This window comes from Canis lupus, chromosome 26, assembly GCF_048164855.1.
Source record: "Canis lupus baileyi chromosome 26, mCanLup2.hap1, whole genome shotgun sequence".
NCBI lineage: Eukaryota > Metazoa > Chordata > Mammalia > Carnivora > Canidae > Canis > Canis lupus.
In genome coordinates this window covers 28564695-28690227 of record NC_132863.1, presented here as the reverse complement: position 1 = coordinate 28690227, position 125533 = coordinate 28564695, and the positions used below count along the sequence as shown (strand labels likewise).

Here is a 125533-nt window from a genome sequence, read left to right as displayed (position 1 = left end):
AAATGCTGAATCGATAAACCAACGTGTTTCAGCTCAGCTCCCATAAGACCAGAGCTGTCCAAGAGAAATAGCATGTGAGCTGCAAAAGCAAGCCACCTATGTAATTAAAATTTTTCTGGTGGCCACGTTAGAAAGAGTAAAAAGAAATAGGTAAAATATGTCTTAATAAGGCATTTTATTTAACCGAGTATGTGCAAAATATGTCAACATGTAATCAATATAAAAAGAGATCTTTTACATTCTTAGTTTCACATTAAGTGTGCGAAATACAGCATATATTTTATACTGACAGCCCATCTCAATTCAGATTAGCTGCATTTCAAGTTCTCAATAGCCACAGGTGGCTTCTAGACTGGTTGTAAAAGTATGGGAACTTGGTCACTCATCTCAGTCCCCACTGACCAGCCACTAATAAGTGTTTGTTGAGTGAAAAAATGATAGAGGACAGTCTCTGCCCTCAGGGAACTCTTGTTGAAACACATGACATGCATCTGAAAAATAAATCAAAATGAAAACATGACATCACATTTTCTGGGTACTGAATCCTTCTGGCACTTGAAAACTACAGCTTGTTCTGGCCTACATGGCCTGTACGCTTTATCAATTAGTGACCAGCTGGAAAACAGCAACCACTGGGCTATTTCAGGATAAGAGGATAAGAGAAATGGGTTCCAAAGGCATCCCAAGTGCACGAAGAGAAGAAGAGAGATGGAATGTTACAAGGCGGCTGTCGTCCAGAGTAGTCGGGAGCCCCCAGCTGAGCCCGCACTCACCGCCTTCCCCCTGGAACCAACAGAGCTGCTGCAATCTGTGAAGTCTGCTGAAGTCAACCTGGCCATGGCAGGAGCTAGAGGTGCGCTGGCGTCTCTTATCCTCCTGCCTTCACCCCACTGGCAGAGCCTAACTGGAAACTAGCTGGCAAGGGGCTCTAGAAAATACCGTTACCGGGCTTCCAGCCCCCTGAAAAACAGATGGCTAAACGAGGGCGCGGGGTGGGGATGGAGTTGAGTAGCTGATGCTTATTGCTGCTCCCTCTGTAAAAACAACTTTACCGTCATCTCTACCTAAGGGACTCTTAAACAGCCTTCAAAACCCTGCTCCAAGGAGGGTCTCCTCTGTGAAGCCTTCCCGGACGGCAGCCAGTGGCTTCCACCTCTGGTTCTCCTGGGAGTATCACAGGTAGCTTTTGCTCTACTCAGCAACCTGGATTAGGAACACCTGTTGGTTGCCTGGCCCCTCCTCTGGAGCACCTCAAGAGCAGAGTCAGGGCACCTCCTGCAATGGGGAGGCCACCAAGTGGACTCAGGATACTGCCTCTGCCTCCGGGCCTGGCTGCCTCCCTCCGAAAAAGCAAGGGCAAGGCTGCCTCAGCAAAGTCTGCCAACGCTGAGCAGATTCAAAGGGCTCTCCTGGCCAACCTCCTTGCCTGTCCCACCCCTGGGAGCCCACTAGCCAGGAACCCAGGAAGGAGAAAGGCCCTGCTGCTCATATAGGCCCATTTTAAGGACAAAGAAAATGAGCCTGAGGTCCTCCTCCCTGAACCAGGGAAGGGCTGAGTCTGGGTCCCTAGAGTACAGTGTTGTGCACTGCTCCATGGCAGCTCACAGCCCTGGGGGCTGAGGCCTGGGCGCTGGAGTCAAACAGACCCAGGATCAAAGCTTGGCTCTGCCATAGTTTCACATTGTGGCTTCAGGCAGGTTCTCAGCCTCTCCGTACCTCCACTTTCTTATCTGTTGAATGGGGATGGTAAGGCGTCTACTTCCACGACCGGTACGCAGGTTCAGTGAGATGACGCACATAACCCAGCTGGCACCATAATCATAAGAGCCAACTTTACTCTGGGGTCGGGAACTTTCAAGTGTGTCGAGCTCTTTCCTCCTCGGACAATCCTACCAGGTTGTTGGCCCCATTTTATGGATTTTATAGTCACAGAGCTGGGATTTGAACCTAGGCAGCCCCAGCACACAGCCTGGCCCAGAGGAGGCCTGCTTGGCCCTCGGACCCTCCCTTCCCACGGTGTTCCAGGGCGCATGGGGCAAAGTCTCCCCTCCACACAAGCCCTGACAGCCCTCAGCGGGGATCTAATTGGGCCCATCCTCCCACCCCTAAAAGTCCCTCTCCTCTCCCGCTGCTCTTGCTTACCTAGGATGCCTGCCAGCTCACCCTTCAGCCTCACGCGAAGCCTGGAATAACAGAATGTTGACAAAGTCCAAATGGGAGGGGCCTCGGGAGGGGGGCCAGGTGGCGGCCTCCTGGAAACACATGTATCCCAGAGCCAGGACTGGGTCAGCACATACCCTCTCCCGGCCTCCCCACTTCTCTCCCCCGCAGGCCTGGGCAGATGCACAGACACACACGCCCGCCAGAGTGTGAAACCTGGGGTTCTCGTTCAATAAGAAAAGCCCAAAGAGACCCATTAAAAGCAGAAGTTGTGACAACTATGATGATATGCAGGGCCTTGAGTACAAGGGCTCTGTGATGACACACGACGATACAATGAAATCCCCGGACCTGAAATTGAGCAAAAGAAGCAAACACAAAAGGCTGTGAACTACACAAGTGCACTCATACGAAGTTCACAAATGACCAGAACTCATCTGTGTTCTCCTTGGCAGGGGAGACGGGGCTGGGGGGCTCAGGAGCTTGGGGGGTTGGGGATGGGTTTCAATTTTCTTCATCTGGGCGCTCAGTACCAGGTACGTTCCACTACACACACACAATGGTGTTCTTTTTGCATGTAGGGCTTCAATAAAAGTTCAAAATATATAATACTCCAAGGTTCTAAAATTAAGTCCAAAGGTGGATGGAGAAAAAAGACTTGGCTTCCAGAGTTCTCTCTTTTTCTTCTTCCAGGAGATAAGATACCGAGAGGGCATATCTCCCAGGGCCACTGTGAGGCTTAAGCAAGATGTTTCCTGTGTAAATACAGGACCCTAAGGGCAAGGATTTTGTGTTATCTCCCCTGCTGTGAACAATCATACATCAGCCACCAATGCATGTAATGAATGGGCGGACACAAACTGTAATTTTATGATCTCAGCTAATCCTCAGAATGGACCATAGAGATTACCACCCTATTTCCCAGATGGGAAGACTCAGGGAAGACTCATTTCTTCAGAAATGTGAAACAGCTTACCCAGGGATCTAGCAGGTTGATGGCAGAGAATGGGAGTTAGGATCCAGTTGATTCTCCCATACATCCTGCAGAAGACCCTGAAAAGTGGAAGGGAGGACTGTGTCCCCGGGCCCTGGATGCTGGGAATGGCAAGCCTCCAGACTCCCGTCAGCACCCCCAAGGTCTGAGAAAGTCAGAGCCAGGAGCCCGGGCTCATAAACGCAGAGCTGCAGAGGACTCAGCAATTCTACTCCTAGTTATACACCCAAGAGAACTGAACGTGTGTCCACACAAAAAGCTGTACACGAACGTTCATAGCAGCATCATCCACAATAGCCAAAAGGTGGAAACAACCCAAGTGTCCATCAGCTCATCACTGGATGAATAAAATGTGGCACACCCGTACAAGGGACTATTACTCAGCCGTAGAAAGGAACCAGGTACTGATACATGGTACTCCGTGGATGAAACTGGAGAACAGTACGCTTAGTGCAAGAAGCCGGTCACAAAAGACCACGTATCATATGCAAAATGTGCAGAAAAGGCAAACATATGGAGACGGAAAATAGATGCATGTTGCCAGTCTATTGGGGATGGAAGGATCACAGAGGCTGGGGGAGAGGAAGGGGACTGACACCTAAAGGGTACAGGGTTTCTTTTTGAAGTGGTTAAATGTTGTCAAATCAATTGTGGCAGCGGATGCACAGCTCTGTACTCGAATCCATTGAACTGTATACTTTTAAAAAAGCGAATTGCAAGATATGTGAACTATATTTTAATAAAGCTATTTTTAGGGGATCCCTGGGTGGCTCAGCGGTTTAGCGCTTGCCTTTGGCCCAGGGTGCAATCCTGGAGTCCCGGGATCAAATCCCGCATTGGGCTCCTTGGCATGGAGCCTGTTCTCCCTCTGCCTGTGTCTCTGCCTCTCTCTCCTTCTCTATCATGAATGAATAAATAAAATCTTAAAAAAAAAATAAAAATAAAGCTATTTAAAAAAAATAATTAATATGAGCAGGGGGGAAAAAAAAAGGCTGAGACCCAGAATCACAGACTCAATTCTGATTCGGGAGGCCTGCCTGGAGGTGCTGGGTGACATTGGGTAAATCCCTTCCCTCTCTGGGCCTCAGTTGCTTCCACTGTCAACTGGGAAAGGAGACAGTTGACAGGAGTTGTGAAGTGCCAAGATCGTGTCTGCTTGTTGCTTACCCTGTAAGGTGGCAGTGGCAGGGGGTTTCCAGGGGCTGGTAAACCCCTAACCATTCACTAAGATCTTCGCAGATCATCTGGGCTCGCCAGCAGCAGGCCACACTTCATCAGTAGCCTTTAGTGATGGCAGAGGAGGGACGCCTGGGTGGCTCAGTGGTTGAGCGTCTGCCTTTGGCTGGGGTTGTGATCCTGGGATTCTGGGATCGAGTCCTACATCAGGCTGTCCACAGGGAACCTGCTTCTCCCTCTGCCTATGTCTCTGCCTCTCTCTGTATGTCTCTCATGAATAAATAGATAAAATAAATAAATAAAGATGGCAGAGGAGATGCTTCTCCAGGCATTGCCCCCAGACACTGTTCTGTGTCAAGAAGGACACCAGAGGCTTGGAAAGGAAATCCCAGTTTCTCTCCATATTGTTCATGAGTCCTAACTCCATGCCAGCTTCTTCCAGAGTCATCTTGGAGAAGACAGACAGACAGAAGGACCAAGGAGAAATACCACCTGGGTCAGTTGAGACAGATCTGCCTTCACTTGGTAAGTTAACCTCTCTTACAGATGGGAAAACCGCCACACAGGTGGGTCAAGGCCATGCCCACAGTCCCAGAGCCAACAATGGAAGCTCAGCCTGTCCTCTTTCTGCTCTTTCTGAACAAGCCAAAGTGCCTACTCTATGTTCAGCCTGTGACGCTCACTGGAAGGGACAAGAGATACCTTGGGACGAAGGGTGGGCAGCCCATCCCAGAGTCCTGGGCATGTGTCACATCTCCCCCTTTCTCATGCTTTGTGACTTTGAGGAAGCCACTCACCCTCTCCAGACCTTTGTAGGACTGGGGCTCCCAATCATTGCCCTGTTACCTAACCCAGAGATGTGGTTATTGAAGGGAACGGGCCTTGTAAACTGTAAATGGCTGTGGACACAGAAGCCAACAGGAAACTATGGCTCCAAGTCTGAGAAAGGTGAGATCGAGGTAGGTGGCCGAGGCTCATGTATTCAATCAGTGGCTGTTACAGGTGACCATGGGGTGGGGGGCTGCCGCCTGCAGGAAAGTGATGAAGAAGATAGACCAAGGTACAGCTGTGGCTTTTTTTTTTTTTTTTTTTAGCTGTGGGTTTTAGATACCTGGCTGAATGTGAGATCCGTCGAGGAGAGCCAGTCACTCAACATCTTCTTTGCCCCTGATGTGTGCCAAGGTGCCACATTCAGCCTGGGGATACAGCAAGCACCACGGTAGACATGTCCTGCAGAGCACTGAAGCAGATTACCAGTGTGAGGGGACATGTGCCAGAGGAGAGAACCATGGCTCATGATAATGGGGACCATCATGACAATCCTACAAACAAGGGTGACAAGCACCCTTCCAAGTGTATTACGTGCATTAACTTGCTGGTTCTTCAGGACATCCCATCACTGGGAGCCAGCATGGCCTACTTCACTCCACAAGGGAGGAAACTGAAGCCCAGAGAGGTTGTGTGATGTGTCCAAGGTCACATAGCTAGGAGATGGTGGAGTCAAGAGGCAGGCTGGGTCCCAGTGACTGCTCCTAACCTCCTGTTGGGTCATCATCTGTCTCATGACATGGCCTTATACAACGAGGTCAGAAAAGGCCTCCTGAGAAGCTTACATGGAAGCTGAGACCCTAAAGAAAAGGAGTCAGGCCAGCAGATGGTAGGAGATGGGCAGGGGTCAGAGGTCCTTTCCTAGGAAGCTGCTGACACCCGAGCTCTGGGCCCCTTACACGAGGGCCTGTTCACAGAAAGCTCTTGTGCAGCTGTTGAGCACTCCAGGCAGGGAGGGGAGCCAGGTTGCTATCAGGAAGCACTTCAATGTAAGCATTTCTGGGAAAAGGCCTCAAAAAAATCTCACAAGAAAGGAATCTGAAGCTTGAAAGTCTCCAGAAATTTGTTATGATTTCTTTTCACTTTCTTAATAAATATTCACTTTTGTACTTAATTTTATATTCAAAATCCTATTTTCGATTCTTTCTCTTCAAGAGAGTTCCCTAACATCAAAATTGAAACCGCAATGTGATAACACAGCCTACTCACCAGAATGGCTAAAATGAAAAAGAGAGTATATATATTTATAATCTCTCTTTCTGTCTATATTACACACAAATGCACACAAAGTGTGCATGAAGATATGGAGCAAGAACTTTCATATGTGACTGGGAGAGGAGTGTAAATCAGTATGACCATGTTGGAAAACTCTTTGCGGCCGGCATCTTCTAAAGCTGAATGTTCGGGATCCCTGGGTGGCGCAGCGGTTTAGCGCCTGCCTTTGGCCCAGGGCGCGATCCTGGAGACCCGGGATCGAATCCCACGTCAGGCTCCCGGTGCATGGAGCCTGCTTCTCCCTCTGCCTGTGTCTCTGCCTCTCTCTCTCTCTCTGTGACTATCATAAATAAATAAAAAAAAATTAAAAAAAAAAATAAAGCTGAATGTTCATTTATCTCGATGAGGTGGCAATTCTTCTCACGGATGTTTACCCAACAGAAATAAGTCTACACACACACACACACACACACACACACACACACACACAAAGTAATGAGTCCATATGTCCTCCAAAATGTGCAAGAATGGCCTTTTTTCATAATATCCCAAAGCTGAAAACAACCTCAAGGCCCAGTCCTAGTGGATAGACATACACACGGTGGTGTAGTGGCTCTAAGCACTCGCATAGGAATGAGAAAAGACAACGTCTGGCCACAGGCAACAGCTTGCTTGAATCTCACAGACGTGTTAATAAGCAAAAGATGCCAGACACAAGGTACACACTGAATGATTTCATTCCTGTGAAGTGCAATACCAGGCAAAACTCTTCTATAATGTAAGAAGTGGTTACCATTAGGGGATGGGTGATAACTAGAAGGGGCACCGGGGGCAGGTGTCTGGGTGTGGGTAATGGTCTGATTCTTGAGTGTGGTGCCAGTTTACACATACGTGTTTCATTTGGGAGACTTCATCAAGCCATACACTTATTATGTGTGACTTTTCTATCTGTCTGTTATGTTTAATGACACCCCACCACCACCACCACACGCAAACACACACACACATGCACACACACAAAATGGCAAAATCTTCAAGGCCTTTAAGACTTGCTCCTGCCCTTGAGACCAGAAAAGGATTTTATCCTCTGGCAACCATTTCCACTGGAGGGTGCTGAGCAGTGGGTGACAATGGTCCCCTTGGTGCTTTAGGAATCTCTCTCCAGCTGCCTGGGAGGGAGTGGGAGCACCAGGGTGGTGACTTAGCAGGGAGATGTGGAGTGGTCCAGGGAAGGGGGGAAGGGAAGAGAAGTCTTCCTTGGTGGAACCTCTAGGGCAAGATAGGTATAGGGGATGTGGAGGTAGGGGGCAGGGGTAGGTGAGGGGGTTGTTTGGGCAAAGAGGAGCCTGGATTAGAACAGGGGTAACCAGTGTGGGGGGCTGAGGGGCTGAAGGAGGCCTGGTCTCTCTGATGACTTCACAAAGAATCAGGTGCCCTGGCACCACCAGGCCAAGCTTCACCTGGAAACCAACCCCCCCTTCATTCCTTCCCAGGGCCTGGCCAGCCCTGTTCATGCAATCTCGGAGGGGCCCACAGCCAGCTCCTGGCAGCCACTCAGACTCTCATGGTGCTGAGAGTTTGTCTCTCTTCAGTCATGACTCCAGTTTTTCTTTTTCCTTTTTTCCTGTTTTATTGATCTAAGCCTTCATGAGGGCCTCCTCGGGGCAGACTTCAAGCTTGACGATATTGTATCTTATGTCATCAAGGCCCCTGCTGGCCCTGATGAAGTGGATGGCACTAACCCATTTTACGGATGAGGATAGTGAGGCTTGATGAGGTGAAGTGACTTGGGGCCAAGATCACCCACTCAATAAGGAGTAGAGCGAGAGCTGACAATGATGCCAATAGCAGCTGCCATCTGTTAGCGTTAGGTGGGGCCAGACCTATGCCACGTACTGTACATCCATTCATTCATCTAGTCCTTACCATGACACAGTGGAGGAAGCTGCAATTATTATTATCAGCTTCTTTTAAAACCTGCTTATGGAAGTCTTATGTACATATGCAGGGAAGTGCACAAACCATAAGTGCCCGATGGGTTTCCACAACCTGAACCACCCAGGGGAACAGCACCTAGGTTACAAAATAGAACAACTGATACAGCACCAAAAACACAAGTGATTAAAGAGAAAACTAATAAATTGTACATCATAAACATTTAATACTTTTGTGTTTTGAAGGACACCAGCAAGAAGGTGAAAAGACAACACATAAGTTGGGGAAAATATCTGAGATCATGTATCTTGTGAGAGTCTAGTATCCAGAATATATACAGAACCCTTGCAACTCAACAATAAAAAGTCAAGTAACTTCATTTAAGAACAGGCAAAGGATTTAAATAGGCATTTCTCAGAAGAAGATCTACAAATTGCCAATAAGCACATGAAGAGAGGCTCGACACCATTAGCCACTGGGAATCGAAAATTGAAATCACAGAGATGCCACTTCACACCCACCAGATGGCTATGATCAGCAAGACAGATGTGAGAGAGAATGTAGAGAAACTGGAGCCCTCGTAGGCTTCTGCTAGAAAGGAGATGGTGCAGCTACTTTGGAAAACAGTTTGACAGTTCCTCAAAAGGTTAAACACAGTTATTGTTTGACTCAACCCATTCTACTCCTAGTGGAATCAGAAAATAAAAACATACCTGCACACAAAAGCTGAACACAGGTACTCATGGCAGCGCTATTCACACTAGCTAAAAAGTAAAAATAACCTAAATGTCCATCAACTCACGAGTGGATAATAAAATGTGGGGCATTCATACAGTGGAATGTTATTCTGCAACAAAAGGGAATATGGAGCTACTGCATGCTGTAACATGGATGGACGTGGTGGACTTTAGGCCTACGTGAACAAAGCCAGTCATAAGAGATTATACGTTGGATGATTCCATTTATATGAAATGTCCAGAATAGATAAAATAGACACAAAGTAGATCAGCGGTTGTCTGGGGCCAGAGGGTGGGTCAGGAAGGGGGTGGGGTCAAGAGGATAGAATGTGACTGCTAATGAGTACTTTCTTTTTGAGGATGATGAAACAGTTCTAAAATTAGGTTATGGTGGTGGTTGCACAACTCTTAGATATGCTTTGAAACACTGAATTGTACACTTTAAGTGGATGAACTTTATGGTATATGAAGTACGTCTCGATAAAACTGTTTAAACATAAAAAGACACTTCATGCCTTTATTCATGCTGCTTCCGTGCCTGGATTGCTCTTACCTTCTCCATTTCCTCTGAACATCCGAAAATAACTGGTTTCCAAGGCCCAACTCAAATGCCATTCCAAAGATTGCCTGGATCCATTCCCATCAGACATAATTTCTCTCTTCTCGGCACTCTCGTGGCAATTCACATCATTCACTCAGGGATGATTTACAAAGGCGCATATCAGGTGTCTGGCACTTATTAAAGTTCACATGATTGTTTAAGTACCCATCTCATCTCTGCTACTACTGTAACCTTTTGGAGAGAGGAGACAGTATCTTGTTCCCTTCTAGGAACTCAGAACTCAGCCATGTGACTGATACACAGGGCACTCAAGGAAGTTATGTGGAATTCATTCTAAATTTCCCCTTCCTCACATCACCCCTCCCACTGGGAAACATAAGGATATAAAATGATGGAAAGTAAAAGAATGGAATAAAATATAGCTTGCAAGAGAATTGTGGCGTGACTATATTAATATAAAATAAAAGGAGTTTTGTCATTAAAAGTATGACCTGAGATGAGAAGGGCTCTGTATGATAAAAAGTGTTTTAATAAACTATCCTAATTTTAAAACATCTAATGACAGTTCAAAATGTACAGAACAGAAACTGACAGAACTATTAGAAATGGTCAAACCCAAATCGGAATGGAAGATTCAATACATTTCTCTCAGAGTTTGGCAGGATGTGGAGGAAAAAGTCAGTATAGGGATAGCTTTTGCAACAGTGAAAAAAAAAAATCCAAAGTCTTGGTAGCTTAATACAACAGTTTCTTTCTTTCTTTCTTTCTTTCTTTCTTTCTTTCTTTCTTTCTTTCTTTCTTTCTTTCTTTCTTTCTTTCTTTCTTTCTTTCTTTCTTTCTTTCTTTCTTTCTTTCTTTCTTTCTTTCTTTTTTTAATATTTTATTCATTTATTCATGACAGAGAGAGAGAGAGAGGCAGAGACATGGGCAGAGGGAGAAGCAGGCTCCATGCAGGGAGCCCGATGTGGGACTCGATCCCGAGACTCCAGGATCATGCCCTGCACTGAAGGCAGCGCTAAGCCGCTGAGCCACCAGGGCTGCACCAACAAAGGTTTATTTCTTACTCACACAAAGTGCAGTAGTCAGGCAGTTCTTAGGGCAGTTCTCCTCCATGCAGTGACCTAGGGATCCAGGCATCTCTTACCACTTGCCTTACCATCTCAATGTACTTCTAAAGAAGAAAAAAACGTTGAGGTGGCACTCTGGTTCTTAAATGCTTTGGCCCAGAGTTTAAACTTGTCACTTCCATTCACACCTCTTTAGCTGGAACTGGTCATATGGCCTCTCTTGTCTCCAAGAGTATGGAAAATTGTAGTCCACCTATATCCACCCCCAAAAGAGAAGAATCAGGTAGGAATGAGCATTAATAGTCTTTACTCAAAGGATTTAAACAAATGACATGTACAGACAACTGCATCCAACACTTTATTTTCAAGCACTTAAGACCATTTACAAAATTTGACCTGAGCTATAAAGCCAGTCTCACCAAATTTCAAAGAACCAAAAGCCCATAGAGCATATTATCTAAACTGCTATTCCTTATAACTAAGGTACAGATCAATAGAGATAATGAGAAATTTTCCAAATACTAGAAAATGTAAACATATAATTCTAAATAACTCATGGGCTAAAACAAGAGCTGGTAAAGGAAACTAGGAAATATTTTTAATTAATTGATAATGAGGAAAATTCATATCAAAATTTGTAGGCATGGGGTAAATCAATATGTAGAAGGGAATTTATAGTCTTAAGTGCATATGTCAAAGAAGAAAAGAAGCTGTAAATTGATAAACATCCACCCTAAGATATTGGGAAAAGAATATCAAAACAAATCCAATATAAGTAGGAAGAAGTGATAAAGGCAAAAACATAAATTAATAAAATAAGAAAGCAAAGATGAAAACAGAGCTAATTCAACAAAGACTAAGTTGGTTCTTTGAAAAGACAAACTGACTAACCCCTGAATGAAACTGGTCTAGAGAAAAACATAAATGGCCCCCAAATACCCCAATATTAGGAATGAAAAGAGACGTTTCTACAGATACTGCCAACACTAAAGAAAAAAGAGGATGTTTTGAGCAACTTTGAGTCAATATGTTTGAAAATTTAAATGAAATGGATAACATGCTAGAAAGGCATAATGCACAAATTTTGACTTGAGACAAAATAGGAAACCTATATAATTCTTCAACAATTAAGGATATTGAATCTGTTGCTAAAAACTTTTTTCCACACAGAGAACTCCAGCTCTAATGGCTTCACTGACAAGTTCTACTCAACTTCAAAGAAGAAACTATTTTTATCTTTGACAATCTTTTCCAGAGAGTAGGAAACGAGTGAATAATCTCTAATTCACTTTATGAAGCTAACCTGCATACCAAAATAGGATGAAGATATGGCAAGAAAGGAAAGTTACAGGCCAATTTTACTTGTAAATAGAAATGAAAAATCATTGATAAAGTGTTAGCCACAAAAATCCCTCAATACACAAAAGGATACCACAATCCAAACAGACTGATGGCAGCAATACAAGGTTGGTTTAACATTAGAAAGTCCATTAAGGGGCAGCCCAGGTGGCTCAGCAGTTTAATGCTGCCTTCAGCCCAAGGCGTGATCCTGGAGACCTGGGATCGAGTCTCACGTTGGGCTCCCTGCATGGAGCCTGCTTCTCCCTCTGCCTGTGTCTCTGCCTCTCTCTCTCTCTGTGTGTGTGTGTTTCATGAAATAAATAAATAAATAAATAAACTTAAAAAAAAAAAGCCCATTAAGGTTGGGGTGTCTGAATGGCTCAGTTAGTCAAGCTTCTGACTCTTAATTTCAGCTCAGGTCATGATCCCAGTGTGGTGAGATAGAGCCTCACATTGAGCTCCACACTGAGGGTGGAGTCAGCTTGAAATTCTCTTTCACCTTCTCCCTCTTCCTCTCCCCTCCCCACTGTACTCACTCGCTCTCTCGAAAGAAAGAAAGAGAAAGAAAGAAAGAAAGAAAGAAAGAAAGAAAGAAAGAAAGAAAGAAATCCATTAAATTAAATGGAATTCAGGTTAATTCAGCACACAAACTGATTAAAGGACAAAACCTACATTCAGAAAACCATTTAACGAAAATTTAAAACTTATTCATGATTTAAAACTAATAAACTCATATACCTAGGAAATTATGAACAGAAGGGAATTTCAATAATTTGATAAAGATATGTCTGCAGCTAACTTGATAATAAAATATTGCAAGTTTGCCCTTTGGAGATCAGAAGCAAGTCGAGAATGCTCACTGCACCCATTTACTCAACATCTGCTGGTCGTCTTAGCCAGTGCAGTAAGGCAAGAAAAAGCAATAAAAGATGTAAAATTTGGAGAAAAAACCAAAACAGTTGTCTTTCCAAAGTAACATACTTCTGTATAAAGACACCTCAAAATAACTCACAACTGTGTCGCTTAAATTGACAAGAAAATTTGGCATTTTTATTGGATTCGAAATAAATACAGTAAAAGTGTGCTTCTATGTAACAACCCACTGAAGTACTGAATGAAGCCGTCGGGGGAAGGTTTGCTTTTGCAGGGCAAGAAGCTCTTCTGGGCACTGAGACATGGCTACTCCCTATAGGTCTGAGCTCCTCTTTGCCAGAGGAGTTCAAGTAGGAACAGGACAGGCTGTGTCCAGAGGTGCTGGGGAAAGAACAGGGTTCAGAGCAGGAGCTTTGTCCCTGCCTAGGCTGGGCCTCAGGTCTTTACACAATCAGTCCCAGAAGGCGGCAAACGAATCAGGATTTATGGCTCCGGGAAATGTGTGTAACAGTTGTAATCTTATTGCTGTCCACTCCCCTCTCCTAGACTCTGCTGTCAGAGGAAACCCACAATGGTTATTTCTTGTCCTCTACTCCCTGCCCCAGCCCCACCAGGCTTATCTTCCTAAGTTAAGTTCTCTGGCAGACCATCGAGCTCCCTCGAGTGTGGCAGGTGTTGGGGTAGGGGCTTCTCAACAAGCACAAGCTCTAGGGAGCACATTCCGTTCAAAACCTTCAAATGTGGGATCCCTGGGTGGCACAGCAGTTTGGCGCCTGCCTTTGGCCCAGGGCGTGATCCTGGAGACCAGGGATCAAATCCCACGTCGGGCTCCCGGTGCATGGAGCCTGCTTCTCTCTCTCTCTCTCTCTCTGTGTGACTATCATAAATAAATTTAAAAAATTAAAAAAAAAAAAAAAAGCCTTCAAATGCTCCCAACTACCTAAAGTCACCATTTTTTTGCCAACACCACAGATCCCTTTTATTTTATTTTTGTTTAGGTTTTTAAATTTATTTATTCATGAGAGATGGGGATGGGGGGGAGGCAGAGACAGAGGGAGAAGCAGGCTCCTCTGCTTCAGGCTTCAGAGAGCCTGATGTGGGACTCAATCCCAGGATCCTGGGATCAGGGCCTGAGCCGAAGGCAGACACTTACCTGAATGAGCCACCCAGGTGCCCAACACAGATCCGTTTTATAAAGGCAGGTTCTTCCTTGCAATCACCACCACCACTGAGCATTTGCTACATTCCCAGCATTGTATTAAGGGTTTTGCCTGTTTGACTTAATCGAATCCTTCATGGGTCCCCATGAACTAGGGCTGTTATTAGCTCCCCAGGTCATACAGTAAATGGGGACTTGGGACCAGTCTCTTCTCAGTTCAGACCACACATTTCTGAAACACCATGCTACCTATTTGTGAAATGAAATTTCACATAGTCCCTTTAATGGCAAACCTGGGAGAGGAGAGCTGCTTTTGCTGGAGTCAGATGGGGCCCTGCCTCCTTGGCTCTCCCACCGTATTCCCTGAAGCAGCTCCCCCAACCACCAAGGCACCAAATCCCTCCTCACCAGAGCCAACCAAGGAGGCAGAGTGGGGACACACATTTTGGAGTCAGATGGTCTTGTGCTTTCCAGCTACATGACCTTGGACCTTGATTTTTTCACTTGCAACCAGAGGTCAGGGATATTCCCACTTTGGCAGGGTTATCATGAGGGTAAAACGAAATGATGAATATAAGGGCTCATCACCCAGGAGGTGCTCCATACACATGTGTGGTTACTGGCAGCGTCTGGGGCTTGGAGTTGCCCCGTCAGCACCTCTCTGTGGACACCACATAGCAGACTGGGGCCCTGAGCTCTGGAATGCAGTGCAGTGCAGGAGTGGAGGCAGTGCTGACCCCCCTATGGGGACATGGCCACAGCACCCTGCTGGCTCTACTTGCAGCTGGCACATCATGGGCAGATGCAGGGAAGCGAGGCCATTAATAAATCTGTCTGTTTCCAGGATGCCTCCCCTCCAGGGCCCCTGCTCTGACAGGCACCACGGGAGGGCTGAGGCCCAGCTGGCAGCAGACCCAAATGTTGGCTGAGCCACTAGATAACTCTGTAATGAACTGTCCCTCAAGCTGGAGGCATTAACCTTGCTGCTGGCCTGGAGGCCTGGGCTCTGCGCTTAACCCTTCCCTTCCCAGCCCCAGGGAAGCCCTGGGAGCGGTCCAGTTTAGGAAGGGCTGTATTGATGATGTATGGCTGCCTAACAAATCACCCCGAAATTCAGCAGCTGGAAATAACACATGATTATTAATTCTCAGTTTCTGTGGGTCAAGGAATCTGCAAGTGGCTTCACTGGGTGGTTCTGACTCAAGATTTTCTGCAAGGCGGCAATCACGGTGTCAGCCTCGGTAGTGGTCATATCAAGGCTTGACTGGGGGGCGATCAGATTCCAGACCCACTTAGGCAGCTGTTGGCAGGCCTCTGAACATCCACGTCCAAGTGCACTCACGTGGGCCTCTCCCTGGCGCGAGCTATGGAGAGATGGAGAGAAAGTGTCAAACAGAGGTCACAGTCCCTTTAGAACCCAACCTCTACACCCATCACCTCTGATGTGTTCTTTTTGTAGCAGGTCACAAAACCCAGAAGCAGGGGGGGCGCTGGGAGCCATCTGAGAGGCTGCCTATGTCAGCAACGGTGGCTGGGATGGGCACAGAGACCTGGGACCAGCTTGCCCAGCAGGTGCACCTGCCCCAACTGCAGGGAGTCAGCCCCCAACTCCTCCTTCCATCTCCCCCAAGCCCCAAGGGCTCAAGATCCTAAAGCACCCTGAAGTCTGACCTCTCTCTCTTGGCTGTTATGGTTCCAGGCAGGCCCCTGTTGTGTCTCACCAGGATGTTGTCACTCCGTCACCACCTCCTCACCCATCCCCTGAATCTATTCTGTTCCCCTCAATCCCCACTTATTGTCCCCTTTCACCATCACCTGTCTCTTCCTGGCAGGATTCAGAGAAGTCTTTTCATTTCTTTTTCTTTCTTTCTTTCTTTTTAAGATTTTATTTATTTATTCACAAGAGACACACAGAGAGAGGCAGAGACATAGACAGAGGGAAAAGCAGGCTCCCTGAAGGGATCACAATGCAGGACTCCATCCCAGAACTCCAGGATCAGGCCCTGAGCCAAAGGCAGACGCTCAACCACTGAGCCACCCAGGGGTCCCCAGAAAAGTCTTTTCAAAACACAGCTCGGACCCTGTCTTTCCATGCTGGAAACCCTCCAGAGGCTTCCTACATGCTCAGCATGAAGATCCAAGTTTTCTCCAAGGATGACGAGACTCTGCAGGGCCTGGCTCACCCCGAACCTTGACAGCCTCCAGAGCAGCGCTGGGTCTTTTCAGTGCCTCAAATATGTCTGTACCCTCTGGTTGTAGGCTTTATACCACTGTTCCTCTTCTAGCAGTGCTCGTCTTGTCCCTCTCACCTCATTAAGCCTCCCAGCACCCTTTGGATTTCAGCTCAAGTCGCTTCCTCAAAGAAGCTGTCCCCGTGCCACCCCAACTAGGTTCCAGGCTCCCGTTGAAAACTTGTGCTCCCCTCACTGTACTCTGCTAGGTACACTGTTCCTTTACTTGACGGGTCGCGTCTGTGCCTCAAGACAGTAGGCAGCACGAAGGCAGGGTGTGCTAGCTGCACCCATTGTGCCTGTCACCGGTGGGTGCTTAAGAAAGAGCTGTTGAATTAAAGAAAAAAAGTGTATCTTTGTGCAGATGATGAAACTATAACTTTGCGACATAATTCATTAGGATCATAGAACTCCGGGGGTTCAAAGGGGGCTCAGAAACCAGCTAGCCAACCTCTGCTTTTGTTTTTGTTTGTTTTTTAGATTTTATTTATTTATTCATGAGAGACATACAGAGAGGCAGAGACATAGGCAGGGGAAGCCTGATGCGGGACTCAATCCCAGGACCCCAGGATTATGGTCAGAGGCAAAGACAGAGGCTTGACCACTGAGCCACCAGGTGCCCCCAAACTCCTCATTTTGAAATAGGAAACTGAGGCTCACAGATAGGAAAGGTCTTTTCAGGTCAGAGTGAATGAGAGCAGAGAGCAGAAGCCAGGCCTCCAACGTGACCTTCCACCTGCCATACTCCATCTGTCATAGAAGCCCCACTTTGCCTTCTATCACCACTTAAACTCACCACTGGTGCTTCATGAATGCCAACCCATCACCTCCATCAGCCTTAAGCCCTTGGCACAAAGGTCTGGTGAAGTCTTTTCTTAGCTTTGGAACTCCTTAGAGATGTACAACCAGTCCTGAGGATAGCCATTTCACCCCAAATGAACCACAAGCCCTGATTTTTAAAGATTCTCCTTTTGGGTTCCTCTCAGGAACCCTAGACCATCTGAACTATCAGGGACCTGAGATGTTCTGGGCCAATTCCAGAAGGGGAAACTGAGGCCAGGGAAGTCCCAAGACTTTCCCAAGGTCACACAAGGAAGCGGCATCAGGGCTGGGACCAGAACCTGGGCCTCCTCACTCTCAGGCCAGTGCTCCTGTCTCCACAGCAGGGCTACACGTAGCCAGATGAGATCAGTTTGAAGGCACCTGCAGGCTCTGACCTCAGGCCTACCGATGCTCCTTAGAGCAAGCATTTGTTCTCGGCCTGTGGTTGGCTTTGCAGGTTCCTGTCACTGGTCTTTAGCACAGAATAACTTTCACTTGCATCAGTGGCAAACCAACTGGCGTTCTAAAACAAACATTCTAAAACAAAATGATATTGCAAACAAACTGGTATGGCACAAACAAAACAAAACAAAAAAAACAAAAAAAACAACACATCAGCATTAAAAGAATTTCCAACTGGTATTCTTATTAGTTGCCAACATCTAAAAATCCAAAGATTTTTACATACAAATCCAGGTTTCCACCTTCTCTTAGAAAAATCAGACAATCTGGCCATACTGGCACTGCCTCCCAGCATGCTGACACTTGGCTCAACTGCATAGTGGCTGTCACACACTCACCAGTCCACGGCTGGCCACATTTCTTCCCTTACTCTGCCATTCCAGGCCTTCAATGCATTCATTTACAGCCTTTATGCCACTGGGTTCAAGAACCCTCTCTGTGAGTATTTTCCACATAAGTGGTCATGTAGGCACTGTGTGATGCCTCCAGGGACGGAGGGATCACTACCAGTCTGTTCCATGGCTGGTCAAAGAGCCATAGTGGGAAGGAGAGCTTGACTTGAACCATAGCTTATCTGAATCCATGTATAATAGGTCACACTATAATTTAATACCAGAGCCTAATAAATTTTTAAGTACCTCATGACCAGGATTCTCCACGCTTATTTTGGCTGAGGCACATAAGAAAGCACTCTTAGGAATGACTTCACAGGCCTCTAGGCCATTGAAATGAAGTCCAGATGCCACTGGATTATGGGCAAACTCAGGTCCAGGTCCGGATGTCTCAAGGGCAGCCACCGGCAATATCAAAAGAGGGTTTGGAGGTCTGTCTTTGGGTTCTTGAGCAATGACAGCTCTTGGACAAATTGCCTTTTTATGACCTTGCCAGAAGCTGAAACCACCACCCCTGTGTTTCATAATCCATGGGAGGGGGGAGAGGTTCTTCCAGCAATGTCAGGCCAATGAGCACTTCATTAGGAGGCAGCCCAGGGAATCTGGCCAGACGCTTTTCATAGAGTTCTTGGCAAGCTTCAAATTTTGAAACTTTAGAATAGCACATTTATCAATAGTTAAATCTCAAAGCCAATAGAAATACTAGAGTCCAGGACTATTAGGTCTGGGAGGGGCTGCATATGTATTATCTTGAATGACTCTCTAGCTTCATTGAGAAGCACCCTCCAAGAACCCCAGACAAGAATGGTCAGCCAGCCTTGGCGGGGCAACCAGTCTTCCTGATGATAGGTTAGATGTTCTCTCCACTGAAATGTCCGGTTTTATCCTCAAAGTAGGAACTGGTTTTGTGCCTGTATTCATCTACAGTCTTTGAGGACCACCACACCTGTCCTCCCCTCATCTGCAAGCTAAATCATCCCAGGTCATCCATTTCTACCTGGGAGGCCTTGATGCTGAGATGAGCATCCCCCCACCTCTCCTTAGCATCTTTGCACAACAGCTGTGAATTTAAGAGGGCTCAGTTCTTGCTCTGGGACCTCCAGAGAGAAGAGAGGCTGATTCCAGCTGTGCCACATTCCAGCTCGCATGCCCAGAGTTTGTACAAATTGTTTCATATCAGCACACAGCTTTTATTTACTTAGCACATACCCATGTCGTTCAGTTTACATTAGTAATATTGATTCATGAAACCCCCATAAACACTGGAGATAGAGTCTATTATCATCCATAGGATACAGATTATGAAATCAAGATATCAAGATGAAGGGAAGTGAAGTCACTTGATCAGAGTGCCAGTGAGGTGAAGGGATTGGGCCTTGAACTCAGACCACTGGAGCTTGGAGCAGGTGCTGTAAGGTTGAACATGAAGGCCTCTGGGAAGAACTGGAATACTGTCTTCCTGAGAAGTCAGACTCACCCTGAGATGTGAAGTGACTTGTCTCAAGTCATAACATTCTGCAGTGATGGAGCTAGGATTTCAACCGAGTTCCATTTTCTAGACTCTTTGCTCCAGCCTAGAGCATGCTGCATGGGCTCCTCAGGGTTAACTGAAGTGGAATTCCTCCAAGGTAACCATACTACAAAGAACCTATGGAGGGAAGTGAAATACCTTCTAACCTGGCTTTGAGTCCACATACATATCTGAGAGGCTACAATGACCCGGTAGCCCCTGGGCAGAGGGCAGGAGAAATACCCAATGCAGGCATCTGATATTTTGAAAAGAGTACACGTTAGGAAATACATGAAGACCTCATTAATTCATAATCCAACAATCCAACAATGGTCTATGGCAGCCGATGTGCACCTCACCTCAACCCAGAGATGGCAAAAAGAGCCCTCATAGCCAGGGCTGGGCACCTTGTTTGAAAGTATCTTTCCCCCTCCAGTGGGCTTGATGTATACCTCTCTGTTCTGATTAAGAATGTGCATCATGGGGGCACCCAGGTGGCTCAGTTGGTCAAGTATCTTCCTTCAGCTCAGGTCATGATCCCAAAGTCCTGGGATTGAGCCCAATGTCAGGTTCCCTGCTCAACGGGGAGTCTGCTTCTCCCTCTGCCCCTCCCCCTTCTCGTGCTCTCTCTCTCTCTCTCTCTCTCTCTCTCTCAAATAGATTAAAAAAAAAAAAAAGAATGTGCATCATTTGGCAGGCACCTGGCTGCTATCTGTTCCATGTTTCTTTTTTTGTCACTGGTCCAGCACCTTGACTATGATGTGTGTTAGCTTGTGCAGCTTTCTCAGGGTTATTCTTCTTGAGGTGCTGAGTCTTGGATCTATGGCTTTATAATTTTCATCACATTTGGGGGAATGGCCATTATTTCCTCAGATATATTTTCTCTTTCCCTCTTTCCTTTCTTCCTGACACGTATTTTTGGTGGTTGGTGGTGCCCATAGGTTACTCTGTTTCTTTCTTTTCTGATATTTCTTCTCTGTGCTTCACTCTGAATAATTTCTATTTCTGTGCTTTTAACTTCCCTCACACTTTTCCTCTCCAGGGTCCAATCTGTGGTTAATCCTATTCTAGTTATTTTAGTTTCAGATACTGTTTTCTTTTCTTTAAAAAAAAATTTATTCATGAGAGACACACAGAGAGAGAGAGGCAGAAACATAGGGAGAGGGGGAAGCAGACTCCTTACGGGGAGCCTGGTGCAGGACTCTATCCCAGGACCCCGGGATCAGGCCATGACCTGAAGGCAGATGCTCAACCACTGAGCCACCCAGGTGTCCCAAAACTGTACTTTTCATCCCTAGAAATTTGACTTGGATTTAAAAAATATTTGTCCTATGTTTTTCCTCATTATGTTCATATTCTCCTTTATATCCTTGAGCATCATGTTAATAGCAACTGTTTAAGATCTTTGTCAACTAATTCCATCATCTGTGCATCTGTGCCCTTCTGGATCTACTAGTTTATTTTTCTCCTGACTCTGGTCGTATTTTCTATGTCTGCTTGTGTGGGTTTGTTTGTTTGTTTGTTTGTTTGTTTGTTTGTTTATGGATGCCAATGTGTAAATTTTATACGATTGAGTGCTAGGTTTTGTTGTATTTCTTTAAATAGAGCTGGGCTTTGTTTTGCCAATCAGTTAAGTTACAGACCAGTTGGAGGCTTACTATCAAGCTTTATTTATGGCTGGCTGCCAGCAGCCTTTGTTCTAGTACTAATTTAGTCCAATTGCAAAGGCATGACCTGAGGATTTTATCCAATGCTCTGTGTATTACAAGTCCTGTCTACTCTGCCTAACAGAAACTTCAACTATTCCTTGACCTCTCTGTGAGCTGCAGAACTATTGGGGGGCCGCTGCTTTCCGTTTGTTCTTCCCCTGGTCACACGGGCTTCAAATCCACACAGCCTAATCAGAACTCACTTGAGGGGTCAAGGGAACCCTCTGCAGACTTTCGGAGCTCAGTCTCTGTGCAGCTATCTCATCTCTGTTACTTCTCCCCACAAATTCTAGCCACTGCCACCTTCCTGAACTCTGAAGTCTGTCTCCTAGATTCTGTGATTTGGTGAGGCTCGGGCTCCCCAGTCTGTGCTGCAGATTGGGAAAACACCCTCAGTAAGATGGGGCAATTGCTTCTTCTTATCTCTTTCCCTTCTCGGGAACTCAGTTCTCTGCTTCCCGATGTCCAATGTCTGAAAACATTTGTTTCACAAATTTATGCTTTTTTTTTTTTTTTTTTTTTTTTTTTTTTTTTTTTAATTTATGCTTTTCCAATCGTTTATGGCTGAGGACAATTCCCATAGCACTTACTCCTTCATAGATGGAACTGAAAATCTCTACCTTAGCTGTTTTAATTTGGGGTTAAACTTCAAAATATCATTTTACTAATAGATGGTGACTTCACCAAAGTTTGCTAGAGACCTTTTAAGAAAATTGTGTTTGGAGTTAATTCATGAATATTCTTGAATTTTACAACTCTACCAGGAAGCCAGGCTCTCTTAAGATTTTATGAAGAGCTGAGCCAGGAAGAGATCTTCAAGGTTACTGTGAGTTGATCAAGACATAGCTCTTAACTCAAAATGGATCAAAGCCTTATATTTAAGAACTAAAAGTATGAAATCCTAGGATATATAGCAGTAAATCTTCATGACCTCACATTTGGCAAGGTTTACTTAGATGTGACATCAAAAGCACAAGATGCAAAAGAAAAGCTAAAGGAATGCATTAATATTACAAACTTAAATATATTAAAGGATACTATCAAGAGTGAAAACACGCCTAAAGAATGTGAGAAAATATTTGCGAATCATGTTTCTGATAAGGGTCTAATATCTAGAATATATAAAGAACTCTTACAACCCAACAAGAGACAATCCAATTCAAAAATGGGCAAAGGGCGCGCCTGGGTGGCTCAGTCAGTTAAGCGTCTGCCTTCAGCTCAGGTCATGATCCCGGGGTCCTGGGATTGAGCTCCACGTCGGGCTCCCAGCTCACAGGGAGTCTGCTTCTTCCTCTGCTCCTCCCCTCCACTTGTGCTCTCTTTCAAATAAATAAAATATTTTTAAAAGATTGGACAAAGGACTTGAATAGACATTTCTCCAAAGAGGACGTACAAATGGCAACAAGCGCATGAAAAGATGCTTACTGCCATTAGCCAGCAGGAAAATGCAAATCACTTCATACCCACGAGGATAGCTACTATTATGAGTCGAATTGTGTCCCCTTCTAAAAAAGGTTAAAAGCCTAAGTCCCGGTATCTGTGACTGTTACCTTATTTTAAAATAAGGTCTTAAAAAAAAAAAAAAAAAGGTCTTTGCATATTTAATCAGATTAAGATGAGGTCATCAGGATGGGCCATAAAAAGAGGTAAATTTGGTCAAAAACATAGGGGGAATATGGCCATGTGAAGAGAGAGGCAAAGATGAGAGTTATATTGCCACAAGCCAAGGAATGCCTGGGGCTACCAGAAGCTGGAAGAGGCAAGAAAGGAGCCTCTCCTAGAGGCCTTGGAGGGAGCATGGCCCTGCAAACATCTTGATTTTGGGTTTCTAAGCTTCTACAACTTTGAGACCATAAAGTTGTTTTAAGCCACCTGGTTTCTGGTACTTTCTCATGAAGCCTCAGGATGCAAATGTAGCTACAATTTTTAAAATGGAAAATAGTCTTGGCAAGTGTGATGGTTAATTTTATGTGTCTAATGGGGTAGGCCACAGAACCCAGCTATCTGGTCAAGCATTATTCTGGGTATTTCTGTGAAGGTGCTTTAAGGATGAGATTAATATTTAAACTGAAGGACTTGGGACACCTGGGTGGCTCAGCGGTCAAATGTCTGCCTTTTGCTCAGGTTGTGATCCCAGGGTCCTGGGATCGAGTGCTGTATTGGGTTCCCTGCAGGGAGACTGCTTCTCCCTATGCCTATGTCTCTGCCTCTCTCTGTCTCTCATGAATAAACAAAGTATTTTTAAAAAATAATAAATTGAACGGCTTTTGAATAAATCAGATAACCCTCTTTGTGGGTGGGCCTCATCCAATCAGTTGAAGGACTTAATAAATAAAACAGACCAACATCCCCTGGAGCAAGAAATGCAGTCAGCCGACTGTCTTTGGACTCAAATGCAATTCTTTCTTGGGTCTCCAGTTGCTGGCTTACACTACAGATTTTGGATTTACCAAGCCCCCACACGCATGTACCTATTAACATTTCTTCCTCTATGTACACCTCCAGCTCTTAGTTTTCTCCTCCTCAGCACTATACCTTGAGGAGGGCCCTTTCCTCTTGGTTAGAGTCTGAGATGACCTCATCCCAGTTCTCTTATGTACGGCCCACGTCTGGTCCTTGGGAGACAGACAAGCATTGCTCGTCTGGCAAACTCTAGGAGACTACACCTGACTCAGCCGCCTCTCCCTTGCTCCATCACCAAAGCACCTTGCTACTGGCATCCCATCCTTTGGATTCTTCCAGGCAGGGGTCTGTCCTATTTATTGGATTGTCACCCTATAGGTGAAACCCTCTTCCTTAACCTGAAGGTAAGGGGCCATGTGGCATCCACTACTCTCTCCTCTGGGGGACTCAAAACACCCATTGCTCTTTTCAAAGAAATTTGCACCCAAAAATCCTCCTCCTTCAACTCTTAACCCCTGGCTTATACCCTCCACATGAGTGAGAAAGTTTAAGCAGGCTACAGGTATTCCACTGTAAACACAGCATATGGTACAGGTATCAGGTATCTATCACTGCTTTCCAAAAAACATCTATTTTAACATTTTGTTATAGGTGCATTTAAACACCTACATTCATTATTAAATATAGTAATAGCAACTGTTGAGCCCTTATTTATCCCAGACATGGCACTGGGCTCTTTTTAAACCCTCATTTAAAGTTATTAATAGGTATGTTTGTAAGCATTTTATGAATCCTATAACTAAGAATTCATACAGATAACTGGCACTTAAAAACCTATGGAGTGTACCATGTGGGTACTTTAGTAAGATTCTCAGTAGAAGGAAATCCTCTGAAAGCACAGGCCTATCAAACTCTGGACCTGCAAAGGGCTTCAGAAGTTATGCAGTCAACTCCCTCCATTCATTCCCTTTAAGCAGCAGCTGAGGTCTCTGAAGGCTGGGGGACTCGGCCAAGGTCATCACAGTGAGAGGAGATCGGATGGAGGCTGTCAGTTACCACAGCTGCCTATTTGTAAAAATACACACACACACACACACACACACACACACATACATAATTAAATTTGATTCGTACTAATTTTAATGTTTATCCAACCAGTGGTGGAAATGAAATTTTAATGCAAGATAACTATTTCAGAGTCTAAAAATTGAACTGGGCTTTCAACACTACATGAAGCTATGTGAATCCCAATCTACTGTACAGGAGAATAATGGATTCTTAATGGAATCTGTTCCTTAGAGTGGAAGAATGATTTTTAAATGAAAAAACCCCACAGAGGTGGTGATGAGAAATGAGTTTAGCCAGATGAATGATTCTAGCAGAAAGTAAGACAGCAAACCAGGCTGGAAAGTAGCCTTTTCTTTTTCTTTTTTTTTTTTTGAAAGTAGCCTTTTCTTAAAGATCTGATAAACCAAATGCGGACTGTTTGTGCCCAGTGAACAGTGTTTGCTCCCATCTTCCTAGTTCTGCCCCTGTGTTGTAGTTCTGATTCTCATAGATTCCCAGTCTTGAGGGTTTCATATGTGCTCCCCTCTTTTTTGTGTGTGCATACAGCCCCAACGGTGATATTAACCCATCTAACGAATATTCCTGGGGACCTAGGACTTGTCATTCAGCATTCTGATTTCAGTCCTGCATTTTTCTCACACAGCACAACCACCCTGAGCTTTTCGGCCTGGCAGAGAACACAGAAATAATGTAGTCCACTACCACATTTCAGACATAAGAAAACGGGGGCCCAGAGAGGCAAAGTACCTGGCCCAGGAATGTCACACGGTGAGTTAAAGACTCTAATCACAGAAGTTAAGCATTTTGACAGATTCATGAACTCTTGGGCAGTTCCATCTTCAGCTGTGAGGACCTCGCAGTCATATTTTGTAGCCTGAAGTGCTAATTAAACCTGAGGAATTATGGACTTCCTATTTATAGGTAGGAGTGAAGGCATTAAGTACGCCATGAAACCTGGGGGACACAGGAGATTTTGTCTCCCGAGATTCACTATCACATTCAGCCTTTATGATTTTAAGGCAGAACTTCAGCAATGCATAGCTTCAACTCCCTTGATTCTGGACTTGGCCTTGAGCTGCCTCTTAGTCGTGAAGGACCACAGCTCCTACAGCCTTCTCGCATTCCATGAGATGGGAAACCCCACTTTTTCTGGCAAATCTTGCTCTCACCCAGTGGAAAGGTTAAAATCAGCCTTCCAAACCTATTTGTTACTTCAAAGGCTGTATTTCAAACTGTTTTTTTATTATTTCAAGTTCTCACCAACAAGTTGCAAGCCAATATGCTTTCATTGAATTTGCAAGTGAAAGGAAAGGAGAAAGGAAACCCACAAAAATGTTTTTAAAAGACATGCCACTTGGATATATGATTATCTCAGGTCTTTCTTTTTTTAACAGTTCAGAGTGGCTTTCACTGGATTGCCCAAATCAAATCTCTCTCCAGAGGCCTAGCAGTGTGAGCAAAAGCGCTGAAATCAAAGAACTTTCAAGTTTTTTAAATCTGTCAGAGACTGTGGTAGTGGGGGAAAAGTCATTTAACCTCTCTCCATTGGTTCCCACTTCTGTACAATGAGGATGTAACTATGGAGGTACCTCTCCAGGGCACTGTGTGGATTGGCTAATTAAAGCTAATTAGGCCCTTGGAAAGAACCAGAAAATACTATGTAAGTGCTGAGTATTTATGGGCCACTAACAGTCACAAAACTCCTAAGGGACAAGATTCTGTGCAGACAGCACAATCTCTATTGGTGATTACTAATTACCCGCTGCTTACAAAGAAAGCATCAGGTGTTCTATAACAAGGCAGGGAAAAGAAACATCACACAATGTCGTTCAACAACACCATCTTTATTCAAAAATATATATCTATGAGACATTTCAGAATATACTGCTGCCACCAATGACAGCCTATACTTCTAAATAAAGTCCTAAATTAATATACAAATTTAAGCTTTAAAAATATTCTTTAAGAAAAACAAAACAAAACAAAAGAAGAATGAAGACTTTCTGAGGAATATGACCTAAAGGAAAGGTCCTTTGAGGCCTATGGATGCCCCAAGTAAAGAAAACACACAACACAAAACCACCCACCCCACCCCACCCGATCACCTCATACATACAAGGAGAAGGTTCACTTAAATTAAACAAATGAAGTAATAGCACACTTGGGGAGGATACGGGGAGAATTAAAATTTAAAAAACAAAAGCATTTCATTAAAAAACACAACAAAACAAAAAACCCAAAACTAACTTCCTTATAGGAAGTCCACTAGTAACAGGGAGGCCAACTCATTCATTTACATAATTGCTACAGTTTCATTTCTTGCTCTTGCTGTAATAATTATGCACCAATTGCTGGTCAAACTCAATCAGATAAAACATAGCAGTGGGCGAAATCCATTATGTCATAACATTTTCATCTAGCTGATAGAAGCAAATATCTACCATACCCCTTTGATTCATGGCTAGTAACATTTTGCTTCCTTGGTGAAAGCACAGAGAATGTCCAAGATGGGTCTATTCCAAAACAAGCGCTCATGTGTAGGACTAAAGCAGCACGCCATATGGGGAGGGGGTATATGTGCAGAAACAGCAAATATTAGAATTGATCTTTCAATTTTAGAAAAGTCACCTACTGCCCTATGGCCTCTGGGAAGAAAAACTGTAGAGACTCATTAATTCAATAATGACAGGACAACAGGCAGTGTCAATAAGCAAACACACAGTCTGTATTCAAATCCAAAAAACAGCTTAAATGCTACTTACTATGTTCTACAGAGAGTTAAACTGAACACCTGCTACGACTTTTCATCCTTTTTGCTTCATGGCAGGCAGGAGAGCTTCTTAAAGGAAAGCCTGCCACACGTTTAAAACACAGGCTATGTTTCAACATGTTTAACATGTAAGATTACAAGTAATTGGCTTTTTGGTAATCCTGAAAATAACTCAAAATAATGGAGATTCTGAAGCCCCCACCACTGAATTCCTTTTTTCAGCTTCTGGATTTCAGCCTCTGGGCTCTGACTCCTAGTATACTATTTGGGCGAACTGTTTTCTGCCCTTTCCAATGTCAAAAATAAGCCTGCCAAATCAGAGTGATTTCCAGTCAGCAGGCCTAACCTTCACTAAAAGCAAGGTAAAAATCCTCTCAAACTACATTATATAGTCATAATGTCAGCTGGCATGATAGTGGAATTAAAACCCAAAATTAAAATCCGTGACTTACCCCCTTCCTCTGCCCGAGCTATTCAGTCACAGCTGATCAGAGTACTTCTCCTCCCCCGGGCACAAGGCCAGGCACAGTGGCCAGTGGCAGAAACTGACAGAGTGTCATATTCGCAAGGGACATGTTCATGTTTACTCACCATACTGTAGACATGCGCCCAGTGAAGGAAAGGAGTGTGAGCCCTACTCCCCAAGAGACATGGGCTGAAAAAGCAACACCTGTGCAGAGCCCAGACTCGGTAGCTTTTGGGGTCCACCAGTGCCATTTCTAACAACCGCCTTCACAACCGATTTGGGCCAAAAGATCATGTTTTTAGGAACGTTTTCTCAGACAGTGGGTTGTTCGTAGGAACCTGAAGTAAGTAACTTATTTTTAACTCATGCCTGTGATCCCTGTTACTCTTGTTTCTCAACTACAACTTCATGTCCCAGATCAGCTGTGAATCTAATTGCTAGATTCCCTAGTCAGCTTATAAAACAAACACACCTCACCTCTGACTACACGTCACTGGAAGTAAGGAAAAGGAAGGATGAGATTTGGCAAACTCTTTATGGCAAAGCTGCTTGACAGTTGTGTCTCCAACCTTTGGGGTGGATGGTAGCCAGGAAAGTCAATGACACCAGAGCAAGTCCTTCAGTGGAGGCCTGTACTGAACTTGAACAAGCCCAGCTCAGAAAAGCTGCTGCTTTCGTGACACAATGCTGTCCTAAGCGACAAGATTCTTCTGAAAGCTTCCAGAAGTACACATGATTTTCGTAACTTCTTGGGTGTAAAGAGAGAGCTAAGAATGGAAAACCAACAGGGGCATGAACACATGAAGTGGGAGTTTGTATTCCTTCCAAATATGAACCTAAATGACTCCACTCGCCACTGTTTTGAATTGTGCTCAACAAAGAGAGGACGGAGAGGAGAATCAGGGTCTGTGGTTCTTTCTTGAGGCTGCAGGACCAGGATGAAGGAGGGACAGAACCTGGGGCCACAAGGTTATTTCCAACCATGACTTGCCCTCTTCTTTCTGTTGGTAGAGATGGGAATCTGGGGCATGACACCTGTCCTAGTCAGTCGAAAACAGGTCACCAGCAGAGGGCAGGGGGGCCAAGCCTCCTGTGACGTTGGGCAGCAATGAGAGGTCTGGCAAGCTCTGAATATGGGACTTCAGTTCCTTGCGGACCTGGGTTACCCGAGCAAGCTTCTGTTTATATTCCTAAGGAGACAAAGAGAAGACAATGCAGTTAAGTCTGTAGGTGCTGGTCAGGCTTAAAGAGCCAATACAGATACTCTCAGCTTCTTGTTCTATTTCTTCCCACCAAACCACTCCTCCCCTTTCCAGCTAAACTACAATGCTGGGGTTCTCAAAAGGAAAAAAACCCTTGACATAAAAAAGGAAAGCAGAATTCAATACTGGCAACAGTGAATTAAATGGTATTTAACTTTGCACTTGAGATTGGAAGTAAAAGCAGTGACATTTTGTATTTGCATTCTCTTAAATGGTTCTTATCTATTTCAAAACATAAAATAAAATAGATGCTCAGGCTTTATAATTATCTTGAGGGCTCCACCTAAACATGCCTAGAAAAATTACTATAAAGCTACACAGTCTGTATTAAACTGAGAGTAATGCAGATCTATCACCTATCACAAACAAGCACCGCAGAAGCTCAAAATACCCACTGCCACTACCTATGTCAAGGATTTCCTCGTTCTATACCTGAGCAACTGTGGCAGTCCCGAAAGAGGCCTTCGAGTAGGCTCCCCTCAACACACCAGGCTTATCTTCCAGAAGCCCAGCTTTCATCAAGCTATTTCCTTGAGAAAAAAAGTGTGGCATTGCCCTGTGTCTGTGACTGCTCAGAGCTCAAGGTCTGCTAAGATTAGCTCCTGCCCAAATAGATTTCCCGCAGCTTTCTAGCCCCCTACACATAGGCCACTGTCTGAGTGCACCATTTGTTTGGGATTCCGCCCTAGCCTGGAGGGGGACCTTTCTCCCCCGGTCTCAGTGAAGTTCTGCCTCCACTTCCCTATCTGCTTCTCCGGGAAAAGCTCTCCTCATCCAGGAGCCTGGGCCCCATCTCCACCTGTTCTGGAGCCCTCCTGTGCATGGAGGTGCATCTGAACCCCCAACAGGCTGCTCTGAGGTGCTCTCTTCATACATGTTAGACTTCTATGCTCCTCTAAAATCTGACTTCCCTGATGACAGGAACTTGGTATACTATTTTCTTTCCTCCCAGCAAAAGGCACCCTTGGTAAGTCTGTATGGAATAACAACCCTGGGACTGGTGAGGTTTGTATATGACCCCTTTGGGGGCTGGTCTTTTTTTCTCAAGCTGTGTCATACTCCTCAGTCTTTCTGCAAAGACGGAAAGTTCCTGAGGATGGATCTCTGCGATTAATGCCTCTCCTGCAGGAATGTAGGAGAAAGCACTGGGCAATGAGTCAAAGATTTGGGTTAGTTTTGGCTCTCGCTCTAACTTGCTATGTGACTGTGCTCATGATCTCTCTCTTGCTTTCTCCTCACCTTCCTTATCTGAAAGTGAAGAAACTGGCCCACCCATAAGATTGTTCTTCAAGTTCTAGATTCCTTCCTACCAAATACCGTCTACACTCTTAAAGAGGCAGAGAGTTTGAGGGTATATGCCTAAGCACTTCTAGAAAGAGTGATAAGACAGGGAACAGGTTAAATGAAGAACACTTAGTTCAAGTTGTAAAGACAAAGTCCAAGAAAGTAGTGGGAGAAGAGATACGTAGTATGGGTAGGGAGGCTCTGTGTCCACATCAGTCAAGGCTTCCACCTAAAATGAGAACTGCTCACACAAGCCACTGGATGAATACAGGGGAAGAAAGTAAGCCTTCCTGGCATCCCATTTCTTTCCTTTGTAGACTTAACACAACTAAAATAATGATATATGTAAATTATAAATAATGACTCCTTCATCAAACTAGTGAGCTTCAGGAAGCTAAGACTGGACCCTGCTTTATCCATCATTCACCATGACCAGCAGTGCCCTGTAAACAGCAGGTGTCCAACAGTTGCCCAATAAATTAACAATACTTAAAACATAACATTACAAGCACACATTAAATAATCAGCTTTCATTCTTGAAACTGAAAATTAATTTCACATCTGAGGATCTAAAATGTCAAGGTTCCCTGCACTTCCCTCTGCAACATTTTTCTTCTTTGGTTTTATACACTTCAAGGGAAATTAATAGAGAAGACCAACTCTCTATTACTGAACATGGATTCATTTAATTAACTTCTTCAGAATTCCATGTACATAAAGGGTAAAATATAGTTACTAAACAGTTATTCCTTGCTCCCTGCCCAAATCCTCTGACCAAAGCTGATAGATGAAAGCCACCTTGACTTGGAGCCACCTCTTGGCAACTACAGAGGAATTTGATGGAAAGAATTCCTTAAGAATGGTTTGAAGATCACGTGACCTTTAGTGAGCAGAGCTGGGGTCAGAAATCCAAGGTTCCGCACTCTTGGGTGACCCTCACACTAACTTAGCAAGTCCATCTGAGTTTAAAACAAAAGGCAGTTGATCTCGTTAGATACCACCTTAAGTCAAATAATCTTCTCCCAGGTAATCCTCAAAAGACAAACACACAAACATACATACAAACACGCGCAAAACAAAAAACCCATTTGTTCCTGTTTGGGGGGTAGGTTGATTGGGAGAAAGTATCTCATCATGCTCAGGCAGCTATCCTATTCTAAGTATCATCAAAGTAACTTTGTTTTAATTAAGAGAAACATGTTCCTCATTAAAGTCCTCCCTCTGGGCTATTCTGAAGCTGATGGAGCCTGTATATACCTCCTCATGCCCCTGGGTTACTCTTTCCATAGGGATTTCTACTTTCAGAGCAGGTGCATGAGCCTAGGAGGGCACCCACTACAGAAAGGATGAAAGTGGAACTGTCACTGAAAATGATTAAAAAAGCAGAGCGTTTATTTACATTTGCACCCCAAACAATGAAATACTACTTAGGTATAAATCTAACAAAATATGTTCAAGACCCATATGAGGAAAACTACAAAACTCTGATACAAAGAACTAAATAAATGGGAGATATTCCATGTTCATGAATAGGAAGGCTCAATACTGTAAAGATGTCAATTCCTTCCAACTTGATCTATAGATTCAATGCAGTCCCAATCAAAAACACAGTAAACTATTATGTAAATACAAAGTGCTTCTAAGGTTTACATAGAGAAGCAAAAGACTCCAAATAGCCAACACAATATTCAAAGGTCAGACACTACTTGACTCCAAGGCTTACTATAAAGCTACAGTAATCAAGACAATGTAATACGTGCCCAAAGAATAGATAAATAGATCAATGCAACAGAACAGAGTCCAGAAACAGACCCACATAAATATAGTCAACTGATCCCTGACAAAGGAGCAAAGACAACACAATGGAGAAAAGATAGTATTTTCAACAAAAAAGTTGGAACTGGATACCCACATGCAAAAAACCAAATCTAGACACAGATCTTACACTCTTTACAAAAATTAACTCAAAACAAATCACAGACCTAAATCGAAAACACAGAACTATAAAACTCCTAGAAGACAGCAGAAGTAAATCTAGATGATCTTTGGTTTGGTGATGACTTTTAGGATACTATACCAAAGACCTGATCCATGAAAGAACGCCTAAGCTCAATTGCACTGAAATGAAAACTTTTCTGCTCTGCAAAAGACACTGTTAACAGAATGAAAAGACAAGACAGAGTGGGAGAGAATGTTTGCAAAGGACATCTGGTATCAGAGAAATGCAAATTAAAACAAGATACCACCACACATCTGTTAGAATGACTAAAATCTGGAACACTGACACCACCAAATGTTGACAAGGATGTGGTGCAAGAGGAACTCACATACATTCTGGTGGGGATGCAAAATGGTACAACTCTTTTGGAAGACAGTTTGGTGGTTTCTTACAAAACTAAGCATACTCTAACAACTGATCCAGCAATCATGCTCATTAGTATTTATACAAAGGAGTAAAAGCTTATGCCACACAAAAACCTACACTTGAATGTTTACAGCAGCATTACTCATAACTACCAAAACCTGAAAGTAACCAAGAAGCTTAGTAGGTGAATGGGCTAATAAATTTAGGTATATCCAAACAACAATTACACAGCATTAAAAAGAAGGGAGATAGCAAGTCATGAAAAGACATGGTGAAATGTTAAATGCACATTATTAAATGAAAGAAGCCAATTTGAGAAGGCCATATACCTGTATGAGCCCAACTATATGGCATTCTGGAGAAGGCAAAACTGTGGAGACAGGGATTAGGGGCATGAATAGGCAGAGCAAAGAGGACTTTCAGGGTAGTGAAAATACTATAATGATGGACACATGCCATCATACATTTGTCCAAACCCACAGAATGTACAACACCTAGAGTAAACCCTACAGTATGGACACAGGGTGATTAGGATGTGTCCATGTAGGTTCATCAACGGTAACAAATACACCACATTGGTGGGGGAAGTTGGGAGTGCAGGGGCGGGGGGCATATGAGAAACCTCTGTACCTTCCTATTTTGCTGTGAACCTAAAACCATCCTAAAAAGAGAAGCCAAAAGGTCTAAATGCATCAAACAAGGGTGATTCTAAACATCCAAATACAGATAAAGACTGCCTTGAAAACTGTGAAAACACGCACCTGGCATGGCTGGGACACTTGCATGGCTTAATGCTATGATAAGAGATGAGCAGGTAAGAATTCATGGCAAACTCTCATTAGGTCAAACTGAATAGTAATAAATTTTTAAGTCCCCTATAATAGATTCAGTAGTAACAGACTGATCTCTTACCCTTCTTTTTAATTATTTTTTTTAAAAAATAGATTGTGTTTTCCCAAATAAAGTCATCTATAAATGTCACTGTGGACAAACAAAAAAAAATTGTGATTGAACCCAAACAAAACTATCCCCCAAACACAACTCCAACTCTCACTTGCCTTGAGTTCTCTCGCTGCCAGGCTCCCCTGGTTGGGCGGCAGCACTTCCTCACTAGCTGCCTTTCCACAGTTTTTCTCTTTGGTTCTGGTCAGGTAGAGGAGACAGATCACGAAAACCCAAGAATCTTTCTTCTCAACCTACCAGTTTGTCTTCTAACCAAAGTTCGGTCCACAAGCTCTGCAGCTACAAGGTAACAAACTGTGCCCTCAGCAGAAATCCGGCTTCTTTTCCTGATATCACAAAAATCAACGTGATGAGACCTGTTCACAATCCTCCAACTCATTTAAGTACACTATATCCTACAACCTCTTTAGTACACCAAGCACCACACTCAGCTAGAGAAATGATGTGGCAAGGTGGTCACACGCTCCTTGTTTAAAATACCTTACATGTGTGTGCAATAGAGGACTATGCCTCTAACATGCTATCCTGCCTGGAACAGGAATGTATAAGATCAGGACCTGTATGACTTCTAGCAGTAGGAGAACAGCTGCAGCATTCCTGCTCGTCAGCTTTCTCTCTCTCTCTCTCTCTCAATCACAACTCACCGGGTCTCTTTTCTGTACCCCATCTTCAGATATTTGCCTTTTCCCTACTACCTATTTTTAGAGGAGACAAGGCAAATCCAAGGGGTCCTGAAGCTCCCTCTTCCTTTCCTGATTATGCATAATTTATACCCGCTGGTGGAAGAGGCAAAGTGGGCTGGGCTGCCATTCAGCTGCATGCATCTACTGCAGCAAGAGCCGTGGAGAGCCATGAAACAGGTGAAGATTCTATTAGACTTGCTGCCACTACCCTCTGTTTCAGGATCCTGGAGGGGAGGAGGGGAGGATGTGGGCACCTGTGATAAACTGCCTGGGTTTATTTGACTGCCAAGAAATGTTTAAAACACAGAGGGTGAGGCCCAGTGTGCAGTTCTGAGATAATGCCTAGGATTTATGCTCCTGGCAAAGCTCTGGAACCTTGCCTCACAGACGCTCTGATCATGCAGTAGAAAACGTGTCCAACACCCCCTGCTTCCTGTGGATTCAGCTGACGCTGTACGAACACAGACAATCATGGAGCACTAAGACAACTGGCTAAAGGGAGCAAGGCTTCCACATTCTTTGCCTTTTTTGGTTGGGAGCAGCAGGCAAGACCTGATATGCTGCAGATGAGTTCTGAGATAAGAGGGTTAGAAATGACAGGGACTGACATTGCCGTGACCTTTCTACAGGAATTTCATTTTCAAAACAAAATTATAAGCTTCTCCTCTAAGCAACTCCTATAAGAAATACTGATCAAAATGTAAACGTCTATTTTTTCTGGCTAGAAAATTTACATAAAAAAATTAACATAAGAAAAATTATGTTAGAGGGACGCCAGGGTTGCTCAGTGGTTGAGCATTTACCTTCAGCTCAAGGCATGATCCTGGAGTCCCAGGATCGAGTCCCACATTGGACTCCCCGTGGCGAGCCCACTTCTCCTTCTGCCTATGTTTCTGCCTCTCTCTCTCTGTATCTCTCATGAATAAATAAATAAAATCGTTAAAAAAAAAGAAGAAAAGAAAAATTGTTAGAAATAATACCACTGGCAGGGGCTTGATTTGATGAGACAAGATTTCCAGTATCAAGACCCACGTTTTCCTTTATCTTGCCCTGTTGTGCTATAGGACATATGGTATATAAAATATCACCCACTGCTTGGCTACTCCCAATTAAGAGTCATAAAGGGTTATTACACACGAAACAGTTTATGAAGGGCCCTGTTTTAAAGGTGACCTGCCATACTGAATTTAAGTCAAAGGACTGCTTAATCTCATGAAGGCTGAGAGCCAAACAGAAAGGGGAAGCTGACTCTCACCCTAAAATTATTTAACACCCCGAGTCAGCCCCCTTCATCCTGCCAGGAGGCTTATTACTTCTCGCCACTAAAGCACACAGGATCTACACTTAGAAATCATAGCCTCACTTAAACCACAATTAATGTACTTCTCTTTCTTTTGTTTTTTAGGGAAAATATATAAATCTTCCAACTGAAAATAAGAATAGCACTTCTAAGTTCTCTTCAAAGATCTTTGCAGGAACAAAAAAACCATCACTGATCTGCACCTCTCCCCCAGCAGGCTCCATGCTCCCGTGGAACTCAGTGGCAGCTGAAACATTTCAAAATGATACATTTTAGGGTGTCACAGCAAGGCTGGAGCTGCTGAGTAAGACGCTGGGGAAGATAGGAGAAAAGGAGGAAGTTGTGGCTCGAGCTCCAGTGCTCAGGGCCTCTTAGCTCCATTACTAAACCCGTAAGAAAGGTAAACACAAAATATTTCCCAGAACGGAAAATGACAAAATGGCTATAATTAGAGGAATGTTCTCAGGGCAATCCAACCCATCCACTGGAGGAGTCAAATGGGACGGGGCTTCGTAAGCTTGGAATTATACCACAAAGTGTCTTCAGGATGTTTTTCTCCCTAGAAGACCCTCCACACAAAAGGTTTAAGGGAGCTTCTACTTCTGCAGCAAAAACTCCCTTCTGACAGGGATTTGCAGAAAAGAAGAAAAAGATGATGTCTGTACAAAATTAAATTAATAAAAATGATACTAACAAAAAAAGTCAATTTTAGGACTGGACAGATTTTCAAACTTCATAAAACTAAATATGTACAATTTAACAGATATCCATAAAATGCTTTAAAAAGAGATTTATTTTGGGGCACCTGGGTGGCTCAGTCAGTTAAGTGTCTGACTCTTGATCTTGGCTCAGGTCTTGATCTCACGGTCATGAGTTTGAGCCCGGCATTGGGCTCCACGCTGTGCGTGGAGCCTAATTAACAGAGAGGAGGAAAAAAAAAAGAGATAGAGATTTATTTTAAAAATGTATCTGGGTCCTCCGAATATGCTTATATTTATGCCACGGGTCCCTCATTATATAAAAACAGGTAAAAACCATGCTACTAAAGTACAAGAACTATTTATGATTTATAATAAGTATTTTTTTTTAGGGGCACCTGGGTGGCTCAATTAGTTTAGCTTCCAACTCTTGATTTTGGCTCAGGTCATGATCTCAGGGTTGTGAGATCGAGCACCACATTTGGCTCCATGCTGAGTATGGAGACAGCTTAGGATTTTCCCTCTCCCTCTCCCTCTGCCCCTCCCCTCCATTTGAGCAAACAAACAAAGTAAGTGTTGTTTTTTTTTTAAGTCAAATGTTAAAAATTTTAAGTTTTATTTTTTAAAAATCTTAAGTTTTATGCAAGTAACAAAGCCCCCCAAAACTTGCTTCCTTAACAACCATTTTCATGGAAAACTAGGTTACGGATGTTGCACAAACATGAGATGCACGCCTTCCTATGGTTTCTCCTTCTGAGCCAAATACTGACAGAGTCAAGCCTTCCTGGAGGGCAGCTGAGAAGCAAAGGGTAGAAAGGTAAAGGGCACTTTCCACGCAGAATAATGTTAGGTGATATTGATTATAATTTTAAGTGCCAGAAGGTCTGCTTGGGGCAAGGCAGCCTGTAGGTTACTGTGCTGCATCTGGATACGGTTTTCTCTGCAAGCAATAAAAAGACCATTTCTTTCCATAAGCAAAAAATAAAAAAATAAAAGGAAGGAAATATATTTCCTGGTTCCTCCAAAAGACTGAGGATATGTCACATCTCTCCCACCAGAGAGAGGTTGCTGTGATAGAACAGAAAATACGAAGTCGGAAAATCCAAGTTCAAATCCTACTCTACCATTTGCCTGTGGTGCACCATATGACTTCACCTTGCTGAGAGCTAAGCATCCTTACATTTAAGATGGGAATGGAAACTATGCCTCACCATGGGGTGATGCCAGATTTGAATGAGACCAGGCATGTGCTATAAACTGTTCAGTGTGAAATCAGCAGATCCGAAGGCAAGAGGAACCATCACCACCACTCCCATGTTTATTGTTTTATAAGCAGTCCTTAGTCTTCCTGATTTGCATGCTAAGAAAAGGCATGCAGAATTGAAGAAAAAGAGAAGTGTTAATGGAATACAAAGATCTTTCTTCATACAAGTCATCTGAGTATGTCCTGAAAATTTAACACCTTTATTAGAAACTGGTTTGAGTAAATGAAAGAGCCTCCGGGCGCCTGGGTGGCTCCATCGTTAAGCATCTGACTTCAGCTCAGGTCATGATCTTGGGGTCCTGGGATGAAGCCCCACATTGGGCTGCTCTGTACTCAGAGAGTCTGTTTCTCTCTCTCCCTTTGCTTCTCTTCTCTTCGTGCTCAGGCTCTTTTTTCTTCTCTAATAAGAAAATAAAATCTTAAAAAAAAAAAAAAAAAAAAAGCCCCCCAACCTCCAAGACCATGATAAAAAGTCACAAAGTTTTATAACTAGGTAATACCACAGCCTAGTCCCATCAATCTAAAGGGCCAAGAGAGAGGAAAAAATTTGTCTAAGCAGTAAAGCCTAGATCTCATGGTAGTATCACCATTTTGAAAGGAATCTCATCAAAAATATAGTCTGACCTAGCCTAGAGATGAACCAAACTGCAATCATACCAGCCACCTGAGATCAGGACACTCTGCTAAGCATTAGTATAAGGTTAGGGATGAAAGAGTAACAACTCAGACAGGACTTTATGGTCTGGTCAGGGAAGTAATCAAATCATCCATAAACAGGATAACCATGTGGTGCTCTGAAGAAAAAAGACAGGGAGATAGGCCAGTACATATGAGGGGAACAGAGGAGAAACCTGGTTTTACGGGGTAAAGATGGGGGTAGGGTCTTGCAGAAATACTGTTTGATGTGGAATATAAATGATGAAATAGGAATCAACAAGGTGAGGGTAACCAGTGGGAAGGAAAGGCGGTAGAGTGTTCTAAGCAGAGGGAACAGCATATTTTGTAAAGTTGGGAGACCAAAAAGGCCAGCACAGACAAAATGCAATGGAACATGACAAGAGATATGGCTGATGAGGTCAGCAGAGGCAAGCCATGGGCCAGGGCATGGAGCGTGTGGCAGGAACATGCAAGGATCTGGGCTTATATTCCAGGAATAGGGGAAGCCATTTAAATGTTTACACAGGGAAATGACCTGCTCAGAGCTACATTTTGAAAAAAACCACGGAGTTGCCATGTGAAGAAAGAGTTACAAAACATAGGAACAAATTGCAGGTGGTCTGCAAAGAGGCTAGTACAGGCAAGCAGGGGAGAGGTGGTGGCAGTGGCGGCTAAGGTGATGGGCATAGAGAAAGAGATGTAGAGAAGGGACTGAGGTGATGAAAATCACAAGGGCTTGCTGACCACTCAGATGGAGCACTCAGGCAACAGGAGGCTGTCTGGCAGAGGTGTGGCACAGGGGCTGAGGAGGAGACTGGAACAGGAGGAGGCTGGACTGACCCATCTGGGAGGTGGGACAAAGAGGGAGCAGTGTCAGATGAGCTCTGGAGTCTGCTTCTGAAGAATGGCAACGCCATTCTCCAAGACAGGGAAAAAGAAGGAAAGGAAAGGTTGGAAGAAGAGGATGGTTTATTTTGGTCATATGACATGTGAGGTGTCTGTGGAAATAAGATATATAGGTCTGAAGCACAAGGAAGGGTCTGGGCTAAAAATCTAGATTTAAGCCACTGGCACACAGGTGGTGGCTGAAGCCACTTCAAGTGTGTCACACAAGGACAGAATGAGAAAAAGTCTAAAATACCAATATTTACAGGGTGAGGATGGAAAAAAGCTTACTAGGGACACACACAAAATAAAACTGGAACAGCAAGGGTGGTATACAGAAAGCAGAGAAGGAAAACACATAAAGGGTAATGAATAGTATTACGAGCTACAGAGAGGACCACAAAGAGAAAAGGAAACAAGGGGGTGGGGTGGGGGGATTAGTATCTTGGCTTTTGAGTCCAGACCAGTAGTGGCAGAGTCTGAAGATACCCACTGCAGGAGAATGTAGATATGCATGCCAAGCTGCAGTGGGTTCAGAAGTAAAGACAGCGAGAGAAAATGGGGTAATTAAAAAGGGACAGTGGTAGTGGTGCGGGTGTGCTCACGTGAATGCTGTTCAATATTAAAAAGGCAAAGCATGCTGCCTGAGAAGGGCACCTGTAGCCAGTCTACTGAAGAATTCTTGCACAGAAAGGACATAACGTGCCCCTGAAGGCTCCATGTGATAAAGAAAGGCAGATTCTAACAACTTCAGGTTAGACAAGTGTTAGGACCTGCTTGCCCCAGGTGAGGATAACACTGCTGTTTCATAAATGAAAACCACGATAATGATAAAAGGCTGCAAGGACCACTGGTCTCAGCAGAGAAAGCCAGAAAAAGCCTGGAATGGGGACTACAGATCATCATCACTGAATCATAACTGAGGTAAATGATATCCATGGGAATAACTCCTAGCAAGTCTATGCCTCACAGAACAGAAACACGATGGGCAAAATAAAAGGACCCAGAAAAGCACCAAATACATCATACCAGACATTTTGAAGAAAAAGCAGACTAAGTCCATTAATCACTATCCAAACCCCAAGAATGCTCAAGAAGGCTGCTGGTAAATTTCTGTTGTTTGAAATTGCAAAGTTACTCTGCTTCAAGTTCTCCAAGTATCTTATGTCCATACTTTTTCCTAAAGATTTTTAAGAAATCTGAATAAGGGAGAAAAGCAAATTATGAGACTTGCAAAATCATAATGACAGCTAGTACCTTCACCTCCCACATTAAGCAGGCCACACCATTGGGAGCTCATGGGCTTCGTTTGCACAGGTTCCATTTTGACTCCTGATTACAATTATGAACACTTTTACTCTAATAATAGAAAAAGACTTTCTAATCTTATTTCAGGTCCTATATTTTATAAAGATAAAAACAAAAAGTCAGAGATGAAACTTCCAAGATTACAAAGTATGATACAATCCAATTGTACTTTCTACAAAAATTGCAACTTGAAGTGGGTGAAGGCCTACCTTAACACTAGTAGGAACATTCCTAAAGACTAAATAGATCTCTGCTCAAAATGACATGTATCCATTCGGTCACAGATATTTAGACACTAGAGCTCAAATTTCTGTAATCTGAACCTGCTCTCAAAGTGATGCTCAATCAAGTCAGTGTTAGAAGAAGTAGCTGCTATTTTCCACAGCTGTTTCAAATGTAAACATATAACTTAAAACCTAGAAGAGAGCCCCATTTGTCTAATGAAACTATTCAATGCTCATTTCTTCACAAAACAATGATTAATCCTTAACTTGGGGATAGATATCTGTATGTCCTATCTCCAAAACTCTATTAAGTGACAGAATGCTGAAGATGCTTTGAAGAGCAAGAACTCCTAAGGCAGGAATGAATGCTAGTGGCAAAGACATTGAAATGTATATAAACTCTAGCATACTTAAAGATAAGCAGACATCTACACATACACACAGAATCCGTTTTTGGAAATTTACAGGAAAGAATTAATCCAAACTGGAGGTTAGCCCAAAGTAAAACAAAACGAAACAAAACAACAAAACCAAAAACACTAAAAACCAAAAACGCTCAATAAAAATAATCACTGATTATCCAACTATAGGTGTTCAAGCAACCATTTAAAATGTTTACATAGGTTTCTGTTAATAAGAGAAAATGATCATATAAAGTTAAAAAAAAAGCATAACAAAATTATCTATGTATTATGATCACTTTAATTTTAAAACTGGAGAAAAAATAAAATAAAATAAAATAAAAATAAAACTGGAGAAAAAAGGCACCAGAATAGCTCAGTAGATTGGTGCATCCTGCTCTTAGTTTTGGCTTGGGTCATGCTCTCAGGGTTGTGGCAGTGGGCCTTGTGTCAGGCTCCACACCATCTACTTGTTCTTCTCCCTCTGCTCCTCCTCTGGTAGCTCACTCTCTTTCTCCTCTCATTCAAATAAATAAATACAATCTCTTTTTAAAAAAATAATAACTACAATTGGAGGAAAAAATAAAGGAAACATAACCAAAATGAAGTTTTCTCTGGGTAGTGGGATTATCATTTTTTTTAACTTATTTTTTAAGTTTCTCTGTAATGTGTTTGTAATCAGAAAAACAGAAATAAAGAAAGAACTAATGGTTGAATAAGAATGAATGTTCTGGCAGGCAAGCAATGACAAGGGGCCCAGATGCTGTTTTCACTTAACATGTATATGTACTTTATAAATATGAAAAATTAGTGATACACACACTGGCCTAAACTCAATGGAACTATTTTAGAAAACAGGAGGAACTGCCAAAAGTTGGGCTATAAACATGGAAACAATGCTATGACTAAATGTATGGAATTCTGGCTGGGAGAACCTTGAAATCACGTCACTTCTTTAATATGAAGTCTCAAATGTTGGCAAACCATGCCCTTAGGTCACCAAGTATGTGAAGTACATTATAATGATTATAATGTGGTATTTTCCTCTGGGATGAAAAAAGATGAACAAACATCAAAGTTTTCACATTGTAACATAAAAAGAATACACATATGAGTACCTACCCAAACACACACACACAAGCACGCACACAAACACTCTCACAGATAGAAAAGCTCTGGCTGCAAATCTAATCTGAGTGTTAAGGGCTGGCAGCAACTGAAAAGAATGGAAAGACTTAAAAGACGCAGCCTCTAAACTCGGAATTACTTGTAGAACCACACAATTCAAGAAAAGTCCCCAACTACTGGAAGGAAACTAGTACATGGAGGTTCCCATATCAAAGCAGGGGTGAAAAAGCCATGGGCAAGCCATGGGTTGCTGTGTAGGGAAGGATGTGATTATGAACACTCCATGGTGTCACTTGAGCACTGTAAGCAGACCGACCTTTTCAACAATGGCTGGGAATAAGCCTGTGGTGCTGATAGCACTGTTAGTCTAGGGAGGAAAAGAATCATTTGCTAAGGAAGGCCAGTGAGTGTAGAGGTCTGTAAGCAGGTGGGGCCCGGCTAAGCAGGGCATCTAAACTCCCAGAATACTATAGATGTTCACTAGTGTCAGGAGTCAGGAGATTAGGGTTCTGGTCCTTGCTGACTTCCTCTATAACCCTGAACTGCTCAGACACTTTGAACTTTGTTTTCTCATCTAAAATGAGGATTAGATCACCTGCTCCCCTCTGCCCTTATTGGAATGGACAATGAGATACTGGCTTTGAACATCATGGGAAAAAGAAGAATCTACTCCAAAGCTGACAAAAATGGAGCTATCTCCATCTATTGCCTATCCCATGATTGAAATAAATGCTTCTAACCATCTGCACCCTGCAGGGAGGGGGACGAGGTTGCCAAAAACAACAGACGGCCATCAGTTTGGTTTAGTACCTCCTCAGCTACAGCCAAAGAATTTCTCAAGTTGTTATAACTAAAGTGTAAATAGAAATATGAAGAGTCACAAGGCGATGTCAGATCCTGGGACATTTCCCCCTTCCCAGCTGTACTGTCTGAACTGGAAGGTTCTACTCTGGAGTATTCATTACAGCCAAGAAGGAGGCGCCAAGCTGTGGAGAAACAGCAGCACCCTCAAGTTCAGTGAGTCAGTCACCCCTCACCTCCCCAGAGCATGCACAATCACAGCCAGGAGGGTACTTAGAACCTCAGTGGCAGTCAGCTGTCCCAAACCTTAGAAAGGTCTTCTCAGAGGCCACTCTGAAATGCTTCATGCAAGTATTTTAATCCCCCTACATAAGATGGCATTTTTCTAAAACAAGGTTCTTGGGGATTGTTGAAATGATTCAACTTTGGCTATTCTTCTGTGTAGGATGTCTTCCGGCTGTTGACCCGATGGAATCAAATTTAAAATAAAACAACAAAGGAAAACACAAACCTGGTGGAAAGTTACCAGATGTCTGCCTTGGATTCTATTCCTGGTCTGTGGCAAACTCCCTTCTCTGGATCTGAGTTTCTTCACCAACTTGGAAGTCAGACTCTGTGATGTCTAAGGTTCTATCCAGCTAAATGATCCGTGTTGGTGACTTACCCAGACAACCAAGCCTCAATGTGCCACTTCATTTTGAGTGAAGCTGTCATGGCTGTGCCTTGGTGCCTTTGCTTAGCACACATGTGTCTGTATGCATGCTTTGTAAACATGGGAGTATACACACCTACTACAAGGTGGCATACACTACTACCTCTTCTGTGGTCCCTGATACTTATGACACCTTAATAGGTCCTTTGTAATGTCAAATGCAGCAATAAGTGGGCCTCTAACATGCTTTTTAAAAATCTGCAGTAGAAATTTTAAAAAATCTAATAGAAAAAAATCTTGTGTTCATGGATTGGAAGACTTGAGATTATTAAAATGGCAATAGTTCCCAAAGCAATCTAGAGATTCAGTACAATTCCTGTGAAAGTTCCAATGACTTTTTTTTTTTTTCCAGAAATGACAGCCGAACACCATGATGTGAATGAAAATAACTGGGTATTAAGGGTAGTAAAACTGCGAGTACCTGCTCCTTTTTGACTTTTTTTCTCCAATGCTTGTACAAATAGATCTGTAGTCCTCCCCTCGGTCCCTCCCCTATCCCCCACATGCCCTGATCACTCAGATGGAACATATCTACATCATGCTTTATCCAAACTGACAAGACAGGAACTCCAACCAACCCATTCTTATTATGGCTTATGAGCTTCTAACAGACAACTGGGGTAATAGCCACCTCTGCCTATTAGAAACCTTCCATTTGCTCTAAAAACTGAAGTTTGGAGGCTTTTCTGGTACCTTTGGCCTTTACCTTTTTGAATTAACCTTTTGTACCCTCCGCACTTCTTAACCACCTCTAGGCTGCCATTTGCTTCCTTCCACATGCCCTCTTTCCCATTTCTAGGTTTTTGCATGTTTGTGATGAAAGCATTGCCAACAGTTTTGAAGCAGCCCCCTTCTAACCTTGCCTGGAGTTTAAGCGAAAGGTGGTAGGCCAATGGCAATTATAACATCCAGAAACAGAAGCAACAAACAAGTAAACAAAACAAAATAAAACCCCATCATCTCAAAATGAATCATAATTCTACTTAAAAGGAAAAAAAAAGCACAAATGAAAAAACCCATAGGAGTTTCTATGAAAAGTCACCTTTCTTTACCACATATTAAATCAGATTTGTCAAACCACTTTTCATGCAACCTAAAAAACCAAAAAACAAAAAAATATCATCTTCATAGAAAAAGATTACACTGACTGATGTAATTTCATGCAGAAAACAAGTATTTATTGAGAAACAGTTATGTTCCTGGCACTGAAAGGGCATAAGACCATGTAGGCTAGCAGACTTTGGAAGACCTGCTGAAGGTATTACGGTGTTCAGAAACTGCCGATATGTTTAATAATTCTCTCATATTTTAAATAAACTTTTGACCAAATTAGTGTTATTAACATGTGCTTTTTCTCCAGGTCTATTTCAACTTAGAGTGAGCTAAAATATTCTCCTTACTTTCTTCTCACATGCTAAACTCCCCGTTCACTGCTGTTTCTTCCCCCACTAGAGTGTAAGCTCCTTGATCACACATCTTGCTAATCTTTGGACATCTTCTGAGTGACAAAGGCTTTGCTGACTTTATTTATGAATAAATAAGCAGCTTCTCGGGGATCCCTGGGTGGCTCAGTGGTTTGGCGACTGCCTTCGGCCCGGCGCGTGGTCCTGGAGGCCCGGGATCGAGTCCTGCATCGGGCTCCTGCGTGGAGCTGGCTTCTCCCTCTGCCTGTGTCTCTGCCTCTCTCTATCAGTCTGTGTCTCTCATGAATAAATAAGTAAAATCTTAAAAAAAAAAAAAAAAAAAGCAGCTTCTTAAAGAGCACGGAGCCTATCCCATTGGAGGACTGTGGCACTTCCCTCCCACCCCTTCTTTTGTCTGTCTTCACTCATTTGGCTGTTCTACTTTGGCTTTTCCATTTATAAACATATTTCTCTTCCTCAACTGCTATTTCCTTTTACAAAAAGGCTTGCCTTCCAGGAAGTTTGCAATTGACCTTAAACCACAATCAGAGTTGCCAACTGTCTCCTTAATCTACATTATGGACCATCCCCTGGTTTGGTTTCATGTTCACCGCTATGTTTATGCCACCATGACTTCCTTGAGGGCAGAACACAATCTTTCTCTGTGAGCTGAAACTGCTTCTCCTACATACCAGTGTCTGAATCATCTTTGGCTCTGAATCATCATATTCCCTACCCCAAAGCTTAGGAGTCACCCAGAAATCTAACATAAGATTCATAAGTGAAAGACAAAAAGGTATGCTTGTTACATGAAGGAAGAGGTGAACAAAGAAGAAGAAAGAAAGAGGACAGAAAGAAAGAAAAGAAAGATGGACAGAAAGACAGACAGACTTCATGTGTTAACAAATTCGAACTTTGGGAAGAAAACAGACTCTCAAGCAAATCATTACATTTCCAGAGTTCTAAGAATTGCATGCTCATACATTAATGGCAATGAAAGGATTAAAAAATAAAAGATTTCATTTACATTCTGATATAGCAATTTTAAAACAAGGACTGCCAGTGTTAAAAAAATGAATGCTGAAGAGATAAATATACTTGATACACAGCCCTCATCAATAAGACTTTGAGGATTTGGAGTAATTCATACTGGTAACGCATCATCTTTCAAGTGGCATATACTTTGCAAGTTTTGCCATCACCGTAAGGGTATGGTGGAAGTAAGACCAGTCTGTTATGGAATGTGAGAGAAAAATTATAGATTCTAGAGAGCAGACTAGTCACATTTTTAGCAAACATGAGTAAAGAACTAAAGCCAGCTCTTAACATCTTATGTTGTATTCAGTCATTTGATTTTTTTAATTAAGCAAATTTAGCTTCATTTTGAAGCTAATGGTTTTGTTCAAGTGGCTAAGAGACTTGGTTTTTGAGGGAAAAAAGGACCTTTATTTAGCTGAGAATCTGTACTTTCCAGTGATGGGAGCCTCCTGATTCTTAAGCAATGGAATCCCAAAGCCCAGATGAGCAGAGGAATCTGGACTGGAAAGCTACAGAACAGACCCAAATCTCTGATCCATCTCTCTGCTTAATGACCTTTCATGACATCTTGCAAACCACTAGTTCTACAGAAACCAGAATCATCCCCCAAGAAACATAGGGAGGCAAGTGCAACTGTGAGGAAGGGAAATAAACAAAGAGTTAATCCACTCTACCAACCCAATCTCCTTCTCAAAGACTCTGTCCTCTATGGTTGCTTGCCACGTTCCACCCAACAGCTGCTCATGATAATCAATGTCTGACAGATCAGAGAAAGCCCTTAATGTGTCGCCAAGGGGCAGTTCAACAGATGGCATGGTGACTTACAACCAGAATCATTAATTACACTCTCTTATTAGTCCCGGGGCACAGTGCTGAGAATGCTTCCTCAGTGAAAGATGAGCATTTCAGATAAATGACCGTCTGGTACTGCCTGTGAAACTCCCTTTAGGATTTCTGGTCAGTGTTGATTTCTAAATCGAAGCCATACTACTTTCACAGCCATTTCCAGGCTGGCTTATGAAGTTGCCTGTACCACCACCCAGCCCTGCTCCTGTAATCACTGCAGGTAAGGACAGCATCAAAAGTACCCTCATTCTCTGCCCTCAAGTCAGTGACTGTGTGGAAAAGCAAACACCATCATCTCAGCCATAGGACTAGCTCTGTTTCCCCTCTCTCTGTACCAGAGAATGTGTTTCTTGTGTGCTGGAGTGGGGAAGGGGGAGTATCCCCTGCCTCCCTTATCCACTCTGGTGTTTCTTATATGTAACTGATTCTCAGCTCAAACTGTCCTCACCCTTGAAACCACTAGCAGCTTGGGGCAAACAAAGCTTCCCAAATGTCCACTCTGCTGGATGTGTTATGCAAGCACTGATATTGAACCACCACATACTTAAAAAAGAAGCCAAATAAATGCATGGCGAGAAACTAGTTCTAAAGCCCATCCCTAAGGGCATTCAGACTGATGTCAATTCAGGGTAGAAATCGGTTCCTTCTCAACAATTTGAGAACTGGACTCCCTACACATTACTGTGAAATTCTACAACTGACTGCAAAGCTTATAAGCAGACTACTGGCCTTAACCATGGATATAAGTAAAAAATAAATCTCAATATAATCTAAAAGAAAGACAATTTTAAGTATTTTCCAAATACTACCAAATACACATACTTTGGTTTTGTCAATCACCTGGTCTTTTTGAACCTCAACTACAATTTTTTTTAATGTGATTTCAAACAGAAGTAATCAAGATACTAAATGCTTTAGGATTTCATTGTTTCTTGCATTCCAGTTTATTCTTTCTTGGACACAAAAATGTGACTTCAATTTTCAACTCGGTTCAAATAATTACAGTATCTGATAGATGTTATCATCTCATAAATTTTTTAAAAGACAAAAAGATGTGTCAGTGAAAGCACAGTGAAAACCTCCTACTGTGGACTACAGGGAGGGAAACTTGGGGAGTCTGGGTCGGTCTCACCGTGTACTCACTTCTAGTTTTTTCTCCTTTTCTGACAAAACATCTTTCTGGTTCTGGGTGTACTCCACCAGCATCCGAGCCAGCTGGCGCCGATCTTCCAGTTCTGCCGCCAGACGCCCGTTATATTCTGCTAGTAACAGACATGCTTCATCTACTGTTTTTGAAAGACGTTCAGCTGCTTCTTTGTCTATGTACAAATGAGACCAAAAAATAGAGACAATATAGAAATCACACAGGCATGATTGCAAACATTTCTGGGGGAGGTTAACAGTTTCTCTCCCAATGTAGAGGGTCCAAGAATAAGCCAGAACCTGTAGACAAACAATGGACTGGCTGACAGAGTAATCCAAAGGCACTCACTCCTGTTAATAAGGCAGGACATCTCTGAATTACCTGAAGTGAGGCAATTATACAAGGAGGGGAATGTTGCAAAGGATTTCTAAATGCCTATTCCTGCAAAAGCTCTACAAATAAAACAGAAAGATATTTAAGGTCATACATGAAATAATTTTTCCTTGCCTCTGAGAATCTCGAAAGCGCTTTCATTTATATTATTTTGTTAAGTATTCTTTGCACATTCTTCCGAAATACAAAAGCAAGCATTCATTTCTTGGGTATGGAAATTAAGACCAAATAAAAGCTATAGGACAGGTTCGATATCCTGCAGTTAGCAGAGGAGTTGGGACTCAAAACTATGTCTCTAAAATGGGCCTAGAAGAGTCTATCCCTTATAAATAAATATCTAAGCCTTGAAACCTGGGGGTGAGCTCTCTTCTTCCATTCAACAAAATAAAGGGCCTCATAATAACAGATAATCTTTCAAATTCTTAAAACATGACCCACAGTAAGAAATACACTTTTATGTGAACACATAAAAAGAAAGCTTCATAAAACAATACTATCCTTATTATGTGCAAAGTGTTCCATCTTCTATTCTTTTTTGTTTTTAATTTTGGTCATTACCAACCAGACTGATTTCACATCTAATTAATGGGTTTTAACTCACTGGGAAAAAAACTGTTGAAGTATCAAAGTATATGAAAGGATATTCTTAAGAAAGGTAAGGTGAACAAGGTGCACTCAACATTAGGAAATGAGAGGAAGGGACAAAAGGATGAGCTGTATTAGAAAAGAACTGATATAATTAATTTCACATGGTTCTGGTGAAATTAGAACTCTGATTTGTATACAGCATTTTAAAAAAGGTCCTTAAGGGTCAAAAGAGTAGATCAGTGTTTTGAAGCCAAGAGCTCTAGGGATTTCCAGTAGCTCTATGGAACAAACTAGAAGGGGGATAGTGATACAGGATGCTGCTCCCTATAAATGTATGTCATCAGAGGTGAGAGACCTCAGCATTCTCATAGGCAATTGGGATTTAAGAATTCCTAACATAGTTTCTCTATTGGACAGTCTGCCTGACTTTCAGACACCTTCTTAATATGAATGTCAGGAGATAAAACTGTTGAGAGATCCTAAATTAGGACTGATGCTAAAGATCAGGTTCCTTAGGAGCAGGGAAACAAAAGTATGTTCTTGGTGAAGGAGTTTAAGAGTGAGCTAAAGACAGTACAAAGGGAAGAGACAATCTCAGTCACAGAGAATTAAAGAGGACGGTGAACTTTATTCTTCAAGATTGGTGGTATGGTCTAAGAACAAGGAGCTGGAGTGGTGAGGTTGGTTTTGGCTTTGTCATTGTTTGACTACATCTCTTTTTTTCCCCCCAAGTGTGTAATACATTATAATGTTTTGAGTGCCCATGGCAAAAACAGCAGGCGTTTTAGTTTAAAACACTAATTTTTATTTTTTTATTTTTATTTTTTAAGATTTTATTTTTTTTTAATTTTTATTTATTTATGATAGTCACAGAGAGAGAGAGAGAGAGAGAGAGGCAGAGACACAGGCAGAGGGAGAAGCAGGCTCCATGCACCGGGAGCCCAACGTGGGATTCGATCCTGGGTCTCCAGGACCGCGCCCTGGGCCAAAGGCAGGCGCCAAACTGCTGCGCCATCCAGGGATCCCTAAAACACTAATTTTAAAGATTAAAAGAAAAAAATCAATTCTCACCCTCTAAGTTGTACAAGGGAGATAATTCCTTCACACAAATAATTACGACCCAGAAAAATAACTGTGATCGTTTTAGGATCTACTAAAAAAAAATGCAGTCAAAACACAGCAGTTAGATGCCTACTCCAAAGAACTTACCTGTGGCTATCCTCCATGCCCAGTTACACAGGCCACTGGCTGTGTGTCTCTTTGGCCAGCGCTCCATTTGTGCACGAGCATTCCATTCCCTCTTGCTTACTCCAAGATCCTGTTTCTGTGACTGTCCCTTGTGCTTCCCCACACCTCTCAATTTCTTTCTCTTCCTCCACAACCACTATCATCAGGATACAAACATGCTGCTCTACCTTTTGTCCTTATGTCACTCTCTAGCTCCTGCCTCATTTCCCTGCTTCCTTTACAGAACCCTTAAGGAGAACTGACTATACTCCAGGCGCCCACCACCTCTCCAACCACTGCAATTCACCCCCTGCAATCAGACTGCTAGACCCTAAACCTTCCAAGTAACTGAACAAATATGTGGGCTCCCATTATGCGCCCAACACCATTCTAGGATCTCAGAGCAACAGGGAACACAAACGACAAAAATTCTCTGCCCCAAAGGAGTTTACATTCTCAGGTAAGAATAGAAAGAATATAGATAAGAATTCTAGAGAAAAAAAGGCAGAGGAGAAAGCCCGGGGCATTCAGAGGGAAAAATATGATATTAAATGTGGTGGTGAGGGTAGGCTTCACTGGGATGGTATGTAAACCAAGACCTGGAGAAAGTGCGAGAACAAGCCATGTGACTATGTGGGAAAGATCATTCCAAGCAGAGGAACGGCAAGTACCAAGGCCCTAGAAGGGGGAAGTGCCTGGCAAGAAGCCTATGTGACTGGAATGCTCTGAACAGAGGGAGACATGGTCCAACTTCCATTTGGACAGATCACTCTGGTTACTCTGCTTATGTGGAGAACAGAACAATGGCTGGGGGTGGGAGATAAGGAGGAAGCAGGGAGACCAAAGAGGAAATAACTGCAATAATCCAAGTGAAGATGGTGGCAACTTGCACGAGGTGGTAGCAGCAGAAGTGGTGACAATGTTAGATACTGGTGTCAGATACTGGTTTTGGTCCTAATCAACAGGAATTATGAGGGGATCATTTACTGATATGGGGACGACCCTGAAAACAATGAATTTTGGAGAGATGACAAGAAGTTTGGTTTGAGACAGGTCAAGTTTGAAATGCCTTTTGAGATACCCAACTAGTAACACTAAGCAGACTCTCAAGTTGAAGTGAAAAGTCAACAATAGAAGATATAAATTAGGGAGTTATTAGTCTAAATATTATTCAAGAGGAACTGTAAGAGGAACTGTCAGTGAAACTAACTACAGCACTAAGTACTCAACATTAAGAAGTCAAAGAGGAGTGAAGAAACCAGCAAAGGAGACTAAAGAGCCATTGCCAGAGGAGGAGAGGAAAGCTAGGATAAAGTCCTACTTTCTGCTGCTGCTGCAACAAATCTACCACCAATTCAGTGGCTGAAAATAACACAAACGTATTAACTTAGTATTTAATATCATGGCCTCTTCCTCCATCTTCAAAATGCATCTCTCCAAAGACTGTTTCCAGGGTCCTATTTCCTTCTCTATTGCTCTCCCTCTCAGAAGGGCCCACCTGAATCATCCATGATATTCCTCCCACTTCAAGATCCTTAACATCATCATATCTAGAAGGTCCCTTCTGCCATGTAAGATCATATACTCATAGGTTCTGGGGATTAGGACAAGGATGGAGGGGTGGGGGTGGCCAGGGGTATCATTATTCTGTCTTCTGCACCAAATGAGAAGAAATGACTAACGAGGCCAAATGTCACTAAGATCAAGCTACGATGAACACAAGTAAAGACTGGGCAAAAATTCATCACTGAATTTAGCAACATGGAAGTTATCCACAACACTGATAAGAGCAATTTCAGACTTAAAGTGGAATCAAGAGAGAATGGGAGGAGGGGAAAGGGAGAGAAATGAGCACAGGCACATCTATTTAGTGTTCTATTACAAAGAAGAGAGAAACGAGGTAGTAACTAGAGGAACATATGGGTCAAGAAAAAAAAATTTTCCCACGTCAGAAAAAAGTACATGTTTTTATGCTACACAGAATGATCCAGTAAAGGAAAAAAAAAAAAAAAAAAAAAGAAAAGTTGGAGCAATGTCCTGGAGTAGTGAGAAGAAACAGAGCTAGCAAACAGGTAGGTGGCTGGTTTAGAAAACGGCATGTTCACCCACAGAAGTAGGAAGACAAGTCAGCCTTTATGCGTTATTAGTTTTTCCCAGTCAGCCAGACTCAGCTGTGCAGGTCCAGGAAAGGAAGAAAAGCTGGATTTAGGAATAGTGGCTGTCAGGGGGCTGAGGGGGGAAATGAGTTGTTACAAATGGATATAAAGTTTTAGTTCTGAAAGATGAAAAGAGTTCTGGAAATTGCACAATAATGTGAATGTACGTAATGCTTCTGAAATGTACACTTAAAAATGATTAACATTGTAAACTGTGTGTATTTTACTACAATTAAAAATCAAAATAAAATTTTTATTTAAAAAAAGCAGGACACCTGTGTGGCTCAGTCAATTAAGATCCAACTTTATTTTTTTTAAGGTCCAACTCTTGATTTCAACTCAGGTCATGAACTCAGGGTCCTGGGATCCAGCCCCACAGTGGGCTCTGTGCTCAGCAGGGAGTCTGCTTGAAATTCTCTCTCCCTCTGCCCCTCCCCCTGCCCACACTCCTGTGTGCACACACTCTCTCTCAGATAAATAAATAAATCTTAAAAAAAAGAAAAAAAAGGCTAGGAGACATGAGACTTTTAGCTCAGTGTAAATAGATAAATAAAATCACATACATTGCTAGTTTTATGTTAATTTGCCCCCAATTTTTATAGACTAGGATTCTAACAGTATAATAAACTGATCATTATAATAACCTCAAAAGTTGGACTTAACTAAGAGAAAAGCTGGGGTTTTGCCAGAAGACCACAGCAAAGAGGACAGAGAAAACCAAATTTAGGGCATAGGTACGGGAGCAATTATGAAGAATCGCTTTCTTCACCACACTGAGTAGTGAAGAAAGTTAAGGCCAGAAAGGATTGGAGGCTGAGAAAAGGTGGAAGGATTAACAGAATGGATCCAGTGGGCTCCAAGTGCTGGAGCTCGGAAGTGAAAGTGAGCCCAAATTCTGCCAGGAATTCAGACAGCCTCTGTGTTGTGTCCTGCAGCTAAGCACGCTCCTGACCTGAAGGTCTTTACTTGGGGCTGTACCCTCTGCCTGGGGGGGGTACTTCCTTCCCTCAGATATCCTCACAGCTTGCTTCCTAATCTTCAGGGGAGGGTGCCTCTGATCAAAGGTCATCTCATCAGAAACGTTTTCCCCAGCTACCTTTAAAATACAGGTGTGCCTTGGAGATATTGCAGCTTCAGTTCCAGACCACTACAATGAAACAAATGTCGCAATAAAGCGAGTCAAATCAGTTTTTTGGTTTCCCAAGGCACACAGAAGTTATGTTTACACTACAGTGTTCTACCAAACCTGCAAAAACATTAGGTCTTTAAAAAAATGTATATACTGTAATAAAAAAATACTTTGTGACTAAAAATGCTATCATCTGAACTTTTAGGGAGTCCTAATCACTAATCACAGATCAACATAACAAATATAATAGAAGAGTTTGAAATATTGCAATTATCAAAATGGGACAGAGACATGAAGCAAACAGATGCTGCAGGGAAAATGGAGCGGACAGTCTTGCTTGACGACACCTAACCTCTCAAAGCCTCAATTTCCTCCTATGCAATATGGGGATATATATTCAGTGACCTTAAAAGGTTATCAGGAAGAGTAGAAGTATCTGGCACAGAACATTCTCTATAAATATTAGTTCGTGCTTCACTCCTTCCTTTCAATTTCTCATGCATAAAGTGGGAATAATGTTACAAGTCCCTCCCTGTTTAACTGGGGGGGGGGGTGATCATCAAGAGGGCAAAATAACATGATTAACAATATACACCTGGCATTCTTGGCATTAAAGGCACAATCATCTATGGGGTGTGTCTGTGTACAGTGCAGAAATCACACAGCACCGAATCATAATTTTTTTTTTTAGTTAAGAGGATTATGAATTTGATGTCTTCTCCTGCTACCCCACATCACACAATTTACCCTGCGTTTTCAACAAACATTACTTAAGAGTTCAGCATTTCTGCATAGTTCCTAGAATCACTATTCAAGCATGGACTATTTCAACAGCTTCACTGTTTGCAAAACCCAATACCACATAGAAGAAGTCTGTATCTGCAGATGTAAGCATGTCCTAGGGTTTGATGCATTAGAGAGATGTCCCTCTTCCCTAACCTTTCTCCTAAACTACCTTCTCACCTGTTATTTTTTCCAACAGAGAAACATCTTGCACTTCCTGGGGCAAAGAAGCAATCTTCTGCCGGACAGTAGCATCCCCTGATGCAGCATTTTCCAGGTCCTGCAAAGCTTTGATCAGTTCCTCAGTCTGTACAATGAAAGCACAAACAATGCTGCCCATTGAGATGTAGGGGATTTAAAAAGCCAGAATTAAAAGAGGTGGAGGCAAATCCTAAAAATGATCACTCCTGATATTTATAAAAATATGGTCTTTAGTACCACCACCTATATTGAGGTCAGTGACTGGACTGGATAATGGATTCTAAGAGAATGTAAAAAGTTAATTTTTCTAAGCCGATAGCATGAAGACAACATTCATAAAGAACATGAAGATTCTACATAATTCTGGGGGAAAAAAAACCCTTCAACTTTTCAAAAGAGCATGTTTTTGGCAACTTAAAAAAAAAGGAGTCTGGTTCATATTGCTTAGTTTCAAATAATGTAGGACTTCTAATACAAAATGTTCTGGTCTCCAGTATAGTAAAAAAGCATATGTACCAGATGCTGAACAACTGTGTGCCGATAAAATGAAGTGACACTGCCTACTTTAATTCTCTCTTGGATTTGCTTTATAAAATGAATGTCACAAAGATGACAGTTTCCATTTTGGCAGCCACTCCCCAAATTAAATGTGTCAAACTCATTAATTACAAACAAAGGAGGAAAAGACTAAGAAAAGAGCAAACCAAGAATGCATACTTCATATGCTAAAAAGAGTAATTTTAAATCCTCAGAAAACAATGAATGCTGCAAGGTTCACCAGTCCATAATGACCCAGGAGTAACTAACTGGCAAGGCAGACGGCAGTACAGTTATCCAGTTATTCTAAAAGCTAAAATTCAGACTGGCCCCTTGGAAGTTTTCAAATGCAAAGTTATATGGCCTAACACCATTTTCGCTTCATCCACCATCTAACTCAATTTAATATGACACAAACCAGACACGCTTCCTATTATGTGGGCCTTACTATAACAAAGTAGAGCTGTTTTAGGCAAAATGAGAGGCCACGTAAAAGATCCCAGTAGTCTCTGAGGTCAGTCAGACCCAGATTCAAATTAAGACACTGGGCAAGTTATTTAATCTTTTAGCCTCACTTTCTTTGACAGTAAGTAAATTAGTAAGTAATAAACAGCAAAAATTAACTAACCACCGAGTTTATGAGCTAATTTATATGAAGGGCTAAACAATGCAAATGTATAATTAAAAATTCAGCTCCATTTTAATATTTGAACAGATGATAGTGTAGAAAACTTGCTATTGCCACACCGACTGTCCTAGAAACTAATGAGTTGTCTACTTATAAAAAAAAACATGCTATAGGAGAAAAGCCATGGCAGAGGACAAATGTCTTTGTAGCATTATCTATCCTTTCACAAAAATCTACTCTTTGAGAATATTTTCAACTCCTAGAAGTGAAACAAAGCCAAGTCCAAATACCATATAACACATACAGCTATCTAGACTCATGGCATGCAAAGACAAAGGCAAGCCTGCTGCCTGGCTAGCTTTACCGGTGGATCCTGCACCCAGTGCAGAGTTGCCCTCGGGTGATTCCATACTATTGGTCCCTGGCGCCACCCTGTGGCCATAATCTTCAAATAGCGGTCACCCCATCAAGACCACTCTGCCCTACTCTCTTGGGAGTTCTGACATACCAAGAGGGGTCCTGCAGAAGGATCTTGGGGAGAGTAGCTTCCAGGGTAGTCATCATCCTCCTCCTCTTGTATCTGCTGAAAAGTTCGCTTCAAAGATTTCTTCTCCTCTGTTGCTAGAGGAAAGAAAAAGGGCACAAATTTGGGTCATGACAGCCTGTGTAGGTAAGAGTCAAATGCTATGCACAATGGGCCACATGCAAAAAAAAAAAAAAAGGGCAAAAGGGGTGTACATTTCCAAAGACGGCTGAACATTAACCTATATGCTAGTTATTTTAAATTGTTGGTAGTTCCCTACATTATTGAAGAGTCAAAAATGGTATCAGGTCTGTCATCTCGGATTGACTCACTGATAAAATACAACCAAAAAACAAACATCTAAAAAAGAAACCTACTAAACAAACACATTTAATTAAAAGTTTATTTCTTAAAAATAGTTAAGAAGTAAAGTGGTAAGAAACCCATGAGACAAAATAAGGAAGCAAGCCAATGTATGAGAGGTTTATAGAAAATACATTGCATATAAAATGAAACACTATACACTCTGCAGGATAATCTCAGAAAACAAAAACAAGGTATCCCCCACTTTTCTAAAGCTTGCTTTTATGAAATACCTACAGTAATAGTACCTGTTTTTGCTAACCAAAAGAAATTCAAAGAGGATTTTTGCTTTCACAAAGAAAGGCCCAAAGTGAAAATAGCGGTCAGCATGTGTTTCGCAGAGTGGTTGTAGAGGCAGCACGCACCCCAAGCAGCCAGAGCAGCCCTGCTAAGCTCCTGTCCAGCAACTACACTCAGCGCCTCAGCATCAAGCCACCAGAGCTTTGAGCTTTATCTGTGAGCATCTGTGCTTTATCTCAATTTTATTTTGTGCATCTGTTAGCAAGATGTGGCCTGAGATATCAGAAAAGCCCAAGTGAGGTTATTTTTGGGGTCTGGGAATGCTCAAAAAATCTTCCATATAAGTTAATGGTAACTGCTTCTTCACTTTATCCCATTTCAACTTAGGAATGGTCTATTTTCGGAAAGCAGGATAAACCTGTAGTAGAGAGAAACCTATCAATAAAATTGTGTCAGAAACTCTACACGTGCTGCCCTTTAAACTCTCCCTCTAAAAACAAAACAAATCTTATTTTACCTTAAAATTAAAAATAACCATTGCTGAGAAAAAGGACTGATACAACTGAGAGAAATTACTTAAGTCACTACTTTAGAATTAACCACTTTTGAGACAAACAGGTTACATTCACACTTATCATCTGTATTGTATGCTTTTAAATGGCTATGATAAATGTGCCCTTCCAAAGTAATCATTCCTTTTGATCAAATTGGACAATACAAAATAAATGTCAAACATGTGGGACATAAGTCTAAATGATACGCTTGTAAAGAAAGGATGGTAATGTGTGCCCGGCACTGCAATAGTTTCTGTACATTTAGTCCTTCTAGCAACTCTGAGATGTAGTATCTTCAGCTTGCAGGTGAGAAAACTGAGAGGAGACCCAAGAGGTTCAACACTTGTCTAAAGGTAGGACTTTCAAAATCTGTGCTCTTCCCACTGCAATCAAATTCCACAGCAGCATACAACACTCTCTCATCTGTCAAAGGAGGGGTCACCATGCACCTGTCTCAGAACTCTGAGTTATAAACAGAATAGTGTACACTTCCTGCTTAATTAAACATTTTCTCCTGGAACCAAGGATGTAGTTCCTGCTCCTACCTTACACATTAACTGATCAAATTATGCCTGACGTGAATGCCAAGTCAATATCATGGGTTTTATTTTTTCTTAGCTTTGTCCCTCTGTTCTACTAAATAAAGGAAAACGGCAACATTTGCAGCACAGGCAGCCCTCACTTTGTACCATTCTGTTATGTACAGATTTGTTACCAAGATTTAAATAACACCAGTCTCCCAACACACCAAGGTTCAAATTTCAGTACTGCAGCATTTCACTCTGAGTAACCGCATAAAGAACAAACTTTGCTAACTTTAGTCCACACATCACTACGTAAATAATAGAAATGTATCATGTTCAGTGACCACATCACTTCTTTCCGGTCACTGGTTGGTTACTGGAGAGCTGTTATTTCCGTTCACAAACAGCAAAGTGTGTTGTCTCCTGGTGATCAGATTCACATGACATTTCATAAAAGTGAATAATCAAAACAGAGAACTGACTGAAAATGACCACGATCAAAGAGCAGCCCAGAAACTAAAACTAAAGCTCACGCTGGAAGCGAACGGCACATAAACGAAGTTGTAGAAGACGCAGATGGTTTCAGAGATGCTGGCACTGCCACGCCCTTCCAGAAACTTTCTGAAGAAAGTGCTTGTGATGACAAGGATGACGGTGTCCAAGGGAAGTGGTGCTGACAAAACTTTTCACACTATAGGAACTCTCCAACGTATCTCACAACATGGAGAACACTAAGGGTAAACTGCCGGAGGCGATACAAACTTCTAGGATGCTTGCTCCATACCATAGATTATACAATAAGGCCAGTTCTCGTCAAACCTCTCTTGTGAAGTTCATTACAAAGAAACAAAAATACTTTAATTCTCAATGTTTCTAATGTTTTTATGTTCTAGCATGCTAGGTAACTTAGTGTCACTATCCTCTTTGTTTCCCTATATAGATTTGTAATCTACAGTGAGTTCTCAATTCTTTGATGAAAATTTTTTAAAAGTCATAGAACAACCATAATTTTTCCCGTTAAGATCATTTTGCATGGTTTCAGCTTACATGGTCATTTTTACAGTCCTGCACTATGCAAAACAATGACTGCCATATTTTTAAGACAGAAAATCTAGTAATATATAATTTGCATATGAAATATCTAACAGTACTTAGCACACACTAACTGCCTAATTAGTGTGGAGTATGTGGTATGACCCTCATAGGCACTTAGCCACCACAGCATCAAAGTGGCCATATGTTAGAAGTAGCCACAAAAATACAAGCACATAAGCAAAAAATTTTTCAAATTTTTTATTTCCAAGCACTTAGAACAGCGCTCAATTAAACTGTTAAATACATTTAAAAAGAGAAAAATTACAAAACTCAAATCCTTCAGTTTCAAACTCTTATACAAAAGTTATTATATACAAAAAACACACACACTAAATACCTTAGGACCCTCAGAATCACTGAATTTAGGCAAGGGAAGGCCTTAGATAGACCTATGTCTTTGCTTTCCCCACCTCGTCTCTCATGAGCATATTCAGGCCCATAGGCTTGTGGTTTGTCCAAAGTCAAGGAGCTTAAGTCTGGGCTCTAAAGCCAAAGTCACCTGCCCACTAAAACTGGAGTACTTTCTACCACTTCATACTGACACTCACAGCATTACAAGACTGAAATAAAACTAATGAAAATAACTGCAGGCCCATTTATGTCCTTTGCCATTTTGATGGAAATAGGTGTAATAAGAGATAGCCAGTCATCCTACTTCAGTTCTCTATTTCCACTTGGAGGACCTACTGGAAATGAATTATTCATCATTTTCCCCCATAAGGCTCCTCCTTTCCTGAGCTACCTACTTACACTATAAACACTTCCACTGGCCCTATCTTCCAAGTACAATGCCTTGGAGATCACCAGAATCTCCTAAAGTCCCAACTTCCAGTAGATTCTACACTTCTGAGATGTATCTAACAGATCTCTCCTTATCAGAAATGTGCCCTTTTCATGCCTTGTCCAGACCACTGTCCCAACTGGTCACCCTGTCTCTAGTTGCTCCTTTTCTAACTTAGACTACACTCTTATGGAATGAATTACCCACTGTGCCTCTACTCAAAAACCTGGAATGGCCTCTAATGATCTTACAGAGTTTACCTCAGCTCAAAGCCTACTTATGGTAAGGGCAACAGCATCTTGAGCCATCATCTCCCTCTACTCCTGCAGCACCCAGACCTTGCTGCTCTGTATGCAGCCAGCAGGCACAGCCCTTACCTCTCTGATAGAAACATTATCTTATTTCCCTATAATACCTAGGGAAGTGTCAACAGAGCTGAGTTGGAAACTTCTTAACAACAGGTGGCACAGAGCTTGTACCAAAAATGTCTACATGCCTCCCTTTACACAGAAGGGACAGCTTGCTCTATTAACTGTCCCCTGACTCATCTATACTAAGTTAGCAGTTATGATGCCCAACATTCTCAATCTAGTCAGGCAGCTATTAAAAATAGCCTAGGAAATCTGTCAGTCTCACGCCTACATCTGAGTTTAAGACCAGGCACCCTCCCACTATCAATTTGGCTTCTGATCATAGCATTTATACTTCCTTCTTGACTCACTCAACCACTCTGTTTACAGGCAGGGAAAACACTAAGGATGGCCCCAACTGCCTGTCCTCATACTGTACTGTCCTCTATTCTATCCTCCAACCTGTCCCTGTGTCTCTAGGTCTCTCATACTTGGCTAACATTCACATAATTCTGGTTACCTAAGCACTGATAATATGCCTCTTAGAGACCTGATTGTGGTAGAATTTCAGACACTACAGCAGACCACAAAAATAATTTTAAGGCAAAAGTTAACCTAAAGGCTCCCAAACACTTTATGAAATGCAGCCATCTACCTGTAAAGCTAGGTCTTCCAAAGAATCCACTTGAAATTTTCTGGGATTGGGCAGCCCCGGTGGTGTAGCGGCTTAGCGCCGCCTGCAGCCTGAGGTGTGATCCCGGAAACCTGGGATCGAGTCCCATGTTGAGCTCCCTGCATGGAGCCTGCTTCTCCCTCTGCCTGTGTCTCTGCCTCTCTTTCTCTCTGTGTCTCTCATGAATAAATAAATAAAATCTTTAAAAAAAAAAAAAAAAAAGAAAGAAAGAAATTTTCTGGGATTAAAAAACAAATGAAAAAAAAAAAACACAAAACAAGTAAATAAATGAAAATAAACCAACAGAAAAACCACAAAGCCAAGGATCCCTGGGTGGCTCAGCGGTTTAGCGCCTGCCTTCAGCCCAGGGTGTGATACTGGAGTCCCAGGATCGAGTCCCGCATCGGGCTCCCAGCATGGAGCCTGCTTCTCCCTCTGCCTGTGTCTCTGCTTCTCTCTTTCTCTACCACGAATAAATAAATTATATATATATATATAAAAAACCCACAAAGTCCACTAATTTTATATTACTTTTATAATGAGAAAAGAATCAGGAAATGTTTGCAACAGCTCCCTCATTGTTTGTTCTCTCCTCTGAAAGTACTTTTCCAGTACTCTCTCACTGAACTGAGTGGCCAGGTCCAGACTTAAACCTGGGGAATCTGGGCCTAGAGCTCATGCTCTTAACCACTATGCCTTCTAGTTTTGCACAAAATTTGAGGGACTAAGAATACTAACAAGTCTCCTCCTACATCTACCACTGGATCATACTGGGAAACTCAGAATGTTAGATATTAGAACCAAGGGGGGGAGGGGGCTCAAATAAAAGTCCTATCATCTGTATGTTAGTAAATTGAACACCAATAAAAAAAATAAATAAATAAAAATTAAAGAAAAATAAATAAAAATTAAAAAAAAAAAAAGTCCTATCATCACCTCATTAATAATATCTTACCTACATTATCCCAAATAATCCTCAGGACAATGCTGTAAGGTGTTACTACTACTACTACTACTACTACTAGCCATGTTGTACAATAAAGAACCTGAAGCTCAGAGAGGTTTAATGCTATGTATGCCCAAGGTCACACAGCTTGGAAGTGACAGAGCTGGGATTCATACTCTGGAAACTTGGTTTCAAACCCTTGCTCATAACAGCTAAACTAACTATATAAAGGTCCAAGAAAGTTGGGTGAACTGCTCATGAATTCATACCCCAATTCAAATCTACTGAATCCATGTACTTTCAGGAAAAAGTATGGTACGAAGAACAGACTTTAGGGTGCCTGGGTGGCCCAGTCAGTTAAGCATCTGCCTTGGCTCAAGCCATGATCCCAAGGTCCTGGAATCTGAGTCCACATAGGGCTCTCTGCTTAGTGAGGAGCCTGCTTCTCCCTCTCCCTCTGCCTGCCACTCTCCCTGCTTGTGCTCTGTCAAATAAATAAATTCAAAACCAAAAACCCCCACCAACATACGCTTTAAAGTCATACAGACTAGAACATGAATTCTCCTCTTATTATATCTGTTTTGACAAAATTTACTATACCCTTTGGGCCTTAGTATCTTCATCTGAAACATGAAAATAATACCAAATTCATAGAGGAGTTTTAAGAATCTAAAATACACTACCATGAAAAGCAGCTAATAGAAAGGCTGGTACATAACAGAAGCTCAATAAATACCATTTCCTTTGTATCTACCTTTCTTTTCTAAATCCTGCTACAACTATAGAACACTGTGTGACTAATGTGTGACTTCAGTAAATAATGAAATTCCATTCAGTCCAGTGACAGCTTGAGTATGCCCAAGAACAGAGAGATGACTTTAGAACACATGAGTCTTACACATGAGGAAATGGGTATATGAACCCAAGAAATTTCCACTTCTTTCCTTCTTTTTTTTAAAAAAAGATTTTATTTACTCATGAGAAACACAAAGAGAGAGGCAGAAGACATAGGTAGAGGGAGAAGCAGGCTCCCTCTGGGGAGCCTGATACAGGACTCTCAATCCTAGGACCCCAGGATCATGACCTGAGCCAAAGGCAGATGCTCAACAGCTGAGCCACCCAGGTGCCCCAAGAAACTTTCACTTCTAAAACAAAATTCCTAGGCTCATTTATCCTTCACTGTCAAAGTTCCACAGGAAAACTTTTATTTCAAAGGTAAACTCTGGTGCTGTCTCAAGACAAAGAAATACCCATGAATCAAAGCTGCAATATAAAAGGACTATTTAAATTTGGAAATAAAATTCTGGAGAACTCATCAATATTTTGAAAGGACTGAGATAAAAATATTTTGATAACTCAGGTCCAATGATGATGGTGAGGAGATAGACTTAGTGGAGACTAATACACATGTTGGAACCTTTTGATACGTGCTTCCATCTTTACAGCACAGAGAAAGAGTAATCACCTTCAATCAGCATTATCCTCCACATGGAGGAATACTGCCTCAATGGCTATAATGTCTAGAGCTCAAAAAAAAAAAAAAAAAAATCAGAAATCCAATGGAGCTATTTTCAAATCTACCACTGCCACAAACTCCCCAATTTGCCTGACTGCTCCCTGAGTGCAAAACTATGTCTCACTCCTCTGCTCAGTCCTATAGCATCTAGCATAGTCACTTACTCAAAGCACATGTCTGGCAAATGCTTGTTGAATTGAAATTCAATACTTAGCTTCCAACATTGTCTTTCAGAGCTCTCCTACTTGCCTAAAGGTGTTTTAAAAAAAATCAGAACTGTTTACCAATGAAGTCTACGAGTAGAGAAAAGAATGCTGAATAATTCTCCAGCACTGTGCAGAACACCTCCAAAAGACACAATACAAACACTACCAGAATTCCAAAGTAGGGAACACCTTGCTTTTCAGAAGCTACCACCCGAGTGACCTCAAAATTGTTTTCCATCAACTCTAAGTAAAACAACAATGACTTGCAGTCTAAAAGCACTGTGTCATTCTTACAAAGCCTCTAACTTGTAGTTTTATGGGAAAGTTACCCCACCTTACAATGCATATAAACTCAGATCTGGAAGAGATCATGAAAGGTACACAATAAAGGATTGCTGAATGAATATTATCAGGTAAACTAACCATGGTTAAATGTTACAGCAGAGGCATATACAAAGTACCAGAGAAACATGGACAGAAAAGGCAACATGTGCCCAAGACAAGGTAGGAAAAACAACAAAATGAGAATAGCATTCTAAAGAAAAGTTCACCACACAGTGAAAGGGGCAGAGGACATTTCGGGCAGAGGTAACACCAGGTGCAAAGGAAGAGGTACTGTGAGAGCATCTAGAAAAGAAATTGTTGGTTATGGCCAAAGACCATGTCGTATGTGAGGAAATGGCAGAAGAATCTACAAAAGTAAACTAGTTCAGATTATAAAGGGTCCTAAGTACTATGCCAGTATTTGGACTCATTACTCTAGGCAATGAGTTCACGTGCAGTTCGATCAGATCTGTAGCTCAAAAACATGTCGTGCCAACTAGAATTAAACCACAACTAACCACAAAACCAAGAAACAAGTAATGTTTGATCTTACTCCTCTTTCAAGAAAAAAAGAACCTAAGTTCTTAAGATGATTGGTGAGGCTCACACACATACATGTACACACTTCTGGAGGATATCCTGGGTTCAATAAAGACCAAAATCAATTGTAGACAGCAAGCTGACAAACATCAAAAGTATGTTTCAAAACCACATCAATATTTAATGAAACCAAGCTCAAAAAGGGCTAAGGGACATATCCAAGACCCTGTAGTAGTCGGTGGCAGGGCTAGAACAAAATCTTACTCCAGGGTACTTCCTAGGTCTCCACAACTAAACAATGTTGTTGTTTCTTTCCCTTGTGCAAGGAAAGTCTCTGCAAGGCAGAAGAGAGCCAAGGACAGCAAAAGTTAAGGGTGTGAAATGATGAATAGCATGAATACTAGAACCAGGCTTACACGCTGCGAGCACTACATAAATTCTCACCATCATTTATGATCATCTCTCTGAAGAATCATATAATCGGTGGTGGTTCACAGCAACCCCCATTGCAGCTTTTCATATGTGATTCGAAAGTAGGCAAAGACCAAGAGCTGTAAACATGTGGTGATGTTTCTACCTTTGGGGGGAGGGCTCTTGGAGTCCTCCATAGACAGCTTCAGCTGCTGTATGAACTCGCCGCCATACACACTTCTTTCTTGCCAGATGTTCAGCAATCTTTCTAAAGGTTTTTTACAGCCTTCATCTGCCTCTCTGCCCAGAAAAGACGAAAAGATAGATATAAGCTTAAGATTTTTTTGTGTTTAATTAGGACAGATCTACTTTAAAAACAACTGACTAAACGATTTACATATTTAAAAACAGAAAGAAAAGTATGATACATATTGTGATAAATAGATACCCAAAATTTGACCAGAAACTGCATTCTTCCTGTGGCATGCAGGGAAGACAGAGGGAGTATGTTATAAAAGTTATCGGTCTTTATTTCTTTATCTCTTGAAAGATGGGTCAAATTAGGGCAAAAAGCCAATAGTCTGATTGTTAAAGAGAATTACCAAAAACTGATCATTTCAAATGTGACAGCTTGCTTTTTAAGAAGACATTAATTGAAATGTGGTGCCAGACATTCTGCTGGAAATTAAAGGAAGCCAAAACCTTTAAGGGTAGAAAACACATGGTTTAAAAAAAAAAACAAATATTTAAAAATGGGGAATAAATTCACCACAACTCATCAATGCTAATACAGCAACACCTCAAGATGCCTTATGAATATAAAAATACACATATACCAAGTCTGATCTCAACTTAACTACTTCAGTCATTTTAATCCCGGGTTAGGTACTAGTCCCCACTCCCACAAAGGTATTTAATGGATAATCTTAGAACATAGAGCATAAGAGCATAAGATAGCCCTTTGTAATTTACATCTAAGAGAAGCTGTATAGTTTTTTCCTGACATATTGCACTCTTGAAACAGAGTATTTTTGAGGAGATAACTGTAACTAGTACTCAGTGTGCAACAACTGCTTACCAGAAAATGTCAGACAGCAAGTGGAAGAGTAGGGGAAGACTTTCTGAAAGCAAAACAAATTCCCTCACCATCCACAGTATTACTATGACTTGTTCTGGTTTGTAAAGCTATCTGGATGTTAACGATCTTATTACCCCGAGTGACTTCTAACAAGAAGGGATATCCTGAGACCTTAGTTTCTAAGCCAGTATCTTTTACAGGAATTTCAAGAAGAAATCATACCGAATTCAACAGAGATGGGAACTTCATCCACCCTTAGCCTTGTTAGCACTTTTCTAAAACTTATGTTAACACTCAAGGTAGCATAAGGGTTCAGCTTCATTTGGTCAGACTGCATTATTTGTGAAGTACTGGTGGCAAATTTCACTGCATTAGGGTCAAAGTACTAAATCAGGGTACACACAAACTATTTTTTTGGTCAAGCTTTTTTCAAGTCAGAGGTGAGGGGGGAAAAAGGGAAAAAATTCAATGATAGTTTATAAAACTTAAAGCTATGACTGAAATTATATAGTATGCTTCCACCCTTATCCTTCTACAAGCTAATCTTAAGCTTTAAAAATTCTGTTGCGTCAAGGCAGATTATGTCACTCTTTTGCTTAAAACTTCCAATGGTTCTTCCCATTTTCCCCCAGAATAAAAGTGTGAAAGTTCTTATAAATCTTACAAAACCATTCTCAACACAGCTCATTATTTCTTTGGCCTCACCTACCCTATCCCTTCCTTATTCCCTAACAGCTACCCTAGCCCTCTGGCCTCAGGGACTTTGCACTTAAAGTTCACTTTGCCTGGAACCACATTTCCTTACTTTGTGGCATGACTCAAGCATCCCTTCCTAATCTCCCTATCTAAAATCACACTCCCTACCCATACTTAATTTTTCTCCATACAATTTATCTTCTGATATGCTTTACAGTTTACCTGTTTATATTTTATCCATTTGAATGCAACTTCCAAAGGGACAGCGATTTGTCCTCTCCTCACCACTTCTACCTACCCTAGAACAGGCACAATATCGGCCTAATTGTAATCTTCCCTGAAAATTTTTAGATAGATTTCGATAAGCCATGTATAATGAATTACCTTTCAACAATCATCTTCCCACAACAAAGCCATTTGTGTCAGACATCAGCTAAATACTCACCTGCTCATTCAATGCAGTTTATGAAATACTGTGCTTGTAATATGAAGAACAAGACCTAGGACCTGACCTCTGGGGCCTAACCCAGGGACCCCTTCCAACACCCCAACGGGGCACTCAACCATATGTATCTTCTGCTCAAAATTTGCTCCTTCTCATACATGTGCTTTTGCTCATGCTATCTTCTCTCCTTTAAATGGAACCCTCAAAGTAGAACAATGTGAAGAGGGGAGAAGTTGGGAGTAATATAGGCTTAAGTATCTAAGGAGAATATGGAAATAGCAGAAGAATCTGGAGGGGTAGAGTGGAATTAGATTATGAAGGCCCTGAACACCATATTAAGTATGTGTACCTGTGGCCTTTATCCTGAAGGCAACGGGAAATCTTTGATGAGATCAGATGTATGGCGTGGAAAATAAAATAACTGTAACTACTATAACCAAATCACAACTAATCAGAACTGAACTGGTTGATACTTTTTTTTTTTTTTAATTTTTTTTATTTATTTATGATAGTCACAGAGAGAGAGAGAGAGAGAGGCAGAGACACAGGCAGAGAGAGAAGCAGGCTCCATGCACCGGGAGCCCGACGTGGGATTCGATCCCGGGTCTCCAGGATCACGCCCTGGGCCAAAGGCAGGCGCCAAACCGCTGCGCCACCCAGGGATCCCTGATACTTTTAACATACAACCTGTTCTCTGCAAATTCTCTGTTCACTTAAAAGAAAGAGAAACCTATCACGACAACAAATTCTCATCAAGGATTTAGTTAAGGGAGGAGATACAATGCAGACCAAATATTTGGGACTCAATTTAGACTAAGACTGATTTAGGGTACAGATTCAGCCACATTATGATACGCAATGGAAACTGATACACAAACCTATAATAACCAACAGTCATTTTCAAAAAGCTTTTACCACTAATGGGAAAACCCAAAAAGGGGCTGTAGTTTAATTGGTGAATGCAATTAACCTGGATAGGTTAATTCCTATCCAGAAATATAGTAATATAGTAAATCAGTTTTGCCAGATAAGTTTCAAAGCTTCAGATACAACAGTCAAGAAATCTTTTTCCGCATGAGGTTTGTCCTAAGTAGCTTCAATGAACTGAAGTCCCATTAGTATTTGGAATTGGATACAACTAAAGCAATGAAGTAGTTTTATAACAGAACTATCTTCTCAGGTTGCACTAACTCCATTCTAAACTGAGAAACCAGAGTGGACACCCAGGACTCCAAGGTGGCGTCATCTGTACCAGTGAAGGAAAAGCAACTCATGGAGGTGAAACTAGGAGAGCTGCCAGACTGGATACTGATGTGGGATTTCACCCATAGGGGCACTGCTGGAGCATTCAAAGAGGTTACTACAGGTATTACAAGTATATCAATGTGAAGAAAGGGGCCGTCGCTGGGATTTCTATGGTGCGGGCTGCTTATGTGCTTTTCAACTACTGTCGTTCTTACAAGGAGCTCAAACATGAATGGCTAACCAAGTACCACTGAAGAGGGCCCAGTGTGGAAACACATTTGGCATTCCTGACCATGACTTTTGCCTGGCATCCTTGAATCCTTCCACTGCCTAATTCACAATTAATATCCAGTAAAAGTTGACTGGTACTCGAAAAAATAAAAATAAAAAAATAAAAAATAAACAGAAACCTTTAAGTTTAAGTGAAAAAAGTCCTTGCCATTAACCAGTGAATTATACAGAAAATGATAAATAAGTATCTAAATGTAACTTATGTTAAACACAACTTAGTATGCACTTCTAATAATAATTATAAACTCAATCACTGCAAAACCAATCTGCAAAGTGTAAACTGTATATTATTCAGACAGAATCGCTGCTTGAAGTGTCAGCTGAGGCCTTGCCAAGCCAACTTGGGGGCCTTTTCTTCCTCTGTAGTTCTAATGGTACTTCTTTGGTGTATCAACTATAATTTGTGTGTTTCTGTCTTATCCCATGCACAGCAGCCCTGTGGTAAGCCTACTAAAAGTAGGAATTCTAAATATCCCCAGTGCTTCCAACAGAGACTCATGTGAAACTGGAGCAGAAATGTTCCATTGCCAATTATGCAGAAAAGAGCGTAGCAAGCCTGAGACTGCCGCCCTTAGAAAGCCCTGTTCACTAGGCTTGCCCTTGGCTGGCATCTGGAAACTCAGGTTTCAGGAGTGTTCCTGCAATTTCCTAACTGATAATCAGGGTGGTTTACTATGCCTAAGCTGTTTGTGCTAGCAATATCATTTATGCTGAATACCTGCTTTCTTTCTGCAAGTTGGAGATTTTGGCAGAGGGTACCTGTGGCTAACGCCAATAAAGACCCTGGGCACTGAGTCTCTAATGAGCTTCCCAGGTACACAACACTTCACACATGTTGTCACAATTCATAGATGGAAGACTTTAGTATGTTTTATGTGACTCCACTGTGAGAGGACTCTTGGAAGCTTATACATGGTTTCCTCTGGACTGCAGCCCATATGCCTTTTCCTTTACTGACTTTTGCTCTGTATCCTTTCACTGTAATAAATCATAGTCATAAGCACAACTATATGCTGAGTCTTGTGAGTCCTCCTAGCAAGTCACCAAACCTGCAAGTGGCCTTGGGGATCCATGACACATAGTAAAGAAGTATGTATATGATGATAAGTCCAAATTGACGTCTCCAGAAATTAATTTCCTACTGAGTTTCCGACTAGTTCATCCATCCACTTATCTGGCATCAGCCCTTGGAATATCTATGAGCCATCTCAAACTTAACCTGGCCAAAACTCCTGACTTCCTCTACCACATCTTTTCCTCAAATTTCATCTCAGCAAACAGCACCAGCAGCCAGCCACTAAGTCATGTCAAAAACCTAGAAATAATCTGATTTTTCTTTTCCTTCACAACCAGTTCCCACTCAACTCCCACAAATACTATCAATTTTACATGGGAAGGTGAGGCAAATTCATCCACAAAGTAAACATTTGATAAACTGGAAGCTATTACTATTTTTTCACTGAGTCCTAGCCAATGTAATCTCTAGACTGTAGAAAGGCAATACCCTTCATACTCCTGTCCATGTCTCTCCCTTGGCCTTATAATCCATTCTCCACACCAAGCCAGAGGGACCTTCTAACACATGATGGAATAAATCATTCCTCCGCTTAAACTAATCACTGACATCCCATCAGAATAAAATTCTTTCTCCCAGGGCTTACAGGACATATGTGATTGGTACCTGCCTACCTCTCTGATCTTATCTGGATGCTGCTTTTCCCTTTGCCCAACACAACTGTTCTAACCACACTGGCCTTCATTCTGATCCTCTTAACATGCCAAGATTATTTCTACTTTAGGTTCTTTTTAATAAGCTGTTTGTTCCTACTTCACATGATTGCTTCAAATGTCATTTCCTTAGAGAGGCTTCCTTAACCACACTAGAAGAGATCTCACTCCAGGCTGTTATTCTATTTCATTATGTCCATGTTATCACCCTCTGAAAGTATCTTGCTCATTTATTTGTCCTTGCCTGCCTTGTTCACTGCTGCTCCTCTAGTGTCTACCTCAGTACCTGGCACATAGAAGGCACCCAAATACATGTTGAATGAAAAATGAAGTCCACAACTATATTCAAACTGAGGAGAAAATAAGAAGGCATTTGTGTGGGGAAAACAGTTCAAAGTCTAGCTACTTAAACAGCTATTCAGATGAAATCTCACCTATGAGCTTGGCAGCTTCCTCTGACCTGAGAGGTTTGGTTTATGGTGTTGGGGGGGGGGGGATTATCATAGACATAGAGATTCCTAATCAATTTTGGTCAATATTAATGGGTCCACTATCTTTGTTCATCCACTAGGCACAGAAAACCATACAGAGTACTTGTTACTACAGATAAGGTACATTAGGATTGAAGTGGAGTAGCTAGCTTTTCTAACAAAGGTAGGAGGAAGAGGCTTGGAAACATAGGGATCCTGAATCTAATAGCAAAAAGGACCTTAAAAGAAAAAGAAGAATGGGGGGGGGGGAATAGACACCCCCTCCCCCCCACTGAAAAGGATCAGGCTTAGTTTCCCCATAATGCCATAGAATCTGCCAAGACATTTTCACAGCCACCTCCTAGATAGGTTTTAAGATGTTACACCAAGTAAAAAAGTTTTCAATCCCAGTATTGCCCATCCTCCTTCTCTTACTCCCTTCTACTTACCTGTTCCTGGCTTGGGGGCAAGTTAACACTCACTGTTCAATTTTTAAACAAAAATGTTATGTTTACTATCCCTACAGGAAATTATTTTAGTCAATTTCCCATACCCTAATTAACTCATTCAACAAATATTTACTATATCTCTACTGTGCCAGGGCAGACCACAATGATGTCCAACTCCTGAGACACCAATCACATCAAGGCTACATCAATGGTACTCCCTAAAGCTATGTAACCTGGCAGGTCTGTGCCAGACACTTTACTAGGTGCCCAGGATACAGCAAAAAACAGAGAAGAAATGGTCCTTCTCATCACAAAGTTTACAATTTAGCATATTTCCGTAACTGAGCAAAGACTGGGGACCAGGCATCGTACTACTGCGTACTTTCAAACAGACTTGTGTATTTCTGCCCCACGGCAACTTCAGTGAGGTAGGGGATGTTGTCCCCATCTCATCAGTTAAGAAACCTGGGCTCAAAAAGCTAAGTAACACATCTGAGACCACTGAGACAGTGCTGGAGGTAGAGCTACAGCTCAAGAAACTGAACTACATATTCTGAAAACAAGAAAGTGCCTGGCTCCAATTTGAGATAGCACTTCTAGTAGTCTAGTAAGCATACTGTTCTAAGGATTCAGGATTATTTCAAGATCATAACACATTCTACTTCTTCAGTCCATGTTCATTAAAAGTAAGCACCAGTTACATAGTTGACAAAAATCTTTTTCTCATCTCTAAAAAACTAGGTATCATTTCTTTCTTTTGGAGTTTTCATTTTATTCCTTCAAACTTCCCAAATCTTTCAAGGAATGCTAGACTCATTTATACATTTGAGGCCTTTCACTTATACTTCAGACCCTAGAACAATTTTGTTTGACCAACTGGTCTCCTTTTTGCCCTTCCTAATTTCCTTTTGCAAAGATGTTTCTTACATGTTTACTAAGTAATATTTCAGTGAAAAATAGTTTTTCTTTGCTCCCCTTAGCAACTAAACTGTGTATCTAGAAAAGCAATTTGTTTTTAAGTAGATAGAAGTGATTTATAGAAGTTTTAATCAAATGTGTTTTCTGTGATCTTCGCTACATGTGTGCTCTATGCACTAGTCCGCTCATTCAAAAACACAGTAGTGGTAGAGATTTAATATAATACAGCCAGTGCAAGTATCTACTTTCCAGGCGGGGATAATTATTATCTTTGCAGTTACAGTAATGACCACTATTTTTAGTAAATGAGATATCTAAACATCTAGAAGGAAGGAAGTAAAAATGAAGACATAACCAACTAATATCTTGCTATTACGGTTTTGTTACTGGAATGTTTCTTGGTACTATTTAGCTTTGTTTTCTGACCATAAACCAATGAGACAACTCAGCCAAACCAAGAAAAACAGTATATTCAAAAATGAATTCAACAAAGGAACACATCTAGGGAAAAAGATGTTCTACAAGTGCCTGACTCAATTCCTTAAAGGCATCAAAATGTTTACACATGAGACAGTTCTTAAGGGCGCAACAAAACATAAAACCGTAATTTGGCCTCTGCAACACTCTGTAAAGCACACCCCTGTACAATATGAAGTTGTCAATTTGCAAAGACTATCCCAGAAAAGGAAAGAACAATAAGGAGCAAAGTGTAATGCATTTAAACACCAACCCAAACAAAAAAAACAGACAACATACCTGGCAACATGAGAAAAGGCATCCACAAGAACAGATTCAAATTCTCTAGTGAATTCAGGTCCTTTCCTTTTACTGTTTTGGATGACATCATTGGCTAAGTACAGAAAAGTAAGCTTTCTATTTGATTTGGCTGGAAAAAAGAAAAAAAAGAAAATTTAATTTACACCAAGGAAATTCTCAGTCCACAATTCTTCTGCCCTAAGCTACTCCTAGAGAATATTAAGACAAGCATCATCTACTTGAGATCAGGGCTCCTTTATGTTTGAAACAACAACTTAAATAACTTCTTGACATCACTAACAAAACATGTTTGAGAATACAATTTTAAAAAACAAAACAAGAGCAGGTCATCTTCATTTCTGTGATATTTTAACCATGGTAACTGACGGTAAAAATAAAGATAATCCAAAGAAAATTCCTAAAGGATAAGCAGTCAATATTCTCAAGAAGACATATTAAGACCAAGGTCTTCATTTATTTTACTGCAAAGATGAGCAATTTAAATTCACTATTAATTACCAAATACTCTAGAATGAAAGACTGAGCTAGGTTTCAGTTTTAAAATAGATTCTTGTAATTTAGGTTCCCACACTGAGAAGTTCTCTTTGAAGATTCCAATAACAATCATCAGTCAATGATATCAACTCTACAACCCAGAGAAATCTCTAGATGCACCAATAGATATTTATCTCAAATACAAATATATATTAATGCTACATTATTACTGTAAATTTAAAGATGTCTGAATTCTGGATATGCAAAATTATGGCTCCCACAAAAACCATAATTCTTCTCTCTTATACATACTAAATGTAGTATTTCCTATTACTCTATATGGTATCATATATTAAACCATAAAAACCTCATGCACTTTGTCTGAGTTACAGTTGCTTGGGGGAACATTACTGAATTTCCTGGCTTCTATGCACATAACTTCTCAACCGTAAAGTTACATCACCATCATTTTTGGTCCCAGTTTTCTTTTAAAAGAAATAAATAAAAATATAATCAGACAGTCCAAAACACTAAATTTTCTCCAATGCTAAAATACCTGAAAAACTCAAGCAAGCCTTCTATCAACCTTTACATACCTGAAAAACTAGTCCTTACTCTATTCCTCTCAGAAACCAGTTGTTTCTTTTGAAATGCACACAGCATGTATAAATTTTGACACAGCAGGCATAAGATGTGACATTTTTAAAGGAGCTACAGAAGAATAACCCAAGTTAAAAACAAGATTTTTAAGAGCATGTAACAGTTTAAAATGACTTAAATTATTTGTAAAATTGAATATGGATACCCTGAGTTGTATTAACCTTCTGGTAAGAAGCTAGTTCGCAGGGCTAACTGACGATAATATCTAATCTTTAACTACTCTAACTATTATCCAAAGCAGATCAAGTGTCAATAGTTACAATGTCTACCAGTGCTACAAAGGTATCATTATGACAAAGGCTTTTCTTTCTTTGAAGCAAACCTTGTTCTGGGATGTTGCAACAAGTAAAACTACCAAGTCTATATAACCCATGAGTTACGGGATTCAAAAGGACAACAGAACTTCAACAAAGCAAATCTGACTTAGCGAAGCTTTATAAATGCCACAAAATAAATGTTTAAAAACCCAGAATTCACTGTATAAAATGTCAATTTGGACAATTAAGACATGATACATTTTTCAGTACTGCAAATATGATAGCCAAGAGGCCGGAGTCAAAGTTTTCACTATTTACAATGCCAATTAAGTTTTTATCATCCTCAAACTTTGCAATGGGGATTTATTCAGGATCAAACGCTATCCCTCTACATCCAGCATCCTGAAGCCGAAGTCGTCAGTATGTGTGTAAAAGTGGTATCACAAAGCCCTGAGCACTTGAACACATACACCCTCTCTCTACTCTAGTCCCAGGTGACAGCTCACTTGTTGAGACAGCTTTCCAATATGACAAAATAAATCCTTTTACCCTCTATCTATGCCTATTCCAAATGGGATGGAATAGTCGTTAGGCAAAATTTATACAACTAGTTGACCAAAAAATTTTACTTGTTTAGCTGGTTTTGACATCTAAGAAAGTTGGGGTGTGTGTGTGTGTGTTTGTGAGCCTATTTATCTGCATTCATGCCAACATACAAAAACATTACTAAAAAATATTCATCTAAGAGCATTTTACATCAAAATTCTCCATAAAGAAGGAAAGTTCTACCTAGAACAGAGCCCAAAGGGATAAATTAAGAATTATTCCTAGAAAGTGGAAAGACAATAACCCATCAAGAATAAAAGTAGTAGTTAAGCAAATAATAATAACTTCTTAAATCCTGTAAATATTTTGACGGCAACTCAAAGATAGTCTGTCAACATCTTAGGGAAAATGACTTAACCACAGATAGAAATGTCCACTTTTAAAGACACAGGGTGGGCCAGAATCTAGGGGGCTAGTCAATTTGAACAGAAGGCATAAAATCTTTTTCCACTTCATTGTGGAGGCATTCTCAATTCATGAAAGAAGCCTTGGTATTAAGAAGCTGTATCCTGAGGCTTGGAAGAGCATCCTCTACCTTAGCACTATCCAGTATGGTAGCTACTAGCCATATATGGCTACTGAACACTTGAATTGTAACTAGCATAATTATTTAAAATTTTAGTTCCTTGGGCTACTGGGTGGCTCAGTCAGTTAAGTGTCTGCTTTCAGCTCAGCTCATGATCTTCGGGTCCTGGGATCAAGCCCCACATTGGGCTTCCTGCCCCATGAGGAATCTACCTCTCCCCCTTTTTCTGCCCTCCCCCTCCCCTGAGTTCTCCCTCTCAAATAAATAAAATCTTTAAAAAAATTTTTTAAATTCCTTAGTCACATATTTCAAATGCTCAATAGCCACATGTGGCAAGTGGCTACCTTGTTGGACATTATGGATATAAAACATTTTACAGAAAGTTGTATTAGGTCGTGCTGTTTAGATCCTCTGTTCAACCATGAAAATGAAGTTGGAGACAATCGAACTCCTAACCTATTTTTAAACTGTGTAACAGGCACCATGCTAAATGTTATGGGTGTTGAAAAGAAACAAGGAGACCTAGTTTCTCCCTCAAAACACAAACCTAGTGAAAAAGACAAAACTAGTAAGCATGAAATAAATGCTAAATTGGTATGGGATGGGGTGGGATACATTGACTAATTCTGATCAACATAAGTGCTATGGGTTTGGTTGGAGTCCAGATGATCACCTTCACTTATTAAGGGGCACTGAGGCACTGGATACTTGAAAGTACAAATTTTGGCATCAGAGGGCTCTTGCTTATGCTCCAGCAATATGCCCCTAACAAAGCACTAATCTCTTCATATCTTTACCTTCTCATCTATAAAAGGGAGATAACAATGCTGGTCTCCTTAAAACAGAAGGTTCTATGAAATTAGGATCACATGAGATTAGGGTTAAAAGTGCTTCATAGATGAATGCACTCTCTAAATTGTTATTTTCCATAACTCAAGTAGGGTAGAAGGAGGAGAATTCAGGGGCTCCAGACTCTATTCTCCAACTGCCCGGAGGGGACCCCATCTCAGTACAGCATACAGCACATGTATTTGTGGGAAGGCGAGTCTCTGCGAGGCTAGAACTGGGTCGGTCTCCTGGAAGAATCCAGGATCTTGGTGTCTGACAGCCTAATGCAATCTAGCCTCACCAGGTCTAAGGCACTGAAAACACCACTTAACCTACTCCATCTCACAGATAGTAGAAAACACATGTAAAGTTACTTCCTATGCTATCAAGGGCCTACTACACAGAGGCTAATCTAAGCTCCAAAATGGCTCTAAGCTTCATTTCCTCAGCTTCCTGGTATGGAATTATCAGGTTAACAGCTATAAAAGTGCCTATCCTGCCCCACCAGGCTACAAGCAACTTGAAGGCAAAGACCATGCCTTACATTGAGTCACCAGTAGTCCCGTTTCACCATTATTTATGAAATGCCTAAACTGTGCTGGACACCATGCTAGATGTTCATTTGGATTATCCTGTTTACTCCTTACCACAGCCAAGTTGTTTGAGCCTCAGTTTTCCTCATCTGCAAAGTTCCTACTCCAGAGAACTCTGAGAATTTAAAAAATGACAGTGTATGTAAAAATATCAGTACTGCGCCCGGCACATTATTAAAGGCACAGTAAATATCAGTCTTCATCACCTCCATGTCACAGGTAAGGAAACTGAGGGTCAGAGAGGCTAAGCCGGTGGGGTCAGTGACTAGCAGAATCAGGCTTAAATTCCAGGCAGATGGCCTCTGGAGCCAACGTGTTATCAGGCATCCAACCCGGTGCCTGGCACTGAACGGGCTGAGCTCGGGGTCCGTCTGTCAGATCCTGAGCAGGGCCTGGAATCAATGAAAGATGCACGAGCCTGAGAGGCAAGGTCTAGGCAGCTCGGCCCGAGGCGTCCACAATGGGGGTAACTGTACCCACTTCACAGATGTGTCCGAGGACCCAGTGTGAGGATATCCAGAAAGGTCTTGGCATGCTTGACCCGCACAGAATAAAGGCTCTGCAAGGGGCAGCTACCCTCGTTCTCGTCCTCTGGATGAGAAAACCAGAAGCACAGAGAGAGGAAGACCCTAGCCCAGTGTCATCCAGCTAGTAGGCGGCTGAGCCAGGACTGCATCCGGGCGGGCAGTCTCACTCCAGTGCTCTGGTTCTCACTCCAAACGCTCAGCCAAGCCACGGGCACACAACAGCCTAGGGCCAGGGCCCTCTACGAGGCTGTCGAGATAAGAACAGTCCCAGGTGTCAGGAGTAGCCTGGGGGGGGGGGGGGGTGTTGGACGAGCTCGCAGTCTGGGAGCCTCACGCAAGTACCCTGAACCTTCCTGGGCCTCAGTTTCCTTCTCTGAGAAATGGGGATAACACTGCCTGCGCCCCTCAGAGGCGCAGAGGCCCGGGCTTGGAAAGCAAGCAGCTGAGGGGAGCCTCGGGAGTGGGATGGGGGGAGGGCCCAGGGGGTGTTTACCTTTGCGGAGCTCTCGGTGCCACACAGAAACGATAGGTCCCGCGTGCTTGCGGTGGTGGATGAGCCACAGCGACAGGGTCTGCACGCTCTGCTGAGAGTTGCTCAGCTCCGAGAGCTTCTTCTCCAGCGCCGACTCGGAGAAGGAGGACATGGTGGCGGCGGCGGGGCCCTGCAGGGAGCGGCCTGGGCCGCCCAGTGCGGCGGGAGGAGCGACCGCACGAGGCCCGGGCCTCACCTGACCGCCTGCGGGGCTCTTTACTGACTGACTGACGGCCAGGGGGCGAGGAGGGGGAGGGGATGGGTCTCCGCAGTAACAGCCGCCCGCGCCGCCGCCACAAGATGGCCACCGACCTCTCACCCCGCCGCGAGCAGGGTCAAAGGGCAAGGGCCGGAGTAGCTGGGCACCGGGAGGTGTCAGAGCTACAGAAAAACGCCCCTCCAGTGGCGGCGGCCTCCCCGAACCTCGCTCAGGGCACTTCGAAAGCGACAGACGGGCAAAGAAGCGCAGTCCGGCGGCCTCCGGAAGGCGCTTTGACCGCTCGCGCCCGCACGCAGGCGCAGGGAGTCTCGCCGGAACCCTTTCTCCCGCTCCCGCAGAACCTTTCTGGCGCTCTGTGGCGCGCTAGTTACACGTCACTTCCGGCGGGGCGAAGGAGGCGGGAGAGTGAGGGAAAGGCTGGAAGACGAGGTAAGGGAAGAGTGGCGGGAGCAAGAGGGAACCCAGCAACCGGGAAGCCGTAGAGGGAGATCCGGTAGAGACACTCATGTCGAGGGATCAGGAATGGGTACGGGGCGGGGGGGCGCTTTCTCCCTCGTCTGGCAGGCCCCAGGCCGCAGTCTTCTCCGTACCCGTCCTGCTCTCCGCCCCCCCACCCCCAGCTTCCTTTTGGTTGTGCCAAGCCACCCACGTGCACTTTTCACGCCTTGGCTCTTGCTGTTCTTTCTCCAAAGGTGACCCCTCGCCCCCCGCCTTCTCATCTGGTGTGCCCGCACTCGATCTTCAGGACCACCCTTTAATGTCCAGTTCTGAGCTTTACTCTGACAGCACTGCCATAAAACACACCTTTGTGCTCTTAATTTAGTTGCTTCTTTGAGGAAATTGCGTGCTGCCCTTGTGCTGCCCTTGCCCTCTGGGGGGTCCATTTGACCGTTTCTCAAATTTAAGCAGTATGTTAACCTTTTTGAGAGTGGGGGCAGGGAGGTCATTGGTTCCATTGATCTCCTTTAAAACGCTGTTTGAGACTATCCTCTTTACGTATTTTTAAAACGTTTTAAATTCCAACGATCAAATCAGTAGAGAAATTTGTCCTTCCAGCTGCTGTGGGGTTGGTGGTAGGGAGTTAGGTTGTTGTACACATAACAGAGTTTTAAAAGATCCTGGTTATCGTGGAACTTACCAGTTATGGGGAAACCCTAGTTAAGAGACATTCTTCTAGTTGACTGTTTTTGCTCTCACTGCACCATATTGTAGCTCTTTGTTTAGCTCTTTCACTCCTCTTCCAGACTAGAATCATCGTAATCATATTTGTAGCCAACATAGTGAGCAATTGCTATGAGATTAGATGCTGTTTTCACACAGTAACACATTTAATCCTCACGACAGAGCTATATAAGGTAGTTATTATGTTATTCTCATTTGGCAAATAAGGAAACAAGACAGGTTAGGCGACCTACCCAAGATCACATAACTAAGATTAGAGGGAAAGGACTGCATCTTTTTTAGTTTTCTCATCCTGCCACCTTATTCAGAGCTGATTGGGTGAATTAATATAAAAAAGGCAAATGCCCTAAAATTACACAGTCAAAATGTAGTTATAATTGTAACCTAGGGCCCCCGAGTCCAAATCTGGACCATGTTTCTATATTAAGCAGCACTATCACATACTGAATGAACACTTACACCAAATCACTTTGTATTAAGCACATTACATATTTTGTTTTACTTAATCCTTAACAACATTTCTGTGGGATGTGGATTATTATCACTATTTGAAAGATGAGAAAACATAAAACATAGTTGAGTAATCTGTCCAGTATCACTTGGACATAGAAAATGACAGAGCTAGGAGTCACATCAAGGTTATGTGATGTCTAATCCCAAAGTCTTCACTCCTGAGCCAGTGATTCATTTTTTCGGCAAATAATTTTTGAGCACCTGTGTCTCAAGCACTATTTTAAGCAAAACCAATCTACGTCCCCGGAAGCAGACCTTCTGCAAGAGAAGATAGATTTAATAAATATGCAAGTATAAAACAAGTCAGAAAATGGTATCTACCTTGAATAAAAATCAAGAAGGGTAAGGAGGATGAAGAATGCATTTGTGGGAGGGTAGGAGTGTATTATATATACTGATCAAAAAAGGCCTCCCTGATAGGGTGACATTCGGTCAGAGTCCTGAAAGAAATGAGAGAACAAGCCATATCCTGTATGGTGGAATGTTGTTCCAGGCAGAAGGAAAACCAAGTGCGATTGTCAGACCATTGTTGGCATTTTTGAGGAACAGCAGGACAGATGGTAAGGCTGGAGTGATGTGAACCAGAATGCTGGAAATGAGCTCAGAAAAGTAGCCAGGGACCACATGACATGGACCATATCATGTAGGGACCTGTAAGCAGTAGGAAGGATTTTAGATAATACTCAGAATGAAATAAGAGTTCACCGAATGCTTTTTGAGCAAAAGAGAACCATCGTGGCTGTTAAGCAGAGAACAGCAAGACTGCAAGGATGGAAGCAGGAAGAGCAGTTCAGCAGCTGTTGTCATAACCCAGGTGAAAGGATGACTCAGAACAGGGTGGAGGTGGTGAGAGATGGTCAGATTCTGGGGATAGGAATCCGGGGATTCTGTCTTTTAGAGGAAGAACAGGATTTGCTGACAAATTATATATGAGGTATAGAACAAAGATGAGTCTATATGGCCCCAAAGGTTTTAGCCCAAGCAACCATAAAAATGAGAGTTTGCATTTATTGAATTACAGAAAGAGCTGATCTGGGGAGCAAAAGCAGGAGTTTAGCTTTGTACATATCCACGTGGAAATGCCTATCCAGATAGAGGTGTCTCATAGGCAGTTGGATTTATGTATGGGTCTAGAGTTCAAGGGAGAGATCTGATAGAGATATAAGTATGGGAGTCATAGGGAGAATAGGACCAGAAAGAAGAGAAATTCAATGACTGAGTCCTCAAACACTTCAGCATTTAGAAGCCTGAAAGATAAGATGATAGAATCATGTGATTTTTCCTTAGCCCGTTAATACGTAATTACACTGATTGATTTTCAGATATTGAGTCAGCCTTCCATCCCTAGCATACACCCTACTTTGTTATGGTGTGTAATTCTTTTTACATGCAAAGTATACCTAATAATATTTTATTTAGGATTTTTTGCATCTATGTTCATGAAGGAAATTGGTCTGCAGTTTTTTGATTTATGTATTTGTTGGGTTTCAGGATCAGGGTAAAATAGGTTGGAAAATTTTCCTCCTTTTTCTAGAATGGTGTAGAATTGGTGTTAATTCCTTAAACGGTTGGTAGAAATTCCCAGTGAAACCATCTGGGCCTCTGGATTTGTTTTCTTTTTCTTTTTGAGTTTTTAAATGGCAAAACGTTATAAGGTTGGTCAAGTAATCTATTTCATATTGGGTGAGCTGTAGTATTTTTTGATTATTTCATTTAAGTTGTCGAATATGTGTGTGAAGTTTTTGTGATATTCCTGTATTATCCTTTGATATCTGTCTGTCTTTCCCTCTTTCAGTCTTGCTAGAAGTTTGTTGATTTTATTGATCTTTTCAAAAAACCAGTTCTTTGTTTCATTGATTTTTCTCTATTTTCAATTTCATTGATTTCTGTTCTCTTTATTATTTCCTTCTTTCTGCCTGCTTTGGTTTTATTTTGCTCCTCCTTTTCCAGGTTCTTAAGGTGGGAATTTAGATTATTGATTTGAGACCTTTCCCCTTTTTTAATGTATGTATTAACTACAATAAATTTCTCTTGCAAAAAAAAAAAAAATTACCCTCTCAGCATGACTGGAGTTGTGTCCCACAAATTTTGATACATTGTATTTTTACTAAATTTCATTCGTTTAAGATCCCTGGGTGGCCGAGTGGTTTGGCGCCTGCCTTTGGCCCAGGGCATGGTCCTGGGGTCCCAGGATCGAGTCCCACGTTGGGCTTCTGCGTGGAGCCTGCTTCTCCCTCTGCCTGTGTCTCTGCCTCTCTCTCTCTTCTCTGTCTCTCGTGAATAAATAAATCTTTTTTAAAAAATTTAATTTGTTTCTATGTATCTTTTAGAATTTCCCTTGAGATTTCCTCTTTGATCCATGGATTATTGAGAAATATGTTGCTTAGTTTCCCAGTGTTTAGAGATTTTCCTCCTTTCTCTCTGTTACAGAGATTTCTAGTTTGATTCTATCATAGTTGAGGGACATACTATATTCTCTGTGTCATGATGGAGGATGTGATTTGTCTTGATATATGCTCTGTGGGCACTTGAAAGGGTTGCCTGTTGTAGGTTGGAGTATTCTTTAAATGTTAATTAGATCCTGTAGGTAGATGTGTTGTTGAGTTCTTCTGTTATCCTTGCTGATTTTCTACCAATTTTGTCAATTGTTGACCGTAGAATGTTGAAGTCACCACCTGTACTTGGGGTGACCACCTATACTTTCAGTTTTAATGCATTTTTGCTTCACATATTTTGTGGTTGTTTTGTATTTAGGATTTGTGTTTTGACATAATTCTTTTAGTATTGCTGTGTCTTCTTGATGGGTTGACCCTTTAATGATTATAGAATGTCCCTCTTTCTCAGGTCATTTTCTTTGCTCTGAAGTCTACCTGATGTTAATATAGCCACTCTTGCTTGCCTTTGATTAATGTTTGCATATCTTTCTGTGTGTGCTTTTACTTTCAACCTACCTATGTCATATTTGAAGTGAGTTTCTTGTGGAGAGCATAGAGTCAGGTCATATTTTGTAATCTACTTTGATAATATCTGTTTTTTCATTGGTATATTGGTATATTGGTATATTTAATATGGCTATTGATATGTTATAGCATAATCTTCCATTTTATTTTTTGTTTTCTGTTTGTTCTGTTTTTGTTTCTCTAGTTTTTTTTTTCCAGCTTTCTTATAGGTTACTTGAACATTTCTTTTTTTTTTAATATTTTTTAAAATTTATTTATTTATTTATTTATTTACTTATTTATTTATGACAGTCACAGAGAGAGAGAGAGAGAGAGAGAGAGAGGCAGAGACACAGGCAGAGGGAGAAGCAGGCTCCATGCACCGGGAGCCCGATATGGGATTCGATCCCGGGTCTCCAGGATCACGCCCTGGGCCAAAGGCAGGCGCTAAACCGCTGTGCCACCCAGGGATCCTGTTACTTGAACATTTCTTAGAATCCCATTTTATCAATAGTGTTCCTGAATGTATCTCTTTGGAACTATTTTTTTCTTTAAGATTTTATATATTTATTCATGAGAGACAGAGAGACAGAGACATAGGCAGAGGGAGAAGTAGGCTCCATGCAGAGAGTCCGATGTGGGACTCGATCCTGGGACTCCAGGATCACGCCCTGAGTCAAAGGCAGACATGCTTAACTCCTTAGCCACCCAGGTGTCCCTTTGGAACCATTATTAATGGTTCTTCTAGGTATTACGTTATTTGCATGTAACTTATCTTTACCACTACTAGTAAAGTATAGGAACCTTACTTCCCTTTATGTTTCCTTATCCTCTCCCACTTATAATTGTCATAAATATTTCCTCTACATACACATTTAGATCCAAATCAGACAGTGATATAATTTTTGCTTCAACTGTCAAACACAATTTAGAAAACTCAAAAGAATAGGGAAAGCCTATTATATTTATATGTATCTTCACTTACTGTGTTCTTTCTTCCTCCTTGACATTTCAATATTCCTTTTTCTGATGTGTCCTTTCTGTTTAAAGGATTTCCTTCAGCCATGTTTTTAGAGCAGGCCTGCTGGTGATAAAGTCTCTTAGTTTTCCTTTATCTGAAAATGACTTAATTTCCACTTCATTCCTGATGGACATTTTGCTGGGTATAGAATTCTGTCTTAACAGTTCTCCCCTCCCCCCCCCCAAAGTTACTGTGCCACTTTCTTCTGGCATACATGGTTTGTGATGATAAATCCATTGTCATTTGAATTTTTTTTTTCCCTAAAAGCAAGGTATCATTTTTCTCTGGCTGTTTTCAAGATTTTTTTGTCGTTCGTTTTCTGCAGTTTAATTATGATGTGATAATTAAATAATTATCTGAAATTATATTGGTATAAATTGGTAATTGGTGTAAATTTCTTTGGGTTTATTCTGTTTGGGTTCACTAAGCTTCTTGAATGTATACATTTATGTTTCTTGCTAAATTTGGCCAGTTTTCAGCCATTATTTATTTTGAGTACTTTTTCAAACTTACCCTTTTTCTCCTCTTCTTCTGGAACTCTTAGATCTTTTGTTACAGTCCTGTGGGTCCCTAAAGCTCGGTTCAGTCTTATTTTCTTTCAGTTCAGATTAGGTAGTTTCTAACTACCTAATTAAATTTTGCAGCTCATAGATTCTTTCCTGCGTCTTCTCCATTCTACTCTTAATCTCAACTACTGATCTTTTTATTATGGAATTTTTCAGTTCTAAAATTTCCATGTATTTTTTCTTTATATCTCCTATTTCTTTGCTGAGGCTTTCTGTTCTTTCATTTGCTTCAAGCAAGTTCATAATTGCTTCTTGAAGCATTTTAATTATGGCTGCTTTAGTAACTTTGTCGAATAATTTCTCACATCTCTGTCATCTCAGTGTTTGATGTATTGATTGTCTTCTTTCAGTTTGAGATCTTTCTGGTTCTTGGTATGATGAATGATTTTTGATTGGACATTTTTGCATTATGTTCTGATACTCTGGATCCTATTTAAGTCTTCTGTTTTAGCTGGCTTTCTCTGATGCCACTCTGGCAGGGGAACCAAGCACAATACAGAAGTCCAGAATCCTCTCTCAGCCTCCTTTGACACCCAAAGGGAAGAGCTCCTCATTACTTCCTAGGAGAAGTGAGACTTCTAGCTCCCCACTTAGTATCCATTGCACTTCACTGGGGGTGGCCTCATTATTACAGGACAGTAGCCAAAGTCCTACTGTCCACTAGGCCTCCTCTGACACTGCCCTGCTGGTGAGGGAAAGGAACATATGTTCTTGATGTACACCCTTTTCTAAGTTAAGAATTGCTTTTCTAAAATGTATTGCCTACCAAAAATCTTGTCTAGTAGAAGCTTTAGATACATAGTATTAGTGTAATACAAGGCACAATTTCACAACTACTCTATAGAGGACAGCTAGAAAGGAAATGAGCCTAAAGTAGTTTCAGGAAGGATTTACAGAAAGTCTCCTTGATTCCCCTCCTCCACTTTCTATTTTGTATACTCCTCTCTTGCAGGGCTAAGTCCCTCCAGTTAACTTTGTAACTCCTTTTCCTTGTCAAGAACTTAGCACAGTACATGGCACATAGTATATGCGAAGGAAACCTTTCTAGGCAGAAAGAAAGATGAGTAGGAAGGTACAAAGTTTCAGATATACTAGAGGTTTAATGTTTATCCAGCTTCTTTTACTCATTTATTAAACAAACAGTGGAAACTGTTTGGCAGATACTATGAAAAATCACAAGTAAAGCTGCAACACTAAAAAAGTATACTGTTTGGTTGGAGAGGTGTACAAATAAACCAGTCAGTTTCACCCAGGGCAGTAGTCCTCCAGCGTACTCTGCACACTACTGCCAGATGGATACTGAGCAAGTACTTTGATCACCTGGTTCTCATTCTTCAGAAGACAGAGTTTGTGTAGAATGTATACCAGGCCTGGCTGGTCATCACACTGACCTTGCAAACTTTTAAAATAGATTCATAAGCATACCTACCATCCCCCCCCACCCCAAAGTAGGTTTTGATTCAGTAGCTCTGGTGTGGGGCCCCGGAATCTGTGCTTACGTTGTTCCCCTTAGATTCTAATAAACAGACTGGAGGAACCTCTGGTATGGTGGAAAGTGTGCACACAGCCTTTGAAGTCACATAGGCTTCAGGTGAATTCCAGGTCTAGCATTGCTTGCTGCGTGACCATGGGCATCACTTAACCTCTCTGAGCCTTGTGTTACTCAGCTGATGGATGAGGAATTTTTATGACATAAAATACCTAGTACATGCCTGGCATTTGGTGAGGTTTTCTCCAACAAATATTAATTCTCTTCCTTCTGTTCAAGAACCTGTTTTGACAATTCTTATGTCGGAACTCTTGTTTTTGGAATCTGAACCCAGTCTTTTTATCCATATGCTGGTTATTCAAAGTTAGGACTTTTGGAGAAAAATCTTATCTACCAAATTTATGTTATGTTGAAGAAAATTGAAATTCATGGAAATCACACAGCTAGATGTAGAGCCAGGACTTCAATCCAGTTAGCCAGATTTGTGTTCTTATTCTCTCCCTGTCTTGGAAACAGCCTAAAAGTGGCCTAGCCAAAATCTAGAGCTATGATTCCCCCTTAAGAATTAATGTAACAAGACCCTATCATAAAGGATGATGTCACCTACCCATAGGAATTACCCCAAGAGAAGAAGAGTATGGAAGTTTTTACCCAGATCCAATTCAGGCATAGCTGATAATAAAGCTCTAGCAATGAAAGAACCAGAATATGGCTGTTGACTCAACAAGCATTTATTGAATGCCTGCTGTGTGCCAGAAGCAATAAACAAACCTGTCAATTATCACTCTCCTAGAGCCTATATTCTAGTGAGAGGAGAGAGACAATAAACAAATAAATAGGTAGGTAATCTGGTTTGATGGATGGTGCTAAGTGCTATGGAGAAAAACTCTGAAGTCAGGGAAAGGAGATAGGGAGTGCCAGGGAGAGGAAGAGTGAGGATGGATTGCAGTTTTAAATAGGAGTGATCAGAGAAGGCTCACTCAGTGTTTATGTTTGAGCAAAGGCCTAAAAGATGAATATATGGTGGAACAGCAAGTGCAAAGGCTCAGGTAGTCAGAATGTCAGTCCTTGGTGAAGTGTGGCTTACTTGCTGTGATGGCATCTCTGTCTTGCTTCTGCATTTATTAGATGCTTTGACTTTTCTTCCTTCTTGCTTTTGCTTGTAACAGGTGTTTTACCTTGAGCAGCCTTCCTTCACGGTCCCAAACGTAATTCCTGAATTCCAGCACAAATCCTCCTCCCTCCACGAACACTGCACAGTTGATGTTCATTCTCTTTCCAGTTGTCCTTTGGACTTCTTTCTTTTTCTCCCCTTTTCACTTCTTGATTGTATGATACAGTAAGTGCCTTGTGATCTACCATCTTATCCTTTAAGTGTCTGTAAGGTATAGTACCTTATCCTGTGCCTGTTGTCCCATTTGTCTTCACCACCTGTATGCCATGGCCCAGGGATGGTCCCTAGCCTATCCTTGTGACAAGGCAGAGAGAGGAGGGGAGGATGGGGAGAGAAGGGGCTATGGGGGAAATGGGCTCAGCCATGCACTATGGTTACAGTTCTCTTCCCTTGCCACTCCAGTGACTGCTTCCCATGCACAGTGTGGGTATGCTGAACTAGGAAGGGTGTAGTTGACCATCAGCAATCGGGAACTGGTTATTCAAGCTTATGTTTATTCAGTCACTGTCTGCCACAGTTGAACTCTGGGCAGTTTTCTCTACTCAGCCAGATAATCCACTCTTTCTGAATGCCTCATCCCAGTGGGCCAGAACACCCTGGTGCTGTCAGTTACAGAAACATCAAACTTTGCAGCACCACTTTAAATAATCAGGGTTGCATTTTATAGGAATAGAAGCTAGGACTCCTAAGTCTCTAAACCTCTAAACAATTCCTTCTGTAATTGACATATTGTCACACAAATGTGATTTCATGGCCATCCCATAAAGGTATATGATTGCCTTTTATAGTCATTTCAAAGTAGCAATTTGGTATACTCTCTTCCTTACAAAAAGCTAGTTTATATATTTCTGAGTCTATAACCTGTTCTTTTGAAGATGTCCAATTGTGGTAAATCTTTATCTGTGTAATACTCCATTTAGAGAATATACCACAATTTATCCATTTTACTGGAGGTGGGCATTCAATAATTTTCAGGGGCAATTGTGTATAGTGTATTCTTGACACACCTTTTGATATATTTATATATGCATTTCTGTTGAGCATTTATCAAAGAGTGAAATTACTGGGTAATAGACCATGCATATGTTCACCTTTAAAATAATAGATACTGCCAAAGAGTTTTCCAAATTAGTCGTACCAATTTACACTCCTACCAGCACTGAATGAGAGTTCTAGTTGCTTCATTTCCTTGCTAACACCTAGTATTTTCATTGTCTTTTTTCTCCCTTTTTTTTCGGCTTAGCCCTTCTGGTGGGTGTATAACAGTATTTTATTGAAGTTTTAAATTGCATTTTCCTGACTAATGATGTTTAGTGTCTTTTTTCATATGTTGATTAGCCATTTGGAAATCTCCTTTTTTGATATGTCTGTTCAAGTCCTTTTCTATGTTTTTTGCTGGGTTGTCTTCTTCCTAATGATTTATGAAAAATCTTTTATTATCAATATGAGTATTTTGTCAGACATATAGCAAACATCTTTCCTTCCTTTATGGATTGTCTTTTCACTCTCTTAATGATGTCTTTTGATGAACAGAAGTTCTTAACTCAAATGTAATCCAGTTTATCCTTTTTTTTTTAATATAGTTAGCCCTTTTCTGTATCCTGTTTAAGAAATCTTTGCCTACCCCAAGATCACAAAGATGCTGTTCTCTGTTTTCTTACATTTTCTTTACATTTCACATTTAAATCCAATGTCAGATGGAATCAAGACATATATATTTTTCCATAAGGGATTAGCCAAGTGACACAGCACCTTCCATTAAAAAGACTGTTCTTTCCACCAGGTCATTTCAGCATTGCCTTTGTGAGGTATATGGATTTGTTGCATATGAAGGGTCTATTCTGTTTGTCATTCTTTATGCTAATAACACACTGACTTTACTTGTTGTACCTGTATAGTAAATCTTGAAATCAGATAGCGTAAGAACTTCTACTACCATAATTTACCAATCTAATTCCTCTTCCTTAAGATTGTCTTTGCTATTCTAGGCACTTTGCATTCCCATATCAACTTTAGAGTCATTTTGTTACTTTCTACAAAAATCCCATTGGGATTTTTTTTTTTAAGACTTTTTATTTATTTATTCATGACAGACACAGAGAGAGAGGCAGAAACACAGGCAGAGAGAGGAGCAGGCTCCATGACGGGAGCTTGATGTAGGACTCGATCCCGGGACTCCAGGATCACGCCCAGGACCAAAGGCAGGCGCTCAACCGCTAAGCCACCCAGGTGTTCCCTCCGTTGGGATTTTGATGACTATACCAATGGTTCTCATCCAAGGGCCATTTTTGCCCTCCATGGGGCATTTGGCAGTGTCTGGAGACATTTTTGGTTGTCACACCTGGAGGAATGCTACTGGCATCTGGGGGACAGAGGCCAAAGATGCTAATAAATATCTTACAATGCATAGGACAGCCTTCCACTAACAAATAATTATCAAACTCAAGATGTCAATGGTGCCACTGTTGAGAAAGTCTGTGTTAATGTAATCATTGTTTCAGTGAGCCTTCTATCTGTCTACCATTCTATTATTTATTTTCTGTTTGACTCACAGGTTTTGCTTCTCTTTTTCTCATTTTTTACCTGTATTTGGATAAATCCAAAAATATGTATTCCATTTTTCCGCTGTCTGAATTTACTAAGTATACTTCTTTTATAATTCTTTTGGCACTTTACCCTACAAATTTCAACATGTATTCTTGATATGTTAGTCTAATATAATCATACCACCTCCTGATACTGCGAGATTCTTCGTATACATAACTCCTTTTACATCCCTTCCCATGCACCTTTTTTTAATAATAAATTTATGTTTTATTGGTGTTTAATTTGCCAACATACAGAATAACACCCAGTGCTCATCCCATCAAGTGCCCCCCTCAGTGCCCGTCACCCATTCACCCCCACCCCCCGCCCTCCTCCCCTTCCACCACCCCTAGTTCGTTTTCCAGAGTTAGGAGTCTTCCATGTTCTGTCTCCCTTTCTGATATTTCCTACCCATTTCTTCTCCCTTCCCGTCTATTTCCTTTCACTATTATGTTCCCCAAATGAATGAGACCATAAAATGTTTGTCCTTCTCTGATTGACTTATTTCACTCAGCATAATACCCTCCAGTTCCATCCACGTTGAAGCAAATGGTGGGTATTTGTCATTTCTTTTGTGCATTATCTTGCATTTTGGTTTTAGATCTATACTTAAACTGCAAAAGATAGAATTATTGTTTTGTACAGTTAGTATTAATTTATATCAGTATATTCCATTGTTCTTCATTACCTCCAACATAGCCATGCTTCTATCTAGGTTCATTTTCTCCCCTTATTTTTTCCCATTACCTAATGTCAATGAGTTCACTTAGTTTTTAATCCATAAACCATCTCTTATTTCACCTTCAGGTTTGAAAGCTGGTTTCATAGGGTATAAAATGCAAGCCTGGTAGTTATTTCTTCTTAGCTTTTTTCTTTTTAGGATTTTATTTATTTATTTATAGAGACAGAGAGAGAGAGAGAGGCAGAGACAGAGGCAGAAGCAGGCTCCATGCAGGGAGCCCGACGTGGGACTCGATTCCGGGTCTCCAGGATCACATCCTGGACTGAAGGCAGCACGAACCCACTGAGCCACCCGGACTGCCCTCCTCTTAGCTCTTTAAAGATGTCCTTCTACTGTCTTCTGGGTTTCATCATTTCTGTGGAGAAGGACCTGTCAGTCTTTCTGCTCCATTACTTTTAAGATTTTTCTCTTTAGTTTTAGTTTACAGCAGTTTGACTGTGATATGTCTGTGTGTGTTTTTCTCTCTACCGCCAACCTGGATTTACTGAGTTTCTTGAATCGGAGGAGTTGATCTCTTTCTTGTATTTGGACATTTCTCAGTCGTTTATTTTCCAGAAGCCATGTATTTTGAGATGTCTGAAAACTGCAGGTTTGTCCCCCCCTCAGCCCCACATAACCACATTTTTAAACCATTGTGGTTTCTCTTGCCTCAGTGATGGCCCTCGGCCTGGGCCATGCTGTACTCCTGAGCTAATGTCCAGAGTGGGCAAAAAAAAAAAAAAGCCAAAAGAAACAGCTATTGACTGTGGGCTCACTGAACATTCAACCCTAGCTAGAGTACTCGCCCACATAGTCCTCATCGCTTCCACAACTACTTATGCTTTAAGAAATTATCTTCGTAATTTATCTGTCTTTTTCTAGTTGTTAGGAGCATTAGCCTGCCAATACCCTACCGTATCCAACTTCAAAGCAGAATAGGCACCATGTTGTTTCTGAGTGCTTGTCATGTGCCAGATGTGCTTCTAGGTTCAAGGCGTAGGATGGCCCAGTCTAAAGTAGCTAGGACAGATGGATACAAAACAATACGGTGTATGAAGTACCGTGGTAGTAGTGTGCACAGTGGTGAATGTGAAACAGGACAAAGCAGTTGAATGTGAAGGAGCACCACCTGTTTGGGAAATTGCACGTTTTGTCATTTCACATGGCTGCAGTTTCAGGTGGGATGGGTGAAGCCCTGTGAGCTGAGATTACTGAAATAGGCAGGAGCCTGATGGCGAAGGGCCTTGTGTGGTGGGCCCTCGTGAATAGGTGGACTAGGGAGTGCAGTTGGAGAATTTTAAACAGAGAAGAGTGATCAGATTTTTTGTTTCGGGAAGATTACTTATATGGCAGTGTAAAATGTGGATCCAAGAAGGGTAACCACGTGAGGCCAGGGGCCATCGAGGAAACAGTTACGGTCAGTCCAACTTTAAATGGATGGTTATCACCAACAGATTTGAAAGATGTTGAAGGGGTAGAATTGATGAAATTTAAGAGAATGGTGGAATTAAAAGGGAGGTAGAAGAAAGAGAGGCTAAGCTTTTAGGTAAGGGCCATAAATCACCAAGGGAGGCACGGAAGAGTGATCAGAGTTCAGTTCTGGATATATTGTGTGTTCCCACTTCAATAGCCCTATTGCCGTTTGTGTCATATAATCTGAGAGCATAGTTCCAGGGGGTGCAGGATGTCTGTTTGAAACCCTTGAGATGGATAAGAGAGATGTAGAGCCCCAGACCATTGCCTTCACTCCAGCTTCAACCAGACCCTCTGATTTTATCTACCTCGTGTGCTGGGCTTCCACTTAAACATTTTACTGGAAATAAGTTTTCCACGCTAAAAGAAAAAAAAGGTACTGTTTCCTTCCTCATTCATCTTCCCGATTTATCTTATTTCGAGTTGTTCATTTGAATGGAATCCTTTCTCAAGTATCTTCCTCGAGAGTGTGTGTGTGAGTAATGCCCTCTCTGAATCCTTGCTCATGTTCTTGCAGTCTGACTGGTGACTGTCTTGGCCACATGTAGGATTTGGGGGCCACAGTCCTTTATTTGCAGTCCATTGTCCTCTGGTGTCCATGATTGCAGATGAGAAAACTAGAGCCAGTCTTTTAAGTTATTTGTTTGTTTCTCCTGAAAGCATGTATGATTTTCCACTGTCTCTTTTAGCATACAGGAATTTTACCAGAATGTGACTAGGAGTGTGTCCTTCTGTCTTTTCAGTCTCCAGATGAATCTTTCTGCAACTCAGGGAAATGTTTCAGTTGTTTATTTGTTCTGGCTCCTCCATCTGGCCCTTTGTCTCCTTCCAGAATTCCCAGCTATTTACATGTTGGTTCTCCAAATCTCACGAGTTCCATCTCTTTGCATTTCTGCTCTGAGTTTTAAAGTAGCTCTACTTGATCTTCCAAACCACTGACTGGATCTCAGTAATTAACCATCCTTTTTTTTTTTTTTTTTTTTTTTAATCCCATCAATTGAGCTTTTTTGGTGTGGAAAATGATGCCCTTAAAATTCTAAAAGGGGGGTGCCTGAGTGGCTTGGTTGGTTAAGCGTCTGCCTTCAGCTCAGGTCATGATCTCAGGGTCCTGGGATCGAGCCTTGTGTGGGGCTCCCTGCTCAGTGTGGCATCTGCTTCTCCCTCTGTCTCCTCCCTCCAGCTTATGCTCTTGCTCTCTCTCTCTCTCTTCGCCCTAAGTAAAGAAATAAAATCTAAAAATAAAATTCTGAAAGAGATATCATTTGCCGTGTGATCAAACTTTTTTATTGCTCTTTTTATTTTTCATATTCTTATCTGTCTCTTATCTGTCTCCCTTAGTGGTTCTGTTAATCTCAGACTTACCACCTCAGAGAGTGCTCTGCTTGCTTTTCCTGCCTTTGACTGCTGGGTCCCATTCAGTGGTTTTCTTCTCCTGTTGTTCCAACTATAGTACCTTGGGCAGGGGACGGCACAGCAGCCTCTGGTGATCTGTTTGTGAGCCGGTGCCAGTGGGATGGCAATAATCCCTGGCTGAGCCTTCTGGTGTCAATAGCCTGAAATAGGGCAGAGTTGAGTTTCTGCCCTTCCTTAGCTTCTTGGGGAGGGGGGGTGTCACAGAGACCAAGAGATATCCCCCCAACAAGCCTCACAGTGACCAATACTGCCCTTCCTTGCAGGAGACCATGGGGCCCTGTGGAGCAAACTCTCTCCAGGGTTTTAGAGCCTGGCCATTGCCCTGGAGCCCTCTCCTGACCCAGGAGGAAAATCCAGCACTGGTTTTCTCTCTGGGCTAAGCAGGTCTTGTCCACATTCACCAGGCACACTTGCCTGCCAGCCCTGTGGTCCGTGGGGCTCAGGAGGGTTCATTGGATTGGGGACAGGGAGAGGCATCATCTGTTCAGAAGCTCCCGCAAGTTGAGCCAAAAGAGAGATTGGGAGAGAGAGACAGACCTACAGACCCCACCAGACTAGATGATCTCTAACTTCCCTCCAGTGTCAACATTTTACAGTTATATGCATTTATGGTCTCCAGCTCAGTCCTCAGTACCCTTGGGCCACACTTTTATGTCTTCCCAGCATGCTTTGCTTCCCCAAAGGGAGTATTTGAAACTTTTATTTCTCTCCTCAAGCCCTCTGTTTACCCCACCACCCCCTTCTTTTCACTGTCAGCCATGACTTTGAACTTCTCACAGAGAAAAAAGACTCTCTGGTATTAAGTTGTTCAGTTCTTAGCTCACCTATAAACCTGTCTCCTTTCACTGCCTGCCTGCTTTCCGTTTTTCCGTCCTGCTGGATTCTCTTCACTCATGATGCCTGTGATAGCGTGCGCTCCTGATTTCCCCATTTCTCTGGCTACTGCCTTCTGTATTGTTCTGCTCTCTGTCTCACCCAGCTCAGGCTATTCTCCCATGTCACTGGCTGCCAAGGAGTGGGGGTGGGGGTGGGGAGGGTCTTCTGAGCACATCAGGTTGATCCTATCAACTCCTGCTTGAAACCTCTCCATGGCAAGAACAGACAAAACTAATCCATGGCGATAGAAGTCAAAATAGAGGTTACCACTGGGCAGGGAAAATAGGAATTGACTGCAAAAGAGCTTGAGGGAGCCTTCTAGAGTGCTGGAAACATTCTCTGTCTTGTTTTAGGTGGTGGTCACATAGATCTCTACATCACAAAAATCCACTGAGCTGCACATTAAGACTAGTGCATTTTACTCTATGATGTTATACGTCAACTTGACAAAGATAAAACTTTCAGTGACTCTCCATTACTACCACAGGTTAAGAGCCAAACTCCTTAATCTAGCCCATGACACCTATTATTCTTCCCACAAGTCTGGCTCAAGCATTTTCTTCCTGAGAAACCTACCCTGGCTTACCCAGGCTCCTGATGCATAGGTCTTCCACACTCGCTTAGGACCGTGAGCCCAGGCTCATCCCATTTCTTAGCAGACTGTGTTGTAACTGTCCATCTGTTTCCCTCACTGGCCTGGGGCCCCCTGAGAAGAGCAGCCACCTCTCTTCATTGCTTCCCTAATGCCTTGTGTGGTGGCTGGCACGTAGGCCCCCACTAAATGTCCATTGATTGATTAAATGCAAGTTCACGCGCAGCCCTGGTGGCTCAGTGGTTTAGCGCCGCCTTCAGCCCAGGGCGTGATCCTGGAGACCTGGGCTCGAGTCCCACATCGGGCTCCCTGCACGGGGGCTGCTTCTCCCTTTGCTTGTGTCTCTGTCTCTGTCTCTCTCTTTCTCTCTCTCTGTCATGGATAAATAAATAAAATCTTTAAAAAAAAATGCAAGTTCACTTTGTATTTGCTTTGAGCTTGACCTTTACTGAAAAGTTTTTTTCTTCCAGCCCACAGGATGCTTCCTCAGTGAGAAGGAGGCTGCTGCACAATGGCAGTTTTTGATACTCCTGAGGAGGCCTTTGGTGCCTTGCGCCCAGTGTGTGTTCAGCTCACAAAGACCCAGACGGTGGAGAACGTGGAGCATCTGCAGGCACAATTACAAGCCGTGAGTGACTCCGCCCTTCAGGAGCTGCAGCAGTACATCCTCTTCCCTTTGCGATTTACGCTGAAGACACCGGGTCCCAAAAGAGAGCGCTTGATTCAGAGCGTGGTGGAATGCCTCACATTTGTCCTCTCTTCAACATGTGTGAAGGAACAAGTACTTCTCCAGGAGCTCTTTTCGGAAATCTCTGCTTGTCTGTATTCACCCAAGTCCCAAAAGCCCGCAGCTGTGTCCGAGGAGTTGAAATTGGCTGTGATCCAGGGCCTCAGCACATTAATGCACTCGGCTTACGGGGACATTCTTCTGGCTTTTTATGAGCCCTCCATCCTGCCTCGTTTAGGATTTGCTGTGTCTTTACTCTTGGACCTAGCAGAACAGGAGAAATCAAAGCAAATTAAAATCGCTGCCTTAAAATGTTTACAGGTTCTACTCTTTCAATGTGATTGTCAAGACCATCCGAGGTCCTTGGATGAGCTTGAGCAAAAGCAGCTGGGAGATTTGTTTGCTTCTTTTTTACCTGGAATTTCAATGGCACTGGCCAGGGTTATTACAGGGGACTTTAAACAAGGGCATGGCATCATTGTGTCTTCCCTAAAGACCTTCTACAAGACAGTGAGTTTCATTATGGCTGATGAACAGCTTGAAAGGATATCAAAAGTCCAACCAAAGCCTGCAGTGGAGCACAGAGTAGCAGAGCTGATGGTTCACAGGGAAGCCAAGTGGGTAAAAAACACCAGCGACAAATTAACTATCCTTATTAAAAAGATAATTGAGTGTGTTTCAGGCCACCCACACTGGAAGGTGAGGCTGGCCCTGATAGAACTGGTCGAGGCCCTTCTCCTGAAGTGCAGCCAATCGCTGGTTGGATCAGCTGGACCCCTTCTGAAGGCTCTGGTGGGTCTAGTAAATGATGAGAGTCCTGAAGTCCAAGCCCAGTGCAGTAAAGTTCTGAGACATTTTGCAGATCAGAAAGTAGTGGTCGGGAATAGAGCCTTTGCTGACATCTTGTCAGAAAACCTGCACTCCCTTGCCACGTCTCTTCCCCGCCTCATGAGCTCCCAGGACGATCAGGGCAAATTCTCTACTCTCTCCTTGTTACTCGGTTATCTGAAACTCTTGGGCCCCAGAGTGAACTTTGTCCTCAACTCTGTGACCCATCTTCAGCGCCTTTCCAAAGCGCTTATCCAAGTTCTAGAATTAGATGTGACTGACATCAAGGTTGTTGAGGAGCGGTGCTGGAATTCTGGGCCTCTGGGTGCTTCAGAGACTGCGGCTACGCAGCCACGGAGCCCAATGCAGAGGAGATACTTCCGCTTCTTCACTGATGAGAGGCTTTTCCTGCTCTTGCAGCAGGTGTGTCAGCTTCTCGGTTTTTACGGGGATGTCTATTTGCTCATAGATCACTTTATGGAGCTGTACCGCGAGTCTGTGGTTTACCGGAAGCAAGCCGCCATGATCCTGAATGAACTGGTTGCAGGGGCTGCTGGCCTGGAAGTGGAGAATCTTCACGAAAACCATATTAAAACAAGCACAGAGGAGCTAAGAGAGATTGTGACATCTATACTTGAAGAATACACAAGCCAAGAAAATTGGTATTTGACCACTTGTATCGAATCTGAAGAAGTGGGAGAGGAGCTAACAATGAAGCAGTCGGGCCTCCAGGCCATCACATCTGGTGCACACACCTGCCAAGTTACATCTTTTCCAGCCTTCTCAAAGCCGAGTCCCACTATTTGCTCCATGAACAGCAACATCTGGCAAATATGCATCCAGTTGGAAGGGATTGGCCGCTTTGCTTATGCACTAGGAAAAGACTTTCGTTTGCTCTTGATGACAGCCCTCTATCCAGTACTGGAGAAGGCTGGGGACCAAACCCTGCTCATCAGTCAAGCAGCTACCAGTGCCATGATGGACATTTGCCACACTTGTGGCTACTACTCTCTGCAGCACCTGATCAATCAAAATTCGGACTATTTGGTGAATGGGATCTCTTTAAATCTGCGTCATCTGTCTCTGCACCCCCATACCCCAAAAGTCTTGGAAGTCATGTTGTGGAACTCAGATGCTAGCCTGCTTCCTTTGGTGGCAGATGTGGTTCAGGATGTCTTGGCCACCCTGGACCAATTTTATGATAAGAGAGCTGCTTCCTTTGTCGGTGTTCTGCATGCCCTGCTGGCAGCATTAGGTACATTCTGAGCCCTTTTTAACGCTAATTTGGAGGAAGGCCTACTATCCTTATTTGCCTAATCTTATTTTTTTGTGTGCGGTTACGCTATGGAGGACATTATTTGAATAGTTGTCAGTCCAATCCTATGTGTTCTGCCAGGGTTCCGCTGCTTTTATATATATATATATACTTTTAATAATCTCTACCACAGATTGAGCTCCTGTTCTGTGTCAGGGACATAAACCCTGCAGCCTAAATGTAAACATCATTTTTATTTTACAGAAAAGAACTAAGGCTCAGTGAGAGCTACTTAGCCAGGGTCACACAGGTAATAAGGAACAAAGCCAGGATTTATGATAGTTTTGTTCTTTTTAGTATGCCAAACTGCTTCTGACAGTACATGGAGTTTTCAGTATCTGTGCTAATGGAGAACAGGAATAACAGGAAATTATTCAGACCACAGATGAGCTAGAACATTACTGTCCACTAGAACTTTCTGTGATGATGGAAATATTCTATATATGTTCTGTCCATTACAATAGCCACTAGCTACATGTAGCTAGAGTGGCTGAGGCACTGAATTCTTTATTTTAACTTAAATAGCCACATGTAGCTAGTGACTATCATACTGGACAGAGGTCTAGAAACTTTCTTTTAACCTTTTAATTGTATGAAGTGGTGTGAGGTTTCTCTCCTTCCTTTTGATCCTGTTGGGTGTCTATTGGAGGTGTTAATAACCATTAAAATGCAAAATTTTGGACAATAAGAAAAAGAATCTCCTAATTAGATAGTCATTGAATGAAAAAACAAAAACAAAAACGAGCTATGTACTTGAGTCCTTTTGATCCAAAGACCATATCTCTAGTATTTATTTCAGTACTAATTGCCTCCATGGTAAGTGGAAATGTCACTGACTTCAAATTTTGTCAGCCAAGAAAGCGAACATCCTGTAAGAAAGTTTGTCACAGCAAGGAGGGCGGCTGGAACAGAGACAGTTGTACCTGAGACTATTTCCAGTGTCCATTCATGCATGCATGCATTCATTCATGAATATTCATATGCTATCTATCTAAGTGTTCTTTTATTCATTCATTTAATAAAGAGTGGCTGCCATGTGTCCAACATTGTGCTAAGTAGTCAGGATATAGCAGTGAGCAGGACAAATAAACTCATGAAGCTTTCTTGCTCCTGCAAAAGAGATGATAAGTAAATCATTAAACAAGTTCATTTCAGAATCCAATAAGCACTATGAAGAAAAGAGACAACCTGATGCAAGAGAACAACAGGGCTAGGCTACTTTAAGTAGAGTGGTCAGGGAGGACTTCTCTGAGGAAGCAACACTAGAGCTGAGACCTTGAGGCTGAGAAGGACCCCTTGGTATGTATGGAGCTGTCCTATCCTTTTTATGGTTTTTAAGAACATTCAGGCAAAAGGAAAAGGTGCAAAGATGTGGAGGGAAGAAAGAGCTTAAAGTCTTCAGATCCTGGAAGAGAGGCCATTATGGAGAGAGTGATACGAGATAAAGCTGGCAGGCAGAGTGAGGATAAACCCCCTGCATGACCTTGTAAACCAAGGGAAGGAGCTTGGATTCTATTTTGCAACCGCTTGGAAGTATACGGACTGGACTAATCGCTGGGACGTCAGCAGTGACCAAGAAGGACTAGGCCCCTGCCCTCGTGGCAGCACTGCTGAGACTGGCTGACGGCTTATACGTAAGAGACAGTGACCAGCTTCTATGGTCCGAAGCTGGCCCAGACTTCCACCTTTAGTGCTTTGGGGAACTAGACTACATGTCTGTTTGAGATTTTAAAACTGTATTGAGAAAAGCTCTATTAAATATATGCTCTCAGGAGATATCTCAGTTGGGGCCTTGAAAATTGGCATTGTCTTGGGCTGTTGATGTCTTCAGTCATCTCAAAAGGAAAAACCCTGTGTAGCGCTTTTTTTTTATTGAAGTGAAAGAGGAGGGGTCACCACTGTAGAGGGAAAAATGAGGATGGTTAACATTGACTTGAGAGCATCCTAGAGAAAGAAGCAAAATGGAGGATAGCTTTTCTGAAAATGTTGAAATAACCCCAAATACACTTGTATTTGGAATGGTAAGCAGCACTGAAGTGGAGCTGGTAAATCATGCGTGAATCAGAGCAGCCCTGCGTGCTGCCGTTTGTTTGTCTTCAAGTTGTCTGATAGCCACTCTCTTATTTTTAATTTTATTTTGAGAGAGATAGAGAGAGAGAGAGAGAAGAGGGGAGTGGTGGAGGGAGAGGGAGAGTGAATCTTAAGCAGACTCCCTGGAGACATGGGGCTCAATCTCACGACCCTAATAAGATCTCCATCTGACTGATGACCACTCTTTTAAGATGGGAATGGAAGTGTGGTCTCAGAAAACCTCTAAGAAGCCTTCAAAGGACCCAACACATGTTTTAGGAAATGGTGTTTCACACCGTTGGCTATAAAGCATCAGGGACCACAGCGAGGACAAGAATTATCAGTTCAGTTACTGCTGAGTACTACCTACCAGTTAGCTGATGACTCACAGCAACAAAAATAGGGTACCTTTAAAGTGAGAAAGAGTCCATGTCCCACATACCTCACCACTGAGAGATTGTGCTACAACCATATCTGTAGGACTGGTATCTTATTTTCATGGTTGTGTAGGTTCTGTTGTGTGGCTGCACACCATTTATTTAAATGCTCCTTTCTTGGTAGAGATTTTAGTTGTTTCCATTCTTCTGCCACCACACACAGACAAAATTGCTGCAATAAGTATCTTCATAGGTCATTTTGAACATGTCTGAGTATATCAATAGGGTAAGTTCCTAGAGAGGAATACTGATATGGAGGACAGTACAGTTAATCTGTTGTTGTTGTTTTTTTAAGTAATCTCTCTACCCAATGTGGGGCTTGAACTCACAACCCCAAGATCAAGAGTCACATGCTCCACTGACAGAGCCAGCCAGGTGCCCCTCATTTAAGTTTTGGATGGAGAGTTTCAAACTTCTCTCCAAAGAGAAATTGTACCAATTTAAGCTCCTATCGGCAGTGCAGGAGAGTGCCAGTTTTGCCACACACTCATCTACGCTATGTTGCCAAGCTTTTTACCAATCCCTGCTTATCCAATAGGAGAAAAATAGCACCTTATAGTTCAATTTACATTAAGAGTGAGGTTGAGCTTTTCCATATGTTTAAAAGCCATTTGTAAGCAAAGACTTTAATGCCTGACTCTAGCCTAAATGTAGAAATCTTTGCAGCATATCTCTTTGAGCATTGTAAATGCTAGGTCCTGATTTTAACTCGTTGGGAATGCAATCTCTTGGAGTCTACTAGGGCCTGACTTATGTCTGGGGGCAGGGCATTGAAGAAATGGCATCATTGATCCCTTACATATAGAATGTCTAGGTTCTGTGTTGAAGACTCTCCTCCAGCATTTGCTCTCTGCTGTTCCTATTTGCCTGGCCCTGGCATCTCCCATCTGCTGTTGCTCTGGCTCTATGCACATGCTCCTTTATAGAAAGTAGATTAGCAGGTGCTAAAGGTTATCAGAGGCATTTTTCCTGCTGTCTGTAAAAGGGTGAAAATTCACACTAGGGTTTTCAGGGGGAGGAGGTGGGGCAGGTTTCGTTGCTGTTTCTTTCTTTAACTGTTAAGAGGCAGTTTTGAAATGAAGCCCTAGGGGAACCCCAGTATACAAAAATAGTTGAAATCAGAGCTGCAGGGTTAGAGAGGAATTAGAAGCGTTGGGCCCACCCCCTTTAGCATGCTGTCTTTTGGGGCCCTCCCTGTTGTGGCCCAAGACATTTCTGCAGAGCCCTAGAGGTGACACATCAGAAGCATTGGAGCATCCCAAAGAAGGAAAAGCTTTGAAGAGAATATGCCAGCCTTTTCTATCAGAAATACAGATGTGAGGGGCTGTATCCATTCCAAGACTCTGTAGAGCCTGTCTTCTAATCAGGAGTGCATCCTGTACTCAGAATTTTGTCACTTGTATGTATTCTCCAGCCTACCATATTTTCTCATTCAGCATCTATTTTGAGCACCCATTCCATGCTGGACATGTTGAATTCCAGTGGCAATCAATGGAGCATAGAGTCTAGTGGGAGATTCAGACACTAAACAGCAAACTCAAGGTAAATGTAAATAAAAATCATGCTGAGTTGATAGGAAAGAAGATGGTGCTATATAAGACAACCTATAGGTACCTAAATTGCATTGGGACGTCAAAGGATAGATGGCTTTACCAGGCAAGTTCTTCATGTGTTGAGATGTGAAAGGTGAGTTGGAATTAGCCAGATGTGACATAGTGGGGAAAGTACTCTATTTTTTAAAATATTTTATTTATTTATTCATGATAGAGAGAGAGAGAGAGAGAGGCAGAGGGAGAAGCAGGCTCCATGCCAGGAGCCCGACGTGGGACTCGATCCCGGGTCTCCAGGATCATGCCCTGGGCCAAAGGCAGGTGCTGAACCGCTGAGCCACCCAGGCGTCCCTGGAAAGTACTCTAGACAGCAGGAATAGCACATACAGAACATTCTAGGGCAGGAAAACCCCTGCCACATTGGAGGAACGGGAAGATATCTAGTTCATAGGCAGCTGGGAGTGATTGGAAGATGAGGTTGGAGAGACAGAGGGACCAGATCATGTGGAGCCATGCAAGCCATGGCAAAGAGCTTATTCCAGTTACAGAGTACTAATGCCTATTGTCCATGACCATGGTGATCATTATAACACTTTGTTTTCAGCCCAGTGGTTCCCAGACACAGATGATCTCAGGCAACTCCAAGGGGAAAGTGCAGGGGAGGCGGGAAGTCATTTGAGCCAAAGACCAGCAGCTTCTGAGAAGGGACTTGAGAACACCACCACAGCAGAAGACATGGAGCTGTTTTTGCTGAACTACCTCAAAGAAAAGGATGTGGCAGATGGAAATGTCTCAGATTTTGATAATGAAGAAGGTAACTGTATTTTGGCTTCGCCAGTTTTTTGTTTTTGAAATGGATTATTAAAAGAATGTGATATCATTACAAAAATTTTGGAAATCAGAAAAGTCACTCATAACCCCACCATGCTCCACGGAAGCATCCTCATTTTTTGTGCAGTCCTGTCCCATTCTTTTTTTTGTTGCAAACCTATTTTCATGTGGTCAGAGCCACAGTTTAAATGCATTATACCGTTTTTGCACTAAGTTAATCAGCAACTCTCCACATTGCTATAGAGTTTTCATAATTAATGTTTTAATAGCTGCTACTAAGTATCCATTCCCCTGTGGGAAGTTCAGGTTGCTTCTTGCTTTTCACTCTAATAAACAGTGCTGCAGTGGATGATTCTGTGCACGTGACCTTTTCCCTTTTTTTGCATATTTCTTTATAAATCCCAGAAGTGGGATTTCTGGGTCAAGGATATGAACATTATTTTATGCTTGCCAAATTGCCTTCCAGAAAGGTTGTGTCAATTTATACCTTCCCTTCAGCAGTGCTGGATTAACACTGGTTGTACCACAACCTTGCCAACATTGGCCACTAACGAGTTTCACTTCTTGCTAAATTAATAGGTGAAAAATGGTTCTTGATATTGGGCTTTGCATTTCTTTGATTACAGGCAAGGTTGAACATTTTACTCTATGTTCCTTACCTTTTTTTTTTTTTCTTATGCCCATTGTCTATTCATATGCTTTGTCCATTCATTTATTGGTGGGAGGAGATTTCAATGATTTTCATATTTATTTATATGATAAAGGAAAAGGGAGTTCAGGTTTGTTGAAGCTCCAGCCTGTTGTTTTATTCACAAGCTCAATCTGGAGCTTCAGGTCACAGAAGGATTAATAAATTGTTAGAATCTCCTCTGCAAACATAAAATGCCAAGTCATAATGAGCTTGGTGGTCTCAGAACTATCCTAAATCGAACTGAGTCCCAAATTAGTTCATTAGGTAGGAATTGAGCAGAATTCTTTTTCTTTTTTGGTAGTCTCCACTCCGAACTAAAACCAGTACTTCCAGGATAACAGGAAATAGTTGTTCATTGCAACTAACTACAGCCAGTTCCTTCTAAATAGTAGGGAAGCATCACAGAGCCCAGATAATGATTTATGCAGAACAGAGTAATGATTTATGCAGAACAGAGTCATTACCCTCCCCGAGGACAGTTTTCTGATCAGAAGTCTATCATCAGACCTCTTCTTCTCAGTTTTCTTTTCTTTTTCTTTTTATTTATTTGTTCATGAGAGACACACACAGAGAGAGAGAGAGAGAGAGAGAGGCAGAGACACAGGCAGAGGGAGAACCAGGCTCCATGCAGGGAGACCGACGTGGGACTCGATCCTGGGACTCCAGGATCAGGCCCTGGGCTGAAGGCAGGCACTAAACTGCTGAGCCACCCAGGGATCCCCTCAGTTTTATTTCTTAAGCCAACCCAATCTTTCTTTTCCTGACCTGCACCCCATACCAAAACCTGGAAACCCAGAAGGAGGGGAGGCATCATGATCCTTCCTAATCCGAATTTGCTGTTCTTGTTTGAAATGCTAGCATTGGCTGTGAATCCATTCTTTCACGATTAGGATCTTCAGGTTCTAGTTGATGTTGGCTAGGAACAGACTGAATGAATCAACCTTTCTCCCAGTAACGGAAAAATCCACATCCCTCAAATAACATTGTGCAATAGGTGAATTTCAAACAACAAATCCTCCTCTGGGAAGAAAAGCACAGCCTTATCATTCTTATAATTATCATTCATCAAGTACACACCACACACTTGGCATTATAAAGAATGTTTGGCTTGATGTTGGTTTGACATGTGTTTTTTGTTTTAGCCACAATGAAAGCATTTCGTGTATCTGAGGTCCCTTTCTCCAAGAAATCCAAGCATTCTACAAATGCATTTTCATTTATCTTTTCAGCATCTAGTAGAGACAGGTGTGGCCTGCGCTATAAGATTCTGTTGTTTCCAGCAGAGGAAACTGAAGTGGGAAAAAGTGAAGGGAACAACGTTCAGCGCAGTGGAAATGAGCACCAACAGTAATGGGGGCTGAGGGGACAGAGCTGGAGGCTATAAATAGAGGGAAATTTTTCAGGGTAGAGATTTTGGCCTGGGTTTCGGGCAACTCTCGGGTTTTTTGTTCTTGTTTTAATTTGCAAACTTATGTCTATCATGTGCAACACAGCATTCTAAGCAGTGAAAGAATGCTAATAGCTGGTGACATTCATCTTATTTAACTTTCTTAATGAGCAAATGAGGTGTGCGTGCTTTATACCTTTTTTTCTAGATGAAGTAATGCCGGATGAGAAGGTTGCTAATAGGTGTGCAGGCAGGACTTGAACCGACCTCCTTTGACCAGACCCTCTCTCTGTGTATTGTGCCAAGCTGCCCTTCTGTTATCTCTTATGCTGACATCTGTAAGGCCTGATCTTGGCCATCGAAAGATTTCACAGGCTGGTGGAGAAGCCACATGATCCCTTTAGTCAAGAATGGACCAAGAAGAAAGAGTAGAGGGCAGGGCAAAGGCCAGCCAGGGAGCTGCCCACCTCAGGGCTCCAAATTAGAATGTTGCCCTCTTCACATTTTTATTTTAGATATTTATTAATGGATGAGATGCCTGGGTGGCTCAGTGGTTGAGCATCTGCCTTCAGCTCAGGTTGTGATCTCGGGGTCCAGGGATTGGGTCCCACATCAAGCTCCCTGCAGGGAGCCTGCTTTTCCCTTTGCCTGTGTCTCTGCCTCTCTCTCTCTCTCTCTCTGTATGTTTCATGAATAAATAAATAAAATCTTTAAAAATATATATTTAGGGCAGCCCGGGTGGCGCAGTGGTTTAGCGCCACCTGCAGCCTGGGGTGTGATCCAGATCCGGGATCAAGTCCCACATCAGGTTCCCTGCATAGAGCCTGCTTCTCCCTCTGCCTGTGTCCCAGCCATTCTCTCTCTCTCTCTCTCTCTCTGTCTCTCTCTTTCAATAAATAAATAAATAAAATCTAAAAAAAAAAATTAAAATTAAAATATATATTTATTAATGGAAATTTATAAAAGACTGGAGGTAAAGGAAAAAATTAAAATCCTATATGATCTTATCACCCCATCTCTTAGTATTTCGTTGTCCTTCCTGCTGTGCAAAAAAATTATATAATAGTGCTCCCACTGTGGATGCAATTCTATATACTGCTTTTCTCTTTTTAGCACATATTCTTTCATAAACATTTCTCCTTGTTTTTAAAGCCCTCAGCAAACACAAATTGGGGCCCTCATGATATGTCATTGTATGGATGTACCATGGCTTCTATAATTATTCCCCTTTGAATGGCCATGGAGTGGTCCCCCATACCCCCCCGCTCCAGTTTTTAGCTATTATAGTTAATGTTATCTGGTGAATATACTGACTCCTAGCTTGACCCAAATTTTATATGGTTTCCTTAGGATCAGTTCCTAGACACTTTCCCTTGTAAATGCTGTTCCTGTGTCTGAGGTTGGGAGATCAAATGGAAGTGGGGCATCTCTCATAAAACTGTGTCCCCAGTTATGCTTTTTTTTTTTTTTTTTTTTTCAGAAGAGCAGTCAGACCCTCCAAAAGTAGACGAGAGTGACACTGGTCCTGATGTGGAGCCACCGTTGCCAGTGCAGATCCAAATAGCCACAGATGTGATGGAGCGCTGCATCCACATGTTGTCAGATAAAAATCTGAAAATCCGCTTGAAGGTCAGTGTGCAGCCCTTTCTCTGCATTTGCATGGCAGCAGGACTCCAATTCGGTCTGGCTGGCAGTGACTGCACGGATGAGCAAGTGGCTGCCCTTATCTCCTGGTCCACGTGTGGTGGCCAAGAGAAGGCATCAGGAAGAATTTATCTATGGGGTGACAGCCTTACGTCCTTCTGTATCAGCTCAGATGCCAAAAGGGAGCCAAGTCCCCTTTGTAGAATTAAAAAACCACGAAGTTTTGGACATTCGTTGACTCTTCAAGGGAAAAAAGAGTCCTATGCTTTGGAAAGGATATCATTTTCTGAAGTGACTTAATGTAGGAGGCAGGTTTGAATCCTTGGAAGCAGTCATTCTTCCAAGCTTGACTCTGGCCCCATCTCTGTTTCTGTTTCCATGTTCATCCTTGGAAAGACACCCACACTTCTTAATCACACATCCTCGTTTGCTGGCAGTTTCCCAAGCAGCGTGCCCATCAGCAAACTCTGTGATAGCGAAACAAGACAGTGGGGTAGGTGGGTGGGCATGGGGACAAGGCTTTCAGAATCACCTGGGAGAAGCTCACACAGGAAGAGCCTGGTCCTTCTCACCCCCAAGCAGTCCTAAGAAACAGCTGCCTCAGCGAGTTACTTTTTTTTTTTTTTCTCAGCGAGTTACTGTTGGCAGTGAGAGCACACTGCCCTGCTCGGGGTGGTGGGCTAGAAACCGCGATCCAAGATCATCTCAGATCTCAGGGTCTGTGCTTTGTGAAATTTGTTTTGTTTCCCCAGAGGCACCACTTAGCATTCATCTCTTGTTCCATTCAGCAAGTACTCTTTGAGTGCCTGCTATATGCAAGGCTTGATTGTAGATGTCTGTGTGATATATTAGCCAAGTGTCTTCCCTTTTATGGAGGCTTTGTAGCAGTTGTGTTCACCCCGTAGTTCTTGAGATCACCAACGTTGGAGTCAGACCTACATACCTGAGCTCACCTCCTGGCTTTGCCTCTGTGACCTTGAGGAAGTTACTTTACCTTTTTAAGCCTTTGCTTCTTCTGTAAAATGGATGTGATGGTATCTACCTTGCTAGGTTGTTGATTATAAATATGAAACAGCATCAAGTAGGCCACATATACACGTTCATTTGTTCATTCACGTAATGTTTATTGCCGACTGCTGCAGGTCAGGCAGGGGATGTATAGAAGGAAGTGAAGCAGGTATCCCTGTCTTCATGGAACTTCCTGTCTCTTGTGGGGAAATACACAACACACACTTAGAAGATAAGGAAGTATCTGAAGGTAAATAGCAGGTTCTGTGATAGAAAATAGTAATTCACCCATCCAGTGAACATGCATAGGAGCCTACTCTGTACCAAACCCTGTTGAATAAGACAGAGCTAATACCCTGATTTCGACCAGGTCATTGGGGAATGCCTCTCTTGAGGTGGTGATGTTTGAGCTAAGACTTAAAGGCTGAAAAGGAGCCAGCCATGCAAAGGGGCAAAGGCAAGGAGATGAAATGTTTCAGGCAAAAGAGGAAATGTATGTCTTGGAATCAAGTGGTGTCTGACGTAACTTGCCCAGTTAGTGACAGAGTTCACCGAGAAGCCAGTGATAGCACTGTCTCCCCTGTACTGCTCTGTCATCCACTATATGCCCAGGTTTCTCTTACTCTCCTGCCCGCCTGTACCCCCTCAAAGGCAGGCCCTCTTTTGTTCTTTGTTTTTCAGATTTTTATTTATTTATTTGAGAGAGCATGAGTGGGGAGGAGGGACAGAGGGAGAGGGAGAAGCAGACACACACACACACACACACACACACACAAACACACACACACCCTGCTGAGTAGGGAGCCTGACATGGGGCTCAATCCCAAGACACCAGAATCATGATCTGAGCCAAAGGCAGACAGTTAACCAACTAAGCCACCCAGGCACCCAAGCACCCTGTTCTTTGTTTCTGTTCTGGTCTCAATGTGACCAGCACATAGTAGACATTCAGCAGGGCTTAGTGCTTGATGTTAAAAGACCTCACTGTATCTTTCTGACTTAGATGTGTGCCCTCCCCTCCTCTGTGAAGGTGGGCCATCTCTGGGAGGAAAGCCCACATTGGTCATCATCATGACCCCTGCTAGCGACACTGAGGCAGGCCAGTGGTCTTTAGTGCACTCTGAGCTATGGGAGATCAGGACACATATTCTCAGGGAGGGTAAAAAATCCAATTTACATCTAGGCTACGTGAAACCTTTCTTCTGAGGTAGACCTATGAAGAAGAAAGCTGCCTACTTGGCCTTTCCATGTAGAAGAAAGAGAACATAATCTAACCCAGCTTCCCAGCATCCTCCCCTCCTGTCTCATCCAGTGGCACCTGCATCTGTTCAGTTGCTAAGCCTGACTCCAGGCAGTCCCTTTGGATACCTGTCTATTTTATTTTATTTTATTTTATTTTATTTTATTTTATTTTATTTTATTTATTTTATTTATTTATTCAGGAGAGACACACACAGAGAGAGATAGAGACAGGCAGAGGGAGAAGCAGGCTCCATGCAAGGAGCCCAACATGGGACTTGATCCCGGGTCTCCAGGATCATACCCCGGGCTGCAGGCGGTGCTAAACTGCTGCACTACCGGGGCTGCCCCGATACCTGTCTCTATTGCCCCAATATCTAATCCATCAGCATATACACACATTCATATACACACCTCATATACACATTCAGCATATACACACCTCCAAGATAGTCCCCAAACCCCTTCATTCCTCTGCCACCGCCCTGTGGCCACATCCCAGTCTTCCTCTCTTCTGGCTGCTTCCTGAGGGGCCTGCTTCCATCTCTCTCTTGTCACAGGCCCCTCCCCACTCAGCAGCCAGAATGCCCTTTTTAAAACATGAATTGTATCATGGCACTTTCCTGCCTAAAACATTCCGATGGCTCTCTGCTGCACTTAGTATGAAACAAAAAATTCATAATGTGATACCTTCAGGGGCTACCTCTTACCCCTCCTGTGTTGTGCTGTACTGCATGAGGCCCTTCCTTTAGTTCCCTAACCCCTGCAAGGCCTCCCTCCTCTGGGTTGTCCCCATGGCTGTTTCCACCTCCGGGACCTTTTAGGAACACTCTTACACTCTTCCCATGACTAACTCCTACTCTGCCTAAATCACATCCTCTCTTTTTTCAGGTGTTGGATGTGCTGAATTTGTGTGTGGTTGTTCTGCAGTCCCACAAGAACCAGCTCCTTCCCTTGGCTCATCGGGCCTGGCCCCCACTTGTGCACCGACTCACCAATGATGACCCCCTGGTGGTGCTCAGAGCCTTCAAGGTACTGTGCTGATGCCTCACCACTGTCAGCTGTGGGGGGTGGGGGGCACTCAGCACAGAGCACTGCCATGTCTTTGCGGATTCGTTCTCATCTTAGTTGATAGCAATGTCATACCTTGAAGAAAGCATAGCAGGATAAGAAAGGTACAAAGAAGAAAGCAAAAGTCAGTCTCCTCTTGAGTTAGAAGCAGAAGGAACTAGCAGGTAAAAAGGACTGCCAGTATTGAGCACCCACTGTGTGCTTGGCACTTCCTCACATGGGAAGTTATCTCCTTACAACAGCTGTGTGAGGGAGCTACTATTCTCCCCATTTTTTTTTTATTAAGATTTTATTTATTTATTCATGAGAGAGAGAGAGAGAGGCAGAGACACAGGCAGCGGGAGAATCAGGCTCCATGCAGGAAGCCCGATATGGGACTCGATCCTGTGGCTCCAGGATCAGGCCCTGGGCTGAAGGCAGCGCTAAACTGCTGAGACACCCGGGCTGCCCTATTCTCCCCATTTTTGACAGAGGAGGAAACAGGCTCAGAGAAGTTCAGGGATTTTTCTCAAGATCACACAGCTAGTAAGTGGTAAACCCCAAACCTGTGAGTTTGTGCCCACCTTCTTAGCACCACACAGGAGTCAAGGTGAAAGGGCCTGGGTTCTAGCAGTGGGCATCCTCTGCCCATCCAGGTGACTCTGAGCAAAGCCTGTGACCACCTGTTTTTCAAGTTGGCCTCAGGAGCATGTGTTCCACCATCCTCATAGTATTGTTGTCAAGGATAAAATGGGTCTATTTTGGTGAAATGCTTTGAAAAGTTAAAAGCTATATATATATATGTCAGGTATTATTCTCCCTGACTTAGTTTGGTTTCTATCAGCACACATTTTGGCTTATTTATTTATATTCTTCCTTTTTCTAAAAAGTACTTAAGGCAACCTACAGAGATCTATTTCCCAGGGCAAGCTAACATAAATTAGGAGTAGGTGAGCAAGATGACGCAAAGAAAAAAGATGTGTAGGGACCTAAAGTGAAGCCAAGAACGCAGCTGGTATACTTGACAAAAGTATTTGGGTTTTCTGTAAGATTCTTCAGCAGATACTGGACCAAAACCAGAGCTTACATTTAAAACGTATAAAATTACTAATATTTTTATTCTAAAGCAAAATATACAAAATCACAGACACACAGAAAGGGGAAGAGGGAGGCTGGGATAATGCGAGGCGGGGAGGGGGGTCTCGCTAAATCTTATTCAGGTGTGCTACTTTCCCTTATGGAAATTAAGAGGTAACCTGAAATGACAGCAGGTGTAGAAAAAGGAGAAAGATGTGTACACTGTAACTGAGGCTGCTTTTCTACCCCCAGACATGCTGATGACATCCGAGGCCTAGAGGGCTGTGTATAGCCCAGCTGTGGGACCTCAAGTCAGGGCCTCATTCTCTGCAAAGTCAGCCAACACCGCTGGTTATGCCTTGCTGACCAATTTTTAAAGAAATTCCTATTATCCTGTATATTCAGCCTTGTGCGGTGGGGCACAACGTTTCAATATGTTCTGCTAGAGAGAGTTTAAAACGAGATGCAAAGAAGCCGCCTGTTGTGGAGGACAGGACAAGGGTGACGTGCATAGGAGACGGTGCAGTGAGACAGGAAGGGCTCCAATATGGCCCTAACTGCTGGGCACTGACACAGTCAGCCTCTGCCCTTCTGGGTCCTGTATGCAGCAGTAGTTGGGCTGCCCTGTTTGTGTTTGTTCAGCTAGCTAGAGTTCAAAGCACAAGTCTTTTCTCAAGGGATGTTAGGAAGAGTCAAGAGATGATCTATATGAACTGCTTTAAGCTCTTCTTTTTTTTTTAACCAAAAAAGGGAGGAAAATCAAGGTATTAATCATATTATTTATCCAACCCAAGATTCCTTTGAATTATTCCCCATGTAATCTGTATTTATGGATAGAAGCAGCCATGCCTTGGGAGCAGAGACCTCCAAATTCATAACTGTCAGAATCACAAACCATGGGCAAGGAATTAACAGCAGTAATTCTATTTTTTTTTTTTTTTTCAAGAAGAAATTGAATTACCAGACGTTCCTTAGCTCTGTGCTGCCTTGGCAATGTGCAGTCACCAGACCCGGGGCTGTTTCTGCAGGTCTTACGTACCCTCGGAGGCAAGTGTGGCGACTTTCTGAGAAGCCGGTTCTGCAAAGACATCCTGCCAAAGCTGGCTGGCTCCTTAGTCACCCAAGCTCCTGTCAGTGCCCGGGCTGGCCCGGTATACTCCCACACGCTGGCTTTCAAGCTGCAGCTGGCTGTTCTGCAGGGCCTGGGCCCCCTCTGCGAGAGACTGGACCTAGGTAGGTACCAGCCACTCTCCCTCGGTGACACACACCCTGCACACGGTTTCGCCAGCGGCATGGCGCCCCACATCCGGTCGTGCTCTCTCCTCTCCTTTCACGTGTTCATCCTTCATTCTTTCTTTGGCTTCATTGTCCCACCCATCTTGATGTTTCTCTGCCTTGCCGGATGGAGTAAAGAGCCCAGGGTTCACCAGACAGCAGTTGCTTACTGCTTGGCCCAAATGAAGTCTGAGGGCGGATGCTTGTTTTGTTTTCCCTCTCCGCAGGTGACAGCGACCTGAATAAAGTGGCTGATGCCTGCTTGATTTACCTCAGCGCCAAACAGCCCATGAAATTACAAGAGGCTGCCAGGAGGTACGTCTGCTTGATCACCCGCATCCCTTTACGTTTGCTCTAAATTATAGATGATTTGCTAATGGCAAGTGGAGTCGAGGCATCTCTGTTCTTTTCTCTCCTCGCTCTTCTTGCCAGGTTAATATGGTTTCTTTAACTGGGCCAACTCTAGAGATGGTATTTTTACTAGATGCATTTCTCTTTGCAAGTAACCTTTTCCTCTGCTGCAGCGTCAGCAGCAATTCCAGAGGGGCAAAAGGCAGAAAGATGGCGTGCCGAAGGGGACAAAGCACTCTCCCAATCGGAGAGAGATCCACTTCTAGGCCCTATTCTAGTGATCACTGGTAACCCTGGCACCTCTCTGGACCTCAGCTCCCTCTTCTGCAAAGCATAAGCATTGGGTTACTGATCTGGCTCACCTTGATTCCACAGAGCATCTTAATGGACATCAAGTGTTTTAACCCTTGCAAATTGTACATAAAATTGGGTGTGTGCAAGCAGACACTTATATTCCTTTTTCTAGATAGAGTCCACAGCCTTCATCTGATTATAATAGGAGTCTGTGAACCAAGAAACATAAAATTGCTGAACTAATGGTCTAAAGGGCCTTTTCCAACTCTGAAATTATGTGATGGTAATTTCCAAGAGTTTAGCTTATTCTCAAATAGCTGTGCCACCTCTAACGGAAGAAGCTATGTCTGGTTCCTTGAGCCCTAAAGGATTTTTCTCAAAAGCTAAAACTCTGAGCACAGCAGCATTCCCCAGACTTGGGACCAAAAATCACTGTGGCCCCCCCTGCCCCAACTCTCCATCCAGCTGGGGCAGGGGGGCCAGAGTGGACCTACCCTCCCCCGGGTGTCGGAATAAAAGTTGGCTTCCCTGGCCTGGCACTGTGTACTACCCTGGGCACTGCAGCTCTATGTCCCAGAGCAAATCAACAATCCCTCCCACTTCTTAGGCTTCTAGAAATGAGTCCCCGATCTTCCTTGGTGGGGTAGGAGTTCTCTTGTTCCCTGAAGGGCTGCAAGGCCGCTCAGACTGTGAAATGAGGAAGCTGCTTGCTCCCTTACAAATCTTGCACTCTCTGGGAGTGATGGAAATATCCTTTTGAATTGATTTATTGTCCTTTGCAATTTTTTGCTTTTGATTTCCCCAGTTCCCTTTTTTCTTTCTGTCACTTTCCCGTCACTTCCCCTAGGCTCAGAATCAGTCATGGTTTCTTGAGCACAGGGGCGCATCCCAACCAGCTTCTCTTATCCTCATTCTTGTTCCTTAAAGAACCAACTCGGGGTGAAAATACTCCTCCCCCGGGCGGTGTTGCTGAAGCTACTGCTGATTTCAGGTACAGCTCAAGAACGTAATGAATTCATCTTGAAGTAAATTCTCTGTGTACCAGTTACAACCAAGAGTCACAAAGATCTGACTTTCCCATTCTCTGTCCCATTCTACTTTTCCTACACCCACCCCATACCCGTCCTACAAGTTGAGACCCATCAAACAAATATCCACCAGTCATTATCTTTTCATTTCTAATTTTCTTTTGTGCCGCTAACAGCAATTAAACCTGGAATTGGACCTTGCTGAGTCTTGAGTTGGTATTCAGGGTGCCTCTGGAGGAGGAAAATGCAGCCAGACCACTTGACTGCAGCGCCTTTGTTTGCTCTACCGCATTCCATTCAGGGTTGAGTCAGATGACCTCTCTCTTGCCAGGCTGGGAGGCGAGGAAGTGCAAGGTTGATTGGTTCACCAACACATCATCTGCAAACTTATTTTGAAGTCAAGGGAAAAAACCAGTGTTGTCCTTGATCAAGAACTGATTTGGCATCTTGATTCAGAAATTAATAAGCTCTGTAAATGGGAAAAGAAGCCTGAGACAATGGAAAACCTGGTCTCTTTGTGAGCCTCGTTCCTGAAGGAAGAGAGGGAGGTGGGGGTGGGTACTGGAACACTTGAGCCTACAATTGATGTAGCCTTCTGCTCCCTCATCTCGGGGACCAATGAACCAGGTCCCCTGGCTCAGTGAGTAGCTTCACCTTCCATCCAGTTGTTTGTCCTTCACTTTCCTCTTTCCCTCACACCCCACATCTCCATTCTAGAAGGGAAGCCTGTCCACCTAACTTGCAAAATCTCTCTTCAGACTCTGTGTCTCTTCACCTCCAAGCTGGCAGGCCAAGCCCCCCTCATCTCTTATAGGAACAGTTGCAGAAACCTCATTGTTGGCCCCCACCCTCAGAAACTTCATTGCCGCCCCCACCCTCACTCCTGCCCCCGCCCCGGGTCTGCACCCCATGAAGTAGGTGCTGACCCCGACCACCTGCTCGTGGGAGAAGGGAAGGCTGTTGTGTGGATTGTGAGGGCCAAGACTTTGTAGTTAAGTGTTCAGCCACCAGCTTCAGCTAAGTGTTGAGAAGAACCAGTGAAAGCCAGAACTGTCCACAGATGTCCCAGCTTCCTCAGAGCTAGTGAGTTGCTGGTGCAGGGTGGACAGCCCCTCTGTCCGACAGGGCTGGCGGGGGAATAGTGAGGGCCAGCACCTGCTCTGCAGGGAGCTAGGTGAGCAGCCGTTTGAGGGGTGGAAGAAGTTTCCTTCTACTTCACCCTTCTAGGTTCTTTGGCTGGCCTGATAATTGAGTTAAGACAGATTAATAGGAGACAAAACACATTTTTTTATTTCACACCTAAGGGTACCCTTATAACTACCCCAAGGTCATGTGGGGTAGTTGAGGCTTCTTTGCCATCCTGAGCTCAGGAATGGCCTAGGGGCCTGGGTGTCACCAGGGGAGGAGGGTGACTCAAGGGCCCTGCCTTAAGAACAGAGGTTTGGTAATTAGATGTTGGCCCTACCATATGCATAGGTTATTCAGAAGAAAAGTTATCCGAGGTAATAGCTCTCTTTCTGGGCCAGGCCCCTCTTCAAATTCTTTCTGGTAGTTAACAGAGAAGTAAGAATTTGTCTTGAATCTGCTGGGTCTCTATTGCCTCTGCTGGGTCTCTGTTGCCTCTGGCTTAAGTCAGTCCACACACCAAAATGCTTTTGGGGGCAGGCTCCTCTGCTCCACTTCACGAGTCTGTGGGTCCGGCAGGTGGAGGCCGGAACCTCTGAGGGCCAGCCTCCCTACCATTGGTGCTTGGTGCGGAGACAAATTCAGCAGCTCCGTGAAAGTTTCTCTTTGTGTGCATTACCATTAGCTTTTTTCCTCCCTCCTGTTTGCTTTTCCTGGCTCCAAAGAATGACCAAGCCTATGTTTGCTTTTTTAATTTGTCATATTAAATAGAGCCTTTGTGGCAGGCTTTTACATCCAGGCTGTAAACTCTAGAAATGGAAATTGATCAGGGGGTGGTTGATATAACCAAGGCTGTAAATGCTAAGACCAGAAATGCCATTCCAGTTTAATGCTTTTATCTAGCGAATGTGCCTTGTAAGGAGGAACATAAATCTTGCAACTTGGGGGAAGGGTGGGGGGGCTGGGGTAGGATAGAACCTCACCGTCTGTTACCACTAGGTGTCACTATTAACTGGCTATGCAAGAAAAATACCAGCTCCCCCAAAGTCCATCTAGTTAAATAATTTCAATGGATAACAAATAAGAAAATCCTATTTGGGGTGTGGAAGGAGGGGTCAGCATACCACAAGTTGTAAATGAGGCAGTGTCTCTGAGGGTAAGCATGAGATTACAAAGAACAGGTCAGCCATGCCTCCACCTCAACCATGGCAGAGGCCCATTCAACTGATTGAAATTCCCCAGTAGCCCTGGAAGCCTCCGAGATTTCTCCCATCATGCAGTGGGCCTCCACAGTTCTGTGCCTTTCTGACCATGGAGCTCTTCCTTCCCCCACATGAAAGGAATCTGAGATGAGAGCACATACCCTAAATTTCTGTGTTTTTCCTTAAAGCCAGTACACAGTGTCAGCTTGATTCAACTGAACTCTGTCGAAACCATGCTCCTTGGGCCTATCTCTGAGCAGCCTCTGAGTCTCCTTGTCTTTTGCAGAGAGGTCTTAAATAATCTAATAAGCCTTCTACCCTAGGGCTAAAAGGAACAAACAAGGCAATACCTGTTTTGAAAAAGATGAAGTCTGTGCTCCACAGGTCTCACCATGAAAGAACAATGCTCTTAGGCCACTTGGTCTCCACCCCCAGGCCTGCCTCCACCAGCGCAGCCCAGGACCCAGGTGGGGATGTAGAGTGCCAGCAGGTAGTGACTAGATGGTTGTGCGGGTACTGAATGCTGTGGTCCTTTGTGTGGTGGTGGCCAGGAAGGGGGTGCTGTGGCTGGAGGTGGGGGCTCCCTCCCAGCCTCCTCTGCCTAGCCATTGTACACAAGGGCAGAGGGTACACAGCCTTGGAGGCAGACAAACCTAGGCTCAGATCTTACTGGATCTGTGGCTTTGACCAAATGACTTCATGTCCTTGTACCTCGTTTCCCACCTCTGTAAACTAAGGATGATGGTGACCCCTTCCTCCCAGAGTCAATGTGCACATGAATTGCATTTCTATGTGAGGGAGTCGCACCTGACAAGTCTGTTCATTCTCCTGACCAGCTGAGGAGCTGCTGTGTGTCAGGCACTGTTCCAGGTACTGAAACGAGACAAAAGCAAGAGAGAGGAAGCCTCTGCCCTCGCAGGTATAGTTGTGTGTGTGTGTACACACCTGTTAGGAATATCTATAAATACACCAAATATATGGTGCAGTGTGTATATATTATATGAACACTTGTGCACTTGGGCATAGTGTTCCTTATTATAAGCCTACCTCATCTTTACTGAACTCCGAAGAGAGTTTTTCACCCCGGAATGATCTTTTCATGTTAATTGTGCCACCTCCCCCTACCGCCCTCTGCGTGAGAAGTCAGGACCAGGTTTCAAGGTTCATTTACTGGCTGACTTCCCCACTTTCTTTCTAGCAGTAGGATCCTAGCCTATCAAAGAACCAGCCGGTGCCTTCAAACCCTGGACGAACATAGACTGGCACGGGCTGGTTCATTTCATCCCCGTCAGAGCCCGGCTCCTCTCTTTACCCACACATGGGCCTATTATATTTGAACAGATCAGGAGCCACAGAGGTGATCCGTTAGTTCAGCTGAGCTTGAAATTAGTAGCTCTTCCCCTTAAATGTTGTGGGCAGTTTGTTTGAGTTTGGGCTGCAAAGCTGTTTCCCCCTTGGATTGCACCCAGCATGGAAATGAGGGCACTCCTAATATTTTTCCTTTTGACATTTGATTAATAGTTGACAAATCCAGACCCAAGTAGTTAGCTTTCCTATTATCCATCTTTTGACAGGCATTGCTGCTTTTCTTTTCAAGGCTCATTGTTCTAAAAATACACTCAGATCTGAAGCTGTTCACTGTGCATATACTGGCATGATTTCCTGGTGTCAAAGATAAGAGACATCTGCCATGCAGATTATAAACAAAGTGGGTTGCTGGGTTTCAGATCTGAAGGCAGGGACCTCGGTGCTACTTAAACCAAATGCCACCTATCCTTCTCCTGCTTCCTTGGTGTTGTCCTGTGATTGATAATTGACCGAGGTCAACCGTTTTACCCCCTAGTAGTAAGGCAGGTGTGGGGCATGCCTGCGTGTCACCGCACTGGGTTGGGAACCAGGATGCGCTTGATGCTCCGGGGAGCAGGACCACCTGCACAAAGTGGGTTTCACATGTCAAAAGCCTTGGCAGACTATAGGGTACCTGTTTCATCACTTTGCAGGGTCCGTGGTCTGTCCTGAGCACTTAAGAGACTGGTGTGAATGTCATGATTTCAGTACTGAGCAAACCAGCCAGGAAAACAGCCTTCATTATCTTATTTTATGTGTGTTTATTCACAAAATTTTTTTTATTAACATGCAAATACTGTGTTGAGAGCTGAAGGATTGTAAAGATGAATACCAGGTTAGAGTGGACTTCACATTGCTGCTCATGGCAGCACAGCCCTGGGCCAATCAGTTTACTTCTCCAAGTCTTTGCTCCCTCGTCTGCAAGACTAGAGTGAGCATATCTGCTATCTTCCACCTAATCAAATTATTGCAGGATTCAGTAAACTCATGCATATTATTCTTCAGCACAAAATGTCAACAGAGAGGAAAAAGTATGTAAGTAGTTGTTAGCATTATTAACTTCCTCCTGATTCCAAAAGAGACCTAGGGCATCTTATCAATTAAGTATATGCAACAAAAATAATAAAGGGGAAAAAACAAGGTGAAACCAGGGTTGAGGTTAACATATAAAGTGCACACCTAGAGTTCTGCACCCTTGCTGGAGACAAGCCTTCAGTGTGGCTCTCATCTTCCACAGACAGAGCAAAGAGGGAAATGCATCAATTTTGCACCTTCAGGCATCCCTGAAATAAGAAAAGAGAGCTCCGCAGAAAGAAGCACAGCTCTCCTTGGTTTTGAACCCTAAAAAATTTCTGCATGGGTCATCTTAGAAGAATGCTGGGTATTGTTGTGACTAATGTTTCTAACGTCCTTGCAGTGAATACACAACTAAGCTTCCTAGAGCTGCTTCTTCCTCGCATCCATCAGCAGAGGCTCCTGGCTTAGTGCCAAAGCGTGGGTTCCAGGAAAACAGTTGGGGGGAGGGGGACAAAATAGGTAGGCTGCTACAAAGATGTCTTTATTTTCAAGGGTATACACCTTTGGGGTGAGAGGGTGGGTGTGGAGTAGGAAACGCTCCATGTGGCCTGAGTCAGCCCCCTGTGTACTCTGGCACAGGGCCGCTTTGAAATCTGTGCCCAGCGGCGTCGTGGCTAGGGGGGTGGATCTAGGCCTGCGGGGGGCCTCAAGGCAGGCAAGGCAGCCAGATGGAAAGGGCTGCTTTTAAATCCTGCCCCAGTGGGATTTAAACCCTTCTAGGTCTGGCTTATTTTTGAATTGTCTGTAACAGATTGGTCCTCTCAGTGCCATATCTTTTTAAATATGCACAAAGCAATGGAGTCACTCCACTGCATTTATGATACTTTGTCTTGTGGTACTTTAGGGGTGCGATTAGCATTGTAAGCTTCTACTGGTGTTTATGGTTTTAAATCCTGTTCCTGTTGCATTTAAATATTTTTATTATCGGTCTTTGTGTGAGTATGCGAGATGGAGTTAGATCGATAGATGAATGGTTTCGAACAGGTAAATATAGTTAAGTCTAACGAGTACATATAGCTGCAGAGGTAATTGGTAGTATTTATTTGGAGAGTAAATCGTTGCTCCAAGTCATAATCCTCCATTTCCAACATTTAGAAACAAAAAAACGACCTCCTCGCAGGAGAAGATAGCTAAATTGAATAGCAAGAAAGGACAGGCTTGAAATACTGGTTAACCAATGAACCGAGACCCATTAGAGTAAATTACCGAGATAGAAACATCACCCCACCGCTCGCTGGCTAGGACACGTCGACACCCCGAGCATCCATTTGTTTAAAAGGAAACACACAGCCTCATTTGTAGCATCGGCGTGCACCGAGTCACGGGAGGAGATGGCCGGAGAAGAGAAGAGCGTACAGGTTCTGCCAGAGAGGGAATAGCAGGGAAGCTCGAATAACTTTGTGGGCGTGCCTGCTTCCCAATGAGTGAGTTCATTTTCTGATTGCATTTAGTCATGGCCATGTAGAGACAGCCCGTATCATGTTCCTAAGGTTTCATCCCTGAATAACTTCTTTAGAAGCCCCAAATAAATAAATAAATAAACAGATCACAAAGCCACAAGTTCTTTACCACTGGCACTTATGCAGACAGCTCATGTCATGTCATTTTATAAATCCAGAAAGAGACAAGGAGCAGCAGATCCCTCAAGCAAGTAATTGACAGAGAAAGAATAGCCTGTCACCCAGGAGAGGTGGAAGCTCTGCATTTCACTTACAGTTTATTTAGCTTCACTAGGCCTGGATTGGCTGGCGGTTTTCTAGAGCTGCTTTTGAGCAGATGTTGTCTAGACCGAGATGGTGAGGACACACCCTATAGTATTTGCATCTGCAACAGAGGGATTTCTTTGGGGTGTTGCCATATTTGGGAGGCCATCCGGTGCCCATGCTTGAGAACCACTGTGGACTGTTGACGTTGGAAGGGGGCTTAGAGCTGATGCTTACAGAGAAGCAACTTGGCTGTGTCCCCTCCTTGGGTTCCACCTCACATGTGCAGCCCTCCCCGCAGTGCACCGTGTGCCTCTGTGCATAGTCTGTCCTCCCTACCAGATGCGGAGCCCCAAGGCCAGAGCCTTTGTCCATCCATCTTTGTGTCCCACATACCCAGCTCAGTGCTTGGGCTAGAGCAGGTGCTAGGAAATGTTCAGTGAACCACAAAGAGGCGGGACCCAAACCCTGCTGACCAGAACCTAGTAGTAGCACATTGTCTATTTCCCCAGGCCACCTCACCCCCAGCTTTGTCACTCGGAGCAGGCCACTATTGATCATAAAGGAATGAGCCGCTTCTGTTGGTTTGGTGTCTGGAGTTTATTAGGTACTTGCTGATGCCCATCAATTGTAGATAGGGCTGGAGTGCAGGGAAATGGCTGCCTGCATGAAGCGAAATTCAATAAAACCGCATTTTAAGTGAAAAATCAGTATAAACACCAGGCTTCTTTGCCATGGAAACAGAGGTTGCTTAGAAACTGCCTAACGGCGAGTTCTAAATTTTTTAAAGTCAAGTTATCATTTAAGCTACACGGCCCTACAGGTTATTGAGAGATAATCACTCGCCTCAGGACACTTAGAGGCATGAGGCACAGCTGAGTGCCTCCCGAAACTCTGGGGACCAGATAATCTCTTGATAACTGTGCTCCCTGGAGCCACTGATTTGGGCCTGGGGGAAGGAGAAAGAAATTTTTGTTCAGGACTTAAATGGTATACATATATTTTTTTTAAGTGTTTCTCTTTAGGTTTGAAAAAACATGGAGCTGGCCATTTGGCATGTTCAACAGCCATCTCTGCCATGTCTCACGATGTATTAGGAACATTTTCCAGGCAGTTACCCCAGTCACTTCAAAGCGGAGGTCCTCTCTTTGTCTTCTGGCTTTCTATTATGCAAAAGGGCTTTTCAGGGTCTTCAGCTTTTGGCTCTTCACTTTCTGGGAACCCCTCTCCCCAGCTCGGGATGGGCAAGAACTGGCCGCAGGACAAAGTGGTACCAGAGTTTGGAGCAAAGCTGGGCCACTGAGCTCAGACAAAGGCCTCCCAGGCCTGTGTTCAGCTCCCAGGGGCTTAAACTGAACAAGGGTTCAGGTTCAGAATGTGTCAGTGTTTAGAGTTCAGCAGGTCGCATGCCTTTTGCCAAGCAAGAGCACAGCTACACCTGCCAGCACCTGGTTGCCCAGCATGGTTTTCACTCCCAGCTTCAGGCACGCAGAGGGCAAAGAATATTGCATTTGTTTTTTCTTGAAAATAGCGGGCGAAATGAGAATGCCATTGGCTGAGGCCTGGGACCCCCACCAAGTCAGTATGAAGGAAATTACGAGTGAAACAAAAGACAAATGTTTTGCCCTTTTCAGAGTGTCGGAGAAGTTTCCGTGGTGTGGCGGTGCTGCAAAGGTTGGTAGTGATAATTATTCCTTAGACACACACATAGTCTCTGGAAGGAGCAGTGTTTTCATTATACACTTCAAAGTGTTTTCCTGCACCTCATCTCCTTAGAGCCTGGCAACAAACTTGTGAGGAGGGTGGGGCGAGTGTGATCATCTTCCTTTGGAGAAAGAGGAAACAGGTTCACAGAGGCAAAATAATTTGCCTCAAGCCCCAGAGGCAGGAGAGGGAACTGGTATGGCTCCCTGCCATTCTGGGGGGTCTACCCCTTTAAGAGCTAAGGAAGGAGACCCGAAATAATTCTTCTAAGAGTTTGGATCTCACTTAATAAAAGAAGGTGAACTTTGTCCACACATTCTTACTTTGTTTCTCTGTGAGCATTTTAGAGTTCTCACAGGGCAAAGAGAGTGGCTCTCTCCTTTTCCTTTCCTGCCAAAGAGCAGAACATCTGCATTTAGCATGTTAAAAAGGACTCAAAGTGAACATTGCAAGGTATTCATGCCCCTATAAGGCAGAGCAGAGCCCTGACTGAGGTGGGCCACGGCACCACTTCGCCGGGTGGTGCCCAGATCAAATTATTCCTCGGTGCGCCAGGCTGTAGCCTGAGAAACTGTTCCAGTTCTGGAAGAGGGAAAAAAAAAATCAAATGAAGCCATTTGCATTCTAACCATCTTTGGCACCAGGAAAAACTGTCAACTGTGTCACATGTAAATAGAAATCAGCTTCCCATTTTTGGTGTGTTTTTTCATAATTTCCCTTGCCACTCTAATTATCAAAGATATTTTTGTTTTTAAACAAAAATTGTCTCCCACGCAGGCCCCATCTCCTTTCTGCGGTGAAGTGGAAACGATGAATTAGAATATTCTAATCACTTCTCCAGCAACCACCGCTGAGATTATAAGCACAAGATTATCCTAAGTAAAGAAAACTTAAATTGTTTAGGCACAAACCAGGCCAGAAAAATTTTCAAAGGATCCCCCCTTCCCTTCCCACCTGCCTTCCTTGCCTCCTTAGCAGATGTCTACTAAACCCAAGGAAGAAAGCAAAACTGGCTTCCCCCAGAGTAAGACCCAAATCCCCTAAAGGCACGGGTTTTTCAGATTAACAAAATTAAAAACAGAATTTAGCTCCATTCAGCATGCATTAAATTCCTGTTTGCTGCCCAACAGTATGGGAGAGGCTCCTAGGTCATCAAGAATAAAATGTGATTCATCAAATAGATACTATCCATGCCATTACTTGGTAGGTAAGGATCACATGGGCTAGACGCTGTGTAGGACTGGATCTGTGTTTTCTCATTTAAGCCTCAGCAAAATCCCACATAGCAGTGATAAGTGGACTAATCTCCCACAGCCACATAGCAGTGATGTCTGCCATAATGTGAATCCTGTTGGTAACCTTCCCTAGACCTTCCTTGGTGGTGAACAGTTGACCTCTCCTTTAGATCCTTTTATAGGATGTGATTTTCCAGAGAGGTATGTCATCTTAAGCCATTGTCATGCAGTGTCATAAATCACTAATTAAATATAAGAACCTGTTGGGTCAAGTATTCGTTGAGGGCTTACCATGTGCCATCCCAGGTGCCTGGTACAGCAGTGAGCCAAAAAAGGTGTGGTCGCAGCCCTCAGAAGCTGTATTGTGAGGACGGGAGATAGTTGATAGACAGTAAGTGCTGGGAGGGGTGTCCTGAAAGAGAAAAATAGGGGGCAGCCACCTAAGCACAATGGTCCAGGAAGGCCAACCTCTCTGAGCCGGTGATACATACCAACAGGGAGCTGCCCAACTAGGGGAGGGCCTCATCCTTCCTGGAATTGAAAATCCAGACTCTGAATCACTGAATTGGCCAAGTGTATGAAGTTTACACTTGGACTGCTCAGTGCAGTGGCCCTGAGCACATGGTTGGTCATTCAGAAATGGGATATGAGCAGATGAGAGGCAAAGGTTGCAACCCCAAAGCTCAGGCCAAGTTAAAGAGCCTCACCCTCAGGAGGTATGTGGTGTTGGGTGGCCCAGGCCCTTCAGCTCTGTCCCTGTCATGTGTAGGATACCAGTTCTCTGGCTCCACCCAAAGTCAGGGGGCCCAGCTCAGTCGGTTCCTGCTACAGGAGAATAACTGGGTCTGATCTCTATGAGCCTGTCCAGACCATCAAGAACCCATGGATCTTGGTGGCCAGAAGAGGGTGAACTACAGAGCTCAGCAGCAAGTTGGCAGGACAGGGATGAGGACCTGGAGACTCGGAGTGTGGGCTTGCCCTGTGAGCCTGGAATGAGAAGTGGAGCCCGTCAGTTTTCTTTAAAAACTCCTGCTTGAAACCCCAGGACTTAGCTGGTTTCTTTGCCAAGAGCTTGTTTAATGTCAGTATTGTTCTGCTCAGACTACTTACTTTACTTCTCAATGTCAATGGATATGAAATTCTTTATGCGCTGTGGGACCATCCTAATGGCCCTGTCTTACGAACTACAGTGGGTTTGCTCTGCTATTCGAAGAGATTGGATTTTATCAGGTTCTCCCCCAAATAACCCAGTAAGCTGCCCCGTCGCGAGAACACTAGCCACTCTCCCTTCTCTCTGCTCCCTTGAGACTCCAGCCCACCCTCCTTTCTGTCTCCACAGGGTTTTCCTCCACTTGATGAAAGTGGACCCGGACTCCACCTGGTTTCTCCTGAATGAACTTTACTGCCCTGAGCAGCTCACACCTCCCCACCCCAGCCTCCACCCCGTGCAGCTGCGGGGGACCATGGGGCAAGGGAACCCTTATGCAGCCAATGTGCTCTGCCTACTGCAGGAGCTGCAGTGACCCCCCCACCCCCCACCACACACACACACACCTAGGTGTGACAGGGCAATATCTTTGTCCCGCAGGTGGGGCGACCCCACCCTGACCCCAGGTGGTGGCAGAGAAGACTGCGAAGGTGGATTAGACAGCCAGTCGATTTATAAATTGATCGATCCCACAACTGCTTAGAAATTGAAGGAAAGTAGCTGACTGTTATTTATATTTCATACCTGGTGTTTTCAAATGACATTGTCTGGCAGCTCTAAGGGCTTAACTCCTTCGCTTACCATCTCTGCGGCCCCAACTGCCCCACGGGCCATCACCACACACACACACACACACACACACACACACACACACACACACACACACATCCCCACACCGGAGAGCCTAAGGACACATGGAGGGAGGCCTCTACTATGCACCAAGTGTGTCCCCTGAGCACCTGAGGACCACATGGAAGTACCACGCACCCAGGAGTCTTCAGAACGCAGCCCTACATCGCGGACATGTGTACCTTCCCTCCTGGAACAGTGAGCTAGAGCTAACTCATTGTACCCAACCTGTTATTTGGAAGAAAATGAAATAAAGGCAATTCTTGGATGAAAGCTGTGATCAAGAGCTCACTTTAAGGTTTGTTATTTAAATTGGGTGCTTCTTAAGAAATGAATTTATGTTCTTGAATGGATGATACAGAGCCATGGTGTAAAATCCAAGCAGTACAAAACAGAAACGGTGAAGTCTCCACCTCATTCCCCAGACATCTGGTGTCCCTCCCAAAAGACAAACACTCATGGCAATTTTTTCATACCTGTTAAGTAGGAGATTGATTATTTTTTACTTTTATTATGGATAATAGTATACAGCAAGCTCCATGTACCCATACCCCAGCTGCACGAGTTACCAGCACGTGGAGAGCTTTGCTTCATGGCTACCCTCACACATTTACCTCCCCAGCTTCCCCAGTCCCCGGAGTATTTTGAAGCACATCTCGGAAGTCCTATCCAAACCTTTTTTAAAATGTAAATCATGGGGTG

General features: G+C 42.9%; 2 protein-coding genes and 1 pseudogene across 9 annotated transcripts; 2 read left to right on the top strand and 1 right to left on the bottom strand.

Moving 5' to 3' along the window:
• Positions 1–26467: 26467 nt before the first annotated feature.
• Positions 26468–78146, bottom strand: RPRD1B (regulation of nuclear pre-mRNA domain containing 1B). 2 transcript variants are annotated; one of them, XR_012018573.1, is made up of 8 exons: positions 77996–78146; positions 73011–73140; positions 65101–65234; positions 56397–56509; positions 54703–54829; positions 48246–48421; positions 33850–34080; positions 28933–29070 (listed from the first exon to the last, which is right to left on the bottom strand). XR_012018573.1 is itself a non-coding variant. In XM_072800993.1 (7 exons), exons 1-7 carry the CDS (start codon positions 78144–78146, stop codon positions 28921–28923), a joined length of 981 nt encoding a protein of 326 aa, XP_072657094.1. In that variant the 3' UTR covers positions 26468–28920. The 2 variants fall into 2 exon arrangements, 1 of the variants encoding a protein (XP_072657094.1); XM_072800993.1 differs by lacking the exon at positions 33850–34080 and having other exon boundaries at positions 26468–29070.
• On the top strand, positions 68228–69973 carry LOC140618853 (ATP synthase subunit f, mitochondrial pseudogene; annotated as a pseudogene).
• A 146-nt stretch (positions 78147–78292) lies between the features above and the next one.
• On the top strand, positions 78293–125104 carry TTI1 (TELO2 interacting protein 1). 7 transcript variants are annotated; one of them, XR_012018569.1, is made up of 9 exons: positions 78569–78683; positions 95270–97609; positions 102331–102540; positions 106116–106264; positions 109418–109558; positions 111682–111886; positions 112156–112243; positions 116765–116847; positions 124334–124541. XR_012018569.1 is itself a non-coding variant. In XM_072800990.1 (9 exons), the coding sequence occupies exons 2-9, from the start codon at positions 95311–95313 to the stop codon at positions 124388–124390; spliced, it is 3189 nt and encodes a 1062-aa protein (XP_072657091.1). In that variant the 5' UTR covers positions 78569–78683; positions 95270–95310; the 3' UTR covers positions 124391–125104. The 7 variants fall into 7 exon arrangements, 3 of the variants coding, with proteins under 3 accessions (XP_072657093.1, XP_072657091.1, XP_072657090.1); XR_012018571.1 differs by having other exon boundaries at positions 111600–111886; XM_072800990.1 differs by lacking the exon at positions 116765–116847 and adding an exon at positions 121690–121729 and having other exon boundaries at positions 124334–125104.
• The last annotated feature ends 429 nt before the right edge of the window (positions 125105–125533 follow it).

What these genes read in the sequence shown, in the direction of transcription:
- RPRD1B (XM_072800993.1), bottom strand. Translation starts at nt 78,146, where the DNA reads ATGTCCTCCTTCTCCGAGTCGGCGCTGGAGAAGAAGCTCTCGGAGCTG. An exon ending in GCACCGAGAGCTCCGCAAAG is followed by an intron (nt 73,141 to 77,995) that starts GTAAACACCCCC and finishes TCTTTTTTCCAG; the next exon opens with CCAAATCAAATAGAAAGCTT. An exon ending in CAAGAGCCCTCCCCCCAAAG is followed by an intron (nt 56,510 to 65,100) that starts GTAGAAACATCA and finishes TCTTTCCTCTAG; the next exon opens with CAACAGAGGAGAAGAAATCT.
- TTI1 (XM_072800989.1), top strand. Translation starts at nt 95,311, where the DNA reads ATGGCAGTTTTTGATACTCCTGAGGAGGCCTTTGGTGCCTTGCGCCCA. An exon ending in ATCTGAAAATCCGCTTGAAG is followed by an intron (nt 106,265 to 109,417) that starts GTCAGTGTGCAG and finishes CTCTTTTTTCAG; the next exon opens with GTGTTGGATGTGCTGAATTT. An exon ending in TTACAAGAGGCTGCCAGGAG is followed by an intron (nt 112,244 to 124,333) that starts GTACGTCTGCTT and finishes CTGTCTCCACAG; the next exon opens with GGTTTTCCTCCACTTGATGA.